This window comes from Camellia sinensis, chromosome 9, assembly GCF_055761805.1.
Source record: "Camellia sinensis isolate YWXY chromosome 9, ASM5576180v1, whole genome shotgun sequence".
Taxonomy (NCBI): domain Eukaryota; kingdom Viridiplantae; phylum Streptophyta; class Magnoliopsida; order Ericales; family Theaceae; genus Camellia; species Camellia sinensis.
This window is the reverse complement of record NC_138969.1, coordinates 64,791,778-64,935,956: the sequence shown is the minus strand read 5'-3', so window position 1 is coordinate 64,935,956 and position 144,179 is coordinate 64,791,778. Positions and strand designations below refer to the sequence as shown.

The window sequence follows — 144,179 nt, the reverse complement described above, 5'->3', positions numbered from 1 at the left end:
ACAGCAGGAGGGTGTTGGTCAGGCCAATGTGGTCGAGCCAGTAGGTCAGCAGGCCATAGGCGCCTTAGCCCGCGAGATGGCAGGAGCTTTGAGGGAATCCATGGACATTCTCAGGGGTGAGAATCAAGTCCACGCCCATGTTACTGAGGCAGGGCCTTCTTTTCTGAAGAGGGAGTTTTTTTGGTCTAACCCGGACGAGTTTCTGGGGTATCCTAAGGAGCCACTTAAGGCTGACGAGTGGCTTGAGCAGATGACTAAGATGTTTGAGATGCTGGGCATCGAAGACGGGGCATTGAAGGTGACCTTGGCATCTTTCCAGCTGAAGGGAGACACGGGTCAATGGTGGAAGTTTATTCGGGGCCGTATTGGTGGCACATGGGAGGCCTTTGTAGATGTTTTCTAGGAAAAGTTGCTATCTCCAGCTGTCAGGGAGAAGTTGAGGGACTAGTTTTGTCAGCTCAAGCAGCTGAGTATGCCAGTAGCCGAGTTTGAGGCTGCATTTACCAGTTTATCTAGGTTTGCCCCTGAGCTTGCGGCGTCTGCAGAGCGCCGTTTTCTTGAGTTCGAGAAGAAGCTGAGGCACGGGCTTAAGACTAGGGTTAATGGGTCCATGACTCGAGAGTATGGATGCCTTGTGGATGCCGTGGCGTATCTTGAGATTATCATGCAGGAGGACGAGGAGAGAATGAGGAGCTCCAAGAGGAGTCAGGATGGCCAGGGAGATGGTAGGAGGCAGAGGGGTTCTAACCCTCAGCAGTCCCAGGGTACTTTTGCGAGATCTACCTTTCCAGTACCTAGTGTAGGTTCTGGGAGAGGCAGTCAGGGAGACATTACTTGTTTCAAATGTGGTCAGCTGGGCCACAAGTCTCCAGTTTGCCCGCAGAAGGGAGGAGGGCAGAAAGCAGCGTCATCTTCGGCTCGACCTCAAAGCCAGAGTCAGGGCAGAGGCCAGCCGCTCTCTTGTTACCGGTGTGGTCAGGCGGGGCACCTGAAAAGGTATTGCCCGCAGTTGAGTGGCACTTCTGGTGCATCTGGTGCGAGGCAGACGCAAAGTTTTTAGCCCGCACAATCAGTTCAGGCCTTGAGGACCAATCGGGGGGCTTCATCGTCTTAGTCTGTACAGCAGTCTTTTGCTCCGAGAGGTGAGCAAGTAGACCAGAGACCTTCAGGGCGCGTATATGCTGTTACTGCGCAGGATCTTGTACCGACTCCATCTGTTGTGAAAGATACTTTTTTGTTTTGCAACTCGGTTGCCAATGTATTGATTGATACGGGTGCATCCCATTCCTTTATATCTGCTGCATTTGCATCTGTTTTGGGGTTGGAGTTGGCACAGTTAGCTTCTCCTATTTGTGTTGTATCACCTGTTGGGGGTGAGTTGATTTTGAAACAAGGGTGTCAGGGCAGTGATATAAAGGTCGCAGACTGCCGGCTTCCATTTTCTTTTGTAGTTATGGCTATGTCGGGTTTTGATGTGATTTTGGATATGGACTGGCTATCGTCGTACCGGGCTGTTATTGATTGTTACCGCCAGAGAGTCACTGTATGTACCTTAAGCGGGGATTGTTTCCATTTCTTGGGGGATCGGGTCGGTAGTGTTTTGCCACCAGTGTATGATCCGCGAGGGCGGAGCGAACTTAGTGGTCTTCTCGCTAGCTTTATGAGTAGTGAGTGTGATGAGATCCGGATTAAGTTACCCAGAGTGGTTTGTGAGTACTCGGACGTCTTTCCCGAGGATCTTGTTAGTTTGCCACCCCATCGAGAGATCGAGTTCTTTATTGACTTAGTGCCGGGCACGACACTGATTTCTATGGCACCTTATCATTTTGCCCCAGCCGAGTTAAGTGAGTTGAAGATTCAGCTCCAGGAATTGCTAGATAAGGGCTTTATTCGCCCTAGTACTTCATCGTGGGGAGCACCGGCCCTCTTTGCTAAAAAGAAAGATGGTGCTTTGAGACTTTGTATTGATTACCGGAAATTCAATCAGACTACGATTAAGAATAAATACCCTATGCCCCGTATTGATGATCTGTTTGACCAGTTGAAAGGGTCCCGTTGTTTCTCTAAGATAGACTTGAGATCGGGTTACCATCAGTTGAGGGTCAGGGAGGAGGATATTCCGAAGACGGCATTCCATACGCGGTATGGCCACTATGAGTTTCTGGTGATACCTTTTGGGCTTACCAATGCACCGGCAGTGTTTATGGACTTGATGAACTGGATATTCTGGGAATTCTTAGATCGCTTTGTGGTCGTCTTTGTGGACGACATTCTGATTTATTCACCTTCTGAGGAAGAGCACGAGGAACATTTGAGAGTGGTGCTTGAGTTGCCTAGAGCCCATGAGCTATACGCTAAGTTTGGGAAGTGTGAGTTCTGGCTAAGAGAGGTTAAATTCTTAGGCCAAGTAGTTTCCGGGAAAGAGGTGTCTGTTGATACATCCAAGATTGAAGCAGTGCAAGATTGGTCACAGCCTAAGAATGTTTTTGAGATCCACAGTTTTCTGGAATTAGCGGGGTATTACCGTCTGTTTGTGAAGGATTTCTCCAGACTAGCTTCGCCATTGACTAGATTGACGCGAAAAGGGGTCAAATTTGTATGGAGTGAGACTTGTGAAAAGTCGTTCCAAGAGTTGAAAATTAGACTTACTACCGCTCCAGTGTTAATTATTTCGGAGAGAGGTTTGGGCTATGCAATTTATTGTGATGCCTCACGAGAGGGTTTGGGTTGTGCGTTGATGCAAGAGGCGAAAGTAGTAGCCTATGGCTCGCGGCAGTTGAAAATACACGAGAGAAATTACCCTACACACGATCTAGAGTTAGCAGCTGTGATTTTTGCCTTGAAGATTTGGAGGCACTACCTTTACGGTGAGAGATTCGAGGTGTTCTCAGATCATAAGAATCTGAAGTATCTGTTTACACAGAGGGACTTGAACTTGAGGCAGAGGAGGTGGATGGAGTTTGTTGAGGATTACGACTTCGGGTTGCATTACCATCCGGGGAAGGCCAATGTTGTGGCCGATGCCCTTAGTAGGAAATCCATTAGTGATGTAGCTTGTATAGCTATCCAAGAGTGGGAGATGTTGGGTGCACTTGGCGAGTTTGACTTGCTTTTGGGTGAATCTGTTGAGGCTGCGGCCTTGTTTTCTGTAGTTGCGCAGCCTACACTTGTGAATCGAGTATTAGAGGCACAGAGAGGTGACCTTGAGGTAGAATCCCTCCGGGAGAAGATCTCCAGTGGGAAGGCTGAGAAGGGTTTGACTGTGTATCCCGACCTGAGTGTGAGATACCGAGACCGTCTGTTTGTGCCGGAGTCTTGCCGAAAAGAGGTACTCCGAGAGTTTCACCATTTACACCTTGCGGTGCATTCAGGAGGCACTAAGATGTATCATGATTTGGGTCGCCAGTTTTGGTGGCGGGGTATGAAAAAGGATGTGGCAGTTTTTGTGTCTAAGTGCCTTACTTGTCAGCAAGTGAAGACCGAGCATCAGAGGCCAGCGGGTTTGTTATGACCCTTGCCTATTGCCGAGTGGAAATGGGAACATGTCACGATGGACTTCGTTGTAGGTCTTCCGAGGACTCAACGGGGTAGTGATGCTATTTGGGTGGTTGTAGACCGATTGACTAAGTCGGCGCACTTTATCCCTATGCGCGTGAGAGATTCGGTGGATCACCTTGCCGATTTGTATATTCGGGACATAGTGAGGTTGCACGGGGTCCCAGTGTCGATCGTCTCAGATAGAGATCCACGTTTTACTGCTAGGTTATGGCAGAGTTTGCAGAGTGCCTTGGGCACTAAATTGACCTTTAGCACGGCTTATCATCCTCAAACTGACGGGCAGTCCGAGCGTACTATTCAGATCCTTGAGGATATGCTTCGAGGCTGTGTCCTTGACTTTAGTGGGTCGTGGGAGAGGCACTTGCCCTTAGTGGAGTTTGCCTACAACAACAGTTTCCTATCGAGTATTGGTATGGCGCCGTTTTAGGCCATGTATGGCCAACCGTGTAGGTCTCCAGTGTGTTGGGCCGAGGTGGGTGATGCACCTTTATTGGGCCCGGAGTTGGTGCGAGAAACGACAGATAAAGTTAAGCTTATCCGTAAGAGGCTTGTTACAGCCCAAAGTCGCCAAAAGAGTTATGCCAACCGAAGGAAGAGGCCTTTGGCATTTGAGGTGGGTGATCATGTCTGCTTGAAAATATCACCTAGGCAAGGTTTGATGAGGTTTGGGAAGAGTGAGAAGTTGTTCCCTCGGTTTATTGGTCCCTTTGAGATCCTTGAAAGGATTGGGGAGGTTGAATACCGTTTAGCTTTACCGCCACAGTTATCCGGGGTGCATGACATGTTTCATGTTAGTATGCTTCGGAAGTATGAGCCGGATCTGTCGCATGTATTGGATTGGACCGACTTAGAGGTAGATGACGATGCCTCATATGAGGAGAGACCGGTACGGGTCTTGGGTAGGCGAGAACAGATCTTGCGAGGCAAGACGATACCTTTGGTGAAGGTTTTGTGGAAGCATCACGGAGTGGAAGAAGCCACTTGGGAACGTGAGTTAGAGGTCCATGGAAAATACCCAGACTTGTTTGTTAATGTTTAACCATGTATTGGGAATTTTGTTTGTGAATGGATTCTGGAAATATTATATATGTTTTGGATTGTGGAAATGCTATAGCCATTGAATATGGTTCGGAAATGGAAGTTTACTTTAACATTGCATATGTTAATTCTGTTTTAGAAATGCAAATATATTGATTGGCATTGAATATGTAATTGAATTGTGGAAGACTCGTGTTGAAATTTGTGAATTTCAAGGGAATGCATGTCGATGATGCATGTTGTAACGTATGTTATAATTTGCCACTTGAAAAGAGATGGAATGATCGGTAATGAGTCAAGTCGATGAATATTGAATTGTAATATTGTTGAGAATTGAGAAATCATATTTTTGAAACTTATTTATCTAATTCGGGAACGAAATTCTTTAAGGGGGGGAGGTTATAGCGATCCCGGTTTTCCCTTCCTTGTTTATTGTATTTCGGACTCGGTTCCGTGGTTGGGTTGTTGTCTTCTTCCCGTTTCCGTCCTTTACTCTTTGTATTTGATGCCTTGGGTTGTGTTGAGCAGGTTTGAAACAGGTTGGTTGTGATTGGAAACCAAAAGTTGATGCCCAGATTTTGGCCTTCACGCTCGAGCGAGGCTTTTGACGCTCGAGCGGGCCCTTTGCTTTTGTTCCTCCGCTCGAGCGGGGAGTTGGATGCTCGAGCGGGATTTTTCATCTCCCAGTATTTTGTTCGGCGGGTCATCGGATGCTCGAGCGTCCATTTTCACGCTCGAGCGGGGACCTTCGTCTACAAAACTTCTGGAAGTGTGCAATTGATGCTCGAGCGGCGCTTTTCATGCTCGAGCGTGAGTCTGTGTGTGACGCTCGAGCGGGGAGTTCCACGCTCGAGCAGGGCAAGTTTTATATCAGTCCGTGAAACAGCTTTTTGGATCATTTTTCTTTGACTCTTTCTCTCTCTACCTTTTCAAAACCTAAACTTGAGAGCTTCTCACTCTAGATCTCAACTTCTCTCTAAGGTTTGATCTAGTTCTAGTGTGCTTCTAGCGTAGTCCCTTTGAAAAAAAGGTTGTGCTTGATGTGGGCTTCACTTTGAGTTTTCTTCAACTTCTCCATTTGGTCTCTCCGTTTGAGGTAGAGATAACTACTCATTTTTATAATCTTTAACATGGATGTTGGGCATTTTGTATAAATGAGTTGATTTGGGAAGTTAGGGTTCGAGATTTGAAATATTAAAAAGAGGGGTTTTGTTCCTTTTGAACTATATATGTGTATATGGGTCTTAAATTGAGGTTATGAATGTTTATTAATGATATTTGGACCATTGAGTCAATATTGGAAAAAAATGAGGAAAATGCCATATTTGGGTTTTATTGGGTCATTCGCATAATTAATGACTTTTATTGTGAAATGTGAAATTGGGATGGAAACGATGAAATTGGCTTAAGATGAGATTGAATGGTGGAGTTGGACTTATTAATCACTCACCTTTGAAAATGTGGATAAATTATCTGTTTGATGCATTTATTACCTGTTTAGAAATAATTACTTTGGGCTATCGGTGGAGGATAGTCTCGATTGTTGTAGACACTGTATGTTGATTAGGGAAAACTGAAACTAATCACGTTGAATATGTCATTGAATATGACGGTTGGAATAATACATCGAATACGTGTATTTATTGATCATTGTATTTGATAAGTGTTTATATACATTGTATTGTGTGGGAGGAGATAGGGGATGTACTCCACGATTTGGGAGGAGATAGGGGATGGACTCCTAAACCGGATATTATTTGGAAGGAGATAGGGGATGAACTCCATTGATACAGCAAATATGTGTATCTATTGTGAAGTATGGAAGTGTTTTAATATGACATTGATACAACAAATATATGTATCTATTGTGAAGTATGGAAGTGTTTTAATATGACATTGATACAGCAAATATGTGTATCTATTGTGAAGTGTGGAAGTGTTTTGATATGAGTTGTTATCTCATTTAAAAAGGAAATGCTTTAATATGAGTCGCAGTCTCATTAAATTGCTGGCCAGGTTTTGAGCCATGTTATGAATTGAAAGTTTGGTAAGTAAAGGAAAGTGGAATGAAATATGGACATATCTGTCATGGAATTGGATTGTGTTGTACGTTGGTTTGTATGAGTTAAACATTTATCAAATGCTAATGTTTTAGTTATTGCTCATATTATGTTTAGCATATCTCTACTGGGCGTTGGCTCACCCTATATGGGATATCATTTTCAGGTACAGGTGATATGCCGCCTCCAAGGATATAGCTTGGGAGGTTGTAGAAGCTGAATGCTTAATTTTGTGATTATTTTGTGTATTACATGTAATTCAAGCCAAGGGCTTATTTTGTAAAAAGAGTTAGACTCTTCTTTTGTTGAACCCAAGTGTTGACTTGGAAAGTTGTAAGCCCGTAGGGCATTTACATTTGTTATCAACATGTAATACTTTGTAATGAATACTCTGATAAATAGAATTATGTTTTATTCTCTTAAGCTTATAGATATCATGAATGTATGATTTAAGGGTTTATTTTGACGGCGTTACAAAAAGTAAAGCAAAGAGAAAAAAAATAGAGAAAGTAAAGCAAAGTAAGAAAAGATAGAGTGCATGAGTTCAATGTTTTCATTCCGTCTAAATAATTACAATGACAAAAAATTAGTGTAATTTTCTAAACATCGAAAAATAATATGTATTAAATTCAAATATCAGGGATGTAAGTGTAATTTACCCTAATTTAAACGGCAAATCAAACACTGGTATTTATTATAGCTTATTTTACAGTTTGTTTGTTTGATAGAGTTTTTTTTTGGGGGGGGGAGGGGGGATTATTTTCTTCTTTAGTAAGTTTTTTTTTTAAAAAATTTCAAAAAATTTTAAACTTCTAAATTTAACAAAATAAGATGAATCGAAAATTTAGAAAAAAAATTCAAAAAAAATTTAGAAAAGATAAAAAATAAATAAATCAAAAATTAGGGTTGAACAAGAAATCTATATAATCCATAATCCGATTCGATCTAATCCAATCCGGTAGGTTTGGATTAGTTTTTTAAATCCGTAGTTCAGTTCTAGATTAGAAGTTTAAAAATCCGTATGCCACGGATCGGTTCCAGATTGAATCCCATGATTTTGGATTGGAACCGATTCAGACCGTCTACAAGTAGTCTATTTTATATTATAGAGCCTCCCATATAATATTATTTCTTATTCCATATAAAAGTTAAACCCTTATTCCATGTTGCTGCTACTATGCTTTTGTTTGTTGTTTCTGTTCATGGAGTTTTGGTGGTTTAAAACCAGTTTTCTTATTGCTTTTGTTTAATACAGAAGAGACTTCTGCTTTGTGTAATGTGTATCCAGTTTTATTACTTTTGTTTGTTGCTTTTGTTTATTGCTTTTGTTTGATACTATGTTTATGTTTTTATGAAATTAAAATGTTCTATATTTTTTTGTTATTTAATTATGTGAATTCGTAGTTCTAAACCGATCCAATCTATGTTTAAACGGATTGGTTCGGATTGGTTTCACAATTTAAACGGATTGGATTGGTTTCAATTTTTTAGGAACTGTAAACAATGGATTGGTCTTGATTTTACCTCAATCCAGATCAATCCGGACCATGTTTACTCCTATCAAAAATAGTAAATTTTTTTGCTTATTTTAATTTTTTTTTTAATTTTTTAGATTCGTTTACACAAAAAGAATAGAAAAAATAAAAAACAAAATTTAATATAATTTTAAAAAAAAATTAAAATGACTTATACACAGAAGCTCCAAACCCATGATATGAAGATTAAAAAGTAGGCTATAGAGTAGAAAATGAGAACCTATTACATGAGGATTAGGCTATAGAGTAGAAAATGAGAACCCATTATATGAAGATTAGACAGTAGGCTATAGAGTAGAAAATGAGAACCTATTATATTAAGATTAGGCTATAGAGTAGAAAATGAGAACCCATTATATGAAGATTAGAAAGTAGGCTATAGAGTAGAAAATGAGTACCTTATGTGAAGATTAGAAATCTCCTCTCTCTGGTCTTCCCTTCCGTCAATTCACCTCACTCAGCCCAACCTACCGCTGCTCCAACCTCCACACATAGACTCACTCCATAAGCATCGAATAAATGTGAGATATTCCTAGTCAATACATATTCTTTTCAAGTTCACTCGACATAAATAACCAATATAGATAACCAATATCTCAATTCATTTCCATTCATTCTTTTCGGATAAAGTCAATTAACCAAATTCATTATTATCAAAACAACCAAAATGAGACTACAACTCAATGGTTCCCAATTCAACACATTCATCAATTCAACACTTCTATTTCTTGCCATTTTACGGAACTACGTCCGAGGGAACCGGCACCCATAAAGATATAAGATTTCTGGACTTTCACCCTGGACACTCCGGCCAACTTAATTATCAACGGAGTCCATCCCCTAGCTCTTCCCAAACAATGGAGTACATCCCCTATCTCCTCCCAAACAAAGATACATATACAATGTATTTAAACACGTTGTCATATACAATGACCAATCAAAATGCATATTTAATGTTTTAATCCAACCGTCATATTCAATGACATAATCCAATTGATTAGTTTCAATTCACCTAATCCTCATGCAATTTCTACAACAATTATAGCTATCCTCTACCGATAGCCCAAAATAGGTATTTCTAAATGGAAAAATAAATCTATCAACAGATAAATTATAAAATTTTCCATGGGTGAATGATTTATTAATCCAACTGCACCATTTAATCACAATTTCGTCCAATTTCATAATTCCCAAATCAATTTCATATTTCTACATTTATTTTACTATTTATGCAAAATAGTTATTTAATTCAAATTAGAGCATTTTCCCCCTTTAACATACATTGTACCCAAGACCAAATTTCACCAATTACATCCAAATAATAGCATGTTCAAGACCTCTCATACCCATAGGGAACCCAAAATAAAAAACCCCTCTTTCAGACATTATAAATCTCAAACCCTAACTTCACCCAAACTTCCCAAATCCCACTATTTATACCAAATGACAAATATCAAGGTTAAAGCTCATATTGGAGAGTAGATTATCCCTACCTCAAGTGTAGAAGCTCCAAGGAGAAGAAGAGAGAAACCCAAAGATGCTCCAAATCCCACCTTTTTCCGATTAAAAGGAAGCCCACACAATGCTCTAGCTTTTTAACAAAGGGAGTAAGGTAGAATGACCCTAGAACATGGAGTATTTTTAGAAAGAGAGGGAGTTTTAGAGAGAGGAGCTGCCGATCTAGAGTTTTGAAGAAGGAAGAAGGTCAAAAATGTTGTAATTCATCTCTGCTGTGAACTGATATATGCGAGGCTCGCTCGAGCGAAAGAGTTGTCGCTCGAGTGACCAGACTCAATAAGTGGCCACGCTCGAGCGCAAGAAGCGTCGCTCGAGCGCACAATACGAAGCTTCAGGTTTGCCACCAATGCAGACGCACGTTCGAGCACAAGTGTTCTCGCTCAAGCGAAGAAACAAATAACACATGACTTGCTCGAGCACAAGAGTGCTCGCTCGAGCGAAAGCTACATCTAAGAAAGGAACCTGAGGACTCTCAATCCTCGCTCAAGCGCAAGAACCCTCGCTCGAACGAAGAGCAAATACCCAAGACTCGCTCGAGTGCAAAAAGCCTCGCTCGAGTGAAGAAGCCAAAACCTGGGCAGCAACCATTTGTAACAACTCACAACCAACCTATTCCAAACTCACCCAGCAAGATCCAAAACTCAAATTCAAAGAATTAAAGGGAGGAAGCAAGACAAAGACAACAACATACAACCACGGAACCCGAGTCCGGAACATAATAAAGGTCAAGGTAAAACCTGGATCGCTATATGATGGTTCTTCACCACCATTTTTTCATCCATTTCTTTCTTTAATGATCAAAATACTATGATTCTCACTTTTTGAAAAGAGATGTGTAAGAGAAAAGAAAAATTAAGAAAGGAAAAAGAGTAGGGATTGAAGACCAAGGGGTGAAAGGAGATAACAAAATATATTTAATTTTAGTGTTTTGTCTTCAAAGGTAATTTCACACATGGATAAAATTGGGGGGGGGGGGAGGAAAAAACTCATATAGAGAGTGTAAAGAGATAAAGTCGTGGTGTAAGTAGAATCACCCTTTTTAAACACTAAGATATTTTCGTACACAGATGAAAATGTCCTCACATTTGAAATAACGAAATTGACTTATTTATATAAAAAAAAAATTGTAACAAAAATAAATAAATTGATAGTACCCTCTTGAATTAAAAATAAAAAATAAATTAATATTTCATTATACATAAAAAAATAAATTTATAAATCACATAAAATAATATTCTTTTCTTTATTTAGAAACTCATTTAACTTGAAACAATTCTTTGAAATAGATTGATGAATTTCACTTACAATTAGATTTTGATCTGTTAATTTTATAATATTTGAACCAAATATATATATATATATATATATACATTTCAATTTATTCCAAAAAATAATAAATCAAATAAATAAAATTATTTTATTTAAAATTATATAATCACTATATGTGTTGTAAATTAAACATTATATATAATTATAATAAAATAAAATAATAGAAGTCAAACTAATGAATGAAATTGAGTGAAATATAAGGAGCGTATTTTGGTCCTATGTAAATTAAAAAATGGGTAATGCTAGAGATTCCAAATTTTTAGGTGCCTCTATTTATGCACCATCTTTTATCTCAAGGCATACCACTACTCAAGGCACATCTTTAGCAATTTGATAAATAAGAAATTTACTCAATACACACTACAATCTTCCATCTTTACCCTTACTTACACACCTCACCCACGATCTTTTCTAACTAACTCTAACCCTAACCCAAACCCTTGCAGATCGCCAGCCGTCAGCCACCAACCTCTACCCATCTCCCCTCCTCGTCACAACCCTTATCTTCGCCACTACCACCATTGTTTAAGGAAACAACAAGCTCAACCTATCCGTCGCTGACAACTGCTGCAAAATTTGCCATCGACACATCGCTACAAACCTTCGTTTTCGCCAGCAACCACTACAAACCTTACTGCCGGCGCACTACTGTGACCCTTCTTTATTTCTCTTCCTTGTTCGACCCTAACCCTACCCACAACCAGCAACCGTGATAGAAGAAGAAAAAGAAGGATCATGGGTCAATGATGTGGAGGTCGTCGAAGGGAGCTACGATAGTGGTGGTCGCGAGCCTCTGTGGCAATAGGATTTGAAGAGGAGGGTAACAGAGTAGTGATGGTGAGGAGACGTGGCGGCGGTCGCGGTGGTCATGGCAAAGGTGGTGGTAAAGTGTGGTTCACTACAACAAAAAAGGCCTGTTATAGCGACCCCGGTCTTTTCCCTTTTGATTATTGTATCCGGACTTGGGTTCCGTTTATTCAGTCATTGTATATTTGTTGTTATCGTCCTTTATTTTCTCATTTGGAGTTATAGGATGTGTTGGGCAGGTTTGTTTCAGGTTGGTTGGGTTCGTAAACCAAGTGTTGCTGTCCAATTTTTGGGTTGGTCGCTCGAGCCAGGATTTGGTCGCTCGAGCGAGGTTTGTTTTTGTGTCCTCTGGCTCGATCCAGATTTTCTTCGCTTGAGCGAGTGACTGCGTCTGGTATAGACCTGAGGGCAGTGCTTATTCGCTCGAGCGAGTTTTTCCTCGCTCGAGCGAGCGAGGTGTATGTTTTCGAGTTCCTTACTCGAGCGAGCATTCTGTCGCTCGAGCGTGCTCCAGGGTTGCAGACCTGAAGCATTGCATTCTTGGCTCGAGTGAGCTTTTCTTCGCTCGAGCGAGGTTTTCGTGTGTCTTGTCGCTCGAGCGACCAAGTCTTCGCTCGAGCGAGCCTGTCAGGTTTAAATAGGCAGCAGCGTGTTTCTGATCAGTTTTTCATACACTTTCAGATTCCAAAACCCAAGTTACGAGTTCTCTCTCCCTTTACACACCTTCTCTCTTAGGATTGATCTACTTAGAGTGAGTTTCTACCTTAGATCCTTTATTAAAAAGATAGAGTGAGTTGAAGGCTTCCATTTAATCTGAACATTTGGTGATTTGGAACACATTGGAATTTGGGTATTTATCTCTGTCTTCTCCATTCGAGTTATTTTCTTCGAGGTAGGGATTTCCTACTCCATTTTATAAGTTTTGTTCTAAGTTTTGGTATATTGATATGTTGGGGTTACTTTGATAATTTTGGGAAAAACCCTAGTTGTATTAATTAATTAATTTGTATAATTAATTTAAGGGAATTGGGAAATTTGGTTAAATTCATGAAATTGGAAAATTTATTGATTAAATGGTGTAGTTGGATAATGTAAATCACTCGCCTATTGAATTGTTCGTATATTTATTTCCAAGTCTAGAAATAACTGTTTTGGGCTATCGGTGGAGGATAGTCGTGCTTGTTGTAGACACTGCATGTGGATTAGGGATAACTGAAACTAATCATTGATTAAGTCATCAATTTTGACTGCTGAATTAATACAGACATTATGTGTATTGATTGTGTGTTGTATATGTTATGTGTTTGCATACATTGTTTTGTGTGGGAGGAGATAGGGGATGTACTCCACGGTTTAGGGGAAGATAGGGGATGGACCTCTAAACCGGATTTTGTTTGGGAGGAGATAGGTGATGGACTCCATTAGCATCACTTTTATGTGTGCTTATTTATATTGAAGTGTTTTATTGATACAGCACTAAAATGTGTATCAAACTGGAAGTATGAAGTGATTTGATTTGAGCCTGAGTCTCAATTGTTTGTTGACATTGGAAGAATGTGAATATGATGTATATATAGTTCACTGTTGTAAGTTTGGCCAGGTTCTGAGCCATATTGATAATGTTGGAAAGTAAAACGTGTTTTAGACATTAGTGTCATGAGACTGTATAATGATGTAATTGATTATCTTGGTTAACCATCTATTAAATACTAATGCTTTATTCAATGCTTATATTTGGTTTAGTATATTTCTACTGGGCTGTGGCTCACCCTTTATGGGAACATCATTTTCAGGTCCAGGTGATAAGCTACCTCCCAGGACTTAGCTTGGAAGGATTTGGATTTTGAAGACTATCTTTAGTTGTTTGTTTTTATTTGATAAATAATCAAGCCTAGGGCTTTATTTGTATTTGAGTTAGAACTCATATTTTGTGTCCAAGTGTTGGCTTGGAAAGATGTAAGCCCATAGGGCATTTAATTTGATGTTACATGTAATGTTTTTATTTAGTAATACTCTGATGAATGAATTAATAAATTGTTTTCTTTAAATAATGCATGTTGATGATATACATATAATGGGTTTATTTTGAGGGCGTTACACCTTTGGTGAGAGACTGATTTTGTCTCCAAACATCAAATTTTCGTCACTAAAGTGATCTGCGATGAAAAAAAATTTCTCACCACGTTCGTGGCCTATACGTCGTTGCTGAAAGTACCTGGTGACGAAAAACAGTTTCGTCGCCTATTTTTGATTTTTGGCGACGAAATGTTTCGTCTCCGAATGTTGAATTTTCCGTCCTCTATAACATCAATTTCATCGCCAAAACTAAATAATATTTTATTTTAATTATTTTTTGTGATCAAATATTTCGTCACCAAATAGATTTTAGTGACAAAAGTTTTCCTCACCAACGATATGGATTAAGGTGACAAAAAAATTCGTCACTAAACTGAGCAAAAAAGAAAACTGTTCAATGACAAAAAACATTTTGTCACCAAATATTTCAATTTAACGAAAAAATATTCAGCAAATGTGACGAAATTATTTGTTTGGTATTATATCATTAGTGACAAAATTATTCGTCATGTTTTTTGTAAACTAATAGCGACATTTTTTATTTCGTCACTAATAAAAATTAAAAAATTTGAAACTGAAGGTACTATTTTCTTCTAAAATTTTTTCTTTTCAGTAACAATTCCCTGCGCATGTCAATAACCTGTTCAATAAAATATCTATTACAAATCAATACAAAAATCTGTTCATTTTCATAAACATCACAATCGAATTTCAGCACTATCTACAAAAATACAATATGAACTGCATACGGATTATAAACACGTCTACTAATATCCACAAAAAACGTCTACTAATATCCACAAAAATATAATACCAATTGCATGCGGATTACCAAACACATCTCCTAATATCCAACAAAAAACATGTCTACCAATATCAACAAAAATAAAATATCAAGGGCGAATTACCCAACATGTCTTGTAATACCAACAAAAATAGAAAATTTACAATGCAACCAAAATACGTGTAAGGTAATATGAACAAAAACACATAATGAGCTACCATCTGCCCTCCAAATTACCAAACATGTCCATATCAAATCTCAAATCTGCAAAAATATGAAACACAAAAAAAAAAAAAAAAATGCAAGTTAGACAACTATTATCTTATCCATAAAATATACAATTTAACATGCATTTTTCGAATTAGTTTTCAAATCGGGAGTCCGGTGCAAGTTCTGTAAGTTTTCACAACTTACATTGGTCCCTCCCGATGTGTTTGACGTGTTCCTCGGGCCGTCCCGTGGCTGTTGCACGATTTTGGCCCCCGAAGGTCTATTTTCAAACTTAAGTGTGAAAAAGTACAATTTTGGACTTAGTTTTCAAACCGGGAATCCTGTGCTAGTTCCGTAAGTTTCCACAACTCACATTGGTCCCTCCCGACGTGTTTGAGGTGTTCCCCGGGCCGTCTTGTGGCTGTTGTACGATTTTGGCCTCTGGTGGCCTATTTTCAAGGTTAAGTGTGAAAAAGTGCCTTTTTCGACTTAGTTTTCAAACCGGGAGTCCCGTGCTAGTTCCATAAGTTTCCACAACTCACATTGGTCCCTCCCAAGGTTCTTGAGGTGTTCTCCGGGCCGTCTCGTGGGTGTTGCACGATTTTGGCCTTTGGTGGCCTATTTTCAAGTTTAAGTGTGAAAAAGTGTCTTTTTCGACTTAGTTTTCAAACCGGGAGTCCCGTGCTAGTTCTTTAAGTTTCCAAAACTCACATTGGTCCCTCCCGAGGTGCTTGAGGTGTTTCCCGGGCCATCTCGTGAATGTTGCATAATTTTGGCTTCTGGTGGCCTATTTTCAAGCTTAAGTGTGAAAAAGGGCCTTTTTGGACTTAGTTTTCAAACCGGGAGTCCCGTGCTAGTTCCGTAAGTTTCCAAAACTCACATCGGTCCCTCCCGAGGTGTTTGAGGTGTTCCCCGGGCCGTCTCGTGGCTGTTGCACGATTTTGACCTCCGGTGGCCTATTTTCAAGGTTAAGTGTGAAAAAGTGCCTTTTTCGACTTAGTTTTCAAATCGGGAGTCTCGTGCTAGTTCTGTAAGTTTCCATAATTCACATTGGTCTCTCTCGAGGTACTTGAGGTGTTCCCTGCGCCGTCTCGTGGCTGTTGCACGATTTTGGCCTCCGGTGGCCTATTTTCAAGGTTAAGTGTGAAAAAGTGCCTTTTTCGACTTAGTTTTCAAACCGGGAGTCCCGTGCTAGTTCCGTAAGTTTTCACAACTCACATTGGTCCCTCCTGAGGTTCTTGAGGTGTTTCTCGAGCCGTCTCGTGGCTGTTGCACGATTTTGGCCTCCGATGACCTATTTTCAAGTTTAAGTGTGAAAAAGTGCCTTTTTGGACTTAATTTTCAAATCAGGAGTCCCGTGCTAGTTCTGTAAGTTTTCACAACTCACATTGGTCCCTCCCTAGGTGTTTGAGGTGTTCCTCGGGCCGTCTCGTGGCTATTGCACGATTTTGGCCTCCGGTGGCCTATTTTCAAGGTTAAGTGTGAAAAAGTGCCTTTTTCGACTTAGTTTTCCAACCGGGAGTCCCGCGCTAGTTTCGTAAGTTTTCACAACTCACATTAGTCCCTCTCGAGGTGTTTGAGATACTCCCCAGGCCGTCTCGTGACTGTTGCAGGATTTTGGTCTCCGGTGGCCTATTTTCAAGCTTAAGTGTGAAAAAGTGCCCTTTTGGACTTAGTTTTCAAGCCGGGAGTCCCGTGCTAGTTCCGTAAGTTTCTACAACTCACATTGGTCCTTCCCGAGGTATTTGAGGTGTTCCCTGGGCCGTCTCATGGCTGTTACACGATTTTGGCCTCCGATGGCCTGTTTTTTAAGCTTAAGTGTGAAAAAGTGCAATTTTGGACTTAGTTTTCAAACCGGGAGTCCCATGCTAGCTCCGTAAGTTTTCACTACTCACATTGGTCCCTCCCGAGGTGTTTGACGTGTTCCCTAGGCCGTCTCGTGGCTGTTACACGATTTTGGCCTTCGATGGCCTATTTTTGAAGCTTAAGTGTGAAAAAGTGCATTTTTGAACTTACTTTTCGAACCGGGAGTCCCGTGCTAGTTCTGTATGTTTTCACAACTCACATTGGTCCCTCCCGAGGAGTTTGATGTGTTTCCCGGGTCGTCTCATGGCTGTTGCATGATTTTGGCCTCCGATGGCCTATTTTCAAGCTTAAGTGTGAAAAAGTGCATTTTTGGACTTCATTTTCAAACCGGGAGTCCCGTGCTAATTCTTTATGTTTTCACAACTCACATTGGTCCCTCCCGAGTTGTTTGAGGTGTTCCTTGAGCCGTCTCATGGCTGTGGCACGATTTTGACCTCCGATGGCCTATTTTCAAGCTTAAGTGTGAAAAAGTGCATTTTTTGACTTAGTTTTCAAACCGGAAGTCCCGTGCTAGTTCTGTAAGTTTCACAACTACATTGGTCCCTCACAAGGTGTTAGGTGTGTTCCCAGGCCTTCTCATGGCTTTTTCATGATTTTAGCCCCCGATGGCCTATTTTCAAGCCTAAGTATTGGAAAAGTGCATTCTTGGACTTAGTTTGAAAAGGAAAGAGCTCTGAAGACTATGGTAACCGTGTACAAATATTCACATACACACTTGGGACTGCCAATTTTATCTGAACTGTAGGTAATAGACATACAATTATTTGTATGTGTTGGATATAAGGAATTATACTGTTCAACGATACAATATTTATTTTGTGATGCTCCCGTGCAAAAGAAAGGTTTTAAATATCGGATGCTATGTATCAAGATTTTAAACTCCAGGCCGTTGTTAGTACTTTTAAAACTCTACCAGAGGCCCTACAACCATGTCCACCAGCAATCAATAATTGGTCCAAAAATCAAATTCCTACGCTACATCACCCAAAACTGAGAAAAATATAAGAAAATTGGCTGCAATTGTTCAGTTATCTGTAGCAAATCCCAAGAGTACACTAGCAAGGAGTGAAATATTTTAAGTTGAAAATATTCCAAAGACAAAAAGAAGGCAAAAACAGATGATTATGATTGTGCGAAGAGGCATGATCACTATGATGCAACAAAACATAAGGCCCTAGATAAAGCTAAATTGTGGAAAAGAACCCTTGTAGCATACCTTAAATAGTTCAAAGAAATCTTGTTAAGTTGTGTGTTTGTATGTGACTGCATGCATGCATGTTTGTTGAGAGAGAGAGAGACGTACAATGTTGTCAAAGATTGTAAGGTTGAAAACCATGCAGTAACATCTGACTCGTTAAAAGAATTATTGCTAATAGACCTGTAAGTCACATTTTAGTCAATAAATAAATTGATATGTATCATGTATGGAATATAACAACAAAAACAAGGTGATGGCAAGAAAAGTAAATTTTCTTAGGAAGGAAAAAACAAGGAATTAATAAGATATCCATTAGAAAAGTGCACGAGAATCATGATGCTTTTTCCTAAGTAAACAACATGGTAACTACTTACATGTAGTTGGATGTTGCCACTGAGTTGGTTGCTGTCCAAAAGCCTGCTCAAATCATTTCACATGAAAGTACTGAAATTATTTTCCGTATTTAGGGTATTTTGTACAAGTATTGGGTTGCCAGAAAAATTAAATCCAACATTCCCCATTATATGTAGAAACAAATAATGTTCAACAAAACGAACACACAAGACAATTCTAAGGTGTCACGTTTGTGTCAAACAGGCTTCCAACAATTGGGGGACACACATGGTTATCACTTAAACACATTGAAAGTTTGAAGAATATAATTTGGGATGCAATGATAATTTTTGAAAAAAAATTACCATAATTTATACCTATTAATCTCTCTACTTTAGAATTTTTTATTTTAGGAATTCTAAAACCAATAACTTCCATGTTGTTTATGAGTCCAGATCAAAGATGACAAAGCTTAGAACAACAATCATGCTGTTAGAGTATTCAGTGAGAGCCCTATGATTACCCTTTAGCTCCAAGACAATAACAACAAGAACCTTATTCTCACACTTACAAATTGATACCATCCTCAAATAATTTATTACTACATTATAGTGATAACTGAGTTGAACTTCCTCTCTCAAACAAAAACAAACCAAAAAGAAGAAAAAGAATTCTAATGTGGGAATATATGGTTAATAGCAACTACCAAGGATACTCCTTTTCCGCCAGGTACAAGACAATGACCTTAATAATTGTGTAAAGATAGTAAAGTACCACTTACAATTCCTAAAGAAGAAGATCAAAGAGAAGTGACAATAGTTAGAGCAAAACTTACCAAACTTCACCAACATGGCCATGCTCATGAAAATTTGCCAATTCATCTGCATAAATGGCATCCCAATAACTTTGGAAACCCAACATGGATGTAATTGTTTCAACATCAGGCTCCTCTTTATCAGAATTGTTCATAAAAGCAAATTAAAACTCAAAAAGGCTATATTCAAATTATAATAATAGACCTCTTTTCCCAACTTTAGTATTATTAAACAAATCTCCTATTCTCTCCACTCAAAAAAAAAAAAGGCTCAGAGTTGGTTAGCAGCAATAATAGCCATACACAATCTACATCTGATCTCTTCCTATTACCATAAAGTTCCATAATAGCGTTCACATTTGCCCAACACCTATTTAGCACAGTAAAATCTCATATATTTTAAAACTTTTTTTTCGAAGTCCAAAGAAATTTAGCTGAACCCACTAACTCAAGTGGGTTGTATAATTCAATACAAACTTGAAAACATTATGGAACTAAGGTGTGTACATTTGTGTGTGTATATATTTATGTATATATGTAAAGCTCTATAGAGGAATGGTGCAGTAAGTTTTGGTCTACAAATTTGGATTTATATCTTGTGGAACCAACCAAGTTTTGATATACATAAAGATTTACAGCACCATTCCTCAACACACACACACACACACACATATACTATTGTACACATTTTTCACATAGTTGAAACAATTATACATAAACATACAAATAGAATCATACTGATGAGGGCTTGTGATGAGGGATATCAATTAGATAGCAATTAAAAACAACAAAAGTGACTGAAAGAAAAATGATGAGCAGATCACAATATGTAGATAAGCAAAACGAGACATAAAGATTGAAGAAGCAGATCATATAAAAATTCATCGCAAGCACACATACACCTTATGGTATATGTAGGAATATATACATATATATATATATATATATGAATTTTTTTTTAAATTGGGGCACTCAAACCTGGTATCATCATCTCTAGATTTTAAGAAATACAAAGAGGGAGATCTGACCTAGGGCTTTGACAGCAAAGTATGTGATCTGTCTTATTTTAATATCTAAATTACAGATATAGACCAAATTAAAACTCTTGTTATGTATTCGGGACTAAATTGACACAGTTTAAACATAGGGGATCAAAATACACAAATCTCATATTTAGAGATTACAAATGTAATTAACATTGTACATATATATTATATATACATCATGTATACAGACCAAACAGAAAAGGAAACAAATCCAAAGAACAAAGCAGCAAACCCACTAAACAAATGTCATACAAGGCGAAGATCTGAGATGAGATCGAAATTCAATTTGATGGAGGAGGTTACATAAACCCAATCTTGGGGTAGAGCTAAATTATGTCCTAGAAGAGTTCTCTATTCCTCCAGAAAATCTGATCTTCCTTAATTTGATTGCTCTGTTTGAATTTTTTGTTTTTTACATCCACATGTAAGCGTACTGATGGGCACAAAATAAAATTCAAACTCTGGCAATAATCAACACATTCACATTTTAATATATGAAGTTAAAAGTTCCAACATATAGAGAGAAAGAAGGAGGGAGATGAGAAAGAGAGTGACCAAGAAACTGAGGATATATATATATATATAAAGAGAGAGTGGAAGAGGGCTTACCATCATGTAATAGTGGTGGATATAGTGGTGGTGGTGGTGGTGGTTGGTGTAGCCCTGGATTTTCCTCTAGCCATCAATTTTCCTCTGGCATCACTCTCGGATCGACTACACCAACCTTCGGCAGGACCACCACACATTCTCGGTCGATCGAGGGTCCATCTCCTCCTCAACTTGGCTCGCACGAGAGAGACACAATAGGGATGAGAGCAAAGAGAAATATTGATCGCTAGAAGGCGAGGTGAATAGAGAACAGAGGAGATCAGTCCATAGTCGGATGTAGATTGTAAGAGAGAAAGAGAGACGCTGCTGAGAGAGAGAGAGAGAGAGAGAGAGAGATGAGCGACTGAGAGAGATGCTACCACTGCTGGACGCCGCTACACGCCGCCTCCTCCCTTGCCCTATGCCGTTGAGCACGACTGAGAGACAGATGAGCAACTGCGAGCAAGAGAAGGAAAAGAAAAAGGGCGGGGGGGAAATTTTGGGGGGACTTTTGGGAATAATTTTTTGGTTTTTTTTTTCATTAGACATGGCAAATGGGCGCAGTTCGAACGAGTTAAAATAAATTTTGTATTAAAAAATTATTTCAATTTTTGAAAATTGTTTTTGAGTTTTTAATTTTATTTTTTTTTATAATTGATTAAAATATTTAAAAAGTTTACTAAAAATTTTAAAAAATAAGGATTGAAACTTGAAAATTAGTTTTCGAAATTGAAACCAAACGAAATCGATTCAAACATATCTATTTAATAAAGGGATTTAAATGGTTTCGGTTGAGGTGGAGTGCTAGTGGTGGTAGTAGTGGAGCGGTGGCGGTGGAAGTGGAGTGGCAGCAACGGTAGTGGTAAAGTAAAGCAGTGGTGATGGAAGAAAAATGGTAGCGGCAACGGTGGTAATGGTAGTGGTGTGGCAGTGGTAGTGGTGGTGGTGGAGAGGTGATTGTGGTAGTGGTGGTGATGCAGTGGTGGGGGCAGCAGTGATGAAGTAGTGGTAATGGTGGTAATAGTGGTGGTGAAGTAGTAGCGGTGGTGATATAAAGGTAATGGTGGTGGTGGTAAAGCGGCGGCGGTGGGAGTGGTTGTAATAACCAGACCCTCGTCTATGATTCTGGTATACTTTCAGTTCCCTTATTCTGTATATTTATATGCTTATTGTGAAATTCCATGTGGAATTACGGTTAAGTAAGTAAATCTCATGTTTAAAGATGTCTATCTGTTGAACAAGAAAAGTATCTGTTACATGTAGAATGTTTGAAGCAGAAATTGGAAGCCTTAACGGCTTAATTATCTGAAATTGATTATATATCTGTGATCAGCATAATTTTTAAGTAATATTAAGCATGTTTACGAAATTTCAATTTTGGAATGATTAAACGATTAAGTTTTGTCTTATATGTCATTATTTGTAAATATATACACCCAAATCTCTTGAGCCTCGATAAAAAAAAAAGAAAACGTGAGGCATCTTTTGGAGAGAATAAGGGTTGAAAAGAAGGGGAAAGGAGAACAAAGACAAGGTTCAACAAGGAAGGAAATTGAGGTTAAATTAGGAGATCAAGCTTAAGGTATGTTAAATTTAGTATATATGAGAATTATCCTTTCAATTGTGAAGAAGAGTTGTTTATGATTTATGTTTGATGATCTAGGGTTGTAATGGACAATTGTTCATGATTTATGTTTGATTGAAGAGGGTGTTCTCATCATTTGGTTGTTTTACAACCTAATTTAAGTGTGCTATGTGAGGAATTTGAATCCAAGGATGGAATTTTGAAAGGTTGTGATTTGATTAAGGTTCTAAGCATGTTATCTTGTGATACTCAAGTTTGAAGTCATGTATTGGTAATGTTAGATTAAGGATTTAGTTTATGTTTGGATTAATACATGTTTATAGTCTTTATTTACATGTTTTTGAACCACACTTTATCAATTAAAAGGCCTATTTGGAGCCTTATGCAAGCTTACAAAAATGGGGTTTTGTTTGGGAAAATTTCGGACTACACTGCTGGAATCGCCGCACGTGAGGGGATCACTGCCGCACGTGCGGAAGGCCTGCCGCACGTGCGGGGCTCACAGCCGCACGTGCAGCCCATGCTGCAAAAATTTGTTTGCTCGGTTTTACGTGCTTAACCCTCTGGTATTTTTAGAATTTGTGTTTGATGTCCCTAAGATGCCTGTAAATTCATTCGAAGTAAACTAAAGCAGGAAAGGAATTAAGAAAGCAAAAGAACTAATGACTAAGTTATGTGTGTGTACAGGGCACACTCCAGGAGGGGCAAGCACTCCGTTGTAGCACTCCGTTGTAGCACTGTGAGTAGTAGTACAAGAATGTACATTTTATATACTATTGACAATTATTGTCACTAATGCTCTGTTCTTTGGAAGTATTATTCAAACATTTATGACAATTGGGAAGCAATGTGAACTTATATGAACGCTGAAAGATTTGCGTACGTCGGTGTGATTTTGGAATCCTTATATTCCGTTAATGACGAATATTAGCCTTTGTTATTTATCAGTATAGTATGTTATTTCTTAAAGAATAAGTGGAACTTATGTTCGTCCTTGAAGAATGATGTTGTGTGAATTTAAGATTATGTTACGAAGGGACCCAAGAACGTTTAGAATCTATGATAGGAATGTAAAGGTTTACCATTAGTATGCAACCCACATAAGGATATGAATCATTCTATTTTGTTAAGTGCATGATAATGACATGATATAACAAGAAAAGCTCTGTTTTCTATTAACTTAATGATTATTCATATATGTAGAAGTATTCACATCATCTCTAGCACAAGGCCCTTACCCAGGGGTAATAATACTGTGGTTCAAATAATTAAGTTACAAGTTTACGTATGTTCCAAGTTTAAGTCTGTTATAAGTTTACGTATGCTCTAAGTCAAGAATGTTACAAGTTTATATATGTGTGACAAGTTCCAATATGTACAAGTTTAAGTAAGGTTACAAGTACAAGTATATACAAGTTTAAATGTGTTACAAGTTTTCAAGTTTAAGTATGTTATAAGTTCATGTATGTTACAAGTCCAAGTATGTTATAAGTCCATGTATGTTATAAATTCAAGTATATTACAAGTATACGCATGTTATAAGTTCAAGTATGTCACAAGTTTAAGTGCGTTACAAGCTTAAGTATGTTACAAGTTTAAGTACGATACAAGCGTAAGTATGTTACAAGCTACGTTACATGCTTATATATGTACAAGTTCAAGTGTACTATAAGTTCACAATGTTGAGGAATTTCTTTATGGAACTAACAAGAATGCTTTTTATTGATTTGCCAGCGCTATTAAAAGGCTAAGTATAAGTAAGTATGAATTCTGATTTCTGTTAATGATTCAAGCATAATGCATATGTATGAATTTATTTCCGTTTATGGTATGACATTTATGTATGGTTTGGTCTGTAAGACCTGCTAATTATTGGTATGGAACAAAGTGCTACTTGGAACTAAGTGCTAAGTTGTGAGCCACCGCTAGAATCCATGTGAGACACCTCTTGAGTCCATACATATGTGAAAATTATGAGGCTCATGGCCATCTGTATAAGTTGTTATGAAATGAAGCAAAGTGCTACACGGAACTAAGTGCTATGATGTGAGTCACCTCTAGAATCCGTGTGAGACACCTCTTGAGTTCATATATCTATATGTTCAAGGGCTGCAATGCCATTCTGACAAGGGCTTCATGCCATATGTACAAGGGCTATATGCCACCATGTTTAAGGGCTCCATGCCATATGTTCAAGGGCTATATGCCATTATGTTTAAAAGCTTAATGTTAATGTGTTCAAGGGCTTAAAACCATTATGACTCATGATTGGGGCCTAAGGCCATTTAAAATGAAAACAGGAACAGATTAACTACATGATCTTCACATTTATTTATGCATTGTTATGTATTATGTTTAAATTGTGCATTTATGTATCATACTATTCAGTGAGCTTGGCTCACCCTATGTTATGTCTGTTTCTGTAGGTAACCAACCAAGTGGTCAGTCCTAAACCATGACGCTTGTCCTCTTTGGTCAACCTTTCCATGTCCAAGCCTAAGAGAAGCGGCTCTTATTTTCATGAAGTTTTGACGAACTTTGGTTTTGCACTCTAGTTGTTGGCCCAAGGTTGAAATGTGTATAATACTTTCTTCCGAAACGTTTTTACTGTATGCCCAATTATAGAGCTGGGCTTGTATATATGTGCGTATATATCCGATATTCAGGTGTATGTTTTAGATTTTATTTGTCTGTTTAAAGTTTGTGATCCTGGCATCATAGTAGTAGCTCAATGGAGTTTGCTTCTATTGTCAAATTTTGATATTTAATGCTTCCGTTCAGGCCCCATATATTATATATATAACAGGTTAAGTGTCCGTTTCTGAAGTGGTCATGCCCAAACTTTTAGGGGCGGGTTTGGGGTGTGACAGTGGTGGTGGAAGAGAGTTAGTGGTAGCAGTGGTAGCAGTGGTGATGGCGGTAGTGGAAGACATGTGGTGGTAGTAGTGATAATAATGGTAGAGTGACAACGGTAGTGAAGTAATGGCGACATGGAAGTGGAAGAGAGGTGGTGGTGGAGTGGTGGCAGTAGTAGCGGCAGTGGTAATGGATCCATGGCGGCAGAGATGGTGGTGGTGTTGGAGTGGTGGCAATGGTGGTAGAAAAATCCATTTAAACAGGTATTCATCTCTAACCCAAAGAGGGCTTTGCTAAATAGGGACTGATTTGGGCAAACAAAGAGTGTTTCTCAATTATAGCATGAAACGAAGTTGTTTTGCATAATAAATTATAGGAGACGAAATTATTTCCTCGCGGAAAAATTTGTACAATGGTGACGAAAATTTGTCTCTAAAATGGCGCCCAAATATTCTGCGAAATTTTTCAAGGGCGGGAATTTTTTTTGTTACAAAAAATAAAATATAGAGATGAATAAAATTTCCGTCTCCTATTGTTTTATTGATTTTAAGCATTTGGTGACGAAATTTGGTTTTTCTCTCTAAAAATACTACAACTGGAGACGAAATCTTACTTTTATCTCTAAAACATATATATTTGGAGACGAAATTTTTTTTCATCATGCTTTTCGTCACCAAAGACCTTTTCTGTTGTAGTGAAACTTAGAATCTGTTGGGTTCAAAACATCCCCTAAATCCAAAATATATTTTTAGCTCCCAAAACTCTCAAATCTATTTTTGAGAACCTGTTTTTTATCACAAAATATATTACTGTAATATATTACTTGATCACAGTAATATATACCAAAACTCTCAAACCTGTTGGGTTCAAAATATATTTTTTAGAATCTGTTTTTGAGGTTTAAAAAATATAGTTTTTGTAATGGAAAAGATATGCTCCATGTTAGTAGTCATCTTGGGCATGTAATTGATCGTATATATATGTATGCATATCTTAGCTTGGTGGCGGGTTGTTGATTTTGCTAAGATAAGAAGCTTTCTTTCCATAATTTTAGCTTGCTAAAACATCCCCTAAACCCAAAAATATATTTTCAGCTCCCAAAACTCTCAAACCTGTTTTTGAGAACCTGTTTTTTATCACAAAATATGTTACTGTAATATATTACTTGATCACAGTAATATATCCCAAAACTCTAAAACCTGTTGGGTTCAAAATATATTTTTTAGAACCTATTTTTGAGGTTTAAAAAATATATTTTTTGTAATGGAAAAGATATGCTCCATGTTAGTAGTCATCTTGGGCATGTAATTGATCGTATATATATATATGTATATGCATATCTTAGCTTGGTGGCGGGTTGTTGATTTTCCTTTGATTTTTTGTCAGACTGTATTGATTTTTTGTTGGTTTCAGATTCTAAGAATGTATCAGAGATACATTTTGTTTAAGGGTTGAGATCAATCCCAAGTATATGTCAATGGTAAAGCAGGACTGTTGTTGTTTTAGTTCCTGCCCAAACATTTCTCTCCCTAACCATGTTTGCCCACGTCTGCCCCCCCTCCCACTTTCCCTCTCTATCTCTCTTTCACTCTCTGTTTTTCTGCTTGAACAGAACAAAAAAAATCCTTTGGTCGCTGTTGTAATGCTATCATTGATTTCAACTCAGAAGGTAATTTCGTTGATTTCGGTCGCTATTGATAATGTTGTTTCTCTCATTTCCTCTTTTGAATTGTCATTGATTATGTTGATTGTGTTGTTTTTCTCCTCTCCTCCTTCAAATTGGCTAATGGCTTTTTCATGGCTGCATCTATTTTTATTTTTATTTTTGGCTGTGTTGGGTTACCATTTTTACATTGAAGTTCCCTTGCTGACGCTACTCCTCCTTCGGCTCCCTTCAACTCCCTTCGAACTCACACTCATAAGGTAAGACTTCGAACTCACTACTCTTGATCACTGTTGTGTTTTCCCATTTCTCTGCTCTTGATCGCTGTTGTTGGTTTGTTATGTTGTTTGGATTTGTCTAATTCTCCAGCTTAAATGAGTAATTTTTGGTTTTGTAGTTTAGGTGTCTGACAAAATGTCTGTGAGTCCTTCATATTGGTTTGGAATTTTAGGAAATTAGGAGACATGAGCATCCTGAAGGAGTTGGAAAACTTTGTTCTTTACCTGCTCACAAAACTTTTTGCTTTATTGTTGACTATAAACTATGTTCACACCAATATTTTTGTTCATGCTTTATGCAAAAAAAATAAACATAAATTTCTATTTTCTATAAACAAAATACTAAAACTAACACATTACCAAACAAAATGTGAGAACACTCTTTTCAGTTCTCCTTGCAATATCTGTTCCAGAAATGAAAAATAATACATGAAAGTGTAAGGTATGCATTCCTTTTAAGCACTAAATTGTATAGATTCAGTCAGTTTGTTTTTTATGTTTTTGCCAGGAAATAACAACCACTTTTTATAATAGGAATGCACTTACAAATACTTGGTAGTATGGGATTTGTTACATTTGAGAGGGACACAAATGCCTTGAGAGACAGAAAAGTATTGATACCTAGAATAATAAACTCCAATTCCCTCTCAAAACAAGAATGAAATCAGAATCCAGAAAAGCTCAGAGTGTTGCTATAAAAAATAAAGAATAAAAAGACATCCAGAGGGATTGCCCCCATTTTGGTCTAATAATAACCCAGACGCCCTGTAACAACAATGGGCAATTTTGGCCACAATTTTCTCCAACTAAGAAAGCAATATCAGAATAATGGTTCCAGACCTTTCTATTCAACTCAAAAATAAATAAACATATAATTTCACAGCCATTCCCATAATTAGATTTTGATTTCTGACAAACAAATAAGGTATGTGTACAGTACTTTTGAGATCACATGGTTATGAACAAATATCAAAGTTCTGTTTCATTCAAGCTAGAATAAGCTCCTTTTGCTTAGGATAGACATGTTTATAAACCAAATTCAATATTTTATCACATAATTCCTAACCATGTAGTCAATTTTCTGTCAGGAACAGAACCCCAATTTAAAACAACATTATGCCATGAGGTGTTTAAACAATCATCTAAATATCGCTGACCTCTAATTCCGGTTCTGCATGCCAAGCTATTTTGGGAGATTATGAGCAGAAACTGGTTCAATGAGAGAAGAATAGTGTTTGGCCTCGGAGAAAGAGGATGACTTATTGAGAGAGTTCATGAAAAGGCAAAGAATCAGACGTTAGTTAAGAATTGGAGGCAAGTAATCTTAGTGACATTTTTTTTTCTTTTTTCTTTTTTATATGTTGTGACTGAGAAGGATGAACCAGACACTTCCTACTATTTTTGGGTCTCAAAGGTACTGACTCAACACACACACAGAGAGTTAATGAAATTTTTGATTCTTTAATGAGAAATGGGTGTTAATTTTTTATTTATAAAATGGGTTTTTCTATATTATGAGTTTTTCTATTGTTTGCTAAATACTCATAAATGTATATGGATCTATAAATACTTCTGAGTTTGCTAAATACTCTTTAAATACTGATATGGATTTTCCTATATTTATTGGGCTTTTTGTGTTTTTCTATTTTTTTCCCCCTTTATTTGGGAGTGGGGATTGGTAAGCTGTGATAAAAATATATATATATAATTTCCGCATTGTCTATTACTTTTTTAAGACCCTGTATAGCGATCCCGGTCTTCCTTTTCTTTACTTGTTATATATAGACTTAGGTTCCGCGGAGCCGGTTGTTGATAGTATGTTGTTTGCACCCTTTAATCCTTATTTTGAGTCTTGGGTTGTGTTGGGAAGATTTGGAGCAGGTTGGTTGAGCTTAGGAACCAAGTCTAGTTGCCCAGATTTTGGCTTGTCCGCTCGAGCGGGGGTTTGGACGCTCGAGCGGGGAATACACCCATCCAGTTTGTCCTGTGTAAAGTTGGCCGCTCGAGCGGGGGATTGGACGCTCGAGCGGGAAGTCGTGAGTGACGCTCGAGCGGGGAGTTGGGAGCTCGAGCGGGGACCTGTCTACAAAAACTTCTGGGAGTGTGCATTCGCCGCTCGAGCGGGAGTTTGGCCGCTCGAGCGGAAGTCTGTGAGTGGCGCTCGAGCGAGGGTTTCCACGCTCGAGCGGTGCGACTGGTATAAAAATCCGAGATCCGACTTTTTGGATCATTTTTCATCTCCTTTTTTATTTTAAAACCCTAGAACCGTCTTCTCCCTCTCCCTACACACCTTCTCTCTTAAGTTTGATCTACTTAGAGTGTATTTCTACCCTAAGTCCTTTGTTAAAAAGATAGAGTGGGTCAAGGGCTTCCGTTTAATCTAAACAATCTTGGGTTTGGAGCACTTTGGTTTTCGTCATCTTCTCCATTCGAGTTCTTTTCTTCAAGGTAGGGATTTCCTACTCCAAACTATAAGTTTTGTTCTAAGTTTTGGTATTTTGATATGTTGGGGTTACTTTGATAATTTTTGGGAAAAACCCTAGTTGTTTAAATTAATTAATTTGTATAATTAATTTAAGGGAATTGAGGAATTTGGTTAAATTCATGAAAGTGGGAAATTTGTTGCTTAAATGGTGTAGTTGGATAATGTAAATCACTCGCCCATTGAATTGTTGATATATTTGTTTCCAGTTTAGAAATAACTGTTTTGGGCTATCGGTGGAGGATAGTCGTGATTGTTGTAGATATTGCATGTGGATTAGGAATAACTGAAACTAATCACATTGGTTAAGTCATTAATTTTGACTATTGCATTGATACAGAAAATACGTGTATTGATTGAGCATTGCATTTGCATACATTGTTTTGTGTGGGAGGAGATAGGGGATGTACTCCACGGTTTAGGGGAAGATAGGGGATGGACCTCTAAACCGGATTTTGTTTGGGAGGAGATAGGGGATGGACTCCATTAGCATCACTTTTATGTGTGCTTATTTATATAGAAGTGTTTTATTGATACAGCACTAAAATGTGTATCAATCTGGAAGTATGAAGTGTTTTGGTTTGAGCTTGAGTCTCATTTGTTTGCTAATATTGGAAGGATGTGAATATGATATATGTAATTCACTATAGTAAGTTTGGCCAGGTTCTGAGCCATGTTGATAAAATTGGAAAGTAAAACATGTCTTAGACAATAGGGTCATGAGACTGTAAAATGAAGTAATTGATTATCCTGGTTAACCATCTGTTGAATGCTATTGCTTTATTCATTGCTTATATGTGGTTTAGTATATTTCTACTGGGCCGTGGCTCACCCTTTATGGGAACATCATTTTCAGGTTCAGGTGATAAGCTACCTCCAAGGACTTAGCTTGGAAGGACTTGGATTTTGAAGACTATTTTTAGTTATTTGATTTTCATTGTTAGTACATGTAAACACTCAAGCCTAGGGCTTTATTTATATTTGAGTTAGAACTCATACTTTGTGTCCAAGTGTTGGCTTGGAAAGATGTAAGCCGGTAGGGCATTTACTTTGATGTTACATGTAATACTTTTGTTTAGTAGGACTCTGATGGATATTATAATGAATTATTAAAGTGTTTTGTTTAAATAATGCATGTCAATGATACATATAATGGGTATATTTTTGAGGGCGTTACAACTTGGTATCAGAGCGTACCGGGTTTGAATACTTTGGGTACGTGGGAAGTGATTAGTATCACATTGGGTTCGTCTCGTTTGATAGAGACTTAGTGTAATGTTATATGCTTATGTGATAATATGTTTATGTGATTATGTGGGTATGGAATGTAGTTTCTAGGATGTTGATTGGACCCTTGAGTTTCTAGTAGTCTTGTTGGAAAGGCACTTGATCACTGCTGCTTCCAACCGGAACTATAGTAACGCATTGGGACTATCATTATCCGGGAATGAAATTCGTAGGTGCTTATGTGATTATGTGCTTACGTGGAATGAATTATTGTTGTCCATTGCATTAGGATGTGAGTGTTTAGCTTCGGCACATTTATTAATGTGCTAATGTCTTTGTGTCCTTTGTTAGGATGTCAGGACGAGGACGAGGACGGGGTAGGCGTGGTAGGCCGAGTAGGCAGGAGGTGCCTGTGCCAGAGGAGATTCCGGTAGTTCAGGAAGGAGTTGGCCAGGCCAATGTGGCCGAGCCAGTAGGCCAGCAGGCTATGGGCGCTCTAGCCCGAGACATAGCAGGGGCATTCAGGGAGTCAGTAGGCATTCTCAGAGCTGAGAATCAAGCTCAGGTTGTTGTTGCAGATGCAGGACCTTCCTTTCTGAAGAGGGAGTTCTTCCGGTCTAATCCGGATGAATTTGTGGGTGATCCTAAAGAGCCGCTTAAGGCAGATGAATGGCTCGAACAGACAACGAAGACGTTTGAGATGCTTGGCATCGAAGACGAGGGGTTGAAAGTGACCTTGGCATCTTTCCAGTTGAAGGGGGATGCGGGTCAGTCGTGGAAGTTCACTAAGGGTCGTATAGGAGGTACATGGGAGGCTTTTGTGAATGCTTTCCAGGAAAAGTTCTTATCTCCAGCAGTTAGGGAGAAGCTGAGAGACCAGTTCTGCCAGCTTAAGCAGTTGAGTTCTTCAGTGGCCGAGTTTGAGGCTGCATTTACTAGTTTGTCCAGGTTTGCACCTGAGTTGGTGGCGTCTGAGGAACGCCGTTGTATCGAGTTTGAGAAGAAGTTGAGGCGTGGCCTCAAGTTGCGAGTTGGGGGAACTATGATTCGGGATTATGGGCGTATGGTTGATGCTGCAGCCCATATGGAGATCATGATGTAGGAGGAGGAGGAAGGACAGAAGGGCTCCAAGAGGAGTCAGGAGAGTCAGAGTGATGGTAGGAGACAGAAGGGTTTTAATCCTCAGCAGTCTTAGGGTAGCTTTTCTAGATCGACTTTTCCTGTGCCGAGTGCTAGTTCGGGAAAAGGCAGTCAGGGAGACATTACCTGCTTCAAGTGTGGCCAGCTGGGCCACAAGTCTCCAGTTTGTCCTCAGAGGGGAGGAGTTCAGAGAGCAGCATCTTCTTCGGCTCGATCTCAGAGTCAGAGTCAGGGTAGAGGCCAGCCACTCTCGTGTTATCAGTGTGGTAAGCCAGGGCATATGAAGAGATATTGCCCGCAGTTGGGTGGCGCACCTGGTGCATCTGGTTTGAGGCCGATTCAGGGTCAGTAGCCAGCTTAGTCAGGTCAGGCCTCGAGGGCCAATCAGGGGGCTTCATCGTCCCAGTCGGTACAGCAATCTTATGCTCCTAGGGGTGAGCAGGTTGATCAGAGATCGTCTGGGCGCGTGTACGCTGTTACTGCGCAGGATCTTGTGCCAGCACCATCAGTTGTGAGAGGTATCTTTTTGTTTTGCAACTCGGTTGCTAATGTTTTGATTGATACGGGTGCATCTCATTCCTTTGTGTCTGCTGCATTTGCATCTATTTTGGAGTTGGAGTTAGCACAGTTAGCATCTCCTATTTGTGTAGTGTCACCTCTTGGGGGTGAATTGATCTTGAAATAAGGTGTTAGGGGTTGTGATATAGAGGTTGATTATCATAGAATTCCATTTTCCTTTGTAGTTATGCCTATGAGGGGTTTCGATGTTATTTTGGGTATGGACTGGTTATCGTCATACCGGGCAGTTATTGATTGCTACCGCCAGAGGGTCACTTGTTGTACCGTGAGCGGAGAGTATTTTCATTTTCTGGGGGACCGGGTTGGTGATGGGTTGCCACCGGGGTATGTTCCGCGAGGACGGAGTGAACTTAGTGGTCTACTTGCTAATCTTTCGATTAGTGAGGATGCTGAGACTCAGATTGTGTTGCCAAGGGTGGTTTGTGAGTACTCGGACGTCTTTCCCGAGGATCTTGTTGGTTTGCCACCGCATCGAGAGATTGAGTTCTCTATTGACCTGGTGCCCGGCACGGTGCCGATTTCCATGGCACCTTATCGTTTTGCTCCAGCCGAGTTAGTTGAGTTGAAGATTCAGCTCCAAGAGTTACTAGACAAGGGCTTTATACGTCCTAGTGTTTCGCCGTGGGAAGCACCGGCCCTCTTTGTTAAAAATAAAGGTGGTGCTTTGAGACTTTGTATAGATTACCGGAAATTGAATCGGGCTACAGTTAAGAATAAGTACCCTATGCCTCGTATAGATGATCTGTTCGATCAGTTGAAGGGTTCCCGTTGTTTCTCGAAAATAGACTTGAGATCGGGTTATCATCAGTTAAGAGTCAGGGAGGAGGATATTCCGAAAACGGCATTCCGTACGCGGTATGGCCATTATGAGTTTCTGGTGATGCCATTTGGGCTCACCAACGCACCGGCAGTTTTTATGGATTTGATGAACCGGATATTCCGGGAATTTTTAGATCGTTTTGTAGTTGTCTTCGTAGACGATATCCTTATCTATTCACCTTCTGAGAAGAAGCACAAGGAACACTTGAGAGTGGTGCTTGAGTTACTTAGAGCCCATAAGCTTTATGCCAAGTTTGGGAAGTGTGAGTTTTGGCTAGAAGAGGTCAAGTTCTTAGGCCATGTCGTTTCTGGGGAAGGAGTGTCTGTTGATACATCCAAGACTGAGGCAGTGCAAGATTGGGCACAGCCTAAGAGTGTGTTTGAGATCCGCAGTTTTCTGGGGTTAGCTGGATATTATCGTCGGTTTGTGAAAGATTTCTCCAGATTAGCTTCGCCTTTGACCAGATTGACTCGGAAGGGAGTCAAATTTGTATGGAGTGAGACTTGTGAAAAGTCGTTCCAGGAGTTGAAGGTTAGACTGACCACTGCTCCAGTCTTGATTATTCCAGAGAGAGGGTTGGGTTATGCAGTCTATTGTGACGCCTCACGAGAGGGTCTGGGTTGTGTATTAATGCAAGAAGGGAAAGTAGTTGCCTATGGCTCACGTCAGTTGAAAATTCACGAGCAAAATTACCCTACGCATGATCTAGAGTTAGCAGCGGTGATATTTGCCTTGAAGATTTGGAGGCATTATCTTTATGGTGAGAAATTTGAGGTATTCTCGGATCATAAGAGTCTGAAATATTTGTTTACACAGAAAGACTTGAACTTGAGACAGAGGAGGTGGATGGAATTTATAGAGGATTATGACTTTGAATTGCATTATCATCCAGGAAAGGCCAATGTGGTGGCCGATGCCCTTAGCAGGAAACCCGTTGGTGACATAGCTAGTATAGCCATCCGAGAATGGGAGATGTTGGGTGCACTTGGGGAGTTTGATTTACTTTTGGGCGAATCCGTTGAGGCTGCGGCCTTGTTTTCTGTCGTTGCACAGCCTACACTTGTGACTCAAGTGTTAGAGGCTCAGAGGGGTGATCTTGAGGTAGAATCGCTTCGTGAGAAGATTTCCGGTGGAAAGGTTGAGAAGGGTTTGACGGTGTATCCCGACCTGAGTGTGAGATACCGAGACCGTCTGTTTGTGCCAGAGTCTTGTCGAGAGGAGGTACTCCGAGATTTTCATCATTCACGTCTTGCGGTGCATCCGGGGGGCACTAAGATGTACCGGGATTTGGGTCGTTGGTTCTGGTGGCGGGGTATGAAGAGAGATGTGGCAGCTTTCGTATCTAAGTGCCTTACTTGCCAGCAAGTGAAGGCCGAGCATCAGAGGCCAGCGGGTTTGTTGCAACCCTTGCCTATTGCCGAGTGGAAATGGGAGCATGTCACTATGGATTTCGTTGTGGGTCTTCCGAGGACTCAGCGGGGTAGTGATGCTATTTGGGTGGTTGTAGACCGGTTGACTAAGTCGGCGCACTTCATTCCTATGCGCGTGAGAGATTCGGTAGATCATCTTGCCGACTTGTACATTCGGGACATAGTGAGGTTACACGGGGTTCCAGTGACGATCGTCTCAGATAGAGATCCTCGTTTTACTGCCAGGTTGTGGCAGAGTTTGCAGAGTGCCTTAGGCACTAAGTTGACCTTTAGCACAGCTTATCATCCACAGACTGACGGACAGTCCGAGCGTACTATTCAGATCCTTGAGGATATGCTTCGGGGTTGTATTCTAGACTTTAGTGGGTCGTGGGAGAGGCACTTGCCGTTAGTGGAGTTTGCCTACAACAACAGTTTCCAGTCTAGTATCGGTATGGCACCATTTGAGGCCTTGTATGGCCGACCGTGTAGATCTCCTGTTTGTTGGGCCGAGGTGGGTGATGCACCTCTGTTGGGTCCGGAGTTGGTGAGGGAAACGACGGAGAAAGTTGAGCTTATCCGTAAGAGGCTGGTTACAGCACAGAGTCGTCAGAAATCTTACGCTGACCGTAGGAGGAGACCTTTGGTGTTTGAGGTGGGTGATCATGTCTTTCTGAAGATATCACCTAGACGGGGTTTGATGAGATTTGGGAAGAGCGGGAAGTTGTCCCCTCGGTTCATTGGTCCGTTTGAGATCCTTGAGAGGATTGGCGAGGCTGCTTATCGTTTAGCTTTGCCGCCGCAGTTGTCCGGAGTACATGACGTGTTTCATGTGAGTATGCTTCGGAAGTATGAGCCAGATCCATCACATGTGTTGGATTGGACTGATTTAGTGGTTGATGAGGATGTTTCGTATGAGGAGAGACCGGTTCGGGTCTTGGATAGGCGGGATCAAGTTTTGCGAGGCAAAACCATCCCTTTGGTCAAAGTTTTGTGGAAACATCACGGAGTAGAGGAAGCCACTTGGGAACGTGAGTTGGAAGTTCGCGAAAAATATCCGGACATGTTTATTGATTTGTAATCTTGTATTTAGATTTTGTAATATTGTTGAACTTAAGAGCCTTACATTTGTCTCAAGTTGTAAAACATTGAGTATGTTTTGGTAAATGGGAGTATCTTGAAACTTGCTTCATTATAAAAGTTCAGTGTAACATTACATATGTTGATTACATTGTTGAACGTGTTATATATATCATGCAATTGAATATGATATGGAAATTGCTATCATTGGAAGGAATAATGCATAATAGTGATGCAGGTTAAAATATATGTTGTTTTATATATATATTGTAAGATGCTTCTTGATAAAGAGATGAAATGATCAGTTTTGGGTCAAGTTGAGCACTATTGAATTGTTATTTTTGAAATCAAACTTTTTCTTGTGCTAATTTCGGGGACGAAATTCTTTAAGGGGGGGAGGTTATAGCGATCCCGGTCTTCCTTTTCTTTACTTGTTATATATAGACTTAGGTTCCGCGGAGCCGGTTGTTGATAGTATGTTGTTTGCACCCTTTAATCCTTATTTTGAGTCTTGGGTTGTGTTGGGAAGATTTGGAGCAGGTTGGTTGAGCTTAGGAACCAAGTCTAGTTGCCCAGATTTTGGCTTGTCCGCTCGAGCGGGGGTTTGGACGCTCAAGCGGGGAATACACCCATCCAGTTTGTCCTGTGTAAAGTTGGCCGCTCGAGCGGGGGATTGGACGCTCGAGCGGGAAGTCGTGAGTGACGCTCGAGCGGGGAGTTGGGAGCTCGAGCGGGGACCTGTCTACAAAAACTTCTGGGAGTGTGCATTCGCCGCTCGAGCGGGAGTTTGGCCGCTCGAGCGGAAGTCTGTGAGTGGCGCTCGAGCGGGGGTTTCCACGCTCGAGCGGTGCGACTGGTATAAAAATCCGAGATCCGACTTTTTGGATCATTTTTCATCTCCTTTTTTATTTTAAAACCCTAGAACCGTCTTCTCCCTCTCCCTACACACCTTCTCTCTTAAGTTTGATCTACTTAGAGTGTATTTCTACCCTAAGTCCTTTGTTAAAAAGATAGAGTGGGTCAAGGGCTTCCGTTTAATCTGAACAATCTTGGGTTTGGAGCACTTTGGTTTTCGTCATCTTCTCCATTCGAGTTCTTTTCTTCAAGGTAAGGATTTCCTACTCCAAACTATAAGTTTTGTTCTAAGTTTTGGTATTTTGATATGTTGGGGTTACTTTGATAATTTTTGGGAAAAACCCTAGTTGTTTAAATTAATTAATTTGTATAATTAATTTAAGGGAATTGGGGAATTTGGTTAAATTCATGAAAGTGGGAAATTTGTTGCTTAAATGGTGTAGTTGGATAATGTAAATCACTCGCCCATTGAATTGTTGATATATTTGTTTCCAGTTTAGAAATAACTGTTTTGGGCTATCGGTGGAGGATAGTCGTGATTGTTGTAGATATTGCATGTGGATTAGGAATAACTGAAACTAATCACATTGGTTAAGTCATTAATTTTGACTATTGCATTGATACAGAAAATACGTGTATTGATTGAGCATTGCATTTGCATACATTGTTTTGTGTAGGAGGAGATAGGGGATGTACTCCACGGTTTAGGGGAAGATAGGGGATGGACCTCTAAACCGGATTTTGTTTGGGAGGAGATAGGGGATGGACTCCATTAGCACCACTTTTATGTGTGCTTATTTATATAGAAGTGTTTTATTGATACAGCACTAAAATGTGTATCAATCTGGAAGTATGAAGTGTTTTGGTTTGAGCTTGAGTCTCATTTGTTTGCTGATATTGGAAGGATGTGAATATGATATATGTAATTCACTATAGTAAGTTTGGCCAGGTTCTGAGCCATGTTGATAAAATTAGAAAGTAAAACATGTCTTAGACAATAGGGTCATGAGACTGTAAAATGAAGTAATTGATTATCCTGGTTAACCATCTGTTGAATGCTATTGTTTTATTCATTGCTTATATGTGGTTTAGTATATTTCTACTGGGCCGTGGCTCACCCTTTATGGGAACATCATTTTCAGGTTCAGGTGATAAGTTACCTCCAAGGACTTAGCTTGGAAGGACTTGGATTTTGAAGACTATTTTTAGTTATTTGATTTTCATTGTTAGTACATGTAAACACTCAAGCCTAGGGCTTTATTTATATTTGAGTTAGAACTCATACTTTGTGTCCAAGTGTTGGCTTGGAAAGATGTAAGCCGGTAGGGCATTTACTTTGATGTTACATGTAATACTTTTGTTTAGTAGGACTCTGATGGATATTATAATGAATTATTAAAGTGTTTTCTTTAAATAATGCATGTCAATGATACATATAATGGGTATATTTTTTAGGGATACGTAAAATGTGAATATTAACGTGTAATATTTTGTACTTTCCTTTTCACTCTTCTTGTTGTTTCTGTCATATTAAAATGCATTTTTGTCTTTTTCTTCTTTCCTTAAGAACTTATAAGAAAAATAAAAATTAAAAAAAAAATTATATTATGTAGTTTCATTTTCATCACATATTTGTTCTTTCTTCTTATTTTTCTTTTTCGTTTTCTTCTATTATATTTTTATTATGCTATGTTGTAGATACAACATGTGTTCAGACAAATAAACAAACATATTAAAAATTCAAATTAATGTTCATACAAATGCATTAGCATGTTGTACAAATGCTTACCTTAACATGCTTTAGAAAAATATTTCACATTCAATAAAAAGAATTGAATAAATATTTGAAAAAGAAACTTTTGAAAAATGTATATAAAAAGAGGTCTACATTTTGACTCCTTTTTTACAGGTCTACATATATATATATATATATATATATATAGTATAAATTCTTTTTTTTTATAGGTTATATTTGTTTGAACGGACTGAATAAAACAGATTGTAATATAATGGATTAATAATTTTGGGATACATGGTTCATGGACTATATCATTAGAAATGATATGTATCTCATGTTTATTTTTTTATGAGATTAAATATATGAAAATGACTATTTTAATGAATCTCATATTTAATTTAAAAGTTATAAAATATATTGTTTAAATTGTTTACAGTGACAATACTTAAATTTGAAGTGTAATTTATTTTATTTGAAATATATTTTATTTTATTTTATAAAAACGCTTTTAATTTTATTTAAATATGTCATTAGAAATATATTTGCATTTATGATTTTGTTAATACAAAAAAGAATAAAAAAAAAAAGAGAATACAATTATGTGTGTGTTTGGGAAGTTGCTATTTGGTAGACTACTTTAGTTTTTGGCTATTTTAATAGGCTAAAATTTTTTTGTTTGGGAAGATGATAGAATTTTTTTGTAGTTGTATGCGATATTTGTGAGGGAAAAAGTAAAATAATTATGGGTTTAATGTGACATTATCTTATTAGTTATTTTAGCCTATTTTGACTTTTTGTAAATTTTAACCTAAAATAAGCTAAAATTTTTGTTACCAAACACCCCTAATATATCATAAGATTAATTTACATAGATTTAAAATAATTCAACATGTTTAAAAAAAAATTCAAAAAATTAAAATAATAAATTTTATATATACTTGAGAGTTAATTTCGTCATTTAACTAATTAATTCGGAAGTTGGCCCACTTTGCTCATTTCTATCCCATACCGTTCCATGGTATGAGTTATCTCATATATAAGAGATTATTAATCTGACCGGACTAATAGTACAAACTTTATTTTTTCAACTAAACATTAGACTATCCACCCTATTAAACACAAAATTTAATCTTCTACCAAACAAACACGCCCTAGTGTAAATTTTCACTATATATTAAAGTTATATCATAAATTTTTGGGTAAATTACAAACACACTATCTGAGGTTTACTTAGTGCTTGTTTGGCATGTGCTTAGCACATCATTTTATTTGAATCACAATCATCTTATTTGGGTCATATCATTTTTTATTTGAGTCACATCACTTCTCTACCATATCACTTCAAACCCAACCTATATTTTACATTTTTTTATAAAAAGTCAAAAAGTATATTAATCTAGCACTTTCCAAACAATCCCTTAAATTACAAATTATCCTTTATAGTTCTAAAAATTACATTATGCCCCTGGGGTTTCTAATTTTATAATAAATAAGTCTTTTTATTAATAAATCATCAAGTTAATTAATAGTTTTTAATAATGTTAAAATTTTATTTCAATTAATAATTCAGATAATTTTATTATTGTATAGGTGAATAGTTAGAAATTTCACTTTTTTAATTAATTTTGTTAAATAAAAAATTATGATAAGGAGGTATTTATAATTTTTCAAACTACATAAAATAATTCGTATTTTAAACAAATTTGAAGAGATGTATTTATAATTTATCAAAAAAAAATTTATCTCTAAAGTGCAATGTGCCAGCTGCATCGCACCATGGACAAAAACGCAGAAAAATTATGCGGCCAAGGATAGGAATATCAAATTTTCTACTAAATAAATGACTAAGGGTATGTTTGGTTTGCATTTGGGAGATGAGTTTTAGAAAAAAAAAATTCTAAAAAATTGTTTGGTTTGAGTTTTTCTCAAAAAATTTCCAAAATCACTTTCTCTCTCTTACACATCAATCAATCACTTTTTCTCTCATACACATCTACTCAAATTCTCTCAAAATATCAAATCATCCCAAACTCTTAAAAAAACAACTCTCCCAAAATATACAACCAAACAAACCAAAAAAATTTCTAAACTCTCTTCCCAAATTTTTTTTTCAAAAATAACTCTCCCAAAAATAAACCAAACAAGCCCTAAATATTTTACATAAATGTAGAGTTTGTAATTTTACGAAGCCCACCTTATGTGAGGCATTTAATAATTTATTTGGTAAAAATTTTGAGGGTTATAATATTTTCCAAATTATTCGATCGGAGTCACCCTTATCTTTAAAAAAAAGAAAAAAAAAATTATAATGAGTGGTCCTTTCCAAATTATTCAATCGGAGTCATCCTTATCTTTAACAAACAAAAAAAAATTAAAATTAAAATTATAATGAGTGGTCCTTTCCAAATTCAGTGGTGATAGATCCCGCTAAAAATGGACCACTAAGCCAGCTCTAATGAGCTGGCAGTCCAGAAAATAAATAAAAAATAAATAAATAAAAAGCAAAATATCAAATCAATTAGGGGCACAATATTTTTAGAGCTATTAGAACTCATTGTTTTAGTGCTCTCAAACAATTTTCTTCCAAATTATTCAATCGGAGTCGCCCTTACCTTTAACCAAAAAAAAAAAAAAAATTATGATGAGTGGTCCTTTCCAAATTATTCAATGGGAGTGACCCTTATCTAAAAAACATAAATAAATAAAAAATAAAAAAATTATAATGCGTGGTGCTTTCCAAATTATTCAATCGGAGTCACCCTTACCTTTAACAAAAAAAAATAAAATAAAATAAAATAAAATTTATAATGAGTTGTCCTTTCCAAATTATTGAATCGGAGTCACCCTTATCTTTAACAAAAAAATAAATAAATAAAAATTATAATGAGTGGTCCAAGACGAGCGTTTATTATCAAGTAATTTTTAAAAAATTAATAGAAAAAAAAAGAAAAAATAATTAAAATAATTAATACATAAAATGTCACATCTTACATACCAATCAATTATTTTTTTCTCACAATAATCTATTTAATTAAAAAAAATTCACAAATCAATCTAAACATAATTTTTTTTCTTTGGCTAAAATAATCAAAAAATTTAAAAACTAACTAGCATGTTGGCAACATAGTAAAAAGTCAGTTTTTTGAATTTTTGGGATTCTTAAGTCACATTACCTCTCTACTTTTTTTACACACAAAAAGCTAAAAAGTCGCAAAGAAAATCAAAAAAATTAATATTTTACCAATTTCTCAAAATATCAACATCCCAAATGAGGGCCAAGTAGCATTCATTGGGAGTGTAGTACGGATTAAATAAGTTAGGCTTGGTTTTAAAAATTAATTTCGAAAGATAGTTTTTAAAAGAATTTTTAAAATTTAAAATTTTTTTGGTTATATATTTTGAAAATAGTTGATTTGTATTTTTTTTTTTTGGTAGTTAAATAGATAGGTATGCGAGAAAATTGATTAATTGATGTATAGAAGATGCGAGAATGAGAACGGAGAGAGAAGAGAGAAGAGAGAAAAGAGAAAAAAATAATTGATTGATGTGTGAAAAAAAAAAAAAAAAAAAGAGAAGGAGAAAGGAGCAAAAAAACAATTTTGAAATATTGCAAATCAAACATGTTTTTAAAATTTTTAATCCAAAAGTTAATTTAAAAGGTATACCAAACACGGGTATTTATAGCTTATTTTGGTAGTTTTTCTTTTTTTTTTTTAGATTATTTTCTTCTTTAGTAAATTTTTCTTTTTAAATTTTTGCAAAAAATTTTAGACTTCCAGATTTAACAAGATGAGACAAATCGAAAACTTAGAAAAAAATTTCAAAAAAAATGGAGAAAAGGTTTTAAAAAAAAAACAAAAACAAAAACAAAAACAAAAATAATGAAGTTTTTTTTGCTTATTTTAATTATTTTTTTATTTTTTTATTCGTTTAAACAAAAAAGACAAAAAAATATTAAAAAATTAATATAATTTTTAAAAATATCACTAAAATTAAAAAATAAAATAAAATAAAAAAAAAGGACTTATAGAAGTTCCAAACCCATTATGGGCCAATTTGGAAAGAGTTAAAAAATTAAAAGTTAATTTTTAACTTATTTTATGTGACATCACTTTATATATTTTTTTATATATTTTTTTTAAAAATTAAATAAAATTAAAAAAATCAATTTTTAATCATATTTCCAATTCATGCTATTCGAATATTAGAAAGTAGGCAATATAGAGAGTAGAAAAAAAAGTAGCTTAGGTGAAGATTAGGAATCTCCTGTCTGTGGTCTTCCCTTCCGTCAATTCACCTCGCTTAGCCCAACCTACCGCTGCCCAACCTTCCTCCCTACACAGACTCACTCCACACTGACACACCATCCACAGGTACTCTCTCTCTCTCTCTCTCTCTCTCAACATAGCTAGTTACAAAAAAAATGGGTTAGTCTTCCATCAAATTCAGTTAAATCTAAACTTGAAAGAACATAGTGATTCGTGAAGTCCACGTGATTCTTATTTTTATTATTTAAATTATTCATTTTATAGGATTGTCCAGGTATCATTTATGAAAAAAATATCATTATGTTATTCATAAAAAAAATTAGTCTCATTCAATGATCATAACTTGTTTATTTTATTACGTTTATTTTCTTTTAAAAATAAATAATGTACATATATTTATTGATTAGTGAAAAAATTTATGAATTTAATCACTTGATTTTTTATTTTTTTTTGGGAAATAATACACTGAGTTGTAATTCATCTTTTAATTTTTTGGAGAACAATTTATCAGATCGATTTAAGTTTTTTTCAAGAATGATATAAATTTAAGAATCCTACAAAATAAACTATTCAAATTATCAAAATAAGATTTAAGTGAGTCCCATAAGTTCCTCAAATTCTCCCAAGTAAACTTTGAGAGAAATCCAAATCCTTATAAAATTATATTCTATATTACCGAAAAATTTATCCTGTCAAATTTCATAGTTAAAAATACAGTTAATACAAAGTAGTATTAATACAGGACAAATCAATCTATTGAGATAGCAACTGCCAACAACTTTAATACTCCCTCCGTCCCAAAATATTAGTCTCTTATTCCATTTTACATTGTTCCAAAATATTAGTTCCTCTTTAAAAATCAAGTACAAAAATAATATAAATTTCTTATTTTGCCCTTCTTTTAAATTAATAAACAATACAAAAAGTACAATTATAACATTGATATTCTCAAAAAATGTACTATCAAAAGGATAATTTTAGAAAATCAACCTTTTTCAAATGCAATAATTATACTACCAAAAAAAATTGAATTCTCCAAAAGGGACCATTATTTTAGAACTGAGGGAATACTAGATAAACATAAATAATGAAGAAAAGTCATTACACCTAACAAAGACATGGACATGTGCCTAGTTGAACCAAACATTTGCTTTTTGTCTTCCCCAAAAACTGCAAAAGAAGACAGCCCAACGCACATGAAGCGCGTCGGCAACACTTGGTCTTCCTCCCTGGAGCATGCAAAACTCAGCAAGGACAAAGCATATTCACTTGGGAAACAAACCGGCAACGACCACCCTCCAGCAAAAAACGTTGCTGATGAACCCAGAACTCCGGTGAGTGAGTAGAGAGAGGAGATAGGAGCGTGAGTAGGTTATGTTTTGAGAGAGAGAGGAGCGTGAGTGGGGGCTTGGGGGCGAGTGGTATGTTTTTCAAACAGATTTGGAAAAAGTTTTGAGGGGAGAGAGAGTGTGTGTATGGGCGCGAAAAAGAAAAAAAAAAAAAAAAAAAGGGGGGGTAATCTGATCCATTAATTTTTTGGTTTAGAAAGATTTATACCATTGAAATTAAATATATCTCTGATATAATATATTTACAGACATTTTTAAAAATCGTTCTCTCTTAGGTCAAGTTTGGGTACTTTTAAAAAAATTAAAAAGTCAAAAAGTTACTCAAAAAGTTAAAAAGTTAACACTATTCACCAAAAGTCAACAATTACGGCTGCACAACTCCCAATTCAAATTTTTCCCTACAAATTAATTTTTACAATTTTTTATTACACATTTTTTCATAAAAAGTCAAAAAGTTAACCCAAACATCCATATTTTCAACCTCAATTTTTTAGTCCAAAAAGTGCACTTATTTAGGACACCCCAAACAACCCCTTATTAGACATATATATTGTGTGGGTAAAAATCTGACCACACTGCCCGCTTAGTGATCAACTGGAGAGCACATATAGAATAGATGGCTTCAGCAACCTGTAACAGAAAGAAAAGGCTCCGGCGGTGGTTCTTCCACCCGGGGCACTCCGACGATCAAGTCAGTATATCTCTCAAAGATAATCAAGTGCTAAACTGAATACTCAAAACATAAATTGCATACCTTAGACCCATGGGGGTGCCTCTCTTTTATAATATACTCAATCCAAGTCCCACTAGAAGTATGACTTCTATGAACTTCATATCAATGTTTACTTTGGATTCTTTAAGAGATAAAGATAAACTCCCTAAGAGCTTTATCCTTATCTTGGTTAAATCCCCTTTTCGTCTTAGGACTCTTGTCCCTTATCTCGGATTCCGATATCTTCGGAGATAACCTCGGCTTCTTCGAGATTATCTCGACTTAACTACCAGGACACGTGGCACCTCGGCTGACACGTCGGCGTCACCATGCCACGTGTTGGTATAGAGAAAATACATCCCCACAACTGCCCCCTAGGTTCTATTACCTCGGCATTCTGAGGTGATGGAACCTACACCGATATTTTGTCACTTCTTTTCTGAGTAATGGCTCAAAAACTGATTAGCCGAGATAATCCACTTCCAGCCGATGTGTTCTCTTCGGAGAACAAGGTTTCAATCGTACTCTCCCACGCGCATGAGCTGTCATGCATATCTAACTGTTCTTTTCACGTGTTTTGTATTCATTGGAGCGTGTCAATGACGCGCCTGAAAGCTGTCTGTTCGTTCGTCTGCGCCGTCTGACGCGTGCGTTGCTCTAGGCGTAATAATTGCCCTATTTTTGCCGCCGTTTCACGTTTTTGACAAAACTTTTCCTTTGCCTCTGTTTTTCCTTCACTTTTTCATTCTGTCTTCTTGCTCTTTCTCTCTCTGAAAGTTCTTTCTTCTTCGAATCTGCCATTGCTTCGATCTCTCTTCTGGAACTGCTCTTAATCCCTCATTCTTGCGAAGCCCTCTTCGCTGTTGCAACCGGTTTCTGAGCTCGGCGAACATTGCCCCGGCTTCATTTGTTCCGGTAAGATTCATTCCCTTCAATATTAATTTCTCTTTATGTGCTTTTGTCTGCCTGTTGCCATTACTGATCTTGTTCGAAGCCTTGGATTTATTTGTACCTTGAATTGTGGCTACACCTTGAACTTCTATACTTTTTCACCATTCTTCTTGCCACTGTTCTTAATTATTTTTTTTTTACTTCTGTATCTCTATTGTTTCTGAGAGTTATACCTCTGTTCTTGAATCTGAAACTTCGTCTTGGTTTTCTGTTTTTCGTATCTGTCCCAGATCTGTGCCTTCGATCTTTATCTTCATAGCTCATAGATTTGGAATTTGTCTGTAGAACCTTTAATCTTTAAGGAAATCTGAAACAAACCGTATCAGTCCTTTCCTAGGTCTTTGCTGAGGTTCTTACAACCCTCCTTTAAACGCCCATCTTCTGAAACATATTTCTCTTAGCTTAAGCCAACATAATGGGTATGTGGAGGCATAGAGTAAATACCCCAACAAAACTAGAATACTTTAGGCAGGAATTCTCTATCCCAGCCGACGTTCACCTTAAGCTAGCTGGGGATAACGACACCATCATACCCACAGACCATTCAATGCCTTTTCCTATAGTAGCTTTCACCGAATGTGGACTTCGGCTTCCACTTGATCCCCTGTTTCGCGAAGTTCTTCATTTCTATAGGCTGAACCCCATGCAACTTACTATCAATTCCTATAGAGTGATTAACGGTATCATAGCCCTAGCTAGGCAGGAAAACCTTAGAATCACCCTAGCCGACCTTCAATATTGTTATACCATGTGCCCTCTCAATCTGAAGGATAGGGGTTTTGTCTATTACCTTAAGCCGAGATCTACTCAGTACAAAATTGTAGCCGACCTCCCAGACTCCAACAAGGGGGCTGGAGATGATTTTGTCATTGCTTCTGGAAATTGGGAATTTGGCCCAGATGAAGATGTCCACCTCTACCCTCTTCCTCGAACATTTACAGAGGGCAAGAGTAAGAGCCCTGAGTCAATACTTAGTCGTTTTTATTTAAGTCTTTAAAATTTTTCTGTTTCTAATGTCTGTTTGCTTGTCTTGCAGATCTTCATCAGCCACCGAAAAACTTTCGTCAATTCTTCTTCCCAGGAACAGATCTGAAAAAACTCCTTGGCCTTCCAATCCATAAACGAAAAGCCCCAGTATTACTAAACTTCATCCCTACATATAAATCCACTTTACCCGACATCCCAAAGAAAAGGAAGAAAAGCCTTTCCCCGCCTACTGCCACAACTCAAACCGCTTCAACATCACGAACAGACCAAGAGTCTACATCTGACCCTGTCGATCTTCCATCGACTTCGGCCCCCTACTTAATACCAATCCCAGAACGCAAACGTCGAAGAAGACTCGTAAAAACTGCCGAGATGGTTCGTTCAAGGCCCGTCGTTCAAGATCTTCTCGCCGACCTTCCAACCGACGCCGATGCTGTTCCTTCTCAATCAATGCTCCCACCAAAGCCAAAGAGAGTTAAAAAGGCTCAGCCCAAGGCCAAGGCTACAGATGTCGAGGCTGAGGATGTTTTGCCTATTTCTAAACTGGCAGAAAGCAAAAAATCAGCCTCTACTTCCACCAAGAGGTCTGCTGAGGGCCAACCCTCAGGGTCTACACAATCGAAGAAGGCGAGGTCATCGTCCGCGACGACCTCGGCTTCAAAGAAGCCCGACGTTCCCTGGGCCCCTGATCTATCCCTGGAGGATAGGCCCATTATGGCTAGTGAAAGTGCCGACGATATTAACGTTGGTGTCGCCCTCAGCACTGCTCTTCTCCTTCCGAATGACTTGGAGCGAAATGCTAAGCTTAGTGAGTATGAGAATTACGCTCTCATGCTCCAACACTCCGTTCAGGTAAGTGTTTCTGTTTGTACTTGTGATTTTTTCTTCCGTTTTTTACTGAGAGTTTTGTCTAACACTTCTGTTTTTCTGCAAGCCATTCAGCATGCCCATTCATTTTCAATGCAATCTTTTGAAAATCGTCAAAGGTTGGTTGATATGAAAAGGGAAGCATCTTCCATGAAGAGAGAGATAAAGTCCCTTGAAGCAAAAATGAAAAAACTGGAGGATCAAGCCGAGGCTGCAACTAAAGCTCAAACTTTAGCTCTTGAGAAGGCCGAATCTGCTGAGGCCGTTAAAAAAGTTGCTGAGGCCGAGAAAAGAGAGGCCGAGGCTCAGAAGGCCCAAGCGGAGAAAGAACTCCAGCGAGCTTTGGCCACCAAAGAGGCCGAAGTCAAAGAGGCCGATGAAAAGGCTTACGCCCAAGGTATGGCCGTCGTCGCAGAAGATTATAAGCTTCAAGTCAGGCAGGCATGCAACAGGGGATTTTCCCTAGGTTGGATGTCCCTGATAAAGAAGCTTGATCTCCCTGTTGACTCGCCCCTTCGGAATGCTGATGCCATCCCCTTGCCATTTCCTCCACCTCCACCTGAAGGCGAATCAGAATTTGATGCTGATGCCGAGGATGAAGATAAGGAGGTCAATGAAGAAGCCTTGGTGAGAAAACCCAAGGATGCCGTCGAAGCCAAGTCCCCTCCTCCTGCAGAGCAGGTTATGGACTTAACCTTGGATGAGGAGGGTCATGAGGCCGAGGAGGCAACCAAGGAGACTGCCACTGGGCAGCTATCGTCCAATCTTCTCTTGGTAGAAAGAAGTGTGGAGAATACACTAGCAGAGATTGATGCCGAGATACAGGCGGAAAAAGTGGCCGACGAGGTTCCACCAGAATCGACCGAGGTCCCAGTTCCTGCAGTGGCTAACACTGAAGAATCTTGAAAAAATTGTCTTTTGTACTCTGTTCCTTCTTTTTCTGTACTTTGCACTTTTGTAATCTTTTAATTTCTGGACAATGCAAAACCTCTTTTTATGGCCGACGTACCCCTTTCAATATGTAACTGCAACTGTTCTTTTTACAGACGTTTTTAATCTTGTGATGTTCTGTTGACTGCTTTCTGCATAGTCTTGTACTTAGAAATTTTTGGTATGCTTCTTCATGTTGCTCCCTTTGTGCAATCTTCTCGGGGTTACATACCTCGGGTATAACTACAAAACTTTTACTTCGGCAAGATACTAACCTGCAAACTTTTCATAAATTTCAACAAGTATAGAACATATATTTCGGGATGTAAACTTTGCAAGCTTCTTCTCAAGTTTCAACAAGTATTAAATGGTAATCTTAGTCTAACCTACTTGTAAATTGCTACAAATTTCAACAAGTAGTGAACAATATACTTAGCCTTTACTTTAACCTGTAACTTTCTGTATACCTCAGCGGGTGATCATATGTCGGCTTAACATAAACTTGTAAATTGCTACAAATTTCAACAAGTGTTAAGCATCTTCACTAGGGTTTAAGCAACCCACATATTGCTATGAGAACTTAAGCAATAACCTCGGCTTATTTTCAACTTGTAAATTGCTACAAATTTCAACAAGTGAAGATAAGGAATCAGCTTAATTCCAACTTGTAAATTGCTACAAATTTCAACAAGTGAATTAAGGAATAATCTCGGCTTAACTTCAACTTGTAAATTGCTACAAATTTCAACAAGTGAATTAAGGAATAATCTCGGCTTAACTTCAACTTGTAAATTGCTACAAATTTCAACAAGTGAAGATAAGGAATCAGCTTAATTCCAACTTGTAAATTGCTACAAATTTCAGCAAGTGAATTAAGGAATAATCTCGGCTTAACTTCAACTTGTAAATTGCTACAAATTTCAACAAGTGAATTAAGGAATAATCTCGGCTTAGCTTTGCCTGAGTTTGACTTGGGTTCACATTAATTATGTCTTCAACAAACATCAATTCATAACTTTATCAATCATACGTGTTGAAAGGATTCTGAAAAGACTTTATTGATGATATCGGCCAAACAATGATGTATATCTAATGATAGAAAAATTTCAAATTACAAGTATTCCAAGGTCTGGGTAATGCTTTGCCCTCATTGTCCTCAAGTCGATAAGCTCCATTGCCTAATACTGAAGTAATTCTGTAGGGTCCTTCCCAGTTTGGGCCAAGTTTGCCTTCCTTGGGATCCTTCTTGTTCCCGATGACTTTTCTTAGGACTAGGTCGCCAACTTGAAAATCTCTTGGATTAACCTTCTTGTTGTAAGCTCTGGCAAGCTGTTGCTGGTATACTGCGAGCTGAATTGCAGCTTTCTCTCTTCGTTCTTCCAACAAATCCAGATCTCGGGCTAAGAGTATGTCATTGGTGCCATTCTCTACTCCCTGGGTTCTGATCCCTGGGATGCCGATCTCCAATGGGATGACTGCTTCTGTGCCATAGGCCATGGCAAAGGGGGATTCTCCCGTTGATCTTCTCGGCGTAGTCCGATATGCCCAAAGTACGTTGGGCAACTCGTCGACCCACTTTCCTTTTGCTGCCTGCAGCCTCTTCTTTATTCCATCCAGGATTACTTTGTTGGATGCCTCTGCTTGCCCATTGCTTTGAGGAAAACTTGGTGTTGAGAAATAATTCTTGATTTTGAATTTTGCACAAAAGTTTTTGATAAGTTTGCTGTCGAACTGTGTTCCGTTGTCGGCAACTATTGCTCTTGGAATCCCAAATCTGGTGATCATGTTTCTCCATATAAAATTCTTGACGTCCACATCTCGGATTTTGGCAAGAGGTTCTGCCTCTATCCATTTTGTAAAGTAGTCTGTTGCTACCAGCAAGTATTTTCTCTGCCCAGTTGCCTGGGGAAGTTGTCCAACCAGATCCATGCCCCATTGGGCAAACGGCCAAGGGCTGGATACTGGGTTCAGGTCGGCAGCTGGCTGATGTATCAAAGGTGCAAACCTTTGACATTGTTCACACTTCTTTACATAGGCTTCGGCATCCTTTTGCATGTAGGGCCACCAATACCCCTGGGTAATGGCCCTGTGGTCTAACGATCTGCCCCCAGCATGGCTTCCACAAATTCCTTCATGAATCTCGTAGAGAAAATCTTCAACCTGCAAAGGGTGTACGCACCTTAAAAGTGGTCCAATGAAGGACCGCCTGTAGAGATGGCCTTCTGCTGTTAGACTGAATCTGGCCGACTTCAGTCTAATTTTATGTGCTTCTTTATGGTCCTCTGGCAGCTTCCCCTCCTTTAGGAATGCAATGATTGCATCCATCCAGCTCGGTCCCAAGCTTACGCACATTGCTTTTTGTTCGGTGCTCTGTTTATCTATGCTCGGGGCCGACATGTAGTCGATCATGATTGTTCTTGTTTTTCCAGTTTGGATTGAACTGGCCAGGTTAGCCAACGCGTCGGCGTGGGTGTTGTCATCTCGGCTAACTTGGAGTAATCTGCAGTTCTGAAATAGGGCTGCTAATCTGATGACTTCCTTTGCATATGCCGACATTCTTTCGTCCCTGGCTGCAAATTCTCCTGTTGACTGGTTAACAATGAGTTGTGAATCACAAAAAACAATTACCTCATCTGCTTCTGCTGCTGCTGCTAGCTTTAGCCCTGCAATCAATGCTTCATATTCTGCTTCATTGTTTGAAGCTTTGAACCCCAAACGGATGGACTGTTCTACTATTTCTCCATCTGGAGATATCAGCAGTACTCCTGCCCCTGCTCCCTGGCGGTTTGAACTGCCGTCGATGAATAGTCTGAATGAATCCCCGATGTAGATGCTGCAGGGTCTGAGCTTCTCCTTTTCTTGCTTTTTTGGCTGGGATTCCTTTCGTTTATTGGGACAATGCTCATTTTGGCTCGGCGGAGCCCGATGTGCGATGGCTTCAGGTGTGAGTTCTGCGACGAAGTCGGCCAAAACTTGGCCCTTTATTGCTGTTCTCGGCCTAAACTCCATGTCAAACTGGCCCAGGGTTACTGCCTATTTTGCTATCCTTCCTGTTAAGTCTCCTTGTTGCAACAAGGACTTCAGTGGGTGCTCTGTTAGGACCACAATCTTGTGTGCCTGAAAGTAATGGCTCAATTTCTTTGAAGCCATTACTAAGGCCAGCATTAATTTTTCCAGGGGTAGGTATCTTGTTTCTGCGTCGGCCAAAGTTTTACTTACATAATAAACAGCCTTTTGTTCTCCTTTTTCCTCTCGGATTAGTACTGCACTGACTGCGTGTTCTGAGACTGCTAAGTACAAAAACAGTTCCTCCCCTGGTACTGGGTTGGAAAGAACCGGAGTTGTGGTCAAGTACTTTTTTAGGTCGGTTAGGGCGGCCTTACATTCTTCTGTCCATAAGAAGTCCGTGGCTTTTTTCACCAGGTTGAAGAAGGGTCTGCACTTGTCTGAGCTCCTGCTGATGAATCTGTTTAGGGCTGCGGCCCTCCCAGTAAGTATTTGAACTTGCTTTGCCGATGTCGGGCTCTGTAGTTCCAGGATGGCCTTGATTTGGTCTGGGTTGGCCTCAATGCCCTTTCTTGTTACCAGATATCCTAGAAATTTACCTGATCCAACCCCAAAGGCGCATTTCGAGGCGTTAAGTCGGAGCCGATATCTTTTGAGTATGTCAAAGACCTCTTTTAGGTCGGCAAGATGACCTTTTGATTCCTTGGTCTTTACGACCATGTCATCGATGTAAACTTCTACTGTTTTGCCAATCAGGTGTTTAAACATCTTTGTTACTAACCTCTGATAGGTTGCTCCTGCGTTTTTTAACCCAAAAGGCATTACCTTGTAACAGTACAAGCCTTTAGGTGTGATGAACGCGGTCTTCTCCTCGTCTGGAGGGTACATGGCAATCTGGTGGTACCCTCTGTATGCATCTAGAAAACTCATCCTTTCATGTCCCGAAGTAGCATCTACCAGTTGGTCGATTTTGGGCAGAGGAAAGCTGTCTTTGGGACAGGCTTTGTTGAGGCTGGTAAAGTTTACACAAACCCTCCATTTGCCATTCTTTTTCTTTACTACTACTGTATTGGACAGCCATGTTGGGTACTGAACTTCTCGGATGGCCCCGGCCTCCAGGAGTCTGTCTACCTCTTCTTCTACTGCTTCGACGTGCATTAACGTCGGCCTTCTGGCTCGTTGAATCACAGGTTTTGCCGATCTGTCGACATTCAGTTTGTGGCATGTGACCTCGGGGTCAATGCCAGGTATTTCATAAGGTGTCCAAGCAAATCCCTCAATGTTTGCTCTCAAACAAGCTTCAAATTCTCTTTCTTCTTCTTCGGCTAAGCTTGAGAAGAAAGAAGCGTTCTTCATCCCCCTCCAGGACGAGGATTTTCAGTGTCTCTTCACTCCTCTCGGCTGGCTCCTTGCCGATATCATCTAGTACCTCTATGTCCTTGTTTTCAATCTCTGCGTTCCTTGGCTCCCTTATACTACAGGTGGATTTCATTGCTGTCATGGAGCAATTTTTTGCTTGCAGTTGGTCCCCTCTGACTTCTTCAATCCCATGCTCCGTTGGGAACCGCAGTAGTTGATGCAACGTTGAGGGAACTGCCCCCATTGTATGCAACCACGGCCTTCCCAAGATGATGTTGTATGGTGAGGGCGTGTCAATTACCAGGAATTCCGTCTGAATCTTCTTAGTGCCGGCTTGTACCTCCAAGCTTGTTGCGCCTAGTGGCCATGTCGGCGTTCCATTAAAGCCGACCATCGGGCCGCTGAATTGTTCTAAGTCATCAGGGTGAAGGCCCAGCTCCTTGTAACATCTGACATACATGATGTCACAGGAGCCGCCTTGATCTATTAGGATGCGTTTCACTTGGCATTCCCCAACCTGGAGGGATACTACCAAGGCATCATTATGCGGATGTTGGACCCATTCTAGGTCGGCTTCAGTGAAGGCTATCATCGGCCCTTGGCATTCTTCCGGCCGATGTCTCTTCTCCCCGACTTGGTAGATTTGCTGTAAATGTCTTACCCTCTGGGTTTCTCCTCTGACTTCGTTTTCGTTGACCCTTGAGTGGATCACATTAACCACCCTTGGTCCTCCTGCTTGTGGTAGTTGTGCTGGTGGAGGCGGTGCTGCTGGTGCTTGAGGCAACCTTGCCTGTTCTTCCCTTGTCCTGGCCTCATCGACCAGGTCCCTCGGAAGGCCTTGTCTTACCAGGTCCTCCAAGTGTGCTTTCAAGGCTCTGCAGCCTTGAGTTGGGTGCCCTTCTTCATTGTGGTAGGCACAACGTCTACCAACGTTCCTTCCCATGAATTCCCCTGGTGCTCTTGCCGGAGCCCTGAAATAAGGTTGATTTCGAATCTGATCTAAGACTTTATGGATTGGGATCCGGAATACCGTTGTTACCGCTTGTTTATTTCTCAGCTCTGTTTCTTGTTTGGTCAGCCCATTGTTGCCTCGGCCTCGCTTCGGCGAGCCATTGCCCTTTTCTTGCTTTACCTCTTTGTTTCCCGATGTATCTTCCTCGGCTCTGGCGTACTTCTCAATTCTTGCCATGAGTTCTTCCATGCTTTTTGGCAATGTTTTTGCCAATGACTTCCGTAGCGGGCAGTCATCTTTCAGGCCGTTTTTGAAAGACACGACCGCTACCTCTTGGTTGCATTCGGGTATTCGGTTGAACACCTCGTAGTACCTCTTCGCATAGGCCCTAAGGCCTTCCTCCTTGGTGATTCTTAGAGCCATTAAAGCATCAACCCTCAGGGGTTGCAGCTTGTTGGTCACGAACCTGGCCACAAACATCTCGGCCAGGCCTTCCCATGTCTTTATGCTTCCCTTTGGTAATTTGTGGAACCAATCGGATGCGATTTCCCTAAAGGATGAGGGGAATACTTTGCAGAGCAACGGCTCGTTCCCGCTATATAACGCCATGGAATTTAAGTATAGTCCAACATGAAAGTTTGGATCTGACTTACCATCATAGATTTGAAACCTCGGCATACTGAATCTCTTGGGTGGTTCGAATTTGTCCAATTCCACCGAGAAGGCTGTCTTCGGTTTTATTGGGGAGTTTACCTCGGCTTCGGCATTCTGCTGCCTCCTTTTGAGGTAGTCCCTCAGGTCTTCTTTGCTCCTTCCTGGAGCTCGGCTGTCTTTGGATTTTAGTCTTTTTGGTACACTGCTTTCGGCCTCGTGGTGGGTCCGTTTGGATCTTTCTTCATGGGTTGTTTCAAAGTGGCGTATTTGCCCCTGAACATGTCGATGTTCTTTGGGCTCAGGGTTCTTCATGTGGTGCGTCCTTCGGGACTCTTCTTGCCTCGGTTTTTCCCGTCCGACTTCCCAGGAAGGTCGGTGAGAATGCCTTCTGCTTCTGGTATGCTGAGGGACCTCGGGGATTGTTTTTCTTCCACCCTTCTGGGTGTTGGTCGCTGGCATCGGCGTATCTTGCAGCGGGTATGGTGGCTGCAGAACATTATTCTGCATCATGAAGTTGACGACTGACTGAAGGTCTGCCAACTTGTTCGCCAGTTCTTTCACTTCCTCGTCCCTCCATAGGCACCTGTCCCTCCATACCTGGAGGTTATCTTCATTGTAGTACTTTCCTTGGTTTGTCTTTTTTGACGTGTCGCCTTCTGGGATGACGTCGTTCTCTCTGTGACCCTGGTCACGGGCTTCTGTATTGTGGTTGTCTCCTTCAGTGTCAAGATCAATTGGTCTGCCACTCCCAGTGGGAGCGTCATCCCCAGTTTTTTCCTGCTGTCCGTTACTGGCCATCTATTCTTCCTTCGTTCCCACAGACGGCGCCAAATTGTGTGGGTAAAAATCTGACCACACTGCCCGCTTAGTGATCAACTGGAGAGCACAGGCAGAATAGATGGCTTCAGCAACCTGTAACAGAAAGAAAAGGCTCCGGCGGTGGTTCTTCTACCCGGGGGCACTCCGACGATCAAGTCAGTATATCTCTCAAAGATAATCAAGTGCTAAACTGAATACTCAAAACATAAATTGCATACCTTAGACCCATGGGGGTGCCTCTCTTTTATAATATACTCAATCCAAGTCCCACTAGAAGTATGACTTCTATGAACTTCATATCAATGTTTACTTTGAATTCTTTAAGAGATAAAGATAAACTCCCTAAGAGCATTATCCTTATCTTGGTTAAGTCCCCTCTTCGTCTTAGGACTCTTGTCCCTTATCTCGGATTCCGATATCTTCGGAGATAACCTCGGCTTCTTCGAGATTATCTCGGCTTAACTACCAGGACACGTGGCACCTCGGCTGACACGTCGGCGTCACCATGCCACGTGTTGGTATAGAGAAAATACATCCCCACATATATATATATATATATACATACATACATATAATGGGGTCATTTGGAAATTAAAAAAAAAAAAAAAAGAGGGTAATTTGGGAAGTTAATTTTTAACTTTTAATCTATTTTGAGTCATATTACCTTATATATTTTTTACAAAAAAAATAAAAAATGTCAAAAACAATCAAAAAATTAATTTTTAACCATCTTTTCAAATCACTCCAAAGTCTCAGTTTTTAATTTATTTTAAATCATATCATTTCTCACATAAAAAAAGTCAAAAAAACTAACTTTCAACCATCTTTCCAAAACACCCTAATGAGTAGTCCAAGAGGAGAGTTTATTATCAAGTTATTTTTGAAAAATTAAATTAAAATTAAATTATTGTAATCAATGAGGTATCATGTAAACCAATAAATAATTTTCCAATGGAGAGTAAGGTGGTGTTTGGAATGATGATTATTGGTTAAAATAATTAATAAAGACAATATATATATATATATATATATATATATATATATTAAAAAAATAAAATAATTAATAATTTAAAATGTCACATTTTACACATCAATTAATTACTTTTCATCTCACAATCAGCTATTCAACTATAAAAAAACATTTACAAATCGTCCTAAATATAACTTTTTTTTCATTAACTAAAATAATCAAAAAATTAAAAACTAACTGAAATAGTCAACATCTCAAACGGGCTAAGTAGCATTCATTGGAAGTGTAGTGCGGATTAAATAAGTTAGGCTCCGTTTGGTTTAGTTTTAAACATGAAAATATTTTGTACCACGAAATCCATTGCCCCAAATGGCTCGATTGTCGAAAACGACGTGATTTTGATTTTTTTTTTTTTCTCTTTCCCTTCCACTTCTCGTTTCTCTCTCAACAAACCCAAACAAACAGAGAGAAAGAGAAATAGAGGAGGAGGAGGAGGAGATGAGACCCAAAGTCCCTGAAAATCGATCTCCTCTCACTTCTTCCTCTCAAAAGCCAAACCCTCTTTCTCTCCTCTCAGACTTAGACACTGCTTCAAAACTCTCTCTCTCTCTCTCTCTCTCTCTCTCTCTCAAATAGCTTCGTCTTTATCAAATCGACATCAAAGCTGTCGAAGCCCACAAACTAGTAGCTTCCTCTTTGACGCCAAAGCCGCCGGAGCCCTCATCTCTTCCGTCTTTGTTGGGTTCTTTTATGGTAACGGCGGATATGGAGTAGTGTGAGAATGTAGTGGTTGTTGGAATTCTGGGTTTGGTGAAGATTTGAAAATACGTTTGGATTTGTAGAATACTTTTCCTCTACAAATTTACCTCTCATCTTCTCTCTCTCTCTCTCTCTCTATATATATATATATATATATAGCTATTTATGTGTATGAATGATGAGTACAAGAAAGGAGAAGAAGACAAAGGGGTTTTGGGTTTGGATTTGAATTCGAAGGATAAATGAATATGATTTTTTTTTTAAATTCATAGCACAAAGAACAAAGCTTGATGCATATACAACGATATGTGAAGAGAGAGACTGGGTATTTTTTTTTTTTTTTTCAATTCATGGCACAAAGAACAAAGCTTGATGGGTATACAACTATATATGTAAAGAGAGATTGGGGTCAAGAAACTTTCATGGTAAGAATGAAAACAAGGACTGATCAAAATTGAATTTTGATTCTCTCCCTTTTGGGTTGATATGATCTCTCTCTTTCTCTTTCTCTCTTCATGTGATAGGTTGAAGAAATTATGTTGGTGAAAGAACAATGAAAATTGAAGATTCTTCTTCTTCTTCACTCAAACAACCTCAATTTTTCCTCTCTGTTTGATTTTTTTGGGCTCTTCTTCTTCTAATTTTCTAGATTGTCCAGGAGAAGGAAGAAGAGGAAGCAAAGAGAAGGAAAAAAAAAAAAGTCAAAACAACGTCGTTTCCGACAATCAAGCCATTCGGGGCAATGAGTTTTTCGAGCTACCCAGCTCTGTTTTAAAAATCAATTTTGAAATATAGTTTTTGAAAAGAATTTGCAAAATTTTAAAACTTTTTTGGTTATATATTTTGAAAAAAGTATGTGATAATTTGTATTTTTTTTGTAGTTAAATAGATGTTTGTGAGAGAAAATTAATTAATTGATGTGTAAAATGTGAGAAAATGAGAGAAAAACTAATTGATTGATGTGTAAAAAAAAAAAGAGAAAAAAAAATAATTTTCAAAAAGGTAAATTATAAATGCACCCCTTGAGATTTGATTAAAATATAAATCACTCCCTGTGGTTTTGAAAATTATATTTCACCCCTTAAGGTTTTTTTAATTTCATAACAAACTGCTCATTTTATTAATAAATCATCAAATCAATTAAATTTTTTTAATAATGTTAGAAATATGTTTCAATTAATAATTTAGATAATTTTATTATTGTATAGGAAAACAATTATAAATTTTATTTTTTTTAGTTAATTCCGTTAAATAAAAAAATCTAATAAAAAGGTATTTGTAATTTTTTAAATCATAAAAAGCAATCTATATTTTAAATAAATCTGAGGAAATATATTTGTAATTTACACTTTTCAAAACAATTTTGAAAGATTGTAAACCAAATATGTTTTTGGATTTTTCAATCCAATGGTTAATTTGAAAGGTAAACCAAAAACACTGGTATTTGTAGCTTATTTTACGGTTTGCTTGTTTGGTAGTGTTTTTTTTTTTTTTTTTTTTTTTGGGATTATTTTCTTTTTTAGTAATTTTTTTATTTTTAAATTTTTCAAAAAAATTTAGAGTTCTAAATTTAATTTAATGAGACGAACCGAAAACATAGGGAAAAAAAATCAGAAAATATTAAAAAAAAGTCAAAAATAGTGAAGTTTTCTCGCATATTTTTTTTTTTAATTTTCAAATTTGTTTATACAATATGGACAGAAAAAATAAAAAATTTAATATAATTTTTAAAAAATATCATCAAATTTTTTTATTTTTTTTTAAATGACTTATATAGAAGTTCCAAACCCATTATATAAAGAAAAATGTTTGATGACTCGAATTTGTATGGTTCAAATATATTAAAACAACGTCATTTTAAAACATTTAAGTCATTCCAGTTATAAAAATTCGGATTACAACACATTATTGTTATATAAATAGAAAGTAGGCTATAGGGACTCACTCTGGTCTTCCCTTCCGTCAGTTCACCTTGCTCAGCCCAATCTACCACTGCCCCAGCCTCCCTGCACAGACTCACTCCACACTCACACCATCCACAGGTACTCTCTCTCTCTCTCTCTCTCTCTCTCAACATAGCTAGTTACAAAATGGGTCTCTATAATCAAATTCAATTAAATCTAAACTTGAAAGAACTTTAGTAGTTCGTGAAGTCTATCAAGATTCTTATTTTCGTTATTCAATTCAAATTATTTATTTTGTAAGATCGTCAGTTATATTATCTATAAAAAAAAAAATCTCAATACATATTATTCATAAAAAAAGATTAGTTTGATTCAATAATCATAACTTATTGTGTTTGTCTAAAAAAAATATGTGACATATATGTTTTTGAAAATAGATCTTTTACTTTTTTAAAAAAATTATAGATCGGTGGTTTTTTGTTAAATATTTACAGTTTTGTGAAAAAATTTATGAAATTACTTGGATCTTTTTTTTTTTTTTTTGAAATAATACACTGAGTTGTAATTCATCTTTTAATATTTTAGACAACAGATTATCTGATTGATTTAAGTTTTTTCAAGAATGATATAAATTTGAGGATCTTACAAAATAAACCATGTGAATTATCAAAATGAGATTTTAGTAAGTCCCACAAGTTTCTCAAATTCTCTCAAGTAAACTTGAGAGAAATCCAAATGAGTAATGCAAAGTAGAGTATTGAGATTAATGCAAAGTAGTATTAATACTGGACACATCAATCTATTGAGATAGCAACTGCCAACAACTTTAATACTAGACAAACATAAATAATGAAGCAAAACTCATTACACATAAGCAAAAATGAAAATTATGAGCAAAACATTTATACAAAAAGTAAGAAGAATTATTGACACCTAATTAGAGAGAGAAAAGTTGAAAGAAATGGAGAATTTTATGTACCAAATTAACCATTTTGTTGAGCCCTTAATATGGCGGCGATAACTTCTTTTTTTTTTCTTTTTTTTTTTTCGAATTTAATAGATATCTTCTATATAAAGAAAAAAGAAGTTAAATATATCTCAACCAATGCAAGGCGCACCCATTTTTTGGGAATTATTTTAATCATTACTAGTATAATGTAAACGGTTTTCAAATTTTTGAGATACGGTCACCCTTATACACTTTACTCAGATTAATTGGCTTCTTACAATGTTCTCCAATATGTCAATCTAAACAAAAAGGATAAATTACACTTTGTCTCTTTTATATTTGTTCACTTTTTTACTTTGGTCTTTAAAATTTATTTATTTTTACTTTAACTCTTTATGTTTTAAGTTTTTTCAATTTACTCTTAAAAGTAACTTCTATTCAAAATTAGACATGAAATACCACAATAATTATCACATAACAAACAAAATATATTATTATATTTGGGTTTGAGTTTGTCTTAGTGGTGTGAGTTATATATAATAAAACATTATTATATCACGTGACTGTCAATGTGCTATTTTTTGTCTAATTTTTAATAGAAGTTAGCTATAAGAGTACATTGAAAAAAAAAAAAAAAAGAAGAAAAAAAAAAGAAAAAAAAAAAAGAAGAAAAGTCCTTGAAACATGATCGACTAATTTTAAGGACCAAAGTGGGAAAGTGGCCAAATATAAAAAGGGTAAAGTGTAATTTATCCAAATAAAAATTGAATAAACTTCTCGCTTCCTTTTCAATATGTGTTTGAATCAAAGATTTTGATAAGGATTTAAAAAAAGAAGGAAAAAATGTGAGACAAATATAAATAATATATATATTTAATTTCACCTTTTCTTTCAGGATTTCTATCTAAATTGATCATCTAAACACAATATAAATAAATGTAATCCACTACTTATTTATTCTGTTCATAACGCAAAGCTAATTGAATGTCTGTCAGCCTGAGCTACTAAAGTTGCATTGTACGTCATGATAATAGCCATAATATTTTGCATGGACACAGTTGTGTGTATATTAATTTATGCATCTATGGAACCATTATTGTTATATGGGATCAGCTACGATTTGTGTTTGTGAATTATTTAGAAGGAAAAATTTCATACATTGAAATTGTGGGTGTGAATTTAAGACAATTAATTAATAACTAATAATTGAAGCTTGAGTGTGTACACAGTCTACACTTCTTAGGAGGTCACTGATTTAGTGATTCAAATTGGAGAAATTTTAATTTAGTGTAGGTTTTTTTTAAAAAAAAAATTTATAAATAAATGGTACATTTTATAAACATTAATGATTAAAATCATTTTTTTTTTCCCCCTAATAGTACCACTGATAGATAATTTCTCCATTAAAATTCAACTTAGAAAACTTAGAGATTGGGGACCATTGTAAAGTACTGCTTTGTTTGTCATCAGACATGACTCTGCTTGGTGCTCTAATTTCCATTGGAGGAAGTGTTGTTGGAGTATTGGTGCAGCCAGTTGGGCGTCAAGTCGGTTATGTCTTCCATCAAGTGAAATACATTGCAGATCTGCAAGAGCAAGTTCAAAATTTAGAGGCTCAGAGAAAAGATGTGCTCGACTCCATCGATGCAGCAACAAGGAATAAAGAAGAAATTCTACAAACTGTCAAGAATTGGATTGACAAAGTTAACGGGTTCATTCTACAGGCTAAAGAGTTTCTCCAAGGTGGTACCAATGTGAACCAAAAATGTTTGAATGGGTGGTTTCCTGATTTGGTCACACGACGCCGGCTAGGTAAAGAAGCAAAAAATAAAGCAGAGGAGGCTAAAGAGCTGGGAAAAGAAGGCAAATTCAATAACAACATATCCAAACCTGCACCTCCCTTGGGGATAGAGTCCATACCCTCTGAACAGCATGTGCCTTATGCTTCTAGAAATTTGGCAATGACGAATGTAATGGAGGCACTAATTGACAACAAGATCAACTTCATTGGAATACATGGTATTGGGGGCATTGGAAAGACAACTTTGGTAAAAGAAATCGGCAAAAAAGCAAAATCTGATAAGTTTTTTGATGATGTTGTGATGGTTGTAGTGTCTCAGAACCCAGACATTAAAAACATTCAAGGTCAAATAGCTAGCATGTTGGGTTTAACCAGATTAACTAATCAACAAAGTGAAATTGAAAGAGCAAGCATGTTGTGTGCAAGACTCAAGGATGCGAAGAAGATCCTTGTTATATTGGATGATGTTTGGGCCAAACTTAATTTGGCAGCCGTGGGCATTCCATTTGGCGATGATCACCAGGGTTGCAAAATCATAATCACAACACGGCGTAAGCAAGTATGCAATTCCATGGGAATGGAAAGGCTGAGGACAAAGATTGTTCATCTCGGTGTTTTACATGAAAAAGATTCATGGGATTTGTTCAAAAAGAATGTTGGCGATGTTGTTGACTCTAACGTGTTGACTGTCATCGCTAATGAGGTTTGTAAAGAATGTGGAGGCCTGCCAATAGCACTTGTTACGGTTGCAAGTGCAATGAAGGGTAAAGATGACCCTACTTTATGGGATGAGGCAGCTCGAGAACTGAGAAAATCAATGCCAACAAACATTGAAGGTGTCGATCAACATGTGTACAAATGTCTTAAGTTGAGCTATGACTACTTGCAAGATGAGGAAGCCAAGGCTTGCTTCTTGCTTTGTTCTCTATTTCCCGAGGATCATGACATCTTAATAGAAGACCTGGTACGATATGTGATGGGGTTGAGGGTATTCAAAAAAGTTGATACAGTACATGAAGCCAGGGGCAGAGCAAAGTCGGTGACCAGCAATCTCATAGATTCCTGTTTGTTATTAGCTAGTGATAAACGAGATTGCATTAAAATGCATGATGTTGTACGTGATGTTGCCATAGATATTGGATCCGAAAAGTATTTTGTAAGAGCTGGTTGCAATTTGAAAGATTGGCCGAAGATCGATAGTTTGGATCAATGCATTGGCATATCATTGATGAGAAATCAAATTAGTCACCTTCCCGAGGTCTTGGAATGTCCAAAGCTCCAAATATTACTATTACAATACAATAAAAATAAATGGTCATGTTCACATGAATTCTTTTCAAGGATGAATGCACTTAGTGTTTTAGATTTGAGCCAACGACTTGATAATCCAATTCGTAGTTCTGATGCTTTTAATAACCAAGCGTGTCTTCGAACATTAGTTCTTGACGGAATTAAGTTTGGGGACACTAAATTTCTTGGACAGTTAAAGATGCTTGAAGTCCTTAGCCTCAGGCATGCCTGCTTTTCTGAGGCACCAAATGCTATAAGGGAGTTAACTAATCTAAGGTTGTTGGACATGACTGAAAGCTATCATGAATTTCCGATTCCGGCCACAATGGTATTGCCTTTATTCCATTTGGAGGAGTTGCACTTGTTTGGCATCACATCTTCGAGTATCGGATACCCTGCAGTGGAAGTAGTTGCTGCACTAAGATCTTTGCCTCGCCTAAAAATGCTAACCATTTGCATACCTGACATTGCGTATATACCCAAGGACTTTGTTTTTCCTGAGCTGGAAAGTTTTATTATTTTTATTGGAAAATTGAGTTATGAGGTTAAGGTTGAACATTATTCCCCAAATTATTTGAATCTTGCAAATTTGGTTGGATCCATGGTTAATTGGAGTAAATGGCTAAAGATGGTGTTGAAGAGAGCTACACTTCTGAGTATTGAAGATTGTTCTGAATTGGAATACTTGATCGACATAGAGGAATGGGGGATTTCATTACAGGCACAACCACGTGATCTGCAATTGCTCTTCAACCTGGAAAATTTGGTACTCCACAATTTGGATAGTTTCAAAGGGATATGTGCAGCAAGTGCACTTACTACTTCCAGCTGGGTGTGCTTCCCAAAGCTCAGAAGATTGATAGTTAACAATTGTCCTTCACTATCAACTGTTCTTCTTCCATTCAATTTGCTTCAATGGCTACGACATTTGGAGGGGCTTTTCGTAATAGAATGTGCGAAATTGGAACAAGTATTTGATTTTGGTTCTGAAGGAGAAGGCATGAAGCTGCTTTCTAGTTTGACAGTATTATGGCTAGACGAGTTGCCTAGATTGAAGCATATATTGAACTGCTGCAGTCGTCAACATGTGGAACTCTGCAACCTAGGAGTTATGCATGTCAATTCATGTGGTAAACTGAAATATGTCTTCCAACCTTCCACAGCTCAAGCTTTTCATCAACTTGAACAGCTTACTGTACGTAAGTGTGAAGAAATGGAGGAAATTGTTGCTGCGAAGCAAAACGAAGGGCAACAAGAAGAAGAGAGAGTGGACTACAAGATGGTGTTCAAAAGTCTCAGATACCTCAGCCTTGAAGATCTTCCAAACATAAGTGGTTTCTGCACAGGAGGAGACGACTTTCCTTTTGAATGGCCAGCCTTGGAACGACTTGTACTGCAAAACTGCCCCAAAATGAAGACTTTCGCTGCCACTACTTCCGGCAGCACACCAAAACTGAAGGAAGTCGAATTGGATGATGAATCCGTGATACCGCTACAGGGGATGGACTTGAATCAGTTTGTGCAAACCCATATCATTTCAAACCCATATCATTTCAAACCCACCTAACTAAGGTACTTCTCTATTTTACCACATTTAACATATATACATATATATATATATATATATATATATCAGGTAACTACTTACCTTATGAGGCAATGTTTTTTTTTTTTTTTAAGTAAATTAAATTGGGTCCTCGACTAATAAACTAGTAAAAATCAATGGACTATATATATTCATTGTGTTGGTATGATTCATATCCAATTAATTTTAAATTTACATCATATACTTCAATTTCAGAGAAAATTTCAAGATGAAAATTCATGATACATTGTATTTTTTAATAAACTACAAATCAAATTATCAACTCCTCCTCATAGTTGATAATTTAGTTGGTACATAATTACAAATCTCTAATAATTTTAAATTAAATTAGAGCAATACTACATACACAAAATTTGTACACTTAAAAATGGTTAAAAATTTTAATATACAGTCGAGATTCATTCAAATTGTGGACTTCACTATATTAGAGTTGAATCTTAAACACATTATTTTTTTAGTTATATTTCTGTGTATGAATTTTGTGCATAGAGAGGCCCTTTATTACACTCAAATAACATTTTTTTTTTTTTTGGTTATAGATTACACTTTTTAATGTAAAATTTATTTGTTTTCTTTTATTATTTAGTTAAAATTTAATATATTATCCTCTTTCGTGCATAGAGTTTTATTTTTAGTTAAGTTGATGGATAATGAAATTTTACTTTTTATTGGCCTTTTACAATGAATATTCATTTATGCCTTTATCATCGAAAGGCCTTTGACTATCTAAAAAAAAAAAAATCACCTTTGGACATAAGATAATAAATTATTTAATATCTAGCAACCACTCATATGATAATACTCCCTATAATGCTTAAAATTTATAACCATTTGAATGGTACTATTTTTATTTGTGATGTTTTTATCAAATTTTAGTATAAGTACCTTTGGACAATGAATGTTTTTTAGGCCCTTGGATAAATATGGAAGAGACCTAGTGGATTGAGATAATGCCTTCCTTAAATAAAGAAGAAAAACGAAAATACTAACACTTAATTTCTTTTTTTCTTTTGCTTTTATGCATTTTAATAAATTTTATATTAAGTTTTGATTAGGAATTTTTCTTTTCTTTTTTGGTTTCAAGTTGCCGAATTCCAATATTGAGACCTTAGGCCATTAAGTCAAATGTGTGTAATGTATTCGATAAAGTTAAAAACTGAAGATTGAAATTAAATATTGAATATTGAATATTGAATTTTTTAAATTAAAAAATTATTTGATAAAAATTTAAATACTAACTAAAAATAATTCGTTTGATATGTATAAAATTAAATTTAAAATCTATTATTTTCAAATTGAATATTTTAATTTTTATATTGTGATGGTGGTGGTGGTGGTGGTGGTGGTGGTGGTGGTAGCGGCAGCGGTGGCGGCAGTGGCGTGGTGGTGGTGATGGTAGCAATAGTGATTGTAGTGGTAATAAATTGATGATAGTACTTATGGCAATAATAACAATAGTGATAAAAGTGGTGGTAGTGATAGTGTTGTAGTGGTGTAGTGGTGGTGGTGGTGGTGGTGGTGGTGGTAGTAATAATTGTGGTTGTGATAATAGTCGTAGTGGTGGTGGTGGTGGTAGTGATGGTGATGGCGGCGGTGGTGGTGAGTTTATAACAATATATATTGATATTTATGTTTAATTTTATAAATTCAGTTTGAATTAAGTAAATTTCATATGACTTAAAATTTTCTTTTCAAGTTTTAGCTCACATTTTAAGAAATACTTAAATTTTTAAGTAATATCAATTGTAGTTATCTGATAGGCTTAATTGATTATCACTTAATACATTTAGTTTTAAGTGCTAAGGTTGGTTATCAAACACCTCCTACATGTTTATTTATATAAATATTTTATTTTTCCTAAGACCAAACAAAAAAAAAAATTAAATGTATATACAATCAATCAAAAAGTGATAGATGCCATGACTTGGGGTGATGATAAAAAGTGTTATTCGCCAAAAAGTGAAAGAAGAGAAGAATGCCTACTTGCTATCTCTCTTAGAAAAATCTATGGTCCTTCTGCATTGTGTAAGATCTTTATTCAATCGATAAATAATTTAAAAATGTTGTGAGTTTTCACTATAAATTTTACTACATTAGGAATAAATAAAATTAATTGGCCTTTCAATCTGCATATTTTCTTTAAGGCCCATTCAACTTACACTTGATGGATTTGCCACCGTATGAAATTATGCATAGGTTGTCTAAAAATCTTATTTTCCATCCACAGACAATATTATTCGGTTTCTCACTTCTTCTTTTTTTTTTCTTTTTTTTGGGTTGTCATTATCAATGTTTCTTATCATAATCTTTCCTAATTTTTTTTTTTTTTCAGGCAAGACATACTGATGCTCCTGAAAATGAAATCTAATTGTGAACCAAATTATGAATTTATGAGGAATAACTCTCATGAGTAAGTGGACAATTCATGATTTACATCAAGCTATACCCAAAAACCATACAATTTTTATCTGAAAGGAATTTTCTATTACATAAAAATAGACGAGTTTTGTGAATTATTTTTTAAATACTTTTTTCAAAAATAATTTTCTAAAACCTATCTCATTTTGTAGGAAACAACAAAAATTTATTTTCAAAATTTCAAAAGCTGTTTTTTGTGCAAAAATGAAAACAATATGAAGGCAATGGTGGTTTTGAAATTTTTATTTTTTTGTTTCCGAAAATAAAAAACAAAAAAGCAAACATTATATGTAGCAAAATATAGATATTACGGCTAGATTATAATTGAGTTTGCATTTTCTTTTTGCAGTTGTCAACCATAAAGAATGTTAAGCTACTCCCTATGGTTATGTGATGTCTACCTTAGGATTTTATTGTGTAAGGGCATACGCTTCCTATGATTTGTGTTTCTAAATAATTGTCTTGCTTTGCAATATCAAAACTACTACTCTAAATAAAGGTATGTTTACCTAATGTGTGCTGAAGATTTGAAGAGTGAATAAAGGGGAAAAAAGAGTACCCAACATCTGTAATTTTACTTTCTCTGCATTGTAATGGAGTTTGTATCCAAAACTATTTGTCTCAATTAACAATATTATATATTTGTTTTCATGCTTGTTTGTGTCTAGGATAAATATATATATATATATATATATTGCAATTTGCTCTTTACTGAAATGTGATTTACAAGAATAATTTAGAGTACAAAAATGAATTGTTGCTTGAATTTGTTAAGATGGGTTTGTAATTCATTCGAAGGGAGTTTTTGTTACGGAATCCAAAGAGTCCATACTTAGATTTATGTTAGGCAATCGGAAGTGTCCATACTTAGAATTAATACACGTTATTTCAGACACGCATCCACTTAAAGGCTTAAACATATATGGAGTGAATCCATCTGACATCTATTAAAGACTTTACATTTGCTTTTTTCCGATATGGGACCATTTTACTTCAAGAAGTTCCAACAATCTCTCCCTCAAATGTAAACTTATACAGTGGGCAAGGTTTTCGCTCGAGTCTAATTTACTACTCTAACATTGTGTCTTATGCCTTGTAATGAGGTTTGTAAGAAACTCCTCTAGAAAGATAGTTGAACTATCTTATGCAACATTTCAAAAACATGGGATGATTGTAAGAACACGTGGGAAAGAATGTTTCTTTAGCAATAAATCCTTAGCAATCTTATATTTATCTCAAGTGAACATGAGGACCAATGATATTAAGGAAAAATAAAATGACACACATTAAAAAGACATACGATCTCCATTTAAAAATAGAAATCTATTGCATGCCCCTTTTGGAAAGAAGAGCTTTAGTCACTAGGGTAATGTCCAAGCAACTCCTGTATGGTTTATGATTTATATGTCCAAGTCCAACAACTATTGAAAAACAACATTTATTTCTACATATCAATATCATCAATTAAGGAAAATATTCCAGGCTTTATTTTGCAGGAAGTTCTTAGTTACTATAGAAATATCCAAGCAAATTGAATCGTAATATGTGATCTGTTTTAGCTCTCAATCAATAAAAATCAAAAGATTAAATCCAAAACCAAACCGTTAAACCCTTGTGAGCGTGCTTGTAACTGCAAAGGCAACAACTAAGCCCGCCTAACATGGAATTTGTTAGCTATCTGAGCTTACTAATTTTATTACTTACCTTCCTTCACCTAACCAATAAATCTTCCAAAAGGCTCCCACAAACAAGATATATGTGGAACACAAAATATATATATATATATATATATAAACATGTACTAAATCCATAAACAAGCTATACACACATTAAATTTTGATAGCATGAAAAACGACAAATATTGTCCATCTTCAAATTCCTAGCTCCAACATTGAGTACAACCTACCTTGTCTTGCCTGGCCACCCACCAAAATATATATAGTTATTTGAACAAGTAGCTAACATTAAGGGTTAGTCTGATAGATGAGTTACCAAATGTAATGTCCAAATTCGAGTTTACAGTTATGTAGCTTCCCCATTCCCTACCAATTTATATATATATATATATATATATATTGTAGTAAGCGTCCACCTTATTCCATGTTTTGCTCACAAAGGACCATCCAAAAGCACATGATAATTGCCTTCCACATTCTTTCGTTTTTCTTTTTCTTTCTTTCCTGTTTTTTTTTTTTTTAATGAGCAAAAAGAACAAGCTAAGGGAAGTGCAGAAAGAATCAAAGCTAAACCAAACCACAGAGAGAGAGAGAGAGAACAAATGCAGAACTCATCATTTCTGCACAACTCAAAAGAGGAACAAAAAAACTTTCCCAGAACTCCAAAATCACACTATAGGAAAATTGATGCTTACCGGCGTTTCAAAAATGCCACTATAGGCTTGAAAAATGCCGCAATAGGTTTTTACAATGTTTGGTATTTTTGTCACAGATACGACTGCCGCAATAACTTAGTAGTGTTTCAAAAACATCACAAAAATCCACTTACTTTTCCGTCACAATTAACGTATGATGTAATGATGACATCATTTAGTGGCATTTTTCCAAAAAACACTACCTCTCTTCATTTTTGTACTTGCCTCAGATATAATGTCAAGATGACATCATTTAGTGGTGTTTTTTTTTCAAAAAATGCCTCCTTTCAACTTTATCTCCTTTGAGATTTAACCCTACAACTTTCCAAATCTCAATCGTGTACTGTCCAACAATCTGAATTTTCTTCAAATCATCCCCCTATTTTGTTGTTCAACTGTGCAAACCAATCTGCAATCCAAATCTTTACTTTGCAACCAGCAGAAGTCCGTTTGTTGACACTATCTTCACAACACCCTGTTCAAAAATAAAATGAAAATGAGCACATCGGATCAACAAAACTTGTTACCACAATTTGGAAAAGCAATAATTGAGAGAAAATTTTCAACTTCCACAACAATAAATGAGCACACCCGATCAACAAAACTTGTTACCACAGTCTCTGATAGCTAATTATCCCAATTGCTTTCTACCCTCTCAAATGAAATTATACACTTGTTAGCAATTTCTATATATCACTCTATTAAAACCAACACGATTAACTACACACAGAAAAACACTCGCACAAACTATACTGATAAATCTGCAATGACTACCCTCTTATGTTGCTAACAACTTTCCCCATTAATAATAATAATTAAATGCTGGCACAATTTAGAAGAAGTAAAGAAATTGATAGATTGATGATGCCGAATCATCCTCGTCCCACGGTGTGTATATGTGTTAAGTTTCCATAATCAAAAATAATCCCATACAAACAAAATAAAAAAGAAAAAGTCTTATCACTCACAAGACTACCACTACTCTATTAAGGGTAAGTAACCATCTGAACAATTCTACAACTTTTGATTGAATTCAATGAAAAAGTAACTACTTGACAGCAATAAGATTTTAACAAGAAAACGTACAAGTTCCATGGTATTCAAATTGGAATTCAAGACCCATAAAATGCCCAAACGCAACAATTACACTTAAACCCTCTGAAGGATTACAGTTAAAGCCCTTATAATCATAAAGATCAAAAAACTTTCAAAATCAAAGCCAAATCCATAGCAGAATCCCAACCCAATTTGCAGAATTTAATCATTAGAACAATTATTACCCAAAAAAAAAAAATCAAACCATCACAAATTGAAGCAAGTAGTCCAACAAAAATTAAATATTAGCAGATGTATATGACTAGTGTCATTAATGCTAAAAAGGGATTCATTTGAGGCTTACCCATAATTAGAAAACTTGTTGAGAAGTTGAACCTGAGCGTTTCAGGGATTTGTGGGCTTTTTGGAGATTTGGGAGACACCTGAAAGAAAAAGAAAGAAAGCAACCCTTTTTGTGGTGGACAATGAACAAAAAAACTTTTAGAAAGAGAGAGTTTAGAGAAAGATCAAGAAAGAGAAGAAAGCTTTGAGTAGGTTGACAACTGTTATGACATTTTGTTGTTCTTCCCAATTGGAAATGGACAACCCTTTTCTGGTTGACAATGACAAATCTATCATATGCAATAAGAAATCGCAAACATCAGTTAATCAAACATTCACATTTATTAGTCCTTTTGACATACAATGCTTTGTCTCAACAAGTAGATGATCTCTCTACTTATAAAATAAGAAATCCCAAACATTAAAGGTATCCCTTAATGAATGCCCAAGCAACTTGAGGCCACTATAGATGAATTTAAAAAAAGAAAAAGAAAAAGAAAAAAGAAATCAGTCACACAGCAGTCACTATTACCTCTCCCAAGGCGAAGTCCAACCACATGTTTGGTTATTAACCTAGCAGTCACACTGCTGAAGAGAGAATAAACAACAAAGAAATCAGCCTCTTGTTCTTTTTTGCTATGATATTAATAACAAAGAGAGTAACTTGATAAGATTCTTACAACATTATTTTTCTTCTCCACATCGCCAAATTACAGAGGATCTCAAGCTGAAAGAAAAATAGGCATTGGAACAAAGTATGAGTGAGTATGCAATACAATAAAAACCAACCATGTTCATCCTGTTCAGTAAAGCATTAATAGAAATGATATTCCCATTCTCTTTTAAACTTTTCACTCTATTTTTTGTCTTTTAGCCTCTCAGGAGTGGAGTGTGAATATCATTGCTCTACCTTACATTCAATAAAAAAATCAAATATTGTATATCTAACAATCATGAATACTGTCAAGAATATAGCTGTCCAGAATAAATACACCTCAAACATATGACCCTTTTTTTATTTGATTGGCCATCTTCATACTTCCCATTTTCAAAAATTTCAACGAATATACTTTCTGAAATTTGATATTTCGTTAACCAAAACCAAACCAAACCAAACCAAACCAAGCCTTAAGTCCCATTAAATGGGGTCGGCTACATTGTATAAACTCCCAAGCATGAATTGTATCAAAATATACTAGTGACAAGCATAAAGCATATTATATGGGCTGCAGAAGTAACAAGATTAAATAGAATAAACTTTAGGCCACCAAAGGGTGTCTTTTCCCCCCTTTTTGATGGACCATGATCTAGGTAACTTAACAAAAAATAAAAAATAAAACAAGAGTTGAATGACCAATGTTAGAAACCACAAAACACTTTAAGATGCAGAATGATCTTATTAAGATAATCTCTTGTAGCTTCACAAAATAAAAGGCCAGATCATCTACATATAGTAGTTTATCAATTTATATGGGAACTACACTGAAACGATTATTAGGAGAGTCAGAAAGCAAGAAAATGCCAGAATGAGATTCCTAAAAAAGGCAAAATAATATACTAGAGAGAGACAGAGTAGATCTGATATTACCATATTAGCAGATCAGAGAGAGAGAAAGCAGATCTGATCAAAGAGAGGGAAGATCTACATCTCTTCATCGTTGAGCTTCTATTCACTGTTTCCAACGATCCACATAAAAAAAAATAAAACAAATATCTTCAATGAATTTACTTCATAAAAATTGCAGCAATAGTTACTGCATAAAGAAACATGGAATCAATATAACAGTTAGTGGCAAATTTACAACCAAACCAAAAATTTGAAAAAAAAAATCAAAAACTTTAACATACACTATCAAAAACATCAATACTAAAAAAAGCATAAGTCTGGATATGCATTGAGCATAGAGAGCAAGTTTCAGGAGAGAGAATGAAGCTCACTACCTTCATGCCAAAGTGTAGTGCCGAAATGCAAGTAGAACAGATCTAAATCTCGAAGAGAGAAACAGATATTTATAAGCAAAAAGAGAGTGAGACTCACAAAAATCAATCAAATGATTAATCGAAATAGATCTGAATGAAAACAATCGATCGATCAATTGATTGAAAGACAGTTTTGACAGGGGCTGATATCAGATCTGTGTTCTCAGATGTATACAATCTAAAAAAAAAAAAAAAGAAGAGAGAGATAAATAAACGAATTAAATACTAACAAAATCAAAAGAGAGAATCACAAATCTGGACAATCAACCTTCAACTCTACAAGAATCAACCTTCAAATCATCGACAACCTTCATGGATCTGAGAGAGAGAGAGAGAGAGAGAGAGAGAGAGAAACGTAGATCATTCAACAGAGAGTGACTGAGGGCTTTCAACCTCAAGAGCCTTCACAATATCTTCTGTTCAAACTCGATATCGAGGAAACTAAGAGTTTCTGAAGTGAAGAGAGAGAGAGAGAGTGATAGAGATTGAGAGAGGGTTTTGAAAAGGGGATCTGAGTTTCAGAGAGTCTAGAGTGAGATGGTTTTGAAAGGTCTCAAACGACGAGAAGGTTTTAATATGAACCGGCATGATCACTACATAGCTAAACGACGTTGTCTGACCTAGATGTAAGACAAACGTTTACAAAACGTTGTGCTTGACTAATCAACAAAGACATTTCAAAAAACGCTATATTATAAACACCGTGCAAAGTACTTCTCCTTGTAGTGTCAAGAACAACCCTCATCCTTAAAAAGCAACAACACAGCCTTCTAAGTTATAACTTAAGGCTTCCCATAGCAATAAAAATATTCTTCACGGAAGAAAGACCTCCCTAGCCAGCAAAACAGCAACCCTACACCACCAGCAACATCAAAGAACATATCAGTAGCAACAAGAAGAACAATAAAAAAGAGCCAAGCCCCCTTCGCACCTCAACCATCTAATCACTTCAATGTCTGTCAAGGCGGCTTTGAAAGAAGCTTCAGTTTGAGTTTCCTGATCCCGTCAAGGTAGCTGATAATACCAGACACTGGGTAATTGACAATAACAAAACAAGCTTTTGCCCAAAGAGCGAAATACAAGTTTACTAGGTGAATCACATCAAGAACATGCTGTTCTAAGTGGTTAAAGACAGTAGCATATTGAGCTAACCAGATAACCATGTAGAAGAGGGTCACCCAAAGTCGTTTCTCAAGGTTCCGAAAAGGAGGATCAAACCACCACATAAAAATATCAAAGAGAGAGGCAGGGCAGACCGAACAAACACCACCCGCACCAGTTTAAACAACAGGACCAGCGTTCCCAACCGAACTGACAGTGAATGAAGAGATGGTATACAGATTTGACAAATTTCAAACACATTGGACAAAGCGCTTAAAACTCATTTAGGATTACCCCTGTTAGCTAAAAATTTCCTGAGAGGCTACTTTACCTAGAATAACTTGCCAACAAAATATTATGACTTTGAATGGGCGAAGATTATTCCAAAAAAGAGATGCAGCTTGAGAGGAGAAATCTCAAAACCACAAGATAAATTTTCATAGACATTATAAAAAGATCTAATCGAATAGGTTCCATTATTTTTATCGCACTTTCATTGCAGCTTATCCTCCATGTCAAGAGTCAAGCAAAGCAAATTAAGTATTCATTAAATTATCCAAAGGGACATTCTCCCAAACAAATAAACTCCTCCTGAATTGCAAACACCACTTGTTCAAGCTTCCATCAAACAAAAGAACATCATTAACCATAGCAAATTTCTGAGACAAAATCGAGAATAGTCTAGGAAACTCATCTTTCAAAGATTCATCACCGAACCATAAACCATGCCAAAACATAACTTGACGTAGACCCCTGAACCAATCATAACAAAGAATCCCTTTTGAACAATATTCCTATTTGCAATGCAAAGACATACTTGGGATCTACCAACATTAAGGTCTAATTTGATAACCCTGGAAGGAGTTGGGATTGGATTGGTAATTTGACAAGTTCCGCATAGTTCGTGTTTAGTTGCACACCCAAAAAATAAATAAATAAATAAATAAATAAGGGGAAAAAAAAAAGCATGGATAAACAATCCCATTAAACAATAAATTCCCAAAAATGCACGAATTAGGAATACCATGGGATGAATTTGTCCCATGAGAATGTGTGGCAAAAGACAATTTTGCCTCTGCAATATATAAACAATAAAATCAACTTTTATATAATGAGGTCTTACATGAAATTTCATATATTTAATCCAGACAGGGTTGTATTTTTGGTTGAAATGGGATGGTGTTCAAATTCTATAAAGGACGGGCTGTTCAACTTTGAAAACTTAGCTAAGGTCAAGGTCAACAGTATTCTATTGTACAACTACTTAATCTGAATAGTACAACAATTATTGTCTGGATTAAATATATTATTGTCTACTTAATCTTATTATTCTATTTTTGTTTAATAGTACAACGATTATTGTCTTAGTATTGAAGTAGCAAGGAAATCTTCAGCTCCCCTTGTTAGCATAAATGCGGCCTATTTTTGTTTGCATTTATTACGAAGTAAACTAAGCCTAACTAACCACGACATACTCAATGCAACCAACAAGCAACATACCTGGTCTTGAGAAATAGGTTCATTCCTGTCAATGGCAAGAGCCCTCAAGTCTACTTTAGGTCTAGATTGATTTTCATGATAGTTCTTGCTCCAGCATGAAAGTTCCATTTTAGAGAATGATGGCATACCATGATATTTTTGTTTTAACTTTTATGTGGTGCATCTGTTCAATATAAATTAAGACCCTTTTCTCTTATTGGTTACTCCTCTAGGGCTTAGCTCAATCATCATTCACCTTTTACTCTCTGTCTCTCTCCACTTGTTCTCGCTTCATCATCTCTCCTTTTCAACAGTTTTTCTCTCCCCCCCTCATCATTTGTCTTTCTCCCTTCTACTTAGACCACAACTAAGAAAGGTTATTTAAAACTTCAAAACCCAAATGAAGTTTCTACTTTGGAAAAACAGTATAGAATGAAAACCCACCTATAATCGCTTACCGTTAGTGAATGGAGAATTGAATTATAAAATGGCCATGTAAAAATCTCAGTACTCACAATTTTTTTTCTTGACAAAATGTCCCAAGGACTTCACATTTTCAAGGAAAAAAAAGCCTATTTCTCATCCTATAACCTAAACAAGCCTTACTAAATTTCAAAGACTCCAAAAACAAAAACCACAAAGAAGCTTCAATTGCTTAAGGACGTATTAAGCATCCCAAAAAAAAATTGAAAAGCTTATTTTTTTAGTCAAAAATCTTCAAGAGCAAGATGAACAACATTTTATCATCAATTCCTATATTATCAAAATCATCGGTGTAAAAAAGGGTGAGAGAGAGAAATGGCGGGGAGAGAGAAAGCAGTGAGAGGTGAAAAGGTGATGGTGTGAAATGAGGAGAGGACGCGAGGGAAAAAATTTCAGATGACAATAATTGTCATCTTGTTGCACAATAAGAAGATAATGTGTCATTATTGTCATTTGACACCCATGCTTTTCCATTTCTTCTTCTTCTTCTTCTTATTCTTCTTTTAAAAAAAAAATGCCAGATGACGGGGTGATTAACAGCATTTTTGAACACTAGAATTATGGCTCCTGTTTTAATGAACATAACAAATTTTAGTGTACAAATAGTTTTATAATTAAGTTTGGGCCTTTGTTGCTACTCATTGGAAATAGAACCCCTTTTTGAAGGAAGTGCTGTAGTCACTATGGAAACGTCCAAGCAACTCCTTTGTAGTTTATATGTCCAGCGAATATTGACAACAACATCTATTCATATCAACATCATTAACTACGGATAACATTGCAGGTCCTTTCAGAAGGCAGTGCTTTAATCACTATGGAAATGTCCAAGCAACTCCATTATAGAGCTTATACGCCCAACAAATATTGACAACATCTATTCATGTCAACATCATCAACTAAAGAAAACAAAAAGAAAATGACAAGCAAGATTGTAACTACAAAGACAACAAGTATCTACAAAAAGAAAATGACAAAGCAAGATTGTACCTACAAAGACAACAAGGGCCAATCTCTCTCTCTCTCTCTCCCTCTCTCTCTCTCTCTACAGAAAGAAAGTGACAAAGCAAACAAGGGCCAATCTCTCTCATTTGTTTAGGTAAAAGAAGGGTCGTCCTTATCACCTCAAATCGCCCATATAAGTATAGTCTTCCACCATCTTAAAGTTTCAAAACCAACATACCACTCTCTCTATTTCCATCAGCCATGGAATTTGTTAACTATTTGAGTTTGCTAGTTTTACTTATTCCTATCTTCCTCTTCCTAACCAAGAAAACTTCCAACAAGCTCCCACCAGGTTCCATGGGATTACCCATCGTAGGCCATAGCCTCAGCCTTCTACATGTGATGCGAGCGAACAAGGGTGAGGCATGGTTCCATGAAAGAATAAGAAAGTATGGTCCCATTTCCAAACTCAGCCTCTTTGGAACTCCTACAGTTTTTCTCCATGGACAGGCTGCAAACAAATTTATATACACGTGTGACAGCAAGACAGTTTCCAACCAGCAACCAGCATCAATGAGGAGAGTCTGTGGTGAGAAAATTATACTGGAGTTGAGTGGTGAAGATCACAAGCGAATAAGGGGAGCACTTGTATCCTTTTTGAAGCCTGAAGCATTAAAACAATATGTTGGGAAGATGGATGAAGAAGTTAGAAAGCACATGGAGATGCATTGGCATGGCAAAAATGAGGTCAACATATGTTGCAACTACTGATGTAAATTTCAAAACTCTAGATTTAAATCCATAGTTTTATCTAGTAACTAGTCAATAAAATTATAATGAAATGAAGATGGTCCTTTCTTTACAAAAGCAAATCATGACGTCATAAGTGGAACAAGAGATGCGCATGAGGTTTCTGTTTGGATAGTAGCTATTTGAGAATCTACAAAACCAACCACATATACACATGGAGAAATGACAATTTCCATAGGACCTTAGACATGTAAACCTATTAATTTTTCCTCCTTGCATTAATAGTATGAAACAATTTGTCGATAATATAGGTGATGCCTTTGATGAAGACCCTCACATTCAACATTATTTGTTCACTCATATTTGGAATAGAACGAGGAGCAAGAAGAGATGCACTAAGAGGTTTCTTTCAAAACATGATTGAAGGAATGCTGTCAGTACCAGTGAATTTGCCTTAGCCTCCGAGCAAGGGCAAAAATGAAAACCATACTCATGGACCTTATAAGTGAGAAGAGGGTAACCTTGGAAAAAAATGGTGCTTCCCTCATCAAGATCTCATCACTTGCTTGCTTAGTATCCGCAATGAAGACAATTCAGCTCTACTGTCTGATGAGGAGATTGAGGACAATGCGGTCATTATAATGGTTGGAGAATATGACACATCCTCCATCCTCCTTACCTTCTTGATCAGGCTTTTAGCCAATGAACCATCCATTTATGCTGCTATTGTTCAAGGTATGCCCCCAACTAGCTCCCTCATCATGATTCATGAGAAAGATTTAAGAACTGAAAAGATAAAAGGATACTAGAAAATAGAACATACTGAAAAATTATCTGTTTTGAGATTGCAGAGGAAATTGCTAAAAGCAAGACCCTGGGAGAGCTTCTCCCATGGGATGATCTTACCAAGATGAAATACACATGGAGAGTAGCAATGGAGACTCTTAAGTATAACCCCTCCTGGGTTCTGTTCCTTCACGAGGGTCCTCAAAGATACAGAATTTGGAGATATCTAGTGCCAAAAGGGTGGCAAGTATGTGTAAATATTGCTAATATTTCCATAATTGTAGATTAATTACCAAAACAAATGTTTGTAATGTAAATAAAATAAAAGCTAGAAGTAACACAAATTTCTGATAAACAGGTGGTATGGGCAGCAAGCATGACTCACATGGATGAGACAATTTTCCCAAATCCATCAAAGATCAATCCAACACGCTTTGAGAAACAAGCACCAGCCCCTCCTTACTGCTTTGTGGCATTCGGAGGAGGACCAAGAATGTGTGCTGGGTATGAGTTTGCCAGAATTGAAACACTAGCTATAATTCATTACTTGGTGACCCTGTTCACATGTAAGCTTTCCTGCATTGACGATTCTTTCTGCAGAGATCCAATGCCAGTTTTCAATCAGGGGCTACCAATTCATATTAAACCAAAGAAATCTAATGGTGCGATTTAAGTGCACGTAGCTTTCATTGACTTTGATGAAAAACAATATTTCCCTTATTGAATAAACCTAATTTATCGGTTTAGTAGAAACAATTCAGCTACAAAAGTAAAAAAAAATAAATTAAAAAATCACTTTCTACATTTTATTAACAAGATTTTGCTGAGAAATTGTGTGCTGCAAGGACCCTTCTTCACAAGGTCAAGGGAATCACTCCTTGACAATTTGATTGATTTTCATGTCCAAGCACTAAAAAGGAATCAGTGGGAGCATTTATGTCACTATTACCATTTTGGTTCCTTACGAAGAAAATGGTGTATAATCAAAATGCCAGTTATTTTGATGACCCTGGGCATAGCACCATTTCCAAAAAGTTCAAGTTAAGTCAAAATGCTATGTTGCCTTTAGTTCATTTTATCCCAGAGGAACTTTTATTGAACTTATGATATTCCACTTTATGAGTGGGGTTAGGTGACGCAGCTATAGGTAATCTGGCTCACCTTATCTTCTCAATGGGTAAACATTTTTCATGAAATTTGGTCAAAACTTCATTTTTGCTTTCTGCCAAATATAAACTTTAAAAGAAGAAATAAAGTTTGTTAAATAACAATTCAACTGCCCACTCAATCAAACCAGAATCTAGAATTATCCTACCAAGAAGTTACTTGGCATTTAATCTTTGTCAAGACTAGCATAATGTCTGATCCCCATTTTCAATATTATGTGATATTGCAAAAGTACCATCTGAAGCTCATTCAACCCTGCTTCCACAGGAATTTTTCCGGCACTAACATAATCAAATTTTATGTCAATAAATTATCAAATATCCAAACACACATTAATGTGTACTAATTGGGTATTTTTTTTTTTTTTAAAAAAAAAAAAAAATTCATTCTAAGACAGAAACATATTAGACTCTACTAACATTCCAAGCTGATTACGATGGTGAAAACACCTCAAGCCTTAAAACTTCAAATCCTGCTGATCCCCATATGTTTTATGTTGATGTAAGATTTGGACGTGCAACTTAATATATCATATAAAGTTCTGTATTTGATAAAATATAGACATTTCCACTATTTTCAGTCAGGAATCCTTGCAACATAGAAAAGAAAATTATTTAAACAGATAGAACGAAACAAATTCAAACTGAAACCAATAATGATCATATTACCAAATCAATAATATTAAATGTAAAAAGCACCTTTAAAGTATAGATGCTGTTACCATGTTTTGGTATTCTAAAAGCTTTTTTTCTTTGATTTATGGTATCCACAATGAGTGATGCAATTTGTTCACTTTTCTGCTTCACCACCTTCTCCAGCTCTTCTACTTGCCGCCCTCTGTTTTAATTGGGATCCACTTTCTAGGCCAAAGCCTCAACTTCCTGAGAGCACTAAACAACCCAAGGAACAGTGGCTACAAATGAGAATACAGAACATGGGTCAATTTCAAAGGTCAACCTCTTTGGCGCCCTATGGTTCTAATCAAGCCAGCTGCAAATAGATTTGTACTCATTAATGATAGGATTGTACTTTCCAATGAGCAGCCAAAACCATTTTTTAGTAAGCTTTTACTACAAAAAAAAGAAAGTACCCAAAACAGAAGAATATACAACGGAACTCAAAACACTGCCAAGAGGCCACCTTGCTACAAAGGCACACACAAAGGACCTAACCTAGAAAAGAAAACCCCTCACAACCCGAGAATAATAGGCACAAAGGATACTCAAACCCAAACCACCGAGAAACAAGCCTCTCACAACCCAAAAAAAGGTGCACAAAACACACTTCTCACAACCCGAAAAACCACTATCCCACATTTTCTTGGAATTTCACAATAAAGTTCTTAGGATTGGTAGACAATTTAGCAAAGGATTTTGCCCATGCAAGCTTTAGATTAAGAATGTTCTTGTCGAGCTTCCTCTTGGTCTCATCTCTAGAACAAAGAATGCAGTGCATATTTCTTTTAGTATACTTGATTTCCTTTTCTCTAGGAGTAGAAGACACATCTCTAGAAGCCACACTTTGAGAAAGGGCAGGCCCATCCAAAGTTGCCACACTTTGAGAAAGGGCAGCCCATCCAAAGTCTCTCCCTTGAAGGGGTGCTGATGAAGATCATGGAAAGAAGAAAAAGGGCAAATCTAGAATTTCACATGAAACACATTTAGGGCATCAAAAGTTAAAGATTTGGAATAATTTTGAGTTTTCATGTCATTATAGTAGGTTTTAGTAATTAAGGGTATAACAGTAATTCCAATAATTGTTGGACATGGGTTGTAGGGGTCACCCATGGATTTTATTTTGGGTTAAATTATTAAATGGGTTATTATATATGGGCTTTATTATGTCTAAAATAATCTTAGTAGTCAAAAGTCTAAATTTCCTATTTGTATATTGAAACAGAATTAGAAGTCATTAGAGTTTCCTATTATGATTGAAGTAGAATTGGAAGTCATAATTGGTCTAGAATATTAGTAGTTGCTAAATATTTTTAGTTTCTAAATTTGAGAAATAGTCCTTATAAAATTAGGAGTCTTTAGCCAATACAGAGTTAATATTATGAAAATTTGATATTGTGTTTGTGTGATTAGCCTTATCCCTTGTGAGGGTGAAGCACCCCTCTCTCTCTCTCTCTCTCCACCTCTTCTATCCAGCAAGATTACTGTTCACAGTGCTCAGAGCAGCCACCTGCCAGCCCCTACACTCGTGTTTTCATTCCCAAAACCCTACCCTTTCATAAACCCTTAAACTCCTATTTTTTAAAATACATTTGCAGCCACAAAATCCTACCAAATCCAACCCTATAAGCCTATACTTACTGCTACCAGTATATTTAAATCGGGCTCACTACTTGTAGGAAAGTAATCCCTACTCGTCCTACATCAGATGCTCATCATTTCCCTTTATTCACATCCCCCAGGTTGTGCAAACCTTTGGAATACACCTTCTCCTATTGCTTACACTCCGCCTTGTTTGTTTTCTCCACCTTTTTTGAATTACACGATGCTAACACATCAAAACTATTAGATGAAGATGGAAGGTAATTGAATCCTACCAAAATTTATTGATGAAATATTACAAGCAAGTAGACAGTTCCAGAGACCAGAAGCATTAAGACACAATAAGATTAAAGGGCTACTCAAGTTACTCAGGTAACACCTGGAGATGCATGGTCAAAATATAGCATACAAAAATTCTTAACCCAACCATTGCAATAAAATTTCACTTTCTAAAAAAGAAAGGAAAAACATCAACAAGAAACTAGTATTGTACATGTGCCTCTCTATGTCCTTAACAAATGTAGTAAAAAATCTCCCACTCAATCCAACAAAAAGTTTCTTACATTAACAGAACACTCAATGTACCTGGAAAAGATTTCTTTGAAGTATATCATATCATTAGCAATAAGTTGAAACTAAGGTCACTCACTAAGGTCACTCACTACTTTTGTGACAAGAATTAAATTCCCTTTAAACTAATGGAGAGTGTTCCTAGAAAGTTTTTCTTTGCAGCTAGCTACAAGTTAAGAGTGAGGTAACTCAATAAAACACAAATATTTTTGTCAGGAACTGACTTCAGTAAATCAAATGGGAAGTGTTTATCAAAATGCCTATTACAGGATCTTTTTTTATCAGAAACAAAAATAATATATTAATAAGCATAAATAAAGAAATTACAAGAAAGTGGGAAACAAAAAGTCCACCAAAAAAAGAAAAAAAAGAAAAAATAAATAAAAAGAGCAAAATTCATCAAGATTATAGACCACTGATGACATACCGCCCACTGATTCTAAAAAACAAATATAATTGAATCCCCTTAAAAGGAAAAGAAAGCAAAGCCCCAAATGAGGATAAAAAACAATATATCCCAAAGAGAATCAATGTCCTTAAATTTGTCCTCAAAGATTCTAGCAATGTGCTCCAACCAAATATCCATAAACAAAACAAAAGACAAAATTCCACAAAGCCTAGTTTTGAAATATGTAATTGGTCATGAGACTCCTGTGAGCCAAGTCCACACAAAAACCTTAACGATTTGCTTCAAATTGTTCCAAATCTTAGAATGATGGAGAAAAGGACGAGCATTGTGATTACCAATGATCTTGTTGAAAAACGGTTTGCCTAAGAAGATTTCCGAAGAATTAAGTGACCAAACCCATTTATCATTGACATTGGGTCTCACGGAGAAACCTTAAAGGATGTTCAATAAGGATGCCAAGTTGCCAACTCAATCGATTCATGATCATTAATATTTCTATAAAAAAAAAAAAATTGAAATTTCATGAAATCAGTGCCGATTGGGAAAGCACTATAGATGCGATGGAACATTATGAGAACAGACCAAATGGTACAAATGTGGGAACAACACATCAAAAGAAGAATCCCCAAGCTAAGTATCTTTCCAAAAAGAAACACTCCCACCATTTTTTACCCTTACAAAAAGGTAGCAGGACTACACCATCTAATGTAAATTTTTTATTTATTTTTTATTAATGACAAAAACAGAATTTATTGATAAAGAAAGTAAGGTTACAAGACGAGGACAATGAGTCCTCTTACAAGTAAAGACAAAGAAAAACCACTATCAAATATAACGAAGAAAACAAACCAATATTCACAAACAGCTCTCCAATCATTAGATATCCAAAAAGTAAATGTAAACCCCAGAAAAGCCTCAAGACCACCTCATCTAACTATGATTACATATAACTATAGTTGTTGAGGATTCCTTTGAACTCCAAAAGCTAAATGCTGTATTCTGTCTTTCAATGCTAACTTCATATTTGCATGGAGTCACCAGTAGTACAAATACTGATTAATGACAAAAGACAAAACTGTACATTTTGCTCAGGGAATGCTAAATCCCAGAAGACAGGTGAGAAAAAAAGGCCATTTCTCGTAAATTGACTGTTTTATTTCTTAAACTGAAACAAAAACATAACTCAATAATATAGAATCTTCCTAGTTGTGATTGGTAACACATCAGAAAGGTGCCGGAACCCCATTCAAAAATACCCAATTCCTAACTTCTTGTCAACTGATACAAGCATATAATTCCAAATTTGAGTTATAATTGTTTTCTAAAACAAAGAAGACAAATGAGGTCAATGAACTTTGTCAGAAAACATATCCTGCAGAATTTGGAAACTAAGAAGGCAACTAATGTTATTTTTGTGCCAGCTATTTGATTGATGAAAAAAATCATATTTGACAACATTTACGCCCTTCAAACAAGGAAAATAAATCCATACGCTAGGTAGTGATTTTAACGTCATGACATGTGGGCTATGACTATTCACAATTAACCCTGTTCATGATTGTCACCTCATGGCGCAAGGAATGTGATTTCCCAAGTAATTTTATATCTTTCGTTGACGAGTTTCAACATTGGACTTAAATCAAGCAGAAGGATCCATAAAGTTGTTCCTGACCTCATAAACGAGTAGATGAATGGGACAATGCTGTGCATCACAGAAGATGAGCTCATCACTTGCACACTCAGAAACATGGTGAAGATAATGCAGTCACAATGATGGGAAGACATTGCAGATAATGCTATTATTATTATATTTTATGATACGGGGCTTTGTCTGACCTAACTTTCCTAATGCAGTTCTGTCAATGGCTTCAGGATTCATGCCAAGTTTCTTCATGCACAGGAAAAAATGCATGCACAACTCATACACATGCATGAATATCCACACAATTAATTGTACCTCAACTGGACAAGAATAGGAAGTAAATACATTATCAAAAAACTATACAACAATTGGGCTCATAGAACAAGAAGACAGAGCTAGGAAAATAGTTTCAAACAGCTTCTCACTAGGGATGACCTTACAAAATACACATGGCAAGCAATAAGGGAGACTATGAGGATTATCCCGCCTCTCCTTCCTCTATTTGGTTCCTCCATAAGAATCCCCAAAGATTTTGAGCGTGATAGCTACCTAAACCCGAAAGGTGGCAAATAGAGGTAGTTTTGTGCTTCAAGTCTGACACAGAGATGAACAAAACTTCTACATAGAAATTCAAAATCATGAAATTAACTCCAATTCTAATTCACCAACAAAGCGCGGGATTTTGATAGAAGTTGCAGAAAGGTGAATGAAATTTGAGCTGAGTGCGCAAGAAGTGTCCAACTGAAATAAAAATGCATCATAAATGCATTATTCTAAATTTTGAACACTTCCACAGAGTTATGACACCTGAAAACATTTACGTTAAACAATTGTGGATGAATTTGCAATGGCATGGATAATGGGGCAATTTTTGAAGGTTTAGAGAAGAGAAAGAGTTAGGGAATGAGTTAGACTTCATTCCTTTTTATATTAATAATACTGAGTAATTACAGGAATGCTATAAGGCATAATATATGGGCTAGCCCATTACACCAATCAAGGAATAAATAAAAGGAAAATACAATCACATATTTCCTATTCTAACTTGTTGCCTATTCTAACACTCCCCCTCAAGCTGGTGCGAAGATATCTTTCATGCCCAGCTTGTTGAGAATGTCATGAAATGGTTTGCTCCCTAGCCCCTTGGTGAGAACATCGGCTAGTTAGTCTCCAGTCTTCACAAATGGAATACATATGATGCCACTAATGAGCTTTTCCTTGATGAAGTGCCTATCAATCTCCACATACTTAGTTCTATCATATTGAACGGGATTATGAGCCATGTTGATTGCGGCCTTGTTGTCACAGTATAGTCGCATGGAGTCAGTCTGATGGATTCCCAAGTCTCCCAACAGTAGTTTAATCCATAGTAACTCACATACACCCTGAGTCATAGCCCTAAATTATGCCTCAGCGCTAGATCTAGCCACTACATTTTGTTTCTTACTTCGCCATGTGACTAAATTACCACCCACAAATGTGCAGTATTCGGAAGTTGGTCGTCTGTCAGTAACTGATCTAGCCCAATCTGCATCATTAAATGCCTCCACACTGAGATGGCCACGTTTCGAGAAATAGAGACCCTTTCCAGGAGAAGACTTCAGGTATCTCAAGATTCTCATAACTGCCACCAAGTGGGAAGTTCTAGGAGCATGCATTAATTGGCTCACTATGCTCATGGCAATGGCAATGTCTGGACATGAATGGGATAAGTATATGAGCTTGCCCACTAGTCTCTAGTTTCTCCCCATGTCCACTAGATCTCCCTCTTGACCCTCAATCAGCTTCTGGTCCGGTTCTAGAGGTGTATCACATGGTCTGCCTCCAAGCATTCCAGTTTCCTTTAGCAAGTCGAATACATACTTCCTCTAGCATATGAAGATTCCATCCTTGGATCGAGCTACTTTAATGCCAAAAAAATATTTCAAATTGCCCAAGTCTTTGATTTCAAACTCTTTGACTAAGTATTCTTTTAAACGAGGAATCTCCTCAACATCATCTCCTCTCAGAACAATATTATCAACATAGACAATAAGAGCTGTGGTCTCACCATGTGAGGAGTGTTTCACAAACAAGGTGTGATCAGCTTGACTTTGCTTGAACCCATATTTTAGCATAGCTTGAGCAAACATTCCAAACCAAGCCCTAGGAGATTGCTTTAACCCATAAAGTGACTTTCGGAGCCTACATACTTTACCGTTGGACTTAGCATCCGCAAGACCAGGAGGACTATCCATATAGACCTTTTCTGCTAGGTCTCCATAAAGGAAGGCATTCTTCACATCACACTGATGAAGTGGCCAATTCAAATTTGTAGCAAGAGAGAGTAATATTCTCACAGAATTCATCTTAGCAACAGGTGCAAATGTCTCTTAGTAATCCATCTCATACGTCTGAGTGAAGCACTTAGCAACCAGTCTTACTTTGTACCGTTCTATGGAACCATCTGCTTTGTATTTTACCGTGTACACCCACTTACACCCAACTGGATTTTTGCCTCTAGGTAACTCCACTAACTCCCAACTGCCACTCTTGTTGAGAGCTCTCATCTCTTCCATCATGGCATGTTTACATTTAGAAATAGAGAGAGCGTCCTGAAAATTGGTAGGTAAACTCACAGATGAGAATAAGAGACATGATTACTAATAGGATGCTGAGTACATGACCTAACCTCCTTCTTATTAGCAATGGAAACATCTAGATCTGAAAAAACAGGAATAGAAGCACTAGAATCAGAATTACCTGGACTCACCAGAGAGAGCGGTGACTCTTGACACTCATCCGGAGAGGAAGTTGGCAGTAGAGGAAGGAAAGTAGTTTTTTGCATCCAGGTGACTTGCCGTCTGTCCTTGTCCGTGATATAAACTTTGTCTGCTTCCTTCTCCTCAACAACTGCTGGCTCATCATCCGGTATCTATTCAACCACTAGTGGAAGTGAAACAGGAATCTCTTCACAAAAAGGCTCCCACAAAAGGGATGACTGTGACACCGGGGAGGGTCAGAAAGCAAGGTTAAGACTCAAAGAAAGCAACATCCATAGAGACAAACCATTTGCGGGGGGGGAGGATGATAACACTTATAACCTTTTTTGGTGGCAAAATAATCCAAAAAAACACACTTAAGAGATCTAGGATCTAATTTACCACGAGTGGATGAATGATTATGGACAAAGCAAACACAACCAAAAGTCTTAGGAGGAATGAAAAACCCGGAAGGGGTAGACCCGAACAAAAGTTGAAGAGGTATTTGTTTTTGAAAGACTTGGGTAGGAAGACGATTAATCAAATAAGCAGCAGTGAAAACCGCTTCCCCCTAGTAGGATCGAGGAATCCGCATCTCAAAGGATAGACAACGGGCGACATCAAGAAGATGACGATTTTTGCATTCTGCAACACTATTTTGTTGAGAAGTATTAGTGCATGAAGTCTGGTGAATAATGCTATGAGTGGCGAAGTAAGTTGCAAGACCAGAGCAATATATTCCCCCCCATTATCAAAATGTAGAATTTTGATAACCGCCACAAACTGAGTACAAACCATGTGACGGAAGATTTGAAACACAGAAAAAATCTCACTTTTATCTTTCATCAAATAGACCCAAGTGGCCCTAGAACAATCATATATGAAGGTAACAAACCATTTGTGACCGGTTAAAGACACAAACCGAGATGGACCCCATACATCATAATGAATCAAAGAAAATGGAATTAAACTTTTATTAATAGAAGGAGCATAAGAGGCTCTGTGTTGTCTCCTTAGTTGACAAGACTCACATTGAAAATCTGACACATTATTTTTCTCAAAAACAGAAGGAAATAAATGCTTAAGTAATAAAAAAAAGAGATGTCCTAAGCGACGGCGCTACAACTAAATGTCTTCCTTGGTAGATGGTAACTAAGTAAATGAATGAGCCAGCTTGTCTGTCTGATCCAGAATGTAGAGCCCATTTTCCTCTTTACCACTGTCAACCCTCTTTGTCACGACCCGAACCCGCCCCCGTGGGTTAAGGACGTAACCGGCCAGTAATCATGAGATTACCTACGGCCTCAAACTGTTCTAAACGTATTTTAACAGAGTTAATGGGGGCCAAACGGAAGCAAAATTAAAAACTTTGTCCATAGAGCCGTGCTTATATGCACATCAAACAAACCATACTCAGATACGTTAATAACTCACATCAAAAGTACAGCTTCACAAAATTCATTACAGACAGGATCGTCCAAAACGAGTCAACCTATAACAGACTATGTACAGACATGCACTGGGTCCTTGCCAACAAGACAAAACATAGGTACATAGTAAAAGGGCAAGGATGGTCTCATGCGCGAGGCACAAGGCTGACTCTCCCAAAACTCCTGTTGCTCCTAGCAGACTTCACTGGGGCTGGGTTTGGACTTCCCTTGGCTCACCTACAAATACATGAATGAGCGTGAGCGATAGCCCAGTGAATAATATCAAATATAACAGTTACATAACAATATGTAGATCAACATGCTCCAAACGGCCTTGGGCCCAATTCATACTTCTGTTTAACAGCAAAATATATATATAACTATACGAAATGCAAGTCAAGTAACTGTAGTTCCAAACATTCTGGCCTTTGGCCCATCCGGGTTTCCATTCATGGCAAAACGGCCTTCGGCCCATTCATTCATGTCAAACGGCCTTTGGCCCATTCATTCATGTCAAACGGCCTTTGGCCCATTCATTCATGTCAAACGGCCTTTGGCCCATTCATTCATGTCAAACGGCCTTTGGCCCATTCATTCATGTCAAACGGCCTTTGGCCCATTCATTCATGTCAAACGGCCTTTGGCCCATTCATTCATGTCAAACGGCCTTTGGCCCATTCATTCATGTCAAACGTTTGTCCACAATCCCAATTAACAACTCATAATATTTATAGGGGAATAACAATTGGACATTGACAAGTTTTCAAATATTGATATTACTCACAGTGATCGGCTTGTGGATGCGCCCTGGAGCTTGACCCTACACATTTCATGAATACAAAAGGGTCACTAACAGTTCAATCCGTTCTTTAATTCACATATTCCTCTTTAGGCTTTGTTCTTATCTCATTAACTCATTTACAATGCTTAACACATGCCTAGGAGTGCTTACAAGTGAATGAGAACGGAAAACGAATCACAAAATGCATGAACAAAATTCCAGGAAACAGGGTCCCCGCTCGAGCGTAAGATTCTCCGCTCGAGCGGACCCTTAAGGCCTGCAAGGTACTGGTTGCACAAAAGATGCGCTCGAGCTGAAGGTCCGTCTACAAAAATCCACGCTCGAGCGTGAAATGTCCCGCTCGAGCGGGCATCCAACTCTGCAAAAATGCTGGGAGCACGATTTTCCCGCTCGAGCGGCCATTACCCCGCTCGAGCGGACCTCAAAAATCTGGGTTTCCCAGATCGTGTTCTTGAGCTCCAAATCAGCTTTCCATCTACATTTCTTGCATGCAATGGTTCAAATTACACATTTACACATGCTAACATGCTACTAATGCAGATTACAACATTAGGAAGCTCAATTACATGAATTATCTACATGCATGTCCCAAATTGTCTCAAACCCATCATCAACATGCTCGAATTCAACATTCAAGACTTATACCCCCATGATTTGTACATGCATGTGGGAGATGCTCATCATTCTCAACTTAGATGGTACAAATGGTGACTACAATATGAGCTTTACTCAAAACTCCACATGAATCATGTGTTTCAAGCTCAAACATGCAAATTCAAAGTAATTTCTTACATGCATGAGTTCTAAGACTTCAATCTCAACAAAAATCAACTCATTACATGTTCTTGATCACAAACAACCCTTGAACTTACAAATTACAAGTAAGAGTTCATGAAATCACTTACCTAAGAGTTCAACACTCAAGCCCTAGCCAAATCTTGAGCTAGATCTTCAAATTCCCAAGTCTTGAGCCCAAATTACACAAATCTCTCCCTTTTTCTCTCCATGGCCGGCCTCTCTCTCACTCTCAATTGTCTAACTCAGATTTTGAGTTTTAAGAGAGCTAAAGGAGAGTGCCATAGAAATATATAACAAGCCCCACTAACAATTATTTTAATATAAAATAATGGGGTACTTAATTTCTCAATTTAATCAGTTTAAATTGACCAGAATCAAATTTCAATTAAATTTCACCGTAGGCCCTAAAAATTATGCCAACCACAGTGGCGTAATCAATTTCGGGTTCCGTGGCCGATAAGGCCCTCAATTAAATTTCCAAAACAGACTACTCAAACAGATATTCCTACGATGAACAGATAAAATTTCAAACCACATATTTTCACATAGTGGAACACAAAATCATATCAAAATACATAATCACATCATGTTAAGGACCAATTAACATACTACGGAACAGGGGTGTCACACTCTTCCTCGTGATAAGGTCATGAAAAAGACAATGATCAGGAAAAAACGCCACGCTACAGTTTAAGTCCTGGGTAATACGACTCAAAGATAAAAGATTAACACTGAAATTTGGAACATGAAGGATAGAAGACAAAGGAAGGGAATCCATTGTCTCCTTTCTTGTTCATTATTGTGATGGAGGCGCTAAGTCGGTTGTTGTCTCGGGTGGTGCAGGGCGGTTTGTGGGCAGGTTTTTCAGTGGGAGATGGGGTTCGTGTTTCTCATCTTTTGTATGCTAATGATGCTTTAATTTTCTGTGGGGCTGACTTGGAGTAATTAGGGCATTTGCGCTATGTTTTACTATGTTTTGAGACAGTCTCGAAGTCTAAAGGTGAATTTGGCCACGTCAGAATTAATTCCGGTAAGGCAAGTCGGCCATCTTTCGACTTTGGCAACCATTTTGGGTTATAAGGTATCTCATTTGCCAGTGTCTTATTTGGGTTTGCCTTTGGCGGCTCCATATAAGGCGAAAGGAGTGTGGGATGGGGTGTTAGAGAGGGTGCAGCATCGTTTGGCAGGGTGAAAGAGGCAATATTTGCCTAAGGATGGAAGGCTAACTTTGGTGAAGAGCATATTGAGCAGTATTCCAACTTATTTTATTTCGGTCCATGTCATTTTTGTGTCAGTGGCTCGCCACTTGGAAAAGTTGCAATGGGATTTTCTGTGGGAAAGAGATGGTGGGGAGTTTCAGTATCATCTCATTACTTGGAGCAGATTTGTTGTCCTGAGGAGGATAGGGGGTTGGGGATGAGGAGATTGTGTAAGTTTAATTTGGCTTTGTTAGGGAAGTGGTTGTGGAGGTTTTCCAATGAACGTGATCAGTTATGGCGGAGGGTGGTGGCATCTAAGAATGGGTTACGGAGGGGTGAATAGTGTACCAGGGAGGTGGGGGGTTCTCATGGGTGCGGATTATAGAAAGGAATTTGGTTGGGTTTTGGGATCAAATCCAATATCGAGTGGGTGATGGGGCACATGTGCAGTTTTGGAAGGATCGGTGGTGTGGGGAAACTACTTTGCAGGAGTGTTTCCCTTTGATCTTTCAGTTGGCCGTGGATCCTGATGTGATGGTGCCTTCATATTTGGGTGAAGGAGGTGAGGGGCTAGTTTGGGATATAGTTCTTCGTTGGCAGACTCAAGATTGGGAGTTTGGGCAGTTGACAGATTTGTTGGCCTTTTTGTATGAGGTTAAGGTCAGCCGAGAGGGGGAGGATGTTTTGGTTTAGGGGGTTCCACGTGCGACAGGTGTTTTTTCCGTCTCGTCATTTTATGGGACTTTGTGTGGCAGTGGTGGGAGGTCTTTCCCTTCGCGTCACGTGCGGGTTTCTGGTGTTCCGTCGAAGGTGGCTTTCGTTGTGTGGACGACAGCATTTGGTAGAATTTTGACTATTGATAATCTGATCCGTCGGCATCATATTTTGGTCAATTGGTGCTGCATGTGTTGTGCGGATGCGGATGTGGAGACAGTGAATTATTTGCTAATTCATTGTCCTGTTGCTTCTCACTTGTGGGTGCTTATTTTTTCTTTGTTTAGAGTGGTGTGAGCTCAGCCAAAGCAGGTTATGGATGTGCTTCGTTGTTAGGGGGGTGGTCGAGTTGGGAAGCGACGGCAGAGAGCCTGGGCATTAGCTCCTTTGTGTTTGATGTGATTGCTTTGGTTGAAGTGGAATCGTCGGGTTTTTCAGGGAAGTGCTCAATCGATTGTTCAGTTAGAGTCTCAATTTTGCGGTGTTTTGTACAGTTGGGTGTCGAGAAGAGTTGATCCTAATTTATTTGTTGTTTTAGACGTTGTTGATGATTTAGTTGGTTAGGTCCCTATTTGAGGGGTTCGTTTTGTATTCTTTTGGCATCTCCTTGATACTTTCTTAATAAATCTTTATTTATCAAAAAAATTTGCAATGGCATGGAAAAAATCCACCGAATAAAAAACGTACCTCCTTCGAAACTACTCGTCCCAACTTCCACAGAGACAGAACATGTCCATTTCTTTTCATGCTAAGTTACTGATCAAACCAGCAATGGCAAGGAGAGCAGTTGAAAGAAGAGATGAATTGAAGGTGAGAGAAGCAACAAGAGAAGAATGCTGGTGACACTGAGATGGGATAGGGAAAAATAAAAGGCCTGAATAGAGATATCTTGATGTGTATGTTCCCTTTCCCATTACCAGCGTTCTTGTTATCAACCATTGCTTGGGTCCGCCAGTCATGGGGACGTGAATGTTATGACCTTTTCTTCAAATTTTCCACAACCTATAATGCAAAACAAGTGATTGAGCTGTGACAGTTGTAGACCAGCAAACAATTAGGTAATAGATTCTCTAATGCTTCTGGAACATCAGTCCATCCATGAGATTAAATATCACTTAGAATATTGCATGACAAAAAGATCAAGAGTTATCACCTATCCATAGCTATGGAGTCAGCCCCAATAGCATAGCAGTGCAGCCACAAATTAATTCCAAATAAGATGACATGCACATAACAATTCTTTGACTGAAACGGCAATATACAGAAGCAACATTCAAGGATCAGAAAGCATTTAAGCATCTTCAATTTGATTATAAAATGGGGATACTAGCTCCATGAAACTATATAAAATTGCACCAAGTTCTGATCTATGAAGCACGGACACGGACACGCATACGGACACGGACATGGACATGGACACGGGATATGGCAATTTCTAAAAAATAGGGACACGGACACGGACACGGTAGGGGACACGGCAAATTTTTAAATTTTTTTTATAAATATTTTTATTTTAATACATATTAATTATTTTATTTATTTATTTATTATATTTTTTAAATAATATGTTTCAATTAATTTTTTTATTTTATTTTACATACATGTATTTATTTTTTTATTTATTAATATGTATAAGTATATATTATCTTATAATATGTATTATACATTACCTTATAAGTATTTATGTTATATAATAACTATTATATTATATAATAGTTATTAGTTATATATATATTATATATGAATATATAATAATAGTTATATATATTATACATGAGTCAAGACAAGAAGACAAAGACGGGAGACAACCGAGAGAGAGGGAGACAGAAGCACGAGACAGAAGCGAGACAGAGGGAGACGATCGCGATCAGAAGCGAGAGAGAAGGAGACGATCGCGATCGCGAGGGAGAAAGAGAAGGCGAGAGAGAGAGACCTCTGAGAAGGCAAAGGCGAGAGAGAGCTCGTCGAAGTCGAAGGAGCTCTGGATCGTCGAAGTCGAATAGGGCTCTGGATCGTTGAAGGCGAAGGGCTTTGGATCATCGCTGACCAGGTTTGTACTCGTTTTCCCTTTCATTTACTCTCCTCGCCGTGTCCATGGAGTGTCCAGATTTGGACACGTGTGTCCCCTGCAAAAAAATAAATTAAATTAAGGGGACACGCCAGATGCCGTGTCCCGTACGTGTCCCCGACGTGTCCCCGTATCCGACACCGCCACGGCTTCCATTTTGGCATGTCCATGCTTCATAGGTTCTGATAATTAGATAATGCAGTAATTTATTTGCAGCATAAAATCCTCTCTATCATATTGTTAACTATAACAAAGAACCCCTAAAAAGATGACAACGATCCACGATCCATTACTTGCTATGAAGATCGTAAGGTAAAAAGTTTCCTGATCAAGAAATACTTTATGAACTTTCTATTTTACCAACTAGCTGGTATTAATAAATAAACTTCAAGAAGAAAGATAACTAATTTATCGTAAAGAGGAAAATAAAAAAAATTAAAAAGTAAAGTAAACCAAACCAAACCAAACAAAGGCTTGCCATAAGTTCCATCAAATGGGGTCGGCTGTATGAATCATTCTTTTCCACTCGACTCTATCCAAGGCCATTTCGTTAGTCAAATTAAGAAGATTCATCTCTCTATTTACTACATTAGTTCACGTCAATTTAGGTCTACCCCTTCCCCTAACACTACCATCTACCGTCACTATATCGCATCTCTTCACTACTGCCTTTGTTAGTCTCCATTGTATATGACCAAACCATCTCAATCTATTCTCTCTCAACTTATCTTTTATCAGTACTACTCCTACCCATTCTCGAATATACTCATTTCTAATTCTGTTACTCAGTCATCTGTTGCCAGCATCGTTCAGCACCACGTCATAAGTTACGTGTGTGCCACGCTGGCTGGTTCAACCTCCAGTTCTCTACATCGGTCCAGCATGACCCCTTTGATTCCAATAAGTCTCTACAACGGTCCAACATAATCCCTTAAATTGTCCCGACATTGATTCCAATTAGTTCCTGCAACGGTCCAACATGACCTTAAACTGTCCCGACATTAGACCGACCATAAACTATCTCCCGGCATTAGCCCCGCTATCTAATGCCAACTAGGGTCTTGTTGGCTACTGACCAGGGTGTTTCCTTGCCAAAGATGCTTCGGCAGCCCTTCTAGGGCTGTTCAGTCCCGATTTTTTTTCTCTTTCTAGGGTGTGGTGCTGATGTATTTTTTTATTTTTTTATTTTTTTTTGATAAGTAAGGGTGTGGTGCTGATGTATTAAGCACTTTTTGGCCTTTTTTATTTAGTGGACTACCAAATTTGTTCGGTAGCATTTATTTGCACTACCCGTTGAGTTTTTTCCGACTTATTCTAGTCATCCATTAGCAAGTTACAATTGTTGCATATCTTCACACCAGCTTGAGGGGAAGTGTTGAATATAGAAATTAGAATACATAAAATCTTTTTATTTTTAGTATTATGTATATAATCTATGATTGTGTCAATCACTAATTTAGTATTGTTTCTTTATTTATATCATTTCCTAAATTGTATCATGAATCTATTATATATACATGCCTCTACCTCATTCATGGGTAAGCCAAATAATTCTTTTCATTCTTTTGTCCTCACCTAACGGGCACGGACATGTAACATGATATGGACACAACACGACACATTGACCCAATAAATTTCAAAAAATGTAGGATATGACATCTAAGGGACACTCAAAAACTACATAGTTTTATATATTTATTCATTTTATTTTTTTGATAACTTGGTATCCGGTCTATTGGACCAACTAATTTGAGAGACCAATTGCACCATCCACTAGCGAGGAGCCTAATTAAAGTCGGGCAAAGCCCCATATGGACTAGTTCCAAGAAATTGTTTGCACCTAAGAGGCTTTAAACCTAAGACTTTAGAGTGAACACACCCCCAGGCCCAAGTCTTGACCACCAGGCCAACACTTTAGGGTTATACTTTTGTGTGTTTATTATATGTTATATATAAGGATAAACAATTATTCTATGTCATGTATACGACTTTTTAATTCAACGATAATAATAAAATGTAATGTAAAACTAATTCTAAAGTCCAAATGAAGAATAGATATAAAAATACTTATTTTTTCTTTTATCATTGAATTTAAAATTATTTTATTTAAACTTGTAATTGTTACACGGTCTTGGGTAAAACTCAACCTCAAAAGCTAGCCCAAGAGGTGAGAGTGCCCTCACGCTTATAGCTTGACAATACTTTAGTACTCGGGCAATGTGGGACTTCAGTTCACATTACTTTAGGAGTGGAGTGGGATAGGTTACTTGAAAATTCAAATTTATTGATACACCTAGGCACAAGGCACAAGGCAACCACAAATCATAACAATCAGCGACACAAGTACCTAGAGACTACTACGCATGCACTCCACTAAAAAATAATCATGGCATCTGTATACAATAAATGAGGCTTTGAGATAAATACCCCTCTTATTTTATCCACTATAAAATCATCTTAGACTATCCTGAATTCCATTCAACTAAAAACCTCAATTGCCAAAATAAACATAAGACAAGGAGAGAAGTCTCCCTAAAGTCGTAGATATGGCAAGAGAAAAACAAGAGAGAGCAATTCATTCTAGTGGATGATCAAAACATTCATATACGAGATTGTATTCACTTCTTCCATCTCTCTCGGAAGGTTGGCGATATTTCTAGTACATGTAATAGGATATCCCATTTGTGCATTTGGCAATATATTAAATAGCTTATATACATGAGAATATCTATTCATGTATTGAACACTTCCTTGCCACGTATGGTGTCATGCGGTATCATAGTAGCAAAGAAGAATGGATACGGACACATGACTCAACACGAACATGCCGGCATATAATTTTTCAAAAATTGTAGAACATGACATATAGGGGATACGTGCAAAATATATAGTTCTATATATTTAAATATATCATATATAAAAAGAAATAATTAATATATGTCATATATATGAATATTTACTTCAATGATAATAGTTTTTGAAGTCTAAAAAAGAAGAAAAAGTATAAATTTACATTGCTTTAAAAAAAAAAAAAAAGAGCATTGTATTTCAAGTTATTGTATTCAAACTTGTAATGTGTTTCACGTGTATCTAAATGATAGACATGTCCCCAAGATTCTAAAACATGTCCAAGTTCATAATTTCTTTTTAAAATAGTAAGACATTTTGGGCATTTGCCCAACAAATATTTGGAATTGTTCATCGAGCACTGCGTCATGTCAGTGTCCAACACGGTGTCAGACATGACACACTACCTTCTTAGAAATGTCCATGTTTCTTACCATAGTAGTGTCTACTGCCAGTTTCTACATGAGTATTATATTGGTTGGCCTTCTTTATGAAAGTTTTTACTTGCCTAAAAAGTTTCCAAAAGTTTACATATATCTATATACATATATACTATATATGGTTATCCATTTTACCAAAATGAGAGTGGATGAGTAAACTAGAATTTGAAAAATATTACTTAACAAAATAGTCAAATTGTCTTGTTTGTTTCCTCTATTAGGTTCTTCCTAGCCTACTTCCGGGGACCCGTATAGCAAAGGACCCTTTGAGAAAAAACCATTCTATGGATTGGGTGAGGGGGTTCCACATTTCCTTTAGATACACAGAGCCCCTATGCTCCTAATCTTGAGCTAGAACTATTACTACCATGGAATTCGCGATCACACGAGTACTCCACCTTCCAAAAAAGCGGCCTTCGGTTCCCTTTACTCATAAAGGATCTAACCAACTCATCTGAAAAGTTGACTTGCTAGATCAGGTCATATAGAACACTAGCACATAGAAAAAGGGCTGAAAAAACCAGTCCATGCTTCTTATTGTAGTTAATGTTCAACCATCAACCATTAACCAACCTTCTTGTCTTTATTCGATTAGGATTTAAAAATAAATAAATAAATAACAGTAATAATAAAGGAGGAGGAAAAAAGCACAACCTTTTCAATGTCCAAAAATTCCAAGTGGCTATTTTTTAACAGGATTAGTTATTAAAACCTCAACATTTTAGACTCTATCATGTGGATAGCATACTTTGATTTACATGAGATCTCCTCGATTATTAGCGTTTATAAATAATGACATGTGCAAGCAATGCATCATCAAACACGTCTACGTAATACATTAAAAATGAGCAAACTTATTATAACCTATGTGGTGCTCGAACAATTTTCATATACTTTTGTACATATATATTAACTTTCAAATTCTTTAATGAAAGATGGAACATTGTACCTTTTATGACTCAAAGCCAGTCTTGTTTCTTTCAATCGCCCCTTATAGGCGATAAGCACCTAAAAGGATATGCCCAAAGGGCGTACCCAATGTACAAAGCTCCCGCTTAAGCGGGGCCTTGGAAAGGGTTGATGTATGCAGCTTTACCCCCGTAAACGGAGAGGTTATTTCCGCGACTCAAACCCGTGACCACCAGGTTGTTAGAATAATATATTATTATTTGGGTTATTATTTTCTAATTATTCTATGCCTTAGGACTCCCATGTAATTATTGATCTTCATTAATATAAATAGGGGATGATATCCTAATCATTCCCTAATCTTGGTATTGTCTAAATTTATCATGGTATCAGAGCCAACCCTAAACCCATCTCTCCAACCAGTTCTATTACCCACCGGAGCCTCCCGCTACCAGCCGGAGACAACCCACTTCAGTCGACTGGGTGTTGATGGTCCTCTACGGTTCAAAACTCACCTGGGCCTCTCGCAGCTTCTTCACCGACTATCCTCTCTGTGATCAACTTTGACTTCTCATCCAAAACAGCATCGCCGATAGCCTCCTGGCCTAGTCGACTGCCATTGACAACCCTCCTGGCCTAGTCGACTACCACCGACAACCTCGTTGGCTTCATGCGACACATCTGATGGCCTTTTTCCCTCGTCTCTCTCTAGTTTCGTTTGTTTGTTTGGTTGTCTTTTTTGTATATGTCGAAGTTTGACTTGGTCCAGTGTTGAACAGTGCTTCTCTGACCTTCAAAAAAAAAAAGTATGAGTTGTTAATTCTTTATACTGTCATAGTGGTCGTTGTGTTCGTTTTTCCCTTCCACCACCACCTTCCGGATTTTTAATTGGCACTAATTTTGTTGAGGGTTCGGTAGTACAGTATCTATGGTAGATTCCACCAGTGTGTCGACACCTAAGAGTGAAAGTTCCATTATACCTACTATTATGACTGATACCCCAACCCTAGTATTAAAATCACCACATTTTCATTCAATGGTCAGAACTATCTAGCGTACTCGCAAAGTTAGGATACAAGCACCCAGCACCACTGACCCAAGTTATGACCAATGGGAGATTATCAAGTCTTTGATTATGGGTTGGCTTATTCATTCGATAGTACTAGACATCGGCTAGGGCTACTTGTCTATGGAGACTGCCCAAGATGTTTGGGATGCTGTGGCCGCTACCTATTCCCGCAAAGGGAAGGTCTCCCAGGCATTTGAGTTGCGCCGCTCTACTGAGAGCTCTGTTCAGGGGAAGCAGACGGTTCTTCAGTACTTCACCCTCCTCACCAATGGCTGGAAACGCCTTGATCACCTGCAGGACTATAAGCCTATTTGCACTGCTAATTCAGTCGGGTACAGGAAGTTCATTACACAGGAAAGGGTCTTCAAATTTCTGGCAGGACTCAATGTGGAGTATGATCTGGTTCGGAGTCAGGTTCTGAATATGGACACTCTTCCTTTACTTCAGGATGCATTTGCCTATGTGCAAAATGAGGAAAGTCGCCGGTCTGCTATGATGTCCCTTGTCTCTATTAACCGCTCCGCATTATTGTCTACCCCTAGAAATGGCCTTAACTTAACTCCCATCCCTCCATCTGCCGCTAAGGAATCTATATTTTGTGATTACGGCAAAAAACCGCGGCATACTCGTGAGACATGTTGAAAGCTTCATGGGACTCCATCTGAGGGTCGAAGTGATCAGTCTGGTTTTAAAGGAGGTCAGTCAGGCCTGTCTAGAGAACGGGGCTCTCATCCACGGGCTCATCAGTCTAGTACCGTTGATACACTTGATTCTACTTCTGCTTCCGTTGGCCAGCCTTCTGATGGTCTCTCTGGCATGACCACTCCTGAGCTTGAGGATGTTCTGCATCACTTGCTGGACCGCAGGTCTTCTACTGCTCTTAGTGCATCTTCCTCGTCCTTGTGTTTTCCTGTCTCATAAGTCTTTGCCCTAAATTATTGATTCTGGTGCCTCAGATCATATGTCTGGCTCCTCTGACCTTTTCGCTGCCTATGAGCCCTCTTCAGGTCAGGACAAAGTTAGGATTGCAGATGGTATTGTTTCTTTAATTTCTGGGAAAGGTTTAGTCCATTTCACTCCTACCATACCTATATCTTCTGTTCTCCATGTTTCCAATTTTTATGTTAACCTGTTATCCTTGAGTATTACACAAGATTTGAATTGTAGTGTGACATTTTTTCCGGATCATTGTCTTTTTTAGGGCCTTGTCACGAGAACGACGATTGGCAGTGGTAGTGCAAAAAATGGTCTCTACTTTCTGGATCAACCAGACAAGTTTGCTCATTCTTCCACCACGAGTCCTACTACCCAAGATGATTTATGGTTGTGGCATCAACATCTTGCGCATCCTTCTTTTTATTTACTTAAGCATTTATTTCCATCTGGTTTTGCAAACAATAACGTGTCTGAGTTTCTTTATGAGTCTTGTCAACTTGGAAAACAACACAAAGCTTCTTTTGCTCCCAATTTTAATAAAAGTTTAATTCATTTTTCATTAATACATTTTGATATCTGGGATCCATCTCGTGTTATGTATATGAAAAGTCATCGATGGTTTGTTACATTTATTGATGATTTTTCTCATACTACTTGAGTGTATCTCATGAAAGACGAGTGAGGTTTTCTCTATGTTCCGCAATTTTCATACGATGATTTGTACTCAGTTTGAGGCCACTGTCCAAATCTTCTGTTCTGATAATGGGGGGAATAATAGATTCTGGGTTAGGGTAATATTTTTATGCTCATGGCATTATCCATCAGACCTCTTGCACCAATAACCCTCAACAAAATGGGGTGACGGAATGCAAGAATCATTATCATCCTGACATGGCTCGGTGCATGTGTTTTTTTATGAGTATGCCTCGATCCTACTAGGGCGACGTTGTTCTCACCGCTGTCCATCTTATTAATCGTCTTCCTACCCAGGTCTTGCAAAAATAAGCTCCCCTTCAAGTCCTCCTAGGTTCCGAGTCCTTATTTTCTATTCCTCCAAAAATATTTGGTTATGTCTGTTTTGTCCACAATCACTCTCCTACTCGTGGTAAGTTGGACTCTCGCTCCCTAAAATATGTTTTCCTTGGGTACTCTCCTACTTAAAAAGGGTATAAGTGTTACTACCCTCCTTCTCGTAAATGGTTTGTGTCCATGGATGTCACATTCTTTGAGTCTCAATCCTATTTCTTGTCATCTTCGGTGTCACAGTCCTCCCTTCAGAGGGAGCCTTAGTGTGAAGTGATTCCTATGGTGGAACCAGTTGTTCTTGCACCACCACCTCCTACTGGGACTACAGAACCCAATGTCACCAAGGATAGGGAAGGACAAGTTTATGTCAGGGACAAAGACAGACAGAAAGTTAACTGGATACAAGAAACCACTTCTGCTCCTCCACTGCCATCTCCTGCTTCTGATAAGAGTCCAAGTAACTTTGAATCTCTTGAGTCCATTGATCCTGATGTTCCTATTGCCAAGAGAAAGGATGTGAGATCTTATACTCAACATCCTATCTCAAATTTTGTGTCTTACTCCCACTTATCGTCCTCCTATGAAGCGTTTGTGTCAAATATTTTCTCTGTTAGCATTCCTAACCATTTTCAAGATGCCCTTACTACCTCTAAATGAAAACTTGCCATGATTGAGGAAATGAAAGCACTTAGGAAGAATGGCACTTGGGAATTGACTGAGTTACCCAAGTGGGATACAAATGGGTGTATACTGTGAAACACAAAGCGGATGGGTCTATTGAGTGTTACAAGACTAGACTTGTGGCAAAAGGGTTCACTCAGACATATGGCGTTGACTATCAAGAAACCTTTGCACCAGTGGCTAAGATGAATTCGGTCAGAGTACTTCTCTCTCTAGCAGTTAATCGAGACTGGCCACATCATTAGTTTGATGTAAAGAATGCCTTTCTCTATGGTGATCTCGAAGATGAGGTATATATGGACATTCCTCCTAATTTTAAGGATCATCAGACAGAAGGCAAAGTATACAGGCTTCGGAAGTCATTATATGGTCTTAAACAGTCTCCAAACGCTTGGTTTGAGAGATTCACTCAGGCTATGCTTAAATATGGCTTCAAACAGAGTCAGACAGATCACACTTTGTTTGTGAAATATTCCTCATGTGGTAAGATTACAGCACTCATTGTTTATGTAGATGAGATAGTTCTTAGAGGCGATGATAGTGAGGAAATACCTCTGCTGAAGAAATATTTAGTCAGTGAGTTTGAAATCAAAGACTTGGGGAGCTTGAAGTATTTTCTGGGAATTGAAGTTGCTCGCTCCAAGGATGGGATATTTATCTCACAGAGGAAGTATGCGCTTGACCTGTTGAAGGAAACTGGGATGCTTGGCTGCAAGGCCTGTGACACTCCACTAGAACCCAATCAGAAACTGGGGGATAATGAAGAAGGAGCAGCTATTGATAGAGGGAGCTATCAGCGATTAGTGGGTAAGCTCATTTATCTATCTCACTCCCGTCCTAATATTGTTGTTGTTGTTAGTGTAGTTAGCCAATTTATGCATACTCCTCATCAAATTCACTTCAAGGCTGTCATGAGAATTTTGAGGTACTTGAAGTCTGCTCCTGGTAAGGGTCTTTATTTTTCAAAGTATGATCATCTTCGTGCGGAAGCCTATACAGCTATGAAGCATGGACACTCCAAAATTGATGTCGTAGCAATGTCCGACATGCGGACACGCCGGGGACACGGGGACACGCCGTGGACACGTACGGGACACGCCAGATGGCGTGTCCCTTTAATTTAATGATTTTTTTGGAAGGGGACACGGCAGGGACACGGAGGGGACACGCGTGTCCATTTCTGGACACGCCATGGGACACGGCGGGGCTCGTTTTTGAATTTTTTATATTTATTTGGGGTCAAAGTATAATATTTATAAAGTAAAAAAAAAAAAAAAAAAAAAGCCCTAATCGACACTGAGTAAAAGGAGAAAAATCAAACCTGCCTTCTCTCTCTCAGTCGAAGCCCTCTCTCTCAGTCGAAGCTCTCTGAAGTTGATCGAAGCTGTCTCTCAGTCGTAGACCTCCGACGTCGATCGCAGCTCTCTGACGTCGATCGAAGCCCTCCGACGTCGATCGAAGCCTCTGACGTCGATCGCAGCCCTCAGTCTCTCCTTCAGTCGATCCAGTAGTCTTCGAGGTGAGCCCCTCTCTCTGCGTCTCTCGCTCTCTCTCTTTCGCCTGTCTCCTTCTCTTTCGCTCTCTCTCTCTCTCTCTCTCTCAGCTTTCGACTGATGAGATGAGTTTTATTTTTATTTTTATTTTTTTTTATGTTTATGTTTTATTTTTATTTTTATTTTTTTTTACGTTTATATATTATATGTAACATACTCTTTTTTTTATTTATTTTTTATTTTGATATATATTAATAAGCCTCTTTTTTTTTTTTTTTGATATATATTATATATAAGACTCTTTTTTATTTTTATTTTTATTTGTTTATATGTTTATATATATATATATATATGTAAGAACTTTTTTTTTTAATTATATGTTTATATATATGTATATATATAAAACTGTATTTAAATTCTGTTTTTTTTATTTAAACTCTTTATTTAGATGAGACTGTTTTTTTTAATTATATGTTTAAATTCTGTTTTATTTAAATTCTATTTAAGCTCTTTTTTTTGTTTTTTTTTTTTATTTATTTATCCTTCTAATGTTAATGTTAATTTATAGGAAAAATGTCTAGTTCAAATTCTGCCAATAACACACCATCTGCCTTTGATGCTGAAGATGATAAGCCACTGTGGAAATATGTGACTAGATTAGAAAAATCTGGTGCAAAGGGGGAGATTTATACTTTTCAATGTAACTTTTGTCGGGTTACACGTAAAGGTTCATACACTAGGGTAAAAGCCCATTTGATGCAAATTAAAAATCAGGGGATAGAAGTGTGTCCAAAAGTAACAAGTAAGGATAAAGCAGATTTTGAGAGGGCAATTGCAGAAGCAGAGTTGAAATTGAAAAACTCTAGGTTGAAGAAAGTTCCATTGCCTCCTCCTAGTTCAAGTGCATCATTAGGTTTATGTTTTAATGAACCAGAGGAGATATATGGATCAAAAAGGAAGAGGTCAACTGCTTTAGGGAGTGGAAGTAGTAGTAACCCTGTTATGAAAGCATTTAACATTGGGGCTCGAGAACGACTAAATAGTGAGATAGCTAGAATGTTTTATTCAGCAGGCTTGCCATTTCATTTGGCAAGAAATCCTTACTATGTTAGTGCATTTACTTTTGCTGCAAATAACAACATACAAGGATATGTACCACCTGGGTATAACATGTTGAGAACTACATTGCTTCAAAAAGAAAGGATAAACATTGATAGGTTGTTAGATCCTATTCGAGGCTCATGGAGAGAGAAGGGGGTGAGTATAGTCAGTGATGGATGGAGTGATTCTCAACGAAGACCATTAATAAATTTTATGGCTGTTACCGGAGGTGGGCCTATGTTTCTTAAAGCGGTTGATTGTTCAGGGGAAACAAAGGACAAATATTTTATTTCCAACTTGATGAAGGAAGTAATTATGGAGGTTGGGCCTAAAAATGTGGTTCAAGTCATTACAGATAATGCCGCAAATTGCAAGGCAGCCGGACACCTAATTGAAGCACAATTTCCTCACATCTTTTGGACTCCTTGTGTTGTGCACACCCTCAATCTTGCCTTGAAGAATATTTGTGCTGCCAAGAATGTGGAAAATAATTCAGTTGCATTTGAAGAGTGTAATTGGATTAGTGAGATTGTGGGTGATGTGATGATGATCAAGAATTTTATTTGTAATCATTCCATGAGGTTGGCAATGTACAATGAGTTTGTGAGTTTGAAACTTCTTTCAGTTGCCGAGACACGCTTTGCTTCTTCTATTGTCATGCTTAAGAGGGTCAAGTTGATAAAGCAAGGTCTCCAAACAATGGTAATCAGTGACAAATGGAGTTGTTGTAGGGATGATGATATTGGCAAGGCCAAGTTTGTGAAGGATAAGTTATTGGATGACTTTTGGTGGGATCAAGTTGACTACATACTTTCCTTTACTGCTCCTATTTATGACATGATTAGAGTTTGTGACACCGATAGACCTTCTCTTCACTTAGTATATGACATGTGGGATACAATGATAGAAAAAGTGAAGATGGTGATATATAAGCATGAAGGAAAGCGACTAGAAGATGAGTCTACATTCTATAATGTAGTACATCAGATTCTTGTAGACCGGTGGAACAAGAACAACACACCACTTCATTGCTTGGCACACTCATTGAATCCAAGGTGATTACAACACAATTTACTATTTTTATTAATTTAAGTTTAATATTATTCTTTCACATTTATAATGAGTAGTACTTTTTTTTCATTTTAGGTATTATAGTGATGTGTGGCTTCATGAGGATCCAAGCCGAGTTCCCCCACATAGGGATGAGGAGGTTTGTCTTGAGAGAAAAAAGTGCTTGAAAAGGTTCTTTGATGATCCAATGGAGCGCACTAAAGCAAATTTGGAGTATGCTAAGTTCTCAACAAAAGAGGGGCCATTTGCTGACATTGATTCCATTGGAGATAGATGTGATATGGATCCTCATAGTTGGTGGGTTGTTCATGGTGCATCTGCACCCACTCTTCAATCTTTGGCTTTAAGGCTACTTGTGCAACCTTCTTCTTCATCATGTGCTGAGAGGAATTGGAGTATATACTCTTTTATCCATTCAATGAGAAGAAACAAGATGACACCCCAACGTGCAGAGGACTTGGTTTTTGTTCATAGCAACCTCCGTCTTTTATCAAGGAGAACCCCACAATACCATGAAGGAGAGACCAAGTTATGGGATATTGCGGGCGACACATTTGATTCATTTGATGATGTTGGAATGCTTGAGGTTGCAAATCTGTCACTTGATGAACCTGAGATGGAGGTTGTGTTGTTTACAGATGATGGAGGTGCAAACGAAGAAAAAGGTGGTGATGCTAATGATGATGAAGACGTGCAAGAAATTGGATCTACTTGAAGTTTTGAAAGGCCTACTTCTTTTTTTCTTTTTCTTTTTTTTCTTCTTCTTTGTCTTTTATTTAGTGTTTTTGTGAAGAATATTGTTGGATGTTTTTCCCTTATATTTATTGTTGGATGTTGGATGTTGAATCTTTTGCCTCTCTTATATTTATTGAATTAATGGTACTATATTAGTGTTTGTTAATTTTGATTTAGAATGAATGTAATACGAATCTACATAATAACACATAAAAATATATATATATATAAAAAAAAAAATCGCCGTGTCCCCTGCCGTGTCCGTGTCCCCATTTTTTGGAAATTGCCGTGTCCCGTGTCCGTATCCGTGTCCGTGTCCGTATCCGTGTCAGTGTCCGTGCTTCATAGCTATACAGATGCTGACTAGGCTGGATCAGTAACTAATAGGAGATCAACTTCAAGGTATTGCACCTTTGTTGGAGGCAACCTAGTTATTTGGAAGAGTAAGAAACAGAAGTCAAGTGCAGAAGCTGAGTTTAGAGCTATGGCACAAGGGGTGTATGAGCTCTTATGGATCAAGTTATTATTGAGTGATTTAGATATTGATTAGACAGACTCCATGCGGTTATATTGTGATAATAAGGCCTCTATCAACATTGCTCACAATCCGGTTCAACATGACAGGACAAAGCATGTTGAGATTGATCACCACTTCATTAAAAAGAAACTCACTAGTAGCACAATATGTACTCCCTTTGTGTAGTTTGGTGAACAACTTGCGGACATCTCACCAAGGGAGTTAGGAGTAAGCCCTTTCATGGCATCTTAGACAAGCTGGGCATGAGAGATATCTTCACACCCGCTTGAGAGGGAGTGTTAAAATAATATGTTATTATTTGGGTTATTATTTTGTAATTATTCTATACCTTAGGGCTCCCTTATAATTATTGATCTTCATTAATATAAATAGGGGATGATATCCAAATCATTCCCTAATCTTAGTATTGTCTAAATTTATCACAGGTCACCAAGGGGTAGCTTTACCGCTACACCAGGTGAAAAAAGGTGAAACTATTAGTGTTGCATAATTGCAAACTAAGTTACATGCATTTGGTTGAACTCTCATGGTCCTAATTCATTTTTTATATGAAGAAATCAGATTCTATTTAATAGGGGTACGTTTTTTCACACAGACCAGCTTTTATCCCACACAGTGGTGTCCGATGGGCCAATTAAAAACCCTGCAAGGTGTGTGTCCATGGGTTATAGTTTAACATTGAGATTGTATGAGCATGAGTAGTTTAAATAAATGGTGTAAAGATGGTTAAAGTCCATATACTGAAAGCTGAAACATCTTCAGTTCTACTTACCGCTACACCAGGTGAAAAAAGGTGAAACTATTAGTGTTGCATAATTGCAAACTAAGTTACATGCATTTGGTTGAACTCTCATGGTCCTAATTCATTTTTTATATGAAGAAATCAGATTCTATTTAATAGGCGTATGTTTTTTCACACAGACCAGCTTTTATCCCACACGGTGGTGTCCAATAGACCAATTAAAAACCCTGCAAGGTGTGTGTCCATGGGTTATAGTTTAACATTGAGATTGTATGAGCATGGGTAGTTTAAATAAATGGTGTAAAGATGGTTAAAGTCCATATACTGAAAGCTGAAACATCTTCAGTTCTACACACCAATAAACACTCAACAACTTAGCGGTATTTCGTTATAAATGGTTGAAGTGTATCAACCTATTTAATCCAAGTGTAACAAACTGAAGCATTGTCAAGGCAGCTCACAAAAAGAATAATTTTAACGATTGGAACATTCAAACCAAGGAACAACTATGTTGAGTCCATCCGATTATTCCAATCTCCAAGGCGCTATACCAGCACCAGTTTTCCATGGCTACTAAACTTGAAATCCACTCAATGATTACAACCATTTGGGTGTTTAAGAATTGGCTTTTTTAGTGGCTTTTTGGCTTTTTATGAAAAGATATACAGAAAAAGTATAGAGAATGATTTGACAACTTGTAGTGCCTTTTTGACTCTTTGGCTAAAAATCAGCGTTCCCAAACAAGCCCATGTTCGAGGTAAGTAAGATAGAACAAAAGACAGCATTCTTGGTTCCAAGGAAACATGTAACCGAGCCACAGGAGTAATTACCACCAGACTATACCACTGCCCTCAATGAAATGTTCCAACCAAATAGATATAGAAAGCAAATAAAGAACTTTTCTAAAAATGTGCAAGGGAAACCAAAAATGTGTTTTTTTTTTTTTTTTTGGAAGCGACAAAACTTGATTCAACGGAGAGAAGACAAAATGAGAAGGTTATTACTTAGCAGACAATAAAAAATAAAACTGTGTTCACAGAAAACAACACAAACCCTGATACAAGCACAAAATAAGTTCTAAAACAAGAATCCTATAAATATTATAACTCTCACATATTGAACCCATTGTGTGACTTACCATGTTTGATTCTTCATAAGCTCTGTCAATTATTTCATTGCCAAAGTAAATTCAGTAGATTCTTCATGTCATACAGTTCTGCATATCTGCTCAGGGACCATTTAGTAACACCATTCATTTCTCTCTTCTTTATCTCACATGATGCTAAGAAATCCGTACCTTCTAAAGTAAGACAAAGCCAGATCTCTACTTTCTGAAGTTTTTTACATTTTGATAGGAAATTCTTCGGACTAACTTTCGAAATATGAACCATTTCTAATCTCAATAGTCCTTTAGACTCTTGGCAGTTTCAAGAGACAATTGTTGAGTTAAGACCAAGCCTAACAATTCTTGGGCTTCTAGCTGCTTGCAGTTTTATGCCTATCGCTTCAATGATACGAAAAATGTCATTATTGCATATAACTGGACCAATTGACATCTCCTCCATCCCGTTCCAGTAGCGGATTGCCCTTGAAAATCCTTCATGTTTAATATTTCTCCCAAAAGGTAGGGAGAGTTCTCTGAGCTCTGTTGACCTACAATATGAACAATAAAATTTGAGCGTAACTTACATGACTTATGAACAAAGAAATTCTCTTGCACTGTTAAGATTTTTATGCTTTCTCATGCAAATAGTCCAAGTCCTTCACTAGTTGCTCAAATCAAACCAGAAACATTTACTGAATAAATTAGCAAGGAGATTATTTCTCAATAAAATTAAGGGCACCTTGTTATCTGAGAACTAATATAGAGGAAAGAAAATTCTAAACCTCTTTTTTTTCAAAACGAAAAAGGAAAAACATAAAGTAATTTATCTATAATTTAAAAGTACAGTTGTTTGTCTCCAGGTAATGGTGGCTTAGTATTCCACTACTCCTGCAATTACCCCACCCAATTAAAGGTGTATTCCATATATTTTACTTAGAGAGAAACAATATAAGACAAATCAGTGACAGCAATCAGAGCACAAAAGGACAACATAAGTTGGCTGTTGGAAAGTATATATAATGTCTATCTGAATCATCAATCACCAAAGAAAAATTATGCAGGAAAAGTTTTATTATCCGCAAGATTCATATGGTAGTATAAACGTTGCAACAAGATAAACAAGTCGAAGAAGGCATGTAGCATTATGAGAAACCCCTATTTGATAAGCACTAAGTCATAGGTGTGATATGGCTTTAATATCCTTTGAACTTAGAGAAAAGGCCAATTCTTATACTAAAAAAATCTTTTTTTTTTTTTTTTGGGGGGGGGGGGTGCTATGTTTTTTGCAACCTACTCTTTGATATGAAACCAAGGGGATTCTAAGACTTTAGAACATTAGCTGCTTATTCTCGCACACGGTAGAAAAGAATTATCTGTTTTAATCACCAATCCTGATTCCTGCTTAATATTTCAGTCTAAGCTTACTATCACATAGCTAACTGGATTTCTTTCCAACAAGCCTTAAGGCCCTTAACCTAGCATCCAAAACCCTTACAACCTTGTTGCATAAAAATAAAAAATAAATAATACATAAAAAATAAAAAAAAGCTCTAGCATCTTTTTCAAAATTTCAACTAAATAATCACAATCAAATTTTCCTTACCATACACACAGATTAAAAAAATTTCTCCATCTGTTTTCATTTTTAAAAGCCAAAACCAACAAACTTTCAACCACCTTAACCCTCCACATAATGAATTATATATGCAATATTGTTTCATTGGACTCCACATAATGAATTGTATACAATATTATATTATTAGGTAGCATGCCGCCACATCACAAACAAATACACATCAAAGTAACAAAATAAACACCAGGAAATATAACATACACATACATACATATAAGGAACAAGTAAAAAATCTGTACCAGAGCAACAAAAATTATAGAATTGCTCCAAAAGATGAAAACCCCACTCTTTCCACTGCCTCTCAGTAACTACCAAATTATTCTCTAACATTCTGACATCCAAACAATCCCCATTTTTTTCAATTTTCTCAATTGTTGGTTTTCTCTCAAACAAATATATTAATTGTCCTTCAAACTACACCTAATACTTTTTCAAAGAAGTTATCAAGTGAATTTTATGTTGCAAAATTGTTTACTCCATGCCTTGTAGTTTGATAGCTAGCCGTTGTATCTGTGAAACACAGACAGACAAACCACCAAATAGATGAATACATACATCACATACAAACTACTACAGAATTGGGGTGGCTGCTCTGTGGGAGGCACCCATAGCCACGGTTGCATTTGTATTCAGTTTTAGACTTTAAATCACATTTATCAATATTTTTTCTTTTAGATACAAATGCAATTCGATGAAAGGACTATCAATATCTAATCAACTTTATTTTTTGCAAGTATTTCTTCTCAATGTACCCTAACCCCAAAATGGGCCTATCGGGCACACCCCAATTCCCATACCTTTCAAAGTTTTATAAGTCATTATCCAAATTCAGAATTTCCCAAAATTACAGCTTTTAGACAAATTTGAACAACCTGATCTTTTAAAAAAATAAAAATAAAAAAAAATTAGCTAACTTAAACAGGTTTCAACCGCGTTTCCACAAAATTCAGATTTATAACCAAATCTTTAATTTCATTAACACTTTTATGCCGTTGGCATCAACTCAGTATTTAAATAGGGTTTTTAATTTAACTTACTGAGATTAAGATTTTATAATATAAAGTAACTACAATATTTTCTTAGTACACTCAACATTTTCACAAGAAAATTGGACACACAGAAATTTCAATTTTTACAGAAAAATTTATCTGATTTCACAAAAAAAAATTCATCAGGAACCTCTCCTACTACCTAAAGTTAGGGAGGAATGTTTCACTAATTTTCCCTACTTAAAATTTTACTAAATTGACACCAAAAAAATTGGGAAATTCTGAATTTGGAGAACTTGATGTACCTTTCCGCAAGATAAAGAAGGTGATGATCAGTCAAATGAAGAAGCCCAGAATGAAACACCATTCTGGTAATCGAAGTAACCTTAATACCATCTTCATCATCATCATCATCACGTCTGTACACATCCATGACACCACGAAGAAATTTCATCAGAAACGCCTTCTTGAAAAGGGTAACTTTGGATCCAAACAACCTCCGACATCAATCGCAGTTGAGAATGGTAAAATCGAGGGTGTTGTAACCATCTTCGCCGAACAAATGATCGAAACAGACGCGTCCCGAAGATCGACAAACAAAAGAAACGGTGGATATCAAGAACAAGGGTTTGGAAGAAGAACCCGTCTCAGCATTGTTGTTGTTGTTAGCATCTCTTTTCCATTGGATTCTCTTGCTTCGATTGCTTCTCTTCCACATGATTGTCCTTCTCAGCCTCTTTTTGCTCTCCATTGTCTCTCGAATCCAATTGAATCAAATAGAAATTGAAACTGGGTTTAGTGGAGATTGGTGGTGGGGTTGGTGTTTTTGAGGAGTGTTCGTTTGTTGGTGGTGAGGACTGACGCTATCTTTGGATTGAGATATGGAGAGAAAAAAAAAAAAAATAGAATGATATTTATTTGTATTATTTGTTTGGATAATTTAAATAGAAAAAAAATGGGAAGAAATTGAGAGAAATTGAGGGAAATTTATTTCGGGTCACCATTTTATCTCTTAAGGTAAATTATTAATTAATTTATTTTTATTACAATTTTAACCTTAAGTGAAATGATTATAGAAGACAAGTTATAATACACACCATTTGTGTATTTACTATAAAGGATAAGAATGAATATAATATAAATCATCAATTTCAAACTTGTTCCTTACGTATCTTCTTTGTTAAGAATACAAAAATCCTAAAGCCAAAACCAAAAACTCTTCAACAAATAATCAAAAATATAGTATTATTGAAGATTTTGAATGGATTCAATGAAGGATGCATCTGGCAACTTTGAATCGCAACAATGGAGCAAGGAAGAGGTTTTTTTTTTTGTTGTTTTTGTTTTCGTTTTCGTTACTTGCTGAGTGGTAAATAGTTGGTACAGTTCGGGTAACCAGAGGTGGATATTATATCATTGTTCAACATACTACGGTCGAACAAAATGCCTTTGTTCAACATACTACGGTCGAACAAAATGTCTTTGTTCAACATATTACAGTCGAACAAAATGCTTTTGTTCAACATACTACCGTCGAATAAAATGCCTTTGTTCAACATACTACGATCGAACTTTATTCGAATATTCGGTTAACAAAAATCGAGCAATTTCATTTAATTCGACTCTGTACTGCCGAACATTTACAATTTTTTTTTCTTCTTTTTTTTTTTTTTTTTCCAAAACGGAGCATCCGTGGAATGCAATAATGTTGGATCTAGAGGTCTTGTTGACTACACGAGTCAATTTATTACTAATGAGGTAGTCTCATGTCGAAAATTAGTATTTTTTTCTTTTTCTTTTCGGATGTTTAATGACTTTGTTGAATTTGACTTGTAGGTTTTTAAGAGCAAAGAAGAATTACTTGGTTGGGTACGGGACGTCGGAAGGAAAAATGGGTTTGTGATTGTCATCAAGACATCAGACTATGGTGGTGGTCATAGGACACCAAGGATATTTCTTGCCTGTGAGAGAAGTGGTCAATACAGAGCTCATAAGAAATTAGAAGGAGATGATTCGAGCAAAAAAATTGTGAAGATAACGGGTACAAAGAAATGCGGGTGTCCCTTTGAGTTAAGGGCTCGTAAGTTGATGGCTGATGATGATTGGATGGTAGATATAGCATGTGGAATGCATAACCATGCTCCTGCTAAACATTTTGAAGGACATTCATTTGCAGGGAGATTATCTGAGGAGGAAACATCATTATTAGTGGATATGTCCAAAAGCATGGTCAGACCGAAAGAGATTTTGGTTACATTGAAACGAAAGGATGCTTTGAATGTAACCACTATGAAAACCATTTACAATGTACGTCATAGGAATAATGTTATTGAGAAAGCTGGGAGATCACAAATGCAACATTTGTTGGGTGAGTTAGAAAAGCATAATTACATTGAGCGGCATAGGTGTGACAACAACACGATGACTGTCACAGACTTGTTTTGGGCATATCCTGTCAGTTTAGATTTGCTCCGTTCATTTCCAAAGGTGTTGATCATGGACTGCACATATAAAACAAATCGATATCGTCTTCCTCTTCTTGAGATAGTTGGAATGACATCCACTAATATGTCATTCTCCGTAGCCTTTGCATATCTCCAATTTGAGCGGATTGATAACTGCGTTTGGGTGTTAACTACATTGTGTAGTCTCTTGGATGACATTGCTATTCCTGAGGTGATCGTCACGGACAGGGAGCTTGCTTTGATGAATGCTATTGACAGGGTATTTTCTACATCTCGACATTTATTATGCAGATGGCATATTAGTAGAAATGTACTGGCGAAATGCAAGAAAATGTTTAAGAGTAAGGAGGAATGGGACAAGTTTATCTCTTTATGGAATTTCTTAGTACTCTCCTCAACTGAGCTTGAATACAATGAACATCTTGCTAGGCTACTTGCGAATTTTGATACATATCTTGAGGCAGTGCAATATGTGTCACAAAGTTGGTTAATTCCATATAAGGATAAGTTTGTTGCCGTATGGACAGATAGTTGTATGCACTTCGGGAATGTTACAACCAATAGGTAATATATATTTGTCTACCTTACACTATTACGCATTATGATTTTGATTATTTAAACTTGATTATGTTAATTGTTTCCATTGTACACAGGGCTGAAAGTGCACATGCAAAACTGAAACGACAACTTGGTTCTAACCAAGTAAATTTTAAGTGTTCTTGGACCAAGATCCATAGTTTGCTTGAGTTGCAGCATGTTGATATTAAGGCATCATTTGAGAAAAGTTTAACCATTGTACAACACCAGTTCAAACCATCCCATTTTAGAGAGCTCCGAGGCAATATCTCTATTACTGCATTAGATCATGTCTTAGCGAAGAGTAAGCGAGCGAATGATGTTGGCATTGATGCTTCATTATGTGGATGTGTTGTTCGACGAACACACGGGTTACCGTGTGCCCATGAGATTGCAGATTACATCCGGCAGGGTCGTCCAATACCACTTGATAGCATTAATCCACACTGGAGGACTCTTGAGGTAGTACAGAAGTTGAAGAATGATAAAGTGGAATTGAGGTGTGAACCAAAGTTTGATATGATACTTAAACGATTCAATGCATCTGATTACACTACACAGTTGGAAATTCTGCATAAGTTAGGAGAGATTGCAGATCCGCAAAGTAGTTTTCTCATTGAGCCGGATGTGAAGCCCAACCCTCGAGGTAAGGGACATAAGAAGATAGATGTATCTACGCGTCGAGACCCATGTGCATTTGAGCTAGTTCAGTTTGGACATGATAGCCACTCACCTATGGGCACCCAGATCCCCACACAAGATTCTGTTAAAGTACATAAAAAACGGCCTGCCAAAGAGCAGGTACATGTAATCATTTTTTACTTACATTTTTGTTTATGATAAATTACGTGTTTTGTTGTTCATGTGTTGATGTCTTCCCTGTTGAATAGGTATATCGGATGCGTACAAGTACAACTTATTCATATGTTGATGCCCTTCCAGTTGGATTGAAGCCTTACATACGTCTTATCAAGGATGTAGATGCCGATGGCAATTGCGGGTTTAGGGCCATTGCTGGCTTGATGGGGCTTACAGAGGCTAAATGGGGTCAAGTCAGGCGTGATCTCCTACAGGAATTGCACACACACGTAGACCATTACACTCATCTATATGGTTCACATGACAGGATTGAAGAGCTGACCCATATTCTATCATACTTTGAGCCCAATCCAGGGTATCACCGTTTGATGACTATGCCTGGCATGGGTCATCTTATTGCATGTTGTTATAATGTGGTATTGTACCACTTATCTGCACAACAATGCCTTACTTTCCTCCCCCTACGATTGGTGCCAATATCACAACTTCAACGGCGTGAGATTGCTATTGGGTTTGTTAATGGGAATCATTTTGTCCAGGTATAGCATTATGATTTGTGTAATACATTTATCATTTTGTACTGCATTGCTCTCATACTTCTAGCTGTGTCAATGTAGGTGTTCATGTTACCGAGTCATCCAGTTCCACCGATAGCTACCAATTGGTGCAAGTTTCATCATTCTTGTGCGGCTGGATGGGATACTGCATATAGTCGCCGAATTGAGCATTTTAAAGAAGTTGTTCATTCAGGGGTAGCTACTAGAGAGACATTTGATTGTATTAACCTTGATGAGTAATGATGTATGTGAGTTGAGTTGTAGTGATGCAATTTAAATAGTTACCGATACATTTTTGTGGATTAGCATTTAAATAGTTGAGTTGGATTAAGCTTTGAGTTAATTTAATGCACATGGTAGTACTTGTTCATAACGGTGTAACAAATGCATTGGCATAATACTTCCTGTTGATTACCAAAAATAAAAACCATGAATACTTGTTCATTACAAAATATTGGTAGAGTAATTTTTGTTCATTACAAAACAACAAAAACATCAAAAGAGTACTTCTTTTCCATTACAAAATAAGAAAACAAGAATACCACATAACCAACTACCTATCATCTACTCGTCTCCTACGATTGTATGTTCGAAGTGGAATAGAACTAGGTCCAGCCTCATCAATTTGTTGACCTTGAAGAACACGTGTCATCCTCTCAATGGCCTGATATAACCTATCTGGCTCACGAACACTAGCATCATGGCCTGCCTCGATGATAGGATGGGCAATCTGTAGTGCGTGATCAATACGCTGCATTAAGAACAAATACAATTGTAATTAACACATGCCATCTTCAAAAAAATTGTAAACAATGTGTGACCAATACTGTCATACCTCAGCATCCTGCATGTCAGATCGACTATCCTGTGCACGTGTGTCAAAACCAGACCGATGTGTGGGGTTCTGGATATGTAAGTGTGTGATAGTTGTATACCATTGCATGTAACCATCAACACAATTAGCTGGACGTCTGACTGGGGTACTCCTCCTCCAAGCAGATAAAACATGATTATCCTAACTCCCCCATATCTGATCAAGATACTGATACATCACTCTATATCGGCCTGCTGTCACACCTCTAACAGCACGAACAGGGTCGAGTGGCGCAGGTGGGATGGTCTGAACCTTACCAAATTGTCTAAGAACCCTTTCAGGATAATAAGGTTCAACTACATCCAAACACTTCAAACAGCCAGTGTAGAATGTGATCTCATGACATGGGTGATGTTGACGACAATGTTGATATGGATCCCAAGTAACCTAAGAAAGAAACACAAATGAAATCGTGATGAGTGACATGTAATGAGAAAACTTAATTAAATTAATATTAATTGGTGTACCTCATCAAATGCCAATCTGTCAAGCTCCTCCCGTAACGCCTGTAGGTGTGATATCGTTGAGCCAGCTTCCCGACGAGGAGTCCATCGATGCACGTGAGGCAATTGTACAGTATATTCCATGTTTTGGTGAGGTCTAAATGGCCGAAAATGCTCATAAATCCATATCTCCAACAATGTCATGTAACCAGCCATCTGTCGAACAGCTGATCTCGTGGCAAATCCCAACTGTCAGTATAAATATGCCAATGCAGCTGCACCCCAAGCATATGTATGAATATCAGACAAATCCATCAACAACTTCAAGTACACAACAGGAACTCTCATCCCACTCTTGTCGCTGAACAATGTACATCCCAATAGAAACAGCAAATACGCTCTGGCGGCACAAGCTATGGATTCCTCGGTGTCTGAATCTTTGCAACCACTGAATTTGGTTCGTAACCACTCCAGCTTCACTGATTATCCCCTAGCAAATGATAGCTCCTCAGTTGCTTCAGCATCATCAACTCTCAAGGCATCTACCACAAGTGCATATGCCTGTTGATCTGTTAAAGTTACAGCACTAACTGATCTACCTGTGATAGGGATCCCCAAGATGGTACCCACATCATCCAATGTCATCGTCATCTCACCAACTGTCAAATGGAAAGTATTTGTCTCTGGTTGCCATCGCTCAACAAATACAGATATGACAATCCTATTCACAAACCGATATGTGCAATGGACCAAAGAAGATAGGCCTGACAGCTACACAATGTCCCTAAACGTTCTATTGTCAGTTCTTGACTACCACCGCCACTCAAGAATCTTCGACGCATGATTATAACACCTTAAGGGATTCCTCTCCTGCAAGGTAAGTAATAATTTACATAAATAATTTTGTTTAATAAATAATTAAATGAAACAAACATGGATAAAAAGATGTACTACCTTTTGCTCCCATATAGCTGCTGCAATATGTGCCTTGAAGCTCTTCAGTACTGATGGATCTGATGGGCCCCCAGGAAACGGACCAGTGAGTACCTCCTCAGCCTAATCTACATCAGCAGCATCATCATCATCCCCTGAACCATTATCGATCACATCATCTTCCAAGATTTGACGTGCTTCCTCCAACACAATATCATCACCCCGACCTCTACCCCGACCACGACCTCGATTAGTATTAGTTAATGCACGACATCGTCTCTTTGAGACAATGGGTGGAATATGTGAAGGGTCATCCATTTCTGAAACTGAAACAGAAAACAATAAAGTTAACAGAAGTAACAGAAATTATTTATGTTAACTGAGGTCCGTTTCTCAAGTTTGCTGTTTTTTTTAATATGCTAGTTGTAAGGGGATCCAATGAATTTTAGTGAAGCTATTATTCCAAAACAAGAGAAGTTGACTTACAACTCTTATCAATGTAATCATACTTTCGAATTGGTATTACAGTTATATAACAACTCGCCTTTTATTCAATTCAAGAATCACAATCAGTTTCATTTGCTTTGGGACCATCTTGAGGTACCTATAACCAATATAGTCTTCTTCAAGAGAAATGTGATGGAGGGGGTCTGTTCATTTAGACCAACCAGGTTGAAATTAGTTGGAGAATGTTTAGTTGTCAATTCATGACAGCTGCAATTTCACTCATGAGATTCCAAGAAGGCCAAAACATCTATCTTGTAGGATATGAATCATTGAAAAGTGCCAATCACAAAGCTGTTTATATGGAGCATAGATTTTCATGCACAAAATGCAAATAGAACAGTTTCCATTTGGTGTTACAAAGTTTGGGAGTTAGAAATTATTAGATATAGTTGCTAGTGGGTCATGACAGCTCAGAAACATGGACCAAAAAAGGGCCCTTTCTATCGTAGAGAGCTGAAAAGCCAATACACTCTGTCCCATTTGGGCCCTTTCTAACATGGACCAAAGAAAGTTGGTTGTTTTAAATCCTACTCTCAAGTCAATACACTCTGTCCCATTTGTTGGAAAAACAGATCCTTATTAAATCATAAGCTTGTCTCTTTTTTGCTTGCAGATTGTGTGAGAGCCGAACCTGTAATTTACAAAAAGCTAAAAGCATTGCCTGATGATGTGGCACTCCTGCAAGCTTATGTTGGTGATCGACCTACATGGAGGAATCCCTAGCATCCATGGCGGGTTGATTCAAGGTTCAAGCTCACAGGAGTTCCTATACTAATTCGATGAGAAGATGATGCTGTCAAAGGCCGCCTTGAAGACCATGAAGCCCACCTCGAACACAAAATTGACGCCCTCGTAGCTGGGAAATAAGATATCGTCTATCTCAATAAAGATGGATTGGATAAGCTATGTTTCATAGAATAATCTGCAACTAAACTCTACAGTTTTCATCTCTGTTGAACATTAATTAATGATGTTGCCCTTATTGGCTGATGAAGTAAAAAATTTATGCTTATGATATGTGATTTTGCAACTTGAATCATTGATTGAAGTGAATCCTAATTTAGGTGAAACAATCTCTGGTCAGACCATTAAAATTTTTATAAGAATACAAATTTTTTTTTTTTTTTTAGGATTATAAAATTGTAATGTACTAGTTTATAATTGGCGCAGCATGACTGCTATTTTCCACTAAAAGATGCTCTAAATAAGTTAAGTATTTTTTTACCAATTAGAAAACCTGCTTCAACCTAGAAATCTGATTTCTAAGAGTAATTGCAGCTACTACAGTTCTATGCATTCTTAAACTAGCAATGGATAATCACAAGCAATAGAGTATATTATCCTTTTAAGCTGTGTTTGGATTTTAAATCTGTGGGGGGGGAATGAAAACTAAAGGATAAATGAAGTAGAAGTCAGCTATTTGGTTGTTTTTGTTTTCTGTTTTCATTTTATAATAAACACAAAAAACCACTACTTGAGCAAACCCTGGGGCAGCTCTGCACTTGTTAAAACAGAGGACATTCCAAACATTTAAACAATTTTCTTGTCGCAGTTAAAAAAAGAAAACAATTTTCTTGTCAGAATTTAGTTACTGCACATGTAACAATGCCACTTGCAATTGCTAAGCCAAGTAGGCAAACGTATTGCAGTTCTTAATAAGCTGAAAGCTGAGTGTTTAAAATTTGATCATTCCTTCTTTGTGATTGTACCTTCTTAGCTATTACAAGCTTTTGGTATAAGAGCCATGGTAGCATAGACTTGTTTCATTAAAAGTTTCTTTATTACAATACCCTTTGTATCTTCTGACTTTATAAGTGTATTCTCTATGATTGCCACTTTCTATCTTCTGAGTTGGTGAAAGAAAGCTGAAAAGCCGTTTCTATCTTATTAGTAAGTGCTTATGAGCAAGAGAGGGCCCTATCTATAGTTTGAGTGTTGGCACTTTAGTTTAATTGCAGCTAGCGCACTCCCTTTCTCTCTCACAGTCAAGTTTCTTGTTTGTTAGTTCAAGCTTTGAAGCCCTACCTTTATTTATGGGATATTTGAAGAACTGCAGGTTTGGAACCCTATAGAAGAGCCTGGTCTCCATCTCGCTAAGATGAAGAGCTGAGATATTTGTGACTGGAGAGTAGACCCAAAAGGCAGCAGATAGTCCTTTTAAGTGAATGCAAAGTAATGCGGTATTAAAAGCCGAAAGAAAAAACTATATATACGAGGATAAATAAATCTGACTGTTTTTACATTATCCAGCCACTTTGGCTACGACTTAAGTAAAAGTGGAGAAAAAAACACAGTAATTTACAAAAAGAGAGTTGTGGACCAAAAAAGAGAGTTGTTGCACACTGATATTCTTCTAATAACAATCAAGCCAGCTCAGAAACATGGACCAAAAAAGGAAAAAGACAAAGAAAAAAGGAGAAAAAAAAGAGAGAAACATAACGACATAAAGAACATACAAGCAAAAATGATACAAAAACAAATAAAAAATGGTTTTAATTTTTCCAACTAAACACAGAAGTATGTAAACTGAGATGACAGACAATTGCATGATGAATAGAACCTTAAATGATTCCAATATTAATGTTTTCTATAGTATAGCAATGCCCTCTTATGCAGTCTTATAATTTTACTCATATGCTATGTTTAAATACACATTGCCCCTCAACAGATTTTTTTTTCAAATAATTAAATATTTTCCTTTCTATCTGTCCTACATTCAATTCGCAGACAACTCTATTCTTCTTTTCACTCAGACGTCTCTTATTTTTCTCTTTTCCCAATTTAGTCTTTCCCTCTTTTGTTTACAAGAAAGCTTTTGATACACACTCCCTTACCACAACAAAAGTTCTGAATTTTTGAAGTGTTAGTTATGAACTATTGTGTTTACGTTATGAAATGGTACAAAAAAGTCTTAATCATTAATCATTGTGGTAATGTTATGAACATTAAAATGTTAAAAAATATTGCGGTAAAAAAAGTTACAAATCGTTATGTATGGAACCAACCAGATGCTTCTCCTTGTATGGAATCAACCAACTCATACAACTTGACATAATGATAATCAAACCTCTCATTGCTTTTCCATCTCTCAAACAACTTAGAAACATTAGGTGGATGAATTTAAATCAGACCATATATCTCTAACAGAAACCATTTCACCAACTTGGTTTTGAAACTCTCACACCTACATGGCCCCTTCACTGAAGCCTAATGTTCTATTCACCTTCAAAGGATAGGCTGCTTGTGGTATTTGTCATGCTCCAACAGAATCAAGAAAATTCACGTTATGAGGTTGCGTACATACGAGGCCAACTTCAAACATAAAACAAACATATTTTTCCTTGATCATAGTCCTAATGTTAAACCCAACAAACAAGAAAGAATTTTTCTCAATTTACTACTAGCCTAAAAAAGAGATTTAACCAAAACTAGTTACCACTTTCGATGAGGAATTAATGCCTTCTCTTATCAAAGGGTCTGCCAAATATTCAATCATGGTAACAAAAATGGCTTCATTTTAATTATTTCTGGGAAACACAACTCAAGGCTGGAAGCCATAATGGGTTAGGCTTTAATTCATATGGATAAGATTTTAAAAAATTTATCAATGAAGTCTGTTTTTCAAACATCTTATCCATTTATTTATTTTCTTTGTTCAATTCTAACTTTAGTTTTTGTGTTCATCAACTTCTATAACATATTGGTATATCAATTTATTATAAACTTTCCAAATGTGGGGGGGGAGGGGGAAAAAAAATGTTCGACAGTACAGAATCGAACAAACAATTACAGTTCAACAATCTAGGTCCGAACAAGTTTGACAATAACAAGCCGGAAAAATTGATTGTGTTCGAAAGCCAAGTACCGAACGAGCCTTTTGGGGTTCGAAATTACAGTATTGAACGGTTTGGAACTGATACATTCATGGCAATGGTAAAAAATACATAAAACCATAAAATGTAAGCAAAATGAGAACTCACCTAATGCTTTACTTGAGCTCTTCACCACTTGCTTTACTCTGTGTGAAGCATCAACACTGTTCACCGTCGAAACAGAGAACGGAGGGGAGAGATAGAAGAAGGTGGGTGTGTGGGGGTGTGTGAGTGAGGGAGGGTAAATATGAGAGTTTGTGTTTATATTATTGTGGATGGGTGTGTGAGGAAGGGTGTATATGTAAATTTGGGGTGTGTGAGGAGTAAAATATATATTTATCAAATAATTAAAGGTGTGCCTTTAGAAATGGTTTGCCTTGAGAGATAAAGTGGTGTGTAAATAGAGGCACTCATTTATTTCTCTTATAAGTCTTATTTTCAATCTTCCCAAAAAGGGAAAGATTAGGAGAGAAAAGAAACCATTATTTTCATAATACCAATTTTGTCCCTATAAAAATAAAAGAAATAAAATGATTGAAAATATAAAAAGGTTATTTTGGTAATATAACATAAAATAATTTCTTTTCTTTTCTCTTAATGAAACCTAACCAAACAAGAATGAAAGAAATCACAATTATTTCTTTTCTTTTATTTTTTTCTTATCCAAACAAAAAGGAGAGAAATGACAATCATTTCTTTTCTTTTCTTTTCTTTTCTCTTACTACTTAAGGAATCATTTCATTTATTTTCTCTCCTAAGTTTCCAAACATAGTGTGAGTGTGTGAGGTTCCATGCTGCAATGTTGCCACTTGGAAGTGGTTAATGGTAATGCGTTATGAAATGAAAATCTATCTAATATGGAAGCATCTCTATTATTTTCTCTTTTTGTTTTTAACCGAGTAATTTTTTTTTTTTCTCGCTAGGGGTGGTGGGTGAAAAGGCTGTTGATTCTTCTCACTGAAAAATTGGTCATGAAAGATTTTCATTAGAAAATGGCTGTTGAAAAGTCACTAACGGTTGATGGTGATCGTCAAAAAATTATCACTGATTGGTAGTGTGCAACAATGCCGATAATGGTTGTAGTAGTGTGAGGTGATAGAAGAAAAGATTGATCAATTTTAATTAAAAATATTTTTGTCATATTTTTTTATATTTTTAACTATATCTTTGATAAAGGAAAAAATTCTTTCACTCGTGCTTTAGGGGAAAAAAAATTCACCTTGAGATTGGGGGAGTTGTCACCAAAATTTTAAATTAGTCTCTTAAATATTTTTATAATCCCATCAGTCCTGTTTTGGATAAAATGACACATTTGCTACAAGTTTACTAAGGAATTGTAATCCTAGTTTGGATATATTTGAAAATTCTCATATAAGAATCTTTCAAATTAAGCATTCTCACATACGAATAGAAGATAAAAATCCCACATTAAAATCTACAGAATAAGAATGAATTTTCTATCTGTTGAAATTCACCAAACTACTTTTCCTATATGTTCCATTTTTATTCGATCTGTTCAAATTCTCATACATACACACTATATATAGAGAAAGGTCCAAGATTCCAGGGGATGAACTGAAAAAAATTTGACAAATAGAAGGATGGATGCTAGTTCACCCAACAAAATTCAAAATGGAGTTTCTAAAGCTATTTAAGGGGCCAATGATTTCCTGGAGCAAGAATTTCATGGAAGTAACAAAGTAAGAAATGTCAAAATCCAGGCATTACAAAGCGAATTTCAAAATCAAAAATTGAAAGATTTAGAAATTGTCCAAGTCTTTTTCTAAAGTCATTGGAAGTTGTTATTCAGCCTCTTCATAAATATGGGTAATAAGGATGCGTACAACTTGCCCTCTCCAGATCCCACTTTAGCAAGAGCCTCGTACACTAGGTCGCCCTTGTTATAGTCAATATAGCGATCCCGGTTTTCCCCATCATGTATTATGTTCCTGACCTGGGTCTAGTGGTTGTATGTTGTTGTCTTATCTTGTTTCCGTCCTTTAAATCCTTTGTATTTGAGTTTTGGGACGTGTTGGGTGAGTTTGGTGCAGGTTGGTTGTGAGTTTGAACAAATGGTTGCTGTCCAGAATTTGGCATCTTCACTCGAGCGAGGCTTTTTGCGCTCGAGCGAGACTTGGGTTTTTGTTTCTTCGCTCGAGTGAGGGTTCTTGCATTTGAGCAAGCTTTCTTTGATAGGTCTGTTGGCTCGAGTGAGCACTCTTGAGCTCGAGCGTGCGTCTGCATCTAGTTTGAACCTAAAGGTTGTGTTTCTTCGCTCGAGCGAGCGAGCTCTATGTTTTGGGTTTCTTCGCTCGAGCGAGGACTCCTGCGCTCGAGCGTGCTTCTGGGTTGCAGACCTGAAGCTTCGCATTGTTCGCTCAAGCGACGCTTCTTGCGCTCGAGCGAGGTCCTTTTGTGTTTGGTCACTCGAGCGACCACTTCTTCGCTCGAGCGAACCTCGAATATATCAGTTGCAGCAGCGTGTTTCTTCTTCAACTTTTCACCCCCTTTTTCCTTAAAACCCTAGATCTGGCACACTCTCTCTCTACAAATACACCTAGTTCTAGTGGTCTTCTACTCTAGTCCCTTTGTTAAAAAGGTGGAGTATCACGTGGGCTACATTTTGATCCGAAAAAGCTTGTGTTTGGAGCATCTTCGAATTTCCTCTCTTTCTCCTTTGAGCTCCTAACTTTGAGGTAGGGATAAACTACTCGTCTTTATGAGTTTTGACATAAATTTTAGTCATTTTGATCAAATGGTGAAGATATAGAAATTTGGAAAAGTTAGGGTTTGATTTGAAATATATAATGAGGGGGTTTTTTAATTATTGAGCACCATGTGTATGTGAGACCTTGAAAAATGGGGTTGTAGTTATAGGATTGATGAAATTGAACCTTAGGGTTGATGTTTGAAAAAATGGGAAAAATGCCCTAATTAAGTTTAAATAATTAATTTGGGGAAATATGGAAATATGAAATTGAGTTGAAAATCATGAAATTGGGAAATTATGAGATTGAATAGTGCAGTTGGATTGATTAATCACTCACCTATGAAAATGTTGATAATTTATCTGATTGATAAATTTATTATCTGTTTAGAAATAATTATTTTGGACTATCGGTGGAGGATAGTCTTGATTGTTGTAGACAATGCATGTTGATTAGGGAAAACTAAAACTAATCAACTGGAATATGCCATTGAATATGACGGTTGGAATAACACATTGAATATGTGCATTAAATGATCATTGTATATAATGAAGTGTTTAAATACATTGCATATGTACTCCATGGTTTGGGAGGAGATAGGGGATAGACTCCATTGATAATGAAGTTGCCCGGAGTGTCCAGGGTGAAAGTCCCGAAACCTTATATACATCTGAATGATGTTGATGAATTGAAGTGTTGTCTTTATGAATTGTACTCTCATTTGAAATTACTGATGATAGAAGTGTTGTCTTTATGAGTTGTAGTCTCATTTGAAATTGCTGATGATAGAAGTGTTGATAATATGAGTTGTAGTCTTATTTTGAATTGTTTGGATAAATAATGTACTCTTTTGTTGATTTGATTGAGATAAAGAAATGGAAATGAATTGAAACACAGTTGTAAATGTAAATGAATGTATGGAAATCTATGTTGATCGATTATGGAAAGGGGGTTGAGATAGTTTCGAACTGTTAAACATTTATCGAATGCTAATGTTTTAGTTATTTCTCATATTATGTTTAGTGTATATCTACTGGGCTTTGGCTCACCCTATATGGGACATCATTTTCAGGTTCTGGTGATATGCCGCCTCCAAGGATCTAGCTTGGATAGTTTAGAGGTTGTAGGCTTCTTTTTGTTGTTACTTTTCTGTATTACATGTTTTATTTCCAAGCCGAGGGCTTTAATTGTAAAAGGGCTTCTGACCCTCTTTTGTTTTAACCAAGTGTTGACTTGGAAAGTTGTAAACCCGCAGGGGCATTTACTTTTGTTGTCAACATGTAATACTTTTTGTAGAAAATACTCTGATGAATGGAAATATAATATCTCTTTTATGATTTTGGAATCTTATAAATGATTGATTTATGTACTATTTTGAGGGCGTTACAACTTGGTATCAGAGCGTACCGGGTTTGAATACTTTGGGTACGTGGGAAGTGGTTAGCACCACAATGGGTTTGTCTCGCTTATTAGAGACTTAAGTGTAATGTTATGTGTTTATTTGATAACATGCTTGTGTGACTAAATGGGTATGGAATTTAGTTTCTAGGATGTTGATTGGATCTTTGGGTTTCTGAAAGTCCTGTTGGAAAGGCACTTGATCACTGTCGTTTCTAACTGGAACTCTAGCAACGCCACGAGACAGTCACTATCCGAAAACGAAATTCGTAAGTGCTTATGTGATTATGTGCTTACGTGGAGTGAATTATAGTTGTCCATTGTATTAGGACGCGAGTGAAATAGCTTCGGCACATTTGTGAATGTGCTAATCCTTTTGTTACCTTTATTAGGATGTCAAGACGAGGACGTAGTGATAGGCGTGGTAGGCTTAGGAGGCAGGAGATGCCTATACCAGATGATATTCCGGGCACAGGAGGAGGGTATTGGTCAGGCCAATGTGGCCAAGCCAGTAGGTCAGCAGGCCATGAGCGCCTTAGCCCGCGAGATGGCAGGAGCGTTGAGAGAATCCATGGACATTCTCCGAGCTGAGAATCAAGTCCAAGCCCATGTAGCTAAGACTGGGCCATCTTTTCTGAAGAGGGAATTCTTCTAGTCGAATCCGGACGAGTTTTTGGATGATCCAAATGAGCCATTGAAAGCTGACGAATGGCTAGAGCAGATGATGAAGGTGTTTGAGATGCTAGACATCGAAGACGGAGGCTTGAGGGTGACCTTGGTGTCTTACCAGTTGAAGGGAGACACGGGTCAGTGGTGGAAGTTTGTACGAGGGTGTATTGGAGGGACTTGGGAGGCTTTTGTTGATGCCTTTCAAGAAAATTTTTTGCCTCCCACTGTTAGGGAGAAGTTGAGGGATCAGTTCTGTCAGCTCAAGCAACTGAATACACTAGTGGTAGAGTTCAAGGCCACTTTCACTAGCTTGTCTAGATTTGCACCAGAGTTGGTGGCGACCGAGAAGCGTCGGTGTTTGGAGTTCGAGAAGAAATTGAGGACCGGACTCATGTTTCAAGTGGCTGGGTCCATGATTAGGGAGTATAAGCGACTTGTGTAGGCTGCAGCCCATCTTGAGATGATTATGCATGCAGAGGAGGAGAGAATGAAGGGCTCTAAGAGGAGATAGGATGGCCAGGGGGACAGTAAGAGACAGAGGGGTTCTAACCCTTAGCAGTCCCAAGGAGCACATTCTAGATCTATCTTTCCAATACCGAGTTTAGGTTCTAGGAGAGGCGGTCAGGGAGATGTTACTTGTTACAAATGTGGTTAGCTGGGCCACAAGTCTCCAGCTTGCCCGCAGAAGGGAGAAGGGTAGAGAGCAGCTTCTTTTTCGGCTCGTTTTCAGAGCCAGAGTCAGGGCAGAGGTCAACCGCTCACTTGTTATCAGTGTGGGTAGGCGGGGCACCTGAAGAGGTTTTGCCCGCAGTTGAGTGGCACATCTGGTGCAGCTGGTTCGAGGCAGACGCAGAGTTATCAGCCAGCTTAGTCAGTTCAGGCCTTGAGGGCCAATCAGGGAGCCTTTTTGGCTCAATCTGTGCAGCAGTCATACGCTTCAAGGGGTGAACAGGTAGACCAAAGACCTACGGGTGCGTGCATGTTATTACCGCGCGGATCTTGTACCGACTCCATCTGTCGTGAGAGGTACCTTCTTGTTTTGCAATTCAGTTGCCAATGTGTTAATTGATATGGGTGCATTCCATTCTTTTATATCCTCTGCTTTTGTATCTGTTTTGGGATTGGAGTTGGCACAGTTAGCATCTCTTATTTGTGTTGCATCACCCATTGGAGGCGAGATGGTTCTGAAATAGGAGTATCAGGTTTGTGATATAGAGGTCGCCGATTGCCGACTTCTATTTTCTTTTTGTATTGATGGATATGTCGGGTTTTGATGTGATTTTGGATATGGACTGGCTATCGTCATAACAGGCTGTTATAGACTGTTACCACTAGAGGGTTACTGTATGTACCTTGAGCGGGGATTGTTTTCATTTCTTGGGAGATCGGATTGGTAGAGTCTTGCCACCTATGTATGATCCGCGAGGGCGGAGTGAGCTTAGTTGTCTTCTTGCTAGCTGTATGAGTAGTAAGTGTGATGAGACTCGGACTGAGTTGCCCAGAGTGGTTTGTGAGTACTCGGATATTTTTTCCGAGGATCTCGTTAGTTTACCACCCCATCGAGAGATCGAGTTCTCTATTGACTTAGTGTCTGGCACGACACCGATTTCTATGGCACCGTATCGTTTTACCCCAGCCGAGTTGAGTGAGTTGAAGATTCAACTCCAGGAGTTGTTAGATAAGGGTTTTATTCGCCCTAGTACTTCGTTGTGGAGAGCACTGGCCCTATTTGCTAAAAAGAAAGATGGGGCTTTGAGACTTTGCATTGACTATCGAAAGTTAAATCAGGCTACGGTTAAGAACAAGTACCCTATGTCTCGTATTGATGACCTGTTTGACCAGTTAAAAGGATCCCGTTATTTCACTACGATAGACTTGAGATCGAACTACCATCAGTTGAGGGTCAAAGAGGAGGATATCCCGAAGACGGCATTCCGTACGCGGTATGGCCATTACAAGTTTCTGGTGATGCCTTTTGGGCTCACCAATGCACCGGCTGTGTTTATGGACTTGATAAACCGAATCTTCCGGGAATTCTTAGATCTCTTTGTGGTCGTCTTTGTAGACGACATTCTGATTTATTTGCCATCTGAAGAGGAGCACGATGAACACTTGAGAGTGGTGCTTGAGTTACTTAGAGCCCATAAGCTGTATGCTAAGGTTGAGAGGTGTGAGTTCTGGCTAAGAGAAGTTAAATTCTTAGGCCAAGTGGTATCCGGGGAATGGGTGACTGTAGATTCATCCAAGATAGAGGCAGTGCAAGACTGGGCACAGCCTAAGAGTGTCTTTGAGATCCACAGTTTTCTGGGATTAGCCGGTTATTACCGTAGGTTTGTGAAGGACTTCTCCAAGCTAGCTTTGCCTTTGACTAGATTGACGCGGAAAGGGGTCAAATTTGTATGGAGTGAGACTTGTGAAAAGTCGTTCCAAGATCTTAAGGTTAGACTTACCACTGCTCCAGTCTTGATTATTCCGGAGAGGGGTTTGCGTTATGCAGTGTATTGTGATGCCTCACGAGAGGGTTTTGGTTGTGTATTGATGTAGGAGGGGAAAGTAGTAGCTTATGGCTCACGTCAGTTGAAAACACACGAGAGGAACTACCTTACTCATGACCTAGAGTTAACAGCCGTGATTTTTGCCATGAAGATTTGGAGGCACTATCTTTATGGTGAGAGATTCGAGGTGTTCTCGGATCATAAGAGTCTAAAGTATCTGTTTACATAGAGAGACTTGAATGTGAGGCAGAGGAGGTGGATGGAGTTCATAAAAGATTATGACTTTGAGTTGCACTATCATCCGAGAAAGGCCAATGTTATGGCCGATGCCCTTAGTGGGAAGTCCATTAGTGATGTAGTTAGTATTGCTATCGGGAGATGTTGGGTGTTCTTGGCGAGTTCGACTTGCTCCTGGGTGAGTCTGTTGAGTCTGCGGCCTTGTTTTCTGTAGTTGCACAACCTACACTTGTGAATTGAGTGTTTGAGGCACAGAGGAATAACATTGAGGTAGAATTCCTCTGGGAGAAGATTTTCAGTGGGAAGGTAGAAAAGGGTTTGACTGTATATCTTGACCTGAGTGTGAGGTACCGAGACCGTTTATTTGTACCGGAGTCTTGCCGAGAGGAAGTACTCCGAGAGTTACACCATTCACGCCTTGCGGTGCATCTGGGAGGTACTAAGATGTATCGTGATCTGAGTCACCAGTTTTGGTGGAGGGGTATGAAGAAGGATGTGGCAGTTTTTGTGTCTAAGTGCCTTACTTGTCAGCAAGTGAAGACCGAACATTAGAGGCCAGCGGGTTTGTTGCAACCCTTGCCTATTGCCGAATGGAAATGGGAGCATGTCACAATGGATTTTGTTGTGGCCCTTCCGAGGACTCAGCGGGATAGTGACGCCATTTGGTGGTGGTTGACCGGTTGACTAAGTCGGCGCACTTTATTCCTATGCGCGTAAGAGATTCAGTAGATCATCTTGCCGACTTGTATATTCGGGACATAGTGAGGTTGCACAGAGTCTTAGTGTCGATCGTCTCAAATAGAGATCCGCGCTTTACTGCTAGGTTGTGGCAGAGTTCGCAGAGTGCCTTCGGCACTAGGTTGACTTTTAGCACGGCTTACCATCCTCAGACTGACGGGCAGTCCGAGCGTACTATTCAGATCCTTGAGGATATGCTTTGAGGCTGTGTCCTTGACTTTAAGGGGTCGTGGGAGAGGCACTTGCCCTTAGTGGAGTTTGCCTATAATAACAGTTTCCAATCGAGTATTGGCATGGCACCGTTTGAGGCCTTGTATGGCCGACCGTCTAGATCTCCAGTATGTTGGGCCGAGGTGGGTGATGCACCTTTGTTGGGGCCGGAGTTCGTTCGGGAAATGACGGAGAAAGTTGAACTTATCCGTAAGAGGTTAGTTACAGCCCAGAGTCACCAAAAGAGTTATGCCGACCGTAGAAGGAGACCTTTGTCATTCGAGGTGGGTGATCATGTCTTTCTGAAAATATCACCTAGGCGAGGTCTGACGAGGTTTGGGAAAAGTAGGAAGTTGTCCCCTCGGTTTATTGGCCTTTTTGAGATCCTTGAGAGGATTGGAGAGGTTGCATACCGTATAGCTTTACCGCCGCAGTTATCCGAAGTGCATGACGTGTTTCATGTTAGTATGCTTCGGAAGTATGAGCCGGATCCATCGCATGTATTGGATTGGACCGACTTAGAGGTAGATGAGGATACTTTGTATGAGGAGAGACCAGTGAGGGTCTTGGATAGGCGGGACTAAGTCTTGCGAGGCAAGACGATTCCCTTGGTTAAGGTATTGTGGAAACATCACGGGGTTGAGGAAGCCACTTGAGAACGTGAATTGGAGGTCTGAGAGAAATATCCGGACCTATTTGTGGATGTTTAAGCTGATATTGAAAATCTTGTTTTGTAATGAACTCTAAGAACATTGAATATGTTTATGATTATGGAAGTATTGAAAATGTTGCATATGTTGCAAAGAAATGAGCTTAATTTAACATTTTATATGTTGAATGTGTTGTAGAAATGAAAATATGTTTTTAACAATGCATATGTTATGGACTTGTAAAGTATATGTACTGAAATTGGTTAAAATTCAAAAAAATGCATGTTGATAATGCACATTGAGCTATATTTGTAAAGTTGTTTTCTTGAGAAGAGATGGGATGATCGGTAGTGGATCATGTCGATGACTGTTGTATTGAATCATATTGAAAATTGAAAAGATCACAATTTTGAAACTTATATTTGTAATTTCGGGGACGAAATTCTTTAAGGGGGGAAGGTTATAGCGATCCCGGTTTTCCCTGTCATGTATTGTGTTCCTGACCGAGGTGTAGTGGTTGTATGTTGTTGTCTTATCTTGTTTCCATCCTTTAAATCCTTTGTATTTGAGTTTTGGGACGTGTTGGGTGAGTTTGGTATAGGGTTGGTTGTGAGTTGGAACAAATGGTTGCTGTCTAGAATTTGGCATTTTCGCTCGAGCGAGGCTTTTTGCGCTTGAGCGAGACTTGGGTTTTTGCTTCTTCGCCCAAGCGAGAGTTCTTGTGCTCAAGCGAGTTTCTTTGATGTGTCCGTTGGCTCGAGCGAGCACTCTTGCGCTCGAGCGTGCGTCTGCGTCTAGTTTGAACCTGAAGGTTGTGTTTCTTCGCTCGAGCGAGCTTTCCTTCGCTTGAGTGAGCGAGCTCTATGTTTTGGGTTTCTTCGCTCGAGCGAGGACTCCTGCGCTTGAGCGTGCTTTTGGGTTGCAGACCTGAAGCTTCACATTGTTTGCTCAAGCGACGCTTCTTGCGCTCGAGTGAGGTCCTTTTGTGTCTGGTTGCTCGAGCGAACCTCGAATATATCAGTTGCAGCAGCGTGCTTCTTCTTCAACTTTTCACCCCTTTTTTCGTTAAAACCCTAGATCCGGCACACTCTCTCTCTATACACACACTCTCTCTCTACAAATACACCTAGTTATAGTGGTCTTCTACCCTTGTCCCTTTGTTAAAAAGGTAAGTATCACGTGGGCTACATTTTGATCCGAAAAAGCTTGTGTTTGGAGCATCTTCGAATTTCCTCTCTTTCTCCTTTGAGCTCTTAACTTTGAGGTAGGGATAAACTACTCGTCTTTATGAGTTTTGACATAAATTTTAGTCATTTTGATCAAATGGTGAAGTTATGGAAATTTTGGAAAGCTAGGGTTTGATTTGAAATATATAATGAGGGGGTTTTTTAATTGTTGAGCACCATGTGTATGTGTGACCTTGAAAAATGAGGTTGTTGTTATAGGATTGATAAAATTGAACCTTAGGGTTGATGTTTGAAAAAATGGGGAAAATGCCCTAATTAAGTTTAAATAATTAATTTGGGGAAATATGGAAATATGAAATTGAGTTGAAAATCATGAAATTGGAAAATTATGAGATTGAATGGTGTAGTTGGATTGATTAATCACTCACCTATGAAAATGTTGATAATTTATCTGTTTGATAAATTTATTATCTGTTTGGAAATAATTGTTTTGAGCTATCGGTGGAGGATTGTCTTGATTGTTGCAGACACTGCATGTTGATTAGGGAAAACTGAAACTAATCAACTGGAATATGTCATTGAATATGACGGTTGGAATAACACATTGAATATGTGCATTAAATGATCATTGTATATGATGAAGTGTTTAAATACATTGCATATGTACTCCATGGTTTGGGAGGAGATAGGGGATGTACTCCATGGTTTGGAAGGAGATAGGGGATATACTCCATTGTTTGGGAGGAGATAGGAGATGGACTCAATTGATAATTAAGTTGGCGGGAGTATCCAGGGTGAAAGTCCCAAAACCTTATATACATCTGAATGATGTTGATGAATTGAAGTGTTGTCTTTATGAGTTGTAGTCTCATTTGAAATTGCTGATGATAGAAGTGTTGATAATATGAGTTGTAGTCTCATTTTGAATTGTTTGGATAAATAATGTACTATGTTTTTGATTTGATTGAGATAAGGAAATGGGAATGAATTAAAACACGGTTGTAAATGTAAATGAATGTATCGAAATCTATGTTGATCGATTATGGAAAGGGGGTTGAGATAGTTTCGAATTGTTAAACATTTTTTTAGTTATTTCTCATATTACGTTTAGCGTATCTCTACTGGTCTTTGGCTTACCCTATATGGGACATCATTTTCAAGTTCAGGTGATATGCCGCCTCCAAGGATCTAGCTTGGATAGTTTAGAGGCTACAGGCTTCCTTTTGTTGTTACTTTTTTGTATTACATGTTTTATTTTCAAGCCGAGGGCTTTAATTATAAAAGGGCTTCTGACCCTCTTTTGTTGTAACCAAGTGTTGACTTGGAAAGTTGTAAGCCCGTGGGGCATTTACTTTTGTTGTCAACATGTAATACCTTTTGTAGAAAATACTCTGATGAATGGAAATATAATATCTCTTTTATGATTTTGGAATCTTATAAATGATTGATTTATGTATTATTTTGAGGGCGCTACAGTCAAGTTTTTGATTAGATGAGTGAAATTGTTTCTAATCAGAAAGTTATTAGAGAAAATTTGTTTTAGGGTTTAGAGTTTTGGGGTTTAAGATGGGTTGGGTTGTGTGTTGATGCAAGAAGGAAAAGTAGTGACTTATGGTTCACGCCAATTGAAAACCTATTAGTAGAATTACCCTGCTCATGATCTAGACCTAGAGGTGGTGATCTTTGCCTTAAAATTTTGGAAGCATTATCTTTACAGGGAGAGGTTTGAAGTGTTTTTCGATCATAAGAATTCGAAATATCTGTTCTCTCATAAATACTTGAATATGATGTAGAAGAAATAGATGGAATAATTTTGAGCTACATTACAATGCATGGAGTAGAAAGTCTGTGAGCAATGTAGCGAGTCTTGCCGTGCTGGAATGGGAGATGTTGGGTACTATTGGTGAGTTTGGCTTATGTCTTGGCGAGTCTGTTGAGTTGGTTACCTTGTTTACCGCTGTTACACAACCTACTTTGGTTAGTCGAGTTATTGAGGCACAACAACACGACTATGAGGTGGAAATTATCCGAGGAAAGATCTCCAATGGGAAAGTAGAAAAAGGTTTGAACATCTACTCTGATTCGAGTGTGAGATACTTAGAACGCTTGTTTGTACCAGAATCTTTCCGAGAAGAAGTACTTCGAGAGTTCCACCATTCACGCCTTGCGGTATATCTAGGAGGCACGAAGATGTATCATGACCTTTGTCGCTAGTTTTGGTGGAGGGAAATGAAGAGAGATGTGGCCTTATTTGTTTCGAGGTGCCTTACTTGTCAGCAAGTGAAGGTCGAACACCAAAGACCAGTTGGATTTGTTACAACCTTTACCTATAGCCAAGTGGAAGTGGGAACATGTCGCTATGGACTTTGTTGTGGGTTTTCTAAGGACTTAACAGGGTAATGATGTTGTTTGGGTAGTTGTGGATTAGTTAACTAAGTCCACTCACTTTATTCCGATGCGCACGGGAGACTCGGTGGATTTCCTTGCCGAGTTATATGTTAGGAACATAATTCGACTTCACGGAGTTCCGGTGACTATTGTTCAGGATAGAGATCTATGGTAGAGCCTTCAGAGTGCCTTGGGCATTAAGTTGACCTTTAGCACTGCCTATTATCCTTAGGCCGACATGCAGTTTGAGTATACTATCCAGATTCTAGAGGACATGCTTCAGGCTTGTGTTCTCGACTTTAAAGGATCTTGGGGGAGACACTTATCTTTGATAGAGTTTGCCTATAACAACAACTTTCAAGCAAGTATAGAGATGACACCTTTTGAGGCCTTTATGGCTGACCTTGTAGGTCACCTGTTTGTTGGGCTGAGATGGGTGATGCACCTATGTTGGGTCCAGAGTTGGTCCGAAAGACGACGGAGAAAGTTGCACTTATCTGTAAGATGTTGGTTTCGGTTTAGGGTAATTAAAAGAGTTATGCCGACCGGAGAAGGAGACCCTTGTCTTTTGAGACGGGTGACCATGTGTTTTTTAAAATTTCACCAAGATGGGGTTTGAAGAGATTCAGAAAGAGCAGAAAGTTGTCTCCAAGGTTTATTGGGCCTTTTAAGATTTTAGAGCTGATCAAGAAGGTAGCTTACTGTTTAGCATTGCCGCCCTAACTTTTCGGGGTTCGCGATGTGTTTCATATTTGTATGCTTTGGAAATATGAGCCTGATCCTTTGCATATTCTAGATTGGACTGATTTAGAGGTAGATGAAGATGTCTCGTATGAAGAGAGACCAGCTCAGGTTTTGGACACATGAGAGCAAGTCTTGTGAGGCAAGACTATCCCTTTGGTTAAGGTGTTGTGGAAACATCACGAAGTTAAGGAAGTGACTTGGGAACGTGAGGCTGAAGTCCGTGATAAGTATCCGGACTTGTTTGTTAATGTTTAGGTTTCATTTCCTTGTAATTATAATTATGTTTTGTTGTAATAGATGAGCGTAGTTAACACTTTGTGAGATTGATGTGGATATTGTGTTGAGTTGGTTGTCATGTTTTCTATACTTTTGAGCATACATCGGTTGATGCTATTGCTATGGGATTTGTAGTGGGATGCTGTTTTCTGTGATGTAGTTCGGATTCAAGAACGAAATTTCCTAAGGGAGGGAGGTTATAACAGCCCGGGTTAAGACTCGATCCTTTATACTTCTTAGTTTTGGGTTTTGCATCTGTTGGTGTTGTTGACATCTATTCTTGTCCTATATTGCCCTTTGAGTTGAGAATTAGGTTTTCGAGGTATGTTTAAAACAGGTTGAGGTTGATATTTCTGGGATTACTTTGGCTGTGTGAACTTGAGTTCGCTCGAGCGGTGTTTTGGTCGCTTGAGCGGTCTTTCTTTTCTTCCAGTTTTGGGTTTTTACATTCTGAACTTTTGAGAGTTTGCTTTCTTCGTTCGCGCATAGGTTTCGTAGCTCAAGTAGTTTGTTCTACAAGGTTGAACTTCTGGGAGTTTGGTTTCTTCACTTGAGCCTAGTTTTGACAGCTCAAGCGATATGTTGTGTCTGATGCTCGAGCTCAGATTTAACTGCTCGAGCAGTCTATTTGAATAAAACTGTGAGGAAAGTCACTTTTTGCTCCCTTTTTGATATCTCTCTCTTTACAAAAGATCTTTTTCCCTTTTGCTCTCACCTCTCTCTAGAAACCTTGTAAAAATCCTCCGATCTACCTTGGTTTGTGAATTTCATGATCTTCGTGCTTTGGGATTAAAGGTTGAGCTTAAAGAGGGGGTCGTTTTAATCAGAAAAGTTCGAGTTTCCGTCTTCATTGGTTTTTAAGTGTTGTTCATCTCTTCTTCTTACATTGAGATATGGATTTCTTTAATGATTGCATATTGTTTAGCCTCGTTATGTGTTAGTTGGGTAAATTAATACTTTGGAAAACTTTGTATTTGATTAAAGCATAACTTGATTCATAAAAGAGGGGTTTTTGAGATGATTTCCTTTGAAATATTTTTGGACTGTTTATGACGGTGAGTGGTATTGGAACTTGAAGAAAATTGCTTTTAAAATGCGTAATGTCTAATTTTTATCAAAACCCTTGAATTATTCTACGTTGAGAAACTATTTGTGTATTGAGAAATTGGGAATTTCATGATAAATTCATGAACATGGGCTAATTCGAAAGTAGATGGGACATTGAGAACTTGAATTCTTAAGGGAATGATGAGAATATATCATTATGTTGATGTTGTTGAAATTATTAGTTATGCTCTTGATTTATATATTGAATAGAGATAATTGTTTTGGCTATCGATAGAAGATAGCATAGTTCATTGTAGAAATTGCATGAGAGCTAGGTTAACTGAAACCCATTCACTCATGCATTCCATTTAATCAATTGTATCATACTTATGAACTGAAAAGTGTTATTTTTGATAAAAATGAGTGAATACCGTGGCGAATTTGGTAAGGGGGTGTGGTTGTGGTTAATTAAGTTGGCCTTTGTGTCCTTAGTGGAAGTCTAAAAATTCGTACGGTTAGGATGCCTTCCTTTCGGTTAGTTGCCGATAAAGTGGTTTTGATAGTGCTTTTATAGCCTACTTACAGATATGTACCTAGAGATTACCAGTTTGTATATTTACTGCTCTATTTTTTGTTTTGAAACAAATATATTAAATGTGATTTGAACTCTGGCACAACATTGTTTTAAAAAGGAGAAAATGCATGTTTTGTAATGGCATTTCATATGCATTCATGTAATGACCCCGACCTCCGATTAATGCTAATTCATGATTAATTATGCTTACTAGTAATTTAGGAAGGATTTGGGATTTATTTGCATATGTATTGCATTATTTATGTGTTTCTATCTGTTTGCGATAAAATGATCTGTTCATGTCTTTGACTTTAAATTGCGAATTGAAAGCCTTATCGGCGTCTGAATCAAGAATCGACTTGATTTATGTGCCAGTTAGGATTTATAAAATTTTATGGTAGGTTTAATTAAAATTCTGTTCGGAGCGATTAAATTAGATTACATAACGTTAAATTACATTAGTTCAATTATTTACGACATTGCCAGTAGTGGGTCACTTAGGTACCATTGTTTGGAACTCAATTGCATACACTCCATAACATTTCCTCAGCCATTTTTGTGACCAAAAACGTAGGAAAGAGTGAGAGAAGAGAAAACTTAGCTTCAACAAGAGATTTGGCTTAGAGACTTGAGGAATTGGTAGAAGATTTGCAAAATTGAGCTTCCTCACCTATAATTCAAGACTTAAGGTAGGAGACTCATCCTCTCACTTATGTATTTGAGTTGTTCTAGCATGGTCCTTGGTGATAGTAGTGATAGAAGTCTAGTTGTGGCTTAAAATGTTGAATTTAGAGCTAAATCATGCATGCATGTGCATATCTTGAAGTTTAAAGTTGTTTTCATGGAAATTCTTGCATGCATGTTTACATTTTGGTTGAAGTCCATGATTTTATCTTGTTTTTGAAAGGATTGGCTCTTAGGAGCATGAATTGGAAGCCTTGAGGTTGATTAAATTCATGCATGTTACATATCCATCATGTTCTTGAAGTTTATTTGAAAATTGTGTTTAATTGAACTACCTTTGGGTTTTGATTTCTCAAATTGATCTTTGAAACATGTCATATTATGAGTTTACAAGTGTTTTCTAGAAAATTAGCCCAAAAGGATCGAATTTGATGCATTGTAGTTGAGTTTTGAGCTTGAGGTTCGAATCTGGAAATTTCAGATTTTGGACTCACGCTCAAGCGGGGAACTCCACGCTCGAGCGTACATACTGGGTTCATGAAGTACGCTCGAGCGGGTAAAATGACGCTCGAGCAGGAATTTCGTGTATCCAGTACTTTGCCTGTGTTTACAGTCCGCTCGAGCGGGGTAATGCATGCTCGAGCGAGGACTTGTGTCTCACGCTCGAGCAGGTATCGAGCGCCCATCGAACGTGAATTTCATGCATCCAGTACTTTTACTGTAGCTTGAAGTCCGCTCAAGCGGAGTAATCCACACTCGAGCAGATTCTTTTTGTCTGCATGTTCGCTCGAGCGTAGAAGGCCACGCTCGAGCGGGACCCCTGTTTCAGCAAAATTTTGAAAAGTGTTTTAAAGCGCATCTTTGCATCCTCATTCCATCCTAGGCATTCCTAGGCCATGTTTTAGACTCTATAATGAGGATAAGAGATTAGAAGCACACTAAGAGCCAACGAAATAAGTTTTGTACAATTAGAACGTGTGTTTCAAGTGTGCATCTGTTATGTGTCGTGTAGGTCACGTGCCACGCCCTGTCTGATCGATCTGCTCTGTCTGTCTGTCTCCAAGCTCACTGTGAGTAATAACTCTGTAAAGTTATGTTCAACTTAAGTATTTTCTGACTGGTATTGTATGATCTGTTTTCTGAAATGCTATCTTACGAATTATGAATAAATGTCCAATTTTCTGAAAAGTATTTGTGGTACCCTTAGTTCACGTGGCCCTCACTCGAGGGTAACAATACCGTGGCCAATCTGCATATGGCCCTCGCCCGGGGGTAACAATACCGCGGCCAATCTGCATGTGGCCCTCGCCCGGAGGTAACAATACCGCGGCCAATCTGCACGTGGCCCTTGCCTGTGGGTAACAATACCATGGCTACTTGCGCGTAAGTTATGGACCTTTGTGGTCGTTGGTACCACCTATGTATGTGGGTCTCTAGACTAATCTGTTCTGATAGCTAATGGGTGTACCACGTATGATCTTATGCAAAATCTAAATATGCAAATGTATATGAATCTGTTTCTGTTTTGAAGTCTGGTTATGCTCTGAATAAAATACTGGATTCTAACTTGTGATGGACATCATTCATATAACCTCTTTACTCTGTTATTATTCACTGGGCTTTCGCTCACAGTTTATATTATGTATGTAGGTGAGCCGGCACATGACCAGGGCCAGAGTTGACGGCCCTTTTGTACCGTTTTTGGTCAGCCAACCATTGTGCCCCTGAGGGGGTTCCGTCCGAAGTCTAACGCCAGGGCTGTTTTTGTATTTCATGCTAGTCTTTGTGTAAGCACTGTATAGTCAGATCTTGGGAAGTTCACCTCTGTAAATATTTTGTAAATACTGTGTATCCGGACTGGCATGTTTATGTATATATATAAGTAAGTTTTGAAATATTCTGTCCCATGTATGTTATCACAACTCATTGGACCTTGTCTATTTTGTATTATTGTTTTCGCAGCCCCTTATTATTTGTTAATTTATTCAGTGGCCTTTGGTAATCCACGGATTACTGGCCGGTTACGGTGCTAAACCCATAGGGGCAGGTTTGGGTCGTGACAATTCACCATATGGTTATGTTAAACATCATACACGTCATTAAACTTGTCTCTACAAGGCTTTAGCTCACCCTATGTGGAAAAAAATTTCAGGTGTTGATAGTATGTCTCCGCTAAGAGGATAGCTTGGGAGGACATTGGAGCTGAACGCACATTTTGTGTTTTATTTTTGTGTAAGCCTAGGGCTTTTATGCATTGGGCTCAAGACCTACTTTTGCTGTAACCAAGTATAATCTTGGAAACTTGTAGCCAATAATGCATGAATTTGTAATAGTTTAGATATTAATGCTTATCGATCACATGCTATAGATTCAGGTTTTAGAATCAGTGAATGTATTAATACATGTGATACGATTTTGTAATATTAACATTGTTGTTATGAATATAAAATATTTTTGGATTTAATTAAGCTTTCGCTTGTCAAATGAATATTGTATATACTTGAGATGTGAAATGGATAGTTTGGATCTCTATATTTTTGGGGCTTTGCATCGACGATAGCCTCCGTACAAGGGCAAAAATGAAAACCATACTCATGGACCTTATAAGTGAGAAGAGGGTAGCCTTGGAAAGGAATGGTGTTTCCCCTCGTCAAGATCTTATCGCTTGTTTACTTTGTATCCGCAATGAAGACAAATCAGCTCTACTGTTTGATGAGGAGATTGAGGACGACACGTGTAAAACCCAAGTTACGTGTAGAATTATTTTATTCGATAGATTAGTAATTAAATTAATTTGTATGGCTAATTTAGTAATTTTAAGAAATTAGGTTAACAACCCTTTTAAAAAGAGAGAGAGAGAAAAAAAAGGGGTTTTATATTATTTTTTATCAAAATTGCGCAGAGCATTCTAGGAAGAAATGGAGGTAAGAAATTGAGGCCACAAAACATTCTTGATATGTCCATTGATTGAGGTACTTTCTGCACCATTGTTTATTATATGTAAATGGATCAATAGGCAGTCAAAAGGTCATGGGAAAGGAAATCTGTGTGGATGCCTAAGTGTTGAGATTATGGATGTATGGTGCAACATGTATGGTTTAATTGTGTGGGTTGTTGAAAACAGTGCAAACTATTGTGTAGGTGTAGTTTTGACAATAGATATTGGTATATTAGATAAGGTGTGTTTGACTATTAAATTAGGGGAATTGATTTGATATTGCTTGTATATTAAAGCATTTCATATATATACAGTGGGTTCTTGTGGATGTGTGAAAGACAAAAAAATATTAATTTATTTGAGGTTATATTTATTAGGTTCGTGTGATTGAAGTGGTGGAGTGGGGTATTTGAGATTAGCTTGGGAAATATTATTTTAGCTTTTGAGGTAAGTAGCCCTTTATCACCGTTGGTTCATTTTTATTCCTATTGAATCGTTTGAAATTATAAATATTTATTTATGGCCTTTTTATTCTCCTAAAATAAAATATGGGTCAAGTACAAAACAACATCGGATATTATTATGAAAATTATTTGAATATTTTGTAAAACTATTCTGAAAATTGTACCAAATGTTTATTCTGAAAATATCGAATATTTTATTTAAAAGTTGTGTATTGTTTGAATTTTGAATATCACGCTAGTGTGACTATGATTTGGACCCTAGCCAATGGGGGTTATTTATTGGCATATAAACTAGTTTCTTTTGGGGCTTCACTATCGGCCTAGGTGTGGTTTTGGGCCTTGTAACGGGCTAAGTGACCGTAGTCACCAAGACTTGAGTTTTGTGAATCAAATCATTGAACCATTTGAATATCTAACCAGCAATTTGAACAAAGAAATTTCATCGAATTCCCTTATTGTCTTTTCTATTAAAATGTATTGCTATACTGTTTATTTTCAGCTATGGAACCATCTTACAAAATAATTGTTCATTTATTGAATTGTAGCAAAAATATATTTATTGGTTATCGACTATTTTTTTGTACACTCGATCCAACTAGCAGTGATGGTTGGTTATTTGTTGGGCTGTCTAGCTTACCCTTATTTTATATTTTTCAGATTCTGAGGAATAGAACTGCGCGGGTTTTGTACTTGTGGGAGTGCCGAGAGTAGAACTATGATTTTAAGTTACTATTTTGTTAGTGGATTATATTAGTAGACTTGGTGGACAATTTCATATGATAAGAATTATTTATTTTTATGGATTTTGGCATTATGATAATTAAAGATTTAAATTGAGTATTTTATATTGTTGGTTTGTTTGATTGGACTCTTAGCCTTGCATGCTCACTTGGATAAGTGCGCGGTGTTGTCACAGCACTTGGGGTGTGACAACGCAGTCATTATAATGATTGAATGATACGACACATCCTCCATCCTCCTTACCTTCTTGATTATATTTTTAGCCAACGAACTATCCATTTATGTTGCTATTGTTGAAGGTACGTATGCCCCCAACTAGCTCCCTCATTATGATTCATGAGAAAGATTTAAGAATTGAAAAGATAAAACAATACTAGAAAATAGAACATACTGAAAAATTATGTGCTTTGAGATTGCAGAACAAGAGGAGATTGCTAAAACCAAGACCCTAGGGGAGCTTCTCACATGGGATGGTCTTACCAAAATGAAGTACACATGGAGAGTAGCAATGGAGACTCTAACACTGTGTTTGGTTGGGGATTTGAGAAAGGAAAATGGAAAAAGAAGGTGAAATGTGAATAAAATATACCTACATTTCACCTAATTTCACACACCTTTTTCATTTATTTTTTCAAATTCCCCAACCAAACACAGCGTAAGGATAACCCTTCCGGGGTTTTGTTCCTTTAGGAGGGTCCTCAAAGATACAAAATTTGGAGGATATCTAATACCAAACGGGTGGCAAGTATGTGTAAATATTGCTAATGCTTCCGCAATTGTAGATTAATTACCGGAACAAATGTGTGTAATGTAAATGAAATAAGAGCTAGATGTAACACACATTTCTGATAAACAGGTAATATGGACAGCAAGCATGACCCACATGGATGAGACGATTTTCCCAAACCCATCAAAGATCGATTGAACACGGTTTGAGCAGCAAGCACAAGCCCCTCCGTACTGCTTTGTGGCATTCAGAGGAGGACCAAGAATGTGTCATGGGTATGAGTTCGCCAGAATTGAAACACTACTTGCTATTACTTTATTCAAATTAAAGTTGATTAAATCTTATTAGCAATTTTACCCATCGAAAATGATTTAGCTTAATTATAAGTTAGATTATGTGAACTAAATTAGTAATTTTACAGTTAAAAATGACAGAAAATTGATGTTTAAGTGATTTTTTTGTTACAGTTTGTTTACTTTTTATTTGATACTTCAATTTAGATTATTTTGGTCATTTAAATAGTTCTATTTTTATTTTGAAGATTTTTATCAAATTTTAGTATAAAGACCTTTCGATAATGAATGTTTTTTTAGGCCTTTTAATAAATTTTATATTAGATTTTGATTAGTGAGGTCTTTTTTGTTTTTTTTGTTTATTATTATTATTATTATTTTGTTTCAATTGGCTGAATTCCAAAAGTGAGACCTTAGGGCATTACCTTAATGGCTTAACAATGATTGAGTTGTCATTAAGTCAATTGTGCTACACTCTGTATATTTATATTAAATATTTCATTAAACAAAAAAAAAAAACAAAAATTATATTCAATTAATCA

At 37.6% G+C, this 144,179-nt stretch overlaps 4 protein-coding genes, 1 long non-coding RNA gene and 1 pseudogene across 26 annotated transcripts; 4 read left to right on the top strand and 2 right to left on the bottom strand.

Annotated features, from left to right (window-relative positions):
• Positions 1–58,969: 58,969 nt before the first annotated feature.
• Positions 58,970–67,674, top strand: LOC145798631 (disease resistance protein At4g27190-like). Of its 2 annotated transcripts, XM_082886921.1 has the most exons (4): positions 58,971–59,097; positions 61,379–64,571; positions 66,938–67,015; positions 67,373–67,674. In XM_082886921.1, the coding sequence occupies exon 2, from the start codon at positions 61,381–61,383 to the stop codon at positions 64,564–64,566; it is 3,186 nt and encodes a 1,061-aa protein (XP_082743047.1). In that variant the 5' UTR covers positions 58,971–59,097; positions 61,379–61,380; the 3' UTR covers positions 64,567–64,571; positions 66,938–67,015; positions 67,373–67,674. The 2 variants fall into 2 exon arrangements, 1 of the variants encoding a protein (XP_082743047.1); XR_014339829.1 differs by lacking the exon at positions 61,379–64,571 and having other exon boundaries at positions 58,970–59,097.
• Positions 67,675–69,390: 1,716 nt separating this feature from the next.
• On the bottom strand, positions 69,391–112,421 carry LOC114274026 (F-box/LRR-repeat protein At3g48880). 20 transcript variants are annotated; one of them, XM_082886910.1, is made up of 11 exons: positions 111,729–112,306; positions 108,835–109,349; positions 80,181–80,372; positions 78,678–78,886; positions 78,413–78,518; positions 78,028–78,292; positions 72,360–72,444; positions 71,452–71,498; positions 71,304–71,359; positions 70,794–70,872; positions 69,391–69,869 (listed from the first exon to the last, which is right to left on the bottom strand). In XM_082886910.1, exons 1-2 carry the CDS (start codon positions 111,875–111,877, stop codon positions 109,124–109,126), a joined length of 375 nt encoding a protein of 124 aa, XP_082743036.1. In that variant the 5' UTR covers positions 111,878–112,306; the 3' UTR covers positions 69,391–69,869; positions 70,794–70,872; positions 71,304–71,359; positions 71,452–71,498; positions 72,360–72,444; positions 78,028–78,292; positions 78,413–78,518; positions 78,678–78,886; positions 80,181–80,372; positions 108,835–109,123. The 20 variants fall into 20 exon arrangements, 15 of the variants coding, with proteins under 15 accessions (XP_082743036.1, XP_082743034.1, XP_082743038.1 ...); XM_082886908.1 differs by lacking the exons at positions 78,028–78,292; positions 78,413–78,518 and adding an exon at positions 92,728–93,042 and having other exon boundaries at positions 111,729–112,421; XM_082886912.1 differs by lacking the exons at positions 78,028–78,292; positions 78,413–78,518 and having other exon boundaries at positions 108,835–108,920; positions 108,994–109,349; positions 111,729–112,303.
• Positions 77,018–79,079, top strand: LOC114274027 (beta-amyrin 28-monooxygenase-like; annotated as a pseudogene). Its single transcript, XR_014341278.1, has 5 exons — positions 77,018–77,492; positions 77,655–77,671; positions 77,818–78,241; positions 78,358–78,539; positions 78,651–79,079. The product of XR_014341278.1 is annotated as a beta-amyrin 28-monooxygenase-like (transcript).
• On the top strand, positions 103,657–106,561 carry LOC114271314 (putative transcriptional regulator tpeD). The gene is made up of 2 exons (XM_082886904.1): positions 103,657–105,665; positions 105,757–106,561. The coding sequence occupies exons 1-2, from the start codon at positions 104,083–104,085 to the stop codon at positions 106,394–106,396; spliced, it is 2,223 nt and encodes a 740-aa protein (XP_082743030.1). The 5' UTR covers positions 103,657–104,082; the 3' UTR covers positions 106,397–106,561.
• A 263-nt stretch (positions 112,422–112,684) lies between the features above and the next one.
• Positions 112,685–116,080, top strand: LOC114270615 (PKS-NRPS hybrid synthetase cheA-like). The gene is made up of 5 exons (XM_082889092.1): positions 112,685–112,744; positions 113,260–114,452; positions 114,542–115,265; positions 115,355–115,822; positions 115,901–116,080. Exons 1-5 carry the CDS (start codon positions 112,685–112,687, stop codon positions 116,078–116,080), a joined length of 2,625 nt encoding a protein of 874 aa, XP_082745218.1.
• A 138-nt stretch (positions 116,081–116,218) lies between these two features.
• LOC114273560 (uncharacterized) lies at positions 116,219–118,358 on the bottom strand. The gene is made up of 4 exons (XR_014341117.1): positions 118,112–118,358; positions 117,182–118,027; positions 116,676–117,101; positions 116,219–116,591 (listed from the first exon to the last, which is right to left on the bottom strand). It is a non-coding gene; the product is annotated as an uncharacterized LOC114273560 (long non-coding RNA).
• Between the last annotated feature and the right edge of the window lie 25,821 nt (positions 118,359–144,179).

Bases quoted from the DNA above. Each gene is read 5' to 3' on its own strand.
- LOC145798631 (XM_082886921.1), top strand. From the start codon at position 61,381: ATGACTCTGCTTGGTGCTCTAATTTCCATTGGAGGAAGTGTTGTTGGA.
- LOC114271314 (XM_082886904.1), top strand. From the start codon at position 104,083: ATGTCTAGTTCAAATTCTGCCAATAACACACCATCTGCCTTTGATGCT. The intron at 105,666-105,756 runs GTGATTACAACA...TTTTCATTTTAG, and splicing joins GCACACTCATTGAATCCAAG to GTATTATAGTGATGTGTGGC.
- LOC114274026 (XM_082886908.1), bottom strand. From the start codon at position 111,877: ATGAAATTTCTTCGTGGTGTCATGGATGTGTACAGACGTGATGATGAT. The intron at 109,350-111,728 runs GTACATCAAGTT...TTCATATTGTAG, and splicing joins CTTCTTTATCTTGCGGAAAG to GTCAACAGAGCTCAGAGAAC.
- LOC114270615 (XM_082889092.1), top strand. From the start codon at position 112,685: ATGGATTCAATGAAGGATGCATCTGGCAACTTTGAATCGCAACAATGG. The intron at 112,745-113,259 runs GTTTTTTTTTTT...TTTGACTTGTAG, and splicing joins AACAATGGAGCAAGGAAGAG to GTTTTTAAGAGCAAAGAAGA. The intron at 115,266-115,354 runs GTACATGTAATC...CCTGTTGAATAG, and splicing joins AACGGCCTGCCAAAGAGCAG to GTATATCGGATGCGTACAAG.